At 39.7% G+C, this 144,179-nt stretch overlaps 3 protein-coding genes across 6 annotated transcripts; 2 read left to right on the top strand and 1 right to left on the bottom strand.

The window, feature by feature from the left end:
• Positions 1-36,183: 36,183 nt before the first annotated feature.
• On the bottom strand, positions 36,184-97,455 carry LNX2 (ligand of numb-protein X 2). 4 transcript variants are annotated; one of them, XM_060191694.1, is made up of 10 exons: positions 97,313-97,455; positions 69,827-70,342; positions 62,888-63,135; positions 60,477-60,676; positions 56,540-56,908; positions 51,783-51,923; positions 47,565-47,742; positions 43,869-44,100; positions 40,244-40,402; positions 36,184-38,413 (listed from the first exon to the last, which is right to left on the bottom strand). In XM_060191694.1, exons 2-10 carry the CDS (start codon positions 70,231-70,233, stop codon positions 38,278-38,280), a joined length of 2,070 nt encoding a protein of 689 aa, XP_060047677.1. In that variant the 5' UTR covers positions 70,234-70,342; positions 97,313-97,455; the 3' UTR covers positions 36,184-38,277. The 4 variants fall into 4 exon arrangements, with proteins under 4 accessions (XP_060047677.1, XP_007522444.1, XP_060047675.1 ...); XM_007522382.3 differs by lacking the exon at positions 97,313-97,455 and adding an exon at positions 96,558-96,727; XM_060191692.1 differs by lacking the exon at positions 97,313-97,455 and adding an exon at positions 96,343-96,492.
• Positions 97,456-98,044: 589 nt separating this feature from the next.
• POLR1D (RNA polymerase I and III subunit D) lies at positions 98,045-99,583 on the top strand. Its single transcript, XM_007522383.3, has 2 exons — positions 98,045-98,177; positions 99,010-99,583. Exons 1-2 carry the CDS (start codon positions 98,152-98,154, stop codon positions 99,383-99,385), a joined length of 402 nt encoding a protein of 133 aa, XP_007522445.1. The 5' UTR covers positions 98,045-98,151; the 3' UTR covers positions 99,386-99,583.
• Positions 98,045-139,761, top strand: LOC132538650 (protein POLR1D-like). The gene is made up of 3 exons (XM_060191701.1): positions 98,045-98,177; positions 119,749-119,823; positions 138,651-139,761. The coding sequence occupies exons 1-3, from the start codon at positions 98,152-98,154 to the stop codon at positions 138,916-138,918; spliced, it is 369 nt and encodes a 122-aa protein (XP_060047684.1). The 5' UTR covers positions 98,045-98,151; the 3' UTR covers positions 138,919-139,761.
• Positions 139,762-144,179: the final 4,418 nt, after the last annotated feature.

Raw genomic sequence — 144,179 nt, 5'->3', positions numbered from 1 at the left:
GACTTCTCCATACAAACACTACAGGCCAGAAGAGAATGGCAAGATATCTATCGAGTGCTCAATGAGAAAGGCTTTCAGCCAAGAATACTATATCCTGCTAGATTGTCATTCAGACTAGATGGAAGCATCAAAACCTTCTCAGACAAGCAACAGTTGAAGGAAGCAACCATCACCAAGCCTGCCTTGAAAGAAGTTCTGAAAGGTTTCCTATAAACAACCAGACCACCACAAATAGAACATATATCAAAACACTCTAAAACTCTACAAGAATGGCGTTAAAATATCTTCAATCTTTGATATCAATAAATGTGAATGGCCTGAATTCACCTATTAAAAGACACAGAGTAGGAAGATGGATCAGAAAACACAACCCAACAATATGTTGTCTACAGGAAACTCACCTAACGCAACAAGACAAACACAGACTTAAAGTGAAAGGATGGAAAACTATCATACAAGTCAATGGCCCACAAAAAAGGGCAGAAACAGCTATTCTCATATCTGACATGATAGACTTTAAAATAGATAAGATTAAAAAAGATAGGAATGGACACTACTTAATGCTCAGAGGATCAGTCAATCAAGAGGACTTAACAATTATTAATATCTATGCACCCAATGAGAAGCCATCTAAATACATCAAACTTCTACTGAAAGAGCTACAGCAATATATTAACAGTAACACAATCATAGTAGGGGACTTCAACACCCCACTCTCTCAACTTGACAGATCATCCAGGAAGAAAATCAGTAAAGACATAAGGGAGCTAAATGAAGAGATAGATAAACTAGAACTATTGGACATTTTCAGAGTCATTCATCCCAAGAAACTGGAATACACATTTTACTCAAATCCACATGGATCATTCTCAAGGACAGACCATATGTTAGGCCACAAAGACAGCATCAGCCTATTCAAGAGCACTGAAATCATCCCAAGCATCTTCTCAGACCACAGTGGAATTAAACTAACACTTAACAATCAACAAAAGATTAGTAACAGTGCCAAAATGTGGAAGCTAAACAGTACACTTCTTAACAACTTCTGGGTCAAAGAGGAAATCAAGGAATAAATCAAAATGTTTCGAGAGTTCAATGAAAATGAAGACACAAGCTATCAAAATATTTGGGACACAGCTAAAGCAGTCCTAAGAGGGAAGTTCATAGCTATACAAGCACACATTAGGAAACAAGAAAAGGCACAAATAAACAGCCTGATTGCACATCTTAAAGACCTAGAAGAAGAACAACAAAGGAACCCTAAAGCAACCAGAAGGACAGAAATTACTAAAGTTAGGGCAGAAATAAATAACATTGAGAATAGGAAAACCATACAAAAGATCAATGAAAGTAAATGTTGGTTCTTCGAAAGAGTAAACAAAATCGACAAACCTTTAGCCAGACTCACAAAACAAAAAAGGGAGAAGACCCAAATAAATCGGATAGTAAATGAAAGAGGAGATATCACAACAGACACTGCAGAAATTCAACATATCATGCGAGGCTTCTATGAACAACTATATGCCACCAAGTTAGAGAACCTGGAAGAAATGAATGATTTCCTAGATACCTACCAACTTCCAAAACTAAGTAAAGAGGAAGTGGATAACATGAACAGGCCCATCACAGCTAATGAAATTGAAACAGTTATCAAAAATCTTCCCAAAACTAAAAGTCCTGGACCAGATGGTTTTACAAATGAATTCTACAAAACTTTCAAAGAAGAACTAATACCTCTACTTTTAAAAGTCTTCCAGAAGATTGAAGACACTGGAATACTCCCTTCCAGCTTCTATGAAGCCAACATCACCCTGATACCAAAAGCAGACAGGGACACAACCAAAAAAGAAAACTACAGACCAATATCTCTGATGAACATAGATGCGAAAATATTGAACAAAATTCTAGCCAACCGGATACAGCAGTATATCAAAAAGATTGTTCATCATGACCTAGTGGGGTTTATCCCAGGCATGCAAGGTTGGTTTAATATACGTAAATCAATCAATGTGATCCACCACATCAACAAAAGCAAGACCAAAAACCACATGGTCATTATCAATAGATGCAGAGAAAGCCTTTGACAAAATACAACATCCCTTTATGATCAAAACACTACAAAAAATAGGAATAGATGGAAAATTCCTGAAGATAGTGGAGTCTATATATAGCAAACCTACAGCCAACATCATACTCAATGGTGAAAAACTGGAAGCATTTCCACTCAGATCAGGTACTAGACAGGGCTGCCCACTATCACCATTACTATTCAACATAGTGTTGGAAGTTCTTGCCATAGCAATCAGGCAGGAGCAAGGAATTAAAGGAATACAGATTGGAAGAGAAGAAGTCAAACTCTCCTTATTTGCAGATGACATGATAGTATACATGGAAAAACCTAAGGAATCTAGCAAGAAGCTTTTGGAAATCATCAGGCAATACAGTAATGTGTCAGGCTATAAAATTAACATTCAAAAGTCAGTGGCATTCCTCTATGCAAACACTAAGTTAGAAGAAATTGAAATCCAGAAATCAGTTCCTTTTTCTATAGCAACAAAAACAATAAAATATCTAGGAATAAACCTAACCAAAGAAGTGAAAGACTTGTATACTGAAAATTATGAGTCACTACTCAAAGAAATTGAAAAAGACACAAAGAAGTGGAAAGATATTCCATGCTCATGGGTTGGAAGAATTAACATCATCAAAATGAATATATTACCCAGAGCCATCTACAAATTTAATGCTATCCCCATCAAGATCCCAAGCACATTTTTTAGGAGAATAGAACAAATGCTACAAATGTTTATCTGGAACCAGAAAAGACCTAGAATTGCCAAAACAATCTTGAGAAAAAAGAACAGAACCGGAGGCATCACACTGCCAGATCTCAAACTATATTATAGGGCCATTGTCATCAAAACTGCTTGGTACTGGAACATGAACAGACACACTGACCAGTGGAATAGAATTGAGAGCCCAGAAATGAGGCCCCACACCTATGGACATCTAATCTTTGACAAAGGGGCCCAGACTATTATATGGGGGAAGCAGAGTCTCTTCAACAAATGGTGTTGGAAACAATGGGTTGAAACATGCAGAAGAATGAAGCTGAATCACTGTATTTCACCAAATACAAAAGTAAATTCCAAGTGGATCAAGGACTTGGATGTTAGACCAGAAACTATCAGATACTTAGAGGAAAATATTGGAAGAACTTTTTTCCGCATAAATTTTAAAGACATTTTCAATGAAACGAATCCAATTACAAGGAAGACTAAGGCAAGTATAAACCTATGGGACTACATCAAATTTAAAAGCTTCTTCACAGCAAAAGAAACCACTACCCAAACCAAGAGACCCCTCACAGAATGGGAGAAGATCTTTACATGCCATACATCAGAGAAGAGTTTAATAACCAACATATATAAAGAGCTTACCAGACTCAACAACAAGACAACAAATAACCCCATCCAAAAATGGGGGGAGGAATTGGACAGAATATTCACCACAGAAGAGATCCAAAAGGCCGAGAAACACATGAAAAAATGCTCCAAGTCTCTGATTGTCAGAGAAATGCAAATCAAGACAACAATGAGATATCACTTCACTCCTGTGAGAATGTCACACATCAGAAAAGGTAACAGCAGCAAATGCTGGAGAGGGTGTGGGGTCAAAGGAACCCTCCTGCACTGCTGGTGGGAATGTCAATTGGTCCAACCTCTGTGGAGAACAGTCTGGAGAACTCTCAGAAGGCTAGAAATGGACCTACCCTATGACCCTGCAATTCCCCTCCTGGGGATATATCCTAAGGAACCCAACACATCCATCCAAAAAGATCTGTGTACACATATGTTCTTGGCAGCACAATTTGTAATAGCCAAAACCTGGAAGCAACCCAGGTGTCCAACAACAGATGAGTGGCTGAGCAAGTCATGGTATATATACACAATGGAATACTACTCAGCTGTAAAAAATGGTGACTTCACCGTTTTCAGCCGATCTTGGATGGACCTTGAAAAAATCATGTTGAGTGAAATAAGTCAGAAACAGAAGGATGAATATGGGATGATCTCACTCTCAGGCTGAAGTTGAAAAACAAGATTAGAAAAGAAAACACAAGTCGAACCTGAAATGGAATTGGAGTATTACACCAAAGTAAAAGACTCTGGGGTGGGTGGGTGGGTGGGGAGAATACAGGTCCATGAAAAATGATGAATGAAATAGTGGGGGTTGTATTGTTAAATGGGAATCTGGGGAATGTTATGCATGTAAAAAAAAAAAAAAGAAGTAGAAACGCAAAGCAGAAATTGACTGAGTTTGGAGTATGGCACCAAAGTAAGAAAGCAGAAGTATACTAGAGTTTGCAGTGAGTACCTCCCTAATACTTCCTCTCCACTTTTCCAAGCTTTGGGTCCATGATTGCTCAACAATTTGTTTGGCTTTGTATGTTAACTCTCTTTTCAGCCACCAGGTTCCGGATGCCAGCACAATGCCGACCAGACTTCCCTGGACAGACGACCCCACCAATGTGTCCTGGAGCTCAGCTTCCCCAGAGACCCATCCTACTAGGGAAAGAGAGAGGCAGACTGGGAGTATGGACCGACCAGTCAACGCCCATGTTCAGCGAGGAAGCAATTACAGAAGCCAGACCTTCTACCTTCTACAACCCTCAATGACCCTGGGTCCATGCTCCCAGAGGGATATGGAATGGGAAAGCTATCGGGGGAGGGGGTGGGATATGGAGATTGGGCGGTGGGAATTGTGTGGAGTTGTACCCCTCCTACCCTATGGTTTTGTTAATTAATCCTTTCTTTAATAAAAAAAATAAAAATAAAAAAATAAAAAAAAAAAAGAAGAGAAAACACAAGTAGAACCTGAACTGGAATTGGTGTATTGCACCAAAGTAAAAGACTCTGAGGTGGGGGGAGGGGAAATACAGGTCCTTCAGAGGACCTAGTGGGGGTTTTACTGTTATATGGGAAACTGGCGAATGTTATGCATCTACAAACTATTGTATTTATTGTCGAATGTAAGACATTAATTCCCCAATAAAGAAATAAAAAAATACTGTATATATATTTTTTTGCCTCCAGGGTTATCACAGAGGCTCATAAATCCACAGCTCCTGGTGGCCATTTTTTTCATTTTATTGGATAGGACAGAGAAAAATTGAAAGAGGAGCGGGAGATAGAGGATAGAGAAAGATAGACACCTGCAGAACTACTTTACTGTTTGTGAAGCATCCTCCCTACAGGTGGGGACCCAGGGGCTCAGTACTATGTACACCACAGCCCAGCTCTCCCACTGTAATTTTTTTGTATACATAACTTTTTTAGTGCATCTTTGATGGCTTCACTGGGAGAAATTCCTGGAAGTATTACCAATGAAGTTAAAATGCACTAAGATGAGCCCTTGTGAAGTTTGGACTTAGAAGTAGGAAAAGTGTCTTGAACTGGCTTATGTCTCTTCATCCAAACTCATAGGCTGAGTCCTTAAAATGCAGTGTGACCTATTTGATGATAGGACCCTTAGGGAGGTTATTAAAGCTCAATGATGATGAGATCCTCATTCAATAGGACTGATGTCTTACAAGAGGCAGGAAATGTCGACACTTTGACCATTCGAGTTTCCAGAATGGTGAGAAATGACTATCTGTTAAAAGTCAGCACTGACTGAAGTTCATGATGACATTTTGCTATGGCAGCCCAAGCACAAGGGAGCCCTCCAGGAGATGGAGACAGGGCCTACTACCTATGATATCTTTACTGTGTGCTGTGCTGGAGGCTTCATGTGCACGATCTTATTTTACTTCCACAATCAAGAGAACTGTAGTATCCCCTGCTGTTCTAACTAGGGGGATAAAGGCATGGGGTATGGTTTTGCATGGCGATAATAAAGGGCACTAACTCTCTCAGGATACTTAATACCTGATGACACAAGGCCAAAGAAAGCACTCAACACTGCCAGGTAACTGGATGACTGCAGCTGTCCACAGTCAGCTCTCTATATGAGGCTAGGAAACTGAGCTCTGTGTGCCTTCCAGGCTTGGCAAACATGCTGACTATCTACTCAAGGAGCACTGACATGCAGCACGTTCTTAAATAACACCCTGTTGTCCAACATCATTTTGTTATAATGTTGATAAGGAAAACTCTGACAGACACTGAGTGAAAGGGCCACTCTCAGAGACTTGATTTCACTATGTTTCTTTGTTTCAAGTCCCAGTTTTGGAAAGCCTATAAAGGAGGTTAAGTGAGGACTTAATATATCTCTTTCTCTTTCTCTCTCTCTCTCTCTTTCTTTCTTAATATAAGTTCTTTTTTACTTTATTAGTTACTTAATGTTGATTTACAAATTTATAGCAGGGGTATAATTCAGCACTGTTTCCACCACCAGATTTCTGTATCTCCATTATCTCCGTTGGAAGCTACAGTAGTTCTACCAAATGCCGGGGGATGGCTCTGGGATATGCCAGGGCTGTGCCCAGGGATTCTCCTAATAGTTTGTATTCAGATTCCTTCCCCAATGTCAGCAGTAGGGTCTCACCCTCAGGGCAGTTTCAGAAGCTTTCAGTTGAAACATCTTAGAAATATGTCAGATCACTTTTCTGCAGAATTGAAAAGGATGGATAGGAACCACATGGGACGTAGAAGAAAAGAAAAGAACATTTAATGTAGTAGAAGATTCAGAAAGCAGACACTGCCCTTGTATATCATTCCAGATTTATTTCCTAATTCAACTCACTCCAGCCCCAAAGCTGAGTAATACAGGACTACAGTATTGGCCAGATAGCGAGACTTCTCATACTGAAAGTTTTTTCTTGCTGAATTTACAGCTGCTTCTATCTCCTACTGAGAAGGCCAATCCATCCAGCATGAAAAGTAGCCTGGAAGTTGATTCATTCCCTGTATCCAAAGGTGAGCTTGACTGTGCCATTTTCTCTTTTTAAATTCTATCAAAGTAAGGCAAGAGCAAATTTTACTGTGGGTTGGGGTGTGGGGGAACCACCCAACCCAACCCTTAGGTCTGTGTTTGCAGTAATTAGCTCAATGTGCTAATGAGAATCTTCAGGGAGAACGGCGTTAATTAATGGGTGAATTTCACTTTAATAAATGTATAGGCAATTTTCTAAATGCAGATGGCACGGTCTGCCCTGATGGTTCTGCCTAGAGCCACTCAATGCGGTAAGTGTCAGAGGAAAGTGGTTAATTTGTAAAATGCTTCATGATCCTGATTAGAAGGGAAATAATGCTTATGTTTGCTTTCCAATGTATTATTCATCTCACAGTCTGAGAACTCCCCCCACCTCAGGCTTTTGTGGCTTCTGCTGTTCTGAATGGGAAGACCCTTCTTACCCCACCTCTACCCCCAAATTCAAGGATGAGCTGGGCTTCCCCCATCCACTTCTGGGGGCTTTCTCTCCAAGTTTAGCCCTGGAGGCTTTATTTTCTCTTTCTGAGTTGTCATAAAGGAACAAAATGTGGTCAGGAGGATCCATGGCACTGTTAGAAGACATGCCTTCCAGGAAATGCTCCAAAGTCATCATTATTTAAGAAAGAATTTGCTAGTTGTTAGTTATACACATCTACAAAATCGCATAGTGGATAAAGCCTTGGACTCTCAGGTGTGAGGTTTTGAGTTCATTCCTGGCATCGAGTGTGTCAGCGTGATACTATGGTTCTCTCTCCCGTTTGGCCTCTCTCTCTTTCTCACTAATAAACAGAGATTGAGAAAACAAACTCGGTAAGGACAGGGAGCTAAGAAAAATGAATTTCTCTTCTTTTAACTAGTCCTCTTGCTCCATTTTTTCTTTCTCCTTCACAGTTAGGACAAAGTGACACCCCAGACTCTGATTTGAGAAGTCAGGACTAGATAAAATTAAGCCACTGAAAATCAATAAACTTAAAGAGTTACAAAATTCTGGGCTGGGAGATAGCTCACCCTATAGAACACTCGCATGGCTCTGTGTGAGGACCTGGGTTCCAGCCCACAGCCGTTACCTGGGAGCACCATACAAAGGGGAACAGTGGAGCTATATTGTGGCATCACTCCTTCTTGCTTCCTCTTTGTCTTTCTGTATTTGGAAAGAAAAAATTCTACTGGGAGCAGTGGAATAATATGAGTCTAGAGTCCTACACCCTTACCTTGATGGCAAAATAAGTAACTAAATGAAAAAATTACAAAATTCAGGACATCTGTTGTCCTGACAATAAAATCACAATTTAACAACTAGCTGGTCTTCAGCTAATAGAAAAATCCAGTTACATGGAAGTAACTGGGCCTGTAGTTCAGTTATTTAAGAATCATAAATGAAGCACAGTCTGGAAAGTGGTACAGTGGCTAGAGCATTGCATTTAAAAGTATGAAGCCCTGAGTTCTATCCCTGGCATCACCTGTGCCAGAGTGATGCTCTGGTGTTCTCTCTCTCTCTCATGTTAATAAACAAAATAAATTAAAAAATAAATCTTTTTAATAAAAGAAATAATAAAAGGAACTGGCCTGGCATGACTGCTGAAGCTTAGAAGAGAGATGGGGACCCAGAAATAGCTCACCAAGTAGAGTTCTTGGTCCCTTGCAGCACATGGAAATACCATAGACAGCACCAGGGAAGCTGTCTGTGGATGGTGGAGTGGTACTGTGGTCTTTCTCTCCTCTCTCCCTAAAATAAAGAATGAAAAAAAAGTTGACCTGAGAAAGTTGCTCAGCAATAGCATTATGCATTTGAAAGGTTCTGGTTTCATCCTCTTCTGTGCTCCAGTCCTAAACACACACACGCACATGCACACTCACGCACGCGCCCACACGCATATAGAGAGAGAAGGAGAGAGAGACAGAGAGAGAAACAACAAAGAAAGTGAGTGAGGCAGGAAGAAAAGAATAAAGACAGCTGAATGACAAGAACACCTTTTAGTAACTGAGTCAAACTCCTACCTAACATGGCTCACACTTGCTGGAGATTCCTTCCCCCACCCCCATCCATTCACAGATCTCAGCAAGGCAGAACAGCAATCACATCTTCCTTTCTATTTTTCTTTCTTTCTTTCTTTCTTTCTTTCTTTCTTTCTTTCTTTCTTCCTTCCTTCCTTCCTTCCTTCCTTCCTTCTTTCTTTCTTCCATCCATACATTCTTTCTTCCTTCCTTCCTTCCTTCCTTCCTTCCTTCCTTCCTTCCTTTCTTTCTTTCCTTTCTTTTGCCTCCAGGGTTATGGCTGGGGCTTGGTGCCAACATTACAAATCCACTGCTCCTGGCAGACATTTTTCCCCATTTCATTGGATAGGACAAAGAGAAATTGAGAGGGGAGGAGGAGTTAGAGAAGGATAGAGAAAGACAGACACTTGCAGACCTGCTTCACCGCTTGTGAAGTGACCCCCTGCAAAGGGGGAGCTGTGGCTTGAACATGTATCCTTGAGTAGATCCTTGTGCTTAGTACTACTTGTATGTGTGCTTACCCTGGCCCCCAGATCTTACTTTAAAAAAAATACTTATTTATTGGATAGAGACAGAGAGAAATCAAGAGGGAATGGAGGAAAGAGAGAGAGAGAGAGAGAGACCTGCAGCACTACTTTACTTCTTGCAAAGCTTTCCCCCTCTGAAAGTGGGGACTGGGGGTTTGAACCTGGGTCCTTACACAATGTAACATGTGCACTCAACCAGGTGTGCCACCACCTGGCCCCATGTCTCACTTTTAAAGTGAGCTGAATGAGCTAAGGAAAAATGTATCAGAAATAGCACACCAGCCCCTCATAACAGACATCCCCACACCATCGTATGCCAGAGCTGAGCAGTGCTCTGGCCTCTCTTTCATGAAAGTAAGTAAATAAATCTTAAAATAAATAAAGTGAGCTGAGAAGTGAGTGGCACGCCCAGTCCCTTGCCATGCTATCGGTTATTGGGATCTGAATACATTTTATTTATTTTTTTCTGGGGGAGGCAGTTTTATTTTCCCCCACTTTACTGGGAGGAGTTAAAGGTTTTATAGTACAGTTGTTGACACATAGATAGATACAACTTCCCGTCTCCCCATGATCCCATAATTGGTATCTGCAAGACACTCTTTAAGTCTAGTTTGTTTGTTTGTTTGTTTGTTTTTTTAACCAGAGCACCGTTCAGCTCTGTCTTATGGTGGGGCAGGGGACTGAACCTGGGACTTTGAAGCTTCAGACATGAGAGTTTCTTCCCATATCCATTACGCTATCTCCCCCGCCCACCTGGGTCTTTTCCCGCCATCATATACTAGGGCCCCAGAGTCCCTTCATTCCTCTCCCTCCTTCCCTGGTGTGCTTTACTTAGTGCAATACACAACACACAGTTCAAGTTTCACTTTATGTTTTCTCTTACTATCCTTGCTTATTAAGTTCTACCTATGAACAAGATCATTCAGTATTGTTCCTTCTTGCTGGATACTTTTTTTGAAGTGCCAAATATTGTTCCTTCTTGCTGGATACTTTTTTTTTGAAGTGCCAAGACAACTCCTGCACAGTTAGAAGCATGAGTGTGGGAAGGGCTGGACTTCAATCACTTCAGCCTCCTGCTAGAGCCATGTTGGTTCTCTGTTCCAAGAAAGTGAGAAGTATGGACTGCCAACCGTTATGATCTATTCTGAGAAACTCACTGGCCCATATGAGCAGTGGAGATCAGTTACTGACCCATGCCTGGGGAATGTTCCAGAATACCAGGGGGATTGCTTAGAACTTGGCACAACTCCACTGGTGCAAGAAATCAGTGATTTTGCATTATCTCTCTCTTTCTCAATATACATTTATTTATTTATTTATTTATTTATTTATTTATTTATTTATATTTTTGTTGGTAGTGCTGGAAAACAGGCCACGGGCCTCACACATGTGTGATATACTGAATTGCCTTCCTGACCTAATCTCTATTCTGTATTTTATTCTTTTTTAAAATTTTTATTTTTATTTATAAAAAGGCAACATGGACAAAAACCATAGGATAAGAGGGGTACAACTCCACACAATTCCAACTACCAGAACTCTGCATCCCATCCCCTCCCGAGTATGGACCCAGGGTCATTATTGGGTACAGAAGGTGGAAGGTCTGGCTTCTGTGATTGCTTCCCTGCTGAACATGGGCATTGACAGGTCGATCCATACTCCCAGCCTGTCTCTCTCTATCCCTAGTGGGGTGGGCTCTGGGGAAACGGGGCTCCAAGACACATTCATGGGGTTGTCTGTCCAGGGAAGTCAGGTTGGCATCATGTTAGCATCTGGAACCCGGTGGCTGAAAAAAGAGTTAACATATAAAGCCAAACAAATTGTTGACTAATCATGAACCTAAAGGCTGGAATAGTGCAGATAAAGATTTGGGGGTCTCTGTTTTGTAGATAGTTAGTAGACCTATATTAGTTACATTCCAAAGTATTCATGACTATACTAGTTTTTTTTTTTCTTTTTTTCTGAGCCTGATATCTGATATGCAGGTGTATCCAAGTTATTGTCTGTGGAGATGATGTCATGGCTAGAAAGAGGACCAGAAAGCTGGATCAGGGAAGAGAGTAGCCCCCCAATATGGGAAAGGTGTATAGATATTGTTGACTGTAAACCCCACTGATTTGATCTGATTTGGGGCCCATATTCAGCTTAGGAGCCTATGTGACCTCTATATCCCTGTAGATCTGAGCTCACATTCTGTGGTCATGAGTAGGAACATTCCAAGCTGCCCCAATTTCAGAACCCATCTTCCTCAGGTGGAAGATAGAGTATGTTGTCCAGCCTCCCTTTGGAGGATGGAACATTCTCTACCGTTGTTGATCCACATTGGGGGCAAAGTCCTATGGGGGCCCACAAAAGGGTCTATTTTGTTGTTCCTGATAGAGATAACCAGTAACAATGGAGAGAGGGATTTATTCAAGGTCTAGGCCCATCATGTCTGTTTGCGCTATTCTATATTTTCTAGACAGAGAGGGAAGAACTGAAAGGAGGGGGAAGACAATTTAACTAACCTATCATTTAACTGACCCCCTTTTGTCTAACAAGTCTGAGTGCTAGGCATTATCACTGCAGGAAGTGGGTGTAGGTCCTGTCCTTATAGGGCTTGAAGTCTGCAGGCAGAGTGACTGTAGCACACAATCCACAGTTCGTGGCCTCAGTCTAATGCCCACCCCACCCTTTCTGGTCAGTGCACCTGCTCTTTATTACGGAAGCTCTTGAGTGCTGTTGGGCAGGTCATTCTCACTATGACCAGCATCACAAGCCTCAATGGCCATAGTTCATGAGACAGCAGATACCAAGAAGGCAGCTTGTGCAGTTGGACTGTACAGATTACCACCCCTACTCCATCCCCTTTTTTGTGGTGTTGGAAGGAACCCAGGGCCTGACTGACATCAGGTATACTGAGCCCGCAAGTGGAGCGTGATACCTAGTAAATGTTACCTGTTAATTTATTATCTGTCCAGTGGTGGAAGGGCTTACAAATCCTGAAGTCAGGAAGCTCTCTGAAGCCTCCCTGTGCTTCCCCACCTTCAGGAGAATGCGTTCAATTGAGGTCACTGTCACTCCTGTTTCTGAGCCTGACTGCTCAGAGGAAGAGAGGACTCAGTGCTGCTCTCTGTCTTTATTTTCACTGAAAGCAGAGGAAGTAAGGACTCTGTCTGTGCTTGTTTGTGGGAGAGTTTAAGTTCATAGCTTAGGTTTTAAAACTGCAATTTAAGCCCATTAGAGAGAGATCGGGCTGCTAACATCCACAGGAAAGCAGTGCATTAGCCTCTTTCCTTCTGGTAAAGACCTGTAAAAGCCAGTGTGATTTCTGCGGAATGAGGCTGCCACTGCCACTAATCAGCCTGGGCAGCACCAGAGCCCTGAAATCAACCAGACAGGGGCGGAGAAGGGCCTGGTGGGCTGAATTGGAGAGGCTACATAGCAGGCATGGAGTGTGAACTAATTTATCTTAATGATAATGATAATCAGGTGCAGTCCCAATCAGCCTCATTTTATGTAGGGGGAAACTGAAGCTCAGCCTATTTACAAAGCCTGGGGTCTGAGTTCAAGATAAAAGGGTGGTAGGGCCGGTATTCTTTTTTTTTTTTTTTTTTTTAAGAAAGGAGACATTAACAAAACCATAGGATAAGAGGGGTACAGTTCCACACAATTCCCACCACCTGATCTCCATATCCCACCTCCTCCCCTGATAGCTTTCCCATTCTCTATCCGTCTGGGAGTATAGACCCAGGGTCGTTGTGGGTTGCAGAAGGTGGAAGGTCTGACTTCTGTAATTGCTTCCCCACTGAACATGGGCGTTGAATGGTCGATCCATACTCCCAGTCTGCCTCTCTCTTTCCCTAGTAGGGTGGGCCTCTGGGGAAGTGGAGCTCCAGGACACATTGGTGGGGTCGTCTGTCCAGGGAAGTCTGGTCGGCATTGTGCTGGCATCCGGAACCTGGTGGCTGAAAAGAGAGTTAACATACAAAGCCAAACAAATTGTTGAACGACCATGGACCTAAAGACTGGAATAGTGCAGATGAAGTGTTGGGAGGTGTTCCCTGCAGACTCTTGTGTACTTCAGCTTTCAGGTATATAGGGCCAGTATTCTAACTCTAACAAGGGGAAGAGAATCCTCAGGGCGACTCTGCAGGAAGGAGACAGGAGGTAACTCACCCAGTAGAGTGTTGTGGCGCAGAGGTTGCTGATTGGTTGTAGCTATGGCACCACATGGGAGCCCCATGGCTTGCTCCCATGGAAGCTCCATGAGTGGTAGGGCAGTGTTGTGGCGTATATCTTCTGCCTGTTTCTTTCTCCTCTCTGAATACAAAATGGATCAGGGAGATAGCTCAGTATTAAAGTGCAGGACTTGCAGGTCTGAAGGCCTCCAGTTTCTGCATCACTCTGACACCTACCTGTGCAGCCAGGGGCACTCTGTGCAACTATTTTATTCTCAGTACTGCACATCTGTGTCCACTTCCCAGCACTATCATGCCCTAAAAATGCAACTCCCAGTGCACCTCCTACCCCAACATGGGAGGATGTCTCACAGAGGAGCAACCTCCAGTCCATTCCCTGGACCCATTGCCTTTGGTTCATCCAACTTTCTCATCTGGAAGCAGAAAAAGTGGAGTGACTCGCTCTTTGGAGAAACTTTGAGAATAATTAATATAATTATTTAAAGAGCCTTGAGTTCTGGGAGGGTTAAGATCACTCATGAGTGTGGATGATTAATGGGTGGTAGAAATAATTAACTCATATATTTTTCTCAGGAACTATGCCTTTAAAAACTATTATTTGCAATTTTACAAATTGCATGACCCCATCCTGGATATGCAACCACTAGGAGACTTGGAGGAATGCCAGGAGGATCCTGTGGGTCCCCATGGTGGAATGGCGACAAGCCAGCTTCCTCGCTGAGGGTCCTTAGCTCCAAGAAACACAGACTTCGGAATCAAAATATCTCTTCCTGAACTGCCAAGGGCCCAGTGTCACCCAAGTTCTCAGGAAGCCCACTTCTCTCTGGGTCCAGACCCACATGCGTTTGTCCTTTTCTGTAATCACAGCAGTCCAAAAACCCACCGTACTCACATTCAGTGAACAAATCAAACTGCAGTTTTAGTCACTCCTGATGAAGAACCCCTCAGAAGAGAGGTCAGCAGTGTTTGCACACCTTGCCTTTCCAGTTCACTCCTCTGTTCCAGGTGCTGTGCAAATACCTACATGGTATATAGGAACAAAGTGATCCCAGGTGAGGAAGTCAAGATACCAGACCCAGGCTCTTAATCCTGCTTCTCATGCCTTCTGGAAGAGCTCCTTCCTACATAAGACTGTCCAATCACAGCCCAGGTGATTTGCTGCCAAGGTGAATGAATGCATGTAGACGGGTAATGTGGCTTCCCTGATCACCCCAGATCTGCTGTTCATGCTTCATCTCCTACTCCTCAGGTTCTCTTTCTGGGTTCTTCTTGCCATTGCCTGAATTCCTTCAAAGCCCTAAGTTTTTTTGGAAAGCTACCACATGGGTTAGTGTCTCACCACCACTGAGACTTTGAGGTTTCTGGAGGCAGCACTGAACAATGGCACCCTGTCTCAGCCAAGATGGCCAGAGGCCTGAGGGTGGATTTTGAGTGGTATTCACAGAATTGGTCTGCTCAAATATCCCATTACTGGGACCCTATATATTACTCCAGATGTCTCGTGAGTCTCCCCACCTCGTTATTAGCTGAACATGTACAGCAGGGCTTACAACTTCTCTTGCCCAGTGAGGCACTCAGAAGAGTGCGACTGTGAGACTGTCCCTTCTTCTTCTTTTTATTATTTATTTTCCCTTTTGTTGCCCTTGTTTTATTGTTGTAGTTATTATTGTTGTTGCTGATGATGTCATCATTGTTGGATAGGACAGAGAGAAATAGAGAGAGGAGGTGAAGACAGAGAGGGGGAGAGAAAACACCTGCAGACCTGCTTCACTGCCTGTGAAGCGACTCCCCCTACAGGTGGGGAGCTGGGGGCTCATATCCGGATCCTTCTGCCAGTCGTCACGCTTTGCACCACATGTGCTTAACCTGCGGCACTACCGCCCGACCCCCAAGGCTGTCTCTTCTTAATACGTCACTTGTTACAAGGTCAGGGACAAGTCTTCCCTTCTGAATTCTGATTTAAGGAAAAGAGACCTTTGCTGTGGACAGTCAAGTCCTCTGCCAGTTACTCAAAAGCCATCAATGGCACAGCCCTTTTAGGGAGATGGGATCTTTCAATGTGTGGTTTTGAATAACTCAGAAATCATGTCCCAAGCAGCAGAGGACTTACCATGTTCAGACCAACAAGATATTAACAAAAATTTATTAGTGATATTATAATGATTAACAAGATTTTAGGATAACAGGGGTACAAATCCCACCGTCAGAGTTCTGTATCCTATCCCCTGCACTGGAAGCTTTTCTATTCCTTATCTCCCTCAGAATATGAGCCAAAATTCTTTATGGAGTGCAAAAGGTGGAAGGCATAGCTTCTGTAATTGCTTCTCCACTGGACATGAATATTGGCAGGTCAATCCATACCCCCAGCCCATTTTTGTGTTTTTCTAGTGGGATAGGGCTCTGGGGAGGTGATGTTCCACATTGCTGAAATCATCTGCCCAGGGAAGTGAAGATGGCTTCATGGTAGCTTCTGCAACTTGGCTGAAAGGCAGTAAGCTATAAAATAGGACAAATTTTTTAATAGGTAATAATAGAGCAAATGAAACTAAGAGTCTTCATGTAGGAAACTAGGAAGTCTATTTAAGGTATGTTCCAAGAGGCCAATGACTTTAGTAATTTTTGCCTGAGCCTGATAGCTAACATGCTAAAAGTAAAGTCTAGAAAGATAGTGTCAGAGTAGAGAATAGGACTAGAAAGCTGGATCAGGGCAGAGAATAGCTCCCAAATATGAGAAAGGTATATAAATACCATTTTAGAGATTTATTTTTTATGAGAAGAAGAGGGAGAGAGAGGGGGAGAGAGGGAGAGGGGGGAGAGGTAGAGAGGGGGAGAGGGAGAGGGAGAGGGAGAGAGGGAGGGGGAGAGGGAGAGGGAGAGAGGGAGAGGGAGAGGGAGAGGGAGAGGGAGAGGGAGAGGGAGAGGGAGAGGGAGAGAGAGATATGAACACCAGTTCACCAATTAGTTCTGGCATCTGATGGTGCCAAAGATAGGCCCAGGGACCTCTGGCTTATGAGTCTTGTGTTCTAATGCTGAGCTGTCTCCCTGGCCCAGAACTCTTAGTACCACTGGATGGCACCACTCCATACCCAGAGATACTGTTTCAGAGGTCTTTCCCCAGTGAGCTCCAGCTTTGTCCAGTTGGTGATGGTCCAGCTTACTCAAGGGGGTTCTCTGAAAAGCTTTCCACCTGTATGGTTTATTATCCTGCTTGGAGCACCTTTAAATTAAGACAATTCCATGCCAGCATGGTGCTCTTCTTGTTGTCTCTGGTCTGTTTACTCCCAGCTCTCTTTAGGGAGGAAAAGGCTGAAAACGACGTCCTAATGGCCCAATTAGTCCTAATGCTGCGTAGTGTTGACTGTTTAGTTACCACTATATTGTGTACAGAACTAATTGTGGTGAAAGCAAATGAATGGTCAGGAAACAAACAGACTACTAGAAAATAATTACGTGGAGTGTCTCTCTTTAGTACCTGTGCAGCAGATTTCATTATAGTCAACAGCCTCTAAGCTGCTCGAAATAGTGGTATTTGTCATTTTCATAGAAACTTGATAATGACATTAATTTATCTTAATGGCCTGTTCTATTGTTATAAATAGTAAAATTAGCTTAAATTGTCTTGCTTTTGCGGGTTTTGGATGGCTGTAGAGGGCCCTGCAGCAGCGGACGAGTAGATAATTTGGTGTGCTTGACAGATTTCCAATAATTTGTTATGTGGAGCATGAGTAATGCTAGTACCATTAATGTTCATTTTCCTCTAAATTCATTACTGCCCTTTTCCCTTTTATCTTTTTTAATGTCTGGCCATTTTTCTATGTTTCAAGTGGATCCACAGAGCCTATTCATATTCTGCTGGCTATTAACATTCTGCACATAGCAAACATCCTGGAGAAAACAACTCTTTATGAAATGATGAGCCTGGCCGCTCTTTCTGACAGAAAACACAGACAGAACAGGGGTGGAGTGGGGAGGGGGTGTACTGGTATCAGGGCATGGTATAATTAAGTCAAATGTAATTTTAAAGAAATTTAAATGTTTTCATTTCATAGCAGAGGTAAAACATACTTGAGGGAGACCCTAAGAAGGTGTAAATGCATGAATAATGCTCACTCCTTCTGTTCACATCACACCTGTTCAGCTCCTTGAGGCATTTTATCAAAGACTAGGGTGCAACACTCCTTATCAGTTGGATTCTAGTTCATCTCTAAAAAACTTCACAGCTAATTTCATCTCTGTTGGCACAATATCAGGAACAAATGTGAAAGCTATCCATCAGCGGACTTTATTCTCTCTCAGTTTCAAATATTTGTCTGACTTCCTTGCAGATTGGGAGAGACCACAGAATGGGTTGTTCTAGTTTTCCAGCATTTCCTCAGTATTGATTCTTTTCTTTTATGTCATGATAGGAAGGTTACCAGATAATAAAGAGGCTGATGAGAGCTCTTCGTCATTTCAATTATGTATACATTTTGCCTGTGTGGAAAAAATGTGCAGTGTTTATCTGGACAAGAGAAAGAGCATTGCAAGTTTAAGTTAGTTTCTTTTTACAACTTGGACATAATGACATTGAAAGATCAGTGTTCAGGACTGGCCAAATAGCTCACTTGGACAGTGTGCTGCTTTGCTATGTGTGCCACCTAGGTTCGAGCCTAGGCCCCACAAGGGAGATTGGTGCTGTGGTCCATGGCATTCTCTCTCTGCCACTTTGTCTCTATCTGAAAAAGTCATCCCAGAAAATGAAGCCCCAGAGATAACCAAAAAGAAAAAAGGCGTTGTTGGGAGACTTAAATTCTTAGCCTGAGAACCATAGCCCACCTACCTACCACCCCTACCCCAGATTAAAATGTCCAGGTGTGGCATAGTGAAAACATAGTAGGTGATAAATAGATCTTTTTATATTAGCAATGACATATATATTTTTAAAATAATGAACCAAAAACTTTAGATGGACTCTCATGAGGCTTTGTTTTCCAGATAAGGGAGATAGCCCATTCTGAGATTTTATGCCTTTATGATCTCATGGCTCCTGGTAGACTCTCTCTTTTTTTTTTTTCCCTAGATAAAAGGTGAGAGATAAAGAGGAAGAGAATACAGAGAGGGAGATACACTGCAGCACAGCTCCACGATTATGGAAGCTACCCTGTACAAGTGAGTCTCTGTGGTGGCCAGGGGCTTGAACCTGGGTTCTCATGCATGATAATGTTATCGACAGTTCTGAGGGGCAGCAGGGCCTGGAACCCCAAACAGCTGGGATATGGTCTGGGAAGGAATGGGATAGTCTTTGGAGAACACAAAAGGAAGCACCTTGACCACTGTGGGAGGAGTTTTAGTATGGTAACCACATCTAGGAAGTTGTAACCCAACAGAAAAGGCATGTGATCTCAGCGGGCCAATGGGAAGCTAGCCCAGGTGTGATGTAGATTGGGGGATTTAAGAAAAAGTAAAATATATAGTCAGATCAACCACTTTTGGCCCTCATAGGAGAATCTTTCCCTCACAAACTTTCTCTGCACTTTAAAAACAACTTTGCACTACTTCAACCTCACATCTTTGAAATAAAGAACTTTGCATTAAAAAAAAAAAAAAACTAACTTGTCCTAGTTGTCTGTGGTGAATGCCAAGGAGAGAAGGAAAGAAGCAGCACTTTTTAAAAATTTTGTTTATTTATATGTTGGCTAGGGACAGAGAGAAGTAGAGAAGATGGGTGGATAGAGAGGGAGAGAGAGAGATACCTGTATTCCTGCTTCGCCACTAGCGACGCTTTTCCTCCACAGGTGGGGACCAACGGCTCAAACCTGGGTCCTTGCGCCTTGTAACTTGTACACTCAACCAGGTGTGCCACCACCTGGCCTCGCACTAGTTTTTAAAAATGAGACCCTGAGGAGTCGGGCAATAGTGCATCGGGTTAAGCACATGTGGTGCAAAGCACAAGGACCACCATAAGGATCCTGGTTCCAGCCCCCGGCTCCCCACCTGCAGGGGAGTCACTTCACATGTGGTGAAGCAGGTCTGCAGGTGTCTGTCTCTCTCTCTCCCCTCTGTCTTTCCCTCCTCTCTCCATTTCTCTCTGTCCTATCCAACAACAATGACATCAATAACAATAACAACAATAAAACGACAAGGGCAACAAAAGGGAATAAATAAATATTTTAAAAAATATTTTTTAAAAATGATACCCTGGACACTTCTGTCAATCAAAAAGTCCACAGACGATGACTTCCACCCTGAAATAGCAAGTCAACATTTAAAGAACTTTTCCTGTTTAGGAGATATTATTTCTTTCTTTATCTTTCCTTCCATAGACCCAAACAGATTTTAAAATCATCCTGTTCAATAAAATCACCCAAATGTACTCCAGAGTGTGTACCCAGGCCCTTCAAACCTTGGGCAGGATGAAGGATAATGTACTAATAATGCGATGTATCAGAGGGGCAATTCATAAAATATTTATCCTAAAGCAGAAAATGTGTCTGTCTGCCTTGTTCATTTATAAAATAATAGTTTAGGGGAATTAGGTACCAGCTAAATCCCGTAGTCAATGTGGTTGGTTTCACCCAGAGTCCATTAGACTAGGTTATGTGTCTGTTAAGGAAGATGCAGCCTTCAGCAGTGCATAATGGATCATGAAAGATAAATGGAATTAGGCAATTGAATAATTAGAGCAGGACCCACCAGAGTGAGTCTAAGTAGAGAGCTGCAGGGATTTCCATTAGAAACCTCCATTTCAATGGTTAGAAATCCATCTGCAGAAATTTGGCTGGTGCTGAAAGTTAGTGCCGGGGGGAGTGAAGAGGAGAGAATCTTTCCAGGGCTCATCCCAGGACCCAAAAGCCAATGTTGGGTGATTTACAAGCCATGATGCTGGAGAGACTTGAGCTCTGCTCCCTCCATCCACCTAAGTCTCCCTAGCACCAAATCTGATGATATTGAACGTTTCCTCTGGTGAGAGAAGAGCTGCTCCTTCCCTCTGGCCTGCAGTTTGAGTTGCCTTAGGAAAAGCTGTGCTGTGAGTGGCAAACCCTGGAATTGTGAAGTATACAATCTACTTAACTGTGCACATCCCCTCAAGAGTCACACCTCCAACACCCAAAACACTGAATAGCACATAGGAATGGCCTGACAATGTCCAATTAATGGACAAATAGTTCAGTGGGAATCAAGACAAGATAAATTGTGAGCAATGGTGACTCCAGGCTTGAAAGACAAGGTTGGAAGAATAGGTGCAGTTTTCTTTCTTTCTTTTTTTTTTTTTTTTTTTGCTTCCAGGGTTACTGCTGGGTCTTCCTTCGTGCCTGCTCCTGTTCCTGCTCCTGCTCCCCTGTTCCCCTGTTCCTGCTCCCCTGCTCCTGCTCCCCTGTTCCCCTGCTCCTGCTCCCCTGCTCCTGCTCCCCTGTTCCTGCTCCCCTGCTCCTGCTCCCCTGCTCCTGCTCCCCTGCTCCTGCTCCCCTGTTCCCCTGCTCCTGCTCCCCTGCTCCTGCTCCCCTGTTCCTGCTCCCCTGCTCCTGCTCCTGCTCCCCTGTTCCCCTGCTCCTGCTCTCTTGTTCCCCTGCTCCTGCTCCTAGAGGCCACTTTTCCCATTTTGTTGCCATTGTTGTTTTTATTGTTATTGATATCGACATTATTGGATAGAACAGAGAGAAATCGAGAGAGAGAAGACAGAGGGGTAGACACAGACACCTGCAGACCTGCTTCACCACTTGTGAAGCGACCCCCTGCAAGTGAGGAGCCAAGGGCTTGAACTGGGATCCTTATGCCAGTCCTTGCATTTTGCACCATGTGCACTTAACCCACTGCGCTACCGCCCAGCCCTCGGTGCAGTTTTCTACAGTTAGAAGGTGAGAGAAAAAAGGAGAGAGGGACACAAAGAAGGAGAGATAGTATAGCAGTACTCTCCTACTTGTGAAGAAAAAAGGGGAGTTAGTATTTAGCAGTATAAAGTTTCAGTTTGGGGGGCAGACAGTGGAGCAACTGGTTAAGCACACACATTACAGTGCACAAGGACTCAGGTTCAAGCCCTGGTCTCCACCTGCAGGAGGAAAACTTCACAAGTAGTGAAGCAGGGCTGAGAGGTATCTCTGCCCCTCTCCTCTCACATCTCTGTCTCTGTCCAATAATAAAAAATGTAAATATCATTTAGAATACTTATCAAGGATTTGATATATGTTTTTTTTAAGTTTCATTTTTAAAAATTATTTCTTTATTGGGGAATTAATGTTTTACATTCAACAGGAAATACAATAGTTTGTACATGCATAACATTCCCCAGTTTCCCATTTAACAATACAACCCCCACTATGTCATTTATCATCCTTCATGGACCTGTACTCTCCCCACCCACCCACCCCAGAGTCTTTTACTTTGGTGCAATACGCCAATTCCATTTCAGGTTCTACTTGTGTTTTCTTTTCTGATCTTGTTTTTCAACTTCTGCCTGAGAGTGAGATCATCCCATATTCATCCTTCTGTTTCTGACTTATTTCACTCAACATGATTTTTTCAAGGTCCATCCAAGATCGGCTGAAAACGGTGAAGTCACCATTTTTTACAGCTGAGTAGTATTCCATTGTGTATATATACCACAACTTGCTCAGCCACTCATCTGTTGTTGGACACCTGGGTTGCTTCCAGGTTTTGGCTATTACAAATTGTGCTGCCAAGAACATATGTGTACACAGATCTTTTTGGATGGATGTGTTGGGTTCCTTAGGATATATCCCCAGGAGAGGAATTGCAGGGTCATAGGGTAGGTCCATTTCTAGTCTTCTGAGAGTTCTCCAGACTGTTCTCCACAGAGGTTGGACCAATTGACATTCCTACCAGCAGTGCAGGAGGGTTCCTTTGACCCCACACCCTCTCCAGCATTTGCTGCTGTTACCTTTTCTGATGTGTGACATTCTCACAGGAGTGAAGTGATATCTCATTGTTGTCTTGATTTGCATTTCTCTGACAATCAGAGACTTGGAGCATTTTTTCATGTGTTTCTCAGCCTTTTGGATCTCTTCTGTGGTGAATATTCTGTCCATATCCTCCCCCCATTTTTGGATGGGGTTATTTATTGTCTTGTTGTTGAGTCTGGCAAGCTCTTTATATATGTTGGTTATTAAACTCTTATCTGATGTATGACATGTAAAGATCTTCTCCCATTCTGTGAGGGGTCTCTTGGTTTGGGTAGTGGTTTCTTTTGCTGTGAAGAAGCTTTTTAATTTGATGTAGTCCCATAGGTTTATACTTGCCTTAGTCTTCTTTGTAATTGGATTCGTTTCATTGAAAATGTCTTTAAAATTTATGCGGAAAAGAGTTCTGCCAATATTTTCCTCTAAGTATTTGATAGTTTCTGGTCTAACATCCAAGTCCTTGATCCACTTGGAATTTGCTTTTGTATTTGGTGAAATACAGTGATTCAGTTTCATTCTTCTGCATGTTTCAACCCATTGTTTCCAACACCATTTGTTGAAGAGACTCTGCTTTCCCCATGTAACAGTCTGGGCCCCTTTGTCAAACATTAGATGTCCATATGTGTGGGGCCTCATTTCTGGGCTCTCAATTCTATTCCACTGGTCAGTGTGCCTATTCATGTTCCAGTACCAAGAAGTTTTGATGACAATGGCCCTATAATACAGTTTGAGATCTGGGAGTGTGATGCCTCCAGTTCTGTTCTTTTTTCTCAAGATTGTTTTGGCAATTCTAGGTCTTTTCTGGTTCCAGATAAACATTTGTAGCATTTGTTCTATTCTCCTAAAAAATGTGCTTGGGATATTGATGGGAATAGCATTAAATTTGTAGATGGCTCTGGGTAATATATTCATTTTGATGATGTTAATTCTTCCAACCCATGAACATGGAATATCTTTGCACTTCTTTGTGTCTTTTTCAATTTCCTTGAGTAGTGACTCATAATTTTCAGTATACAAGTCTTTCACTTCTTTGGTTAGGTTTACTCCTAGATATTTTATTGTTTTTTGTTGCTATAGTAAAAGAAATTGATTTCTGGATTTCAATTTCTTCTAACTTAGTGTTTGCATAGAGGAATGCCACTGACTTTTGAATATTAATTTTGTAGCCTGACACCTTACCGTACAGCCTGATGATTTCCAAAAGTTTCTTGCTGGATTCCTTAGGTTTTTCCATGTATACTATCATGTCGTCTGCAAATAAGGAGAGTTTGACTTCTTCTCTTCCAATCTGTATGCCTTTAATTCCTTGCTCCTGCCTGATTGCTATGGCAAGAACTTCCAACACTATGTTGAATAGTAATGGTGATAGTGGGCAGCCCTGTCTAGTACCTGATCTGAGTGGAAATGCTTCCAGTTTTTCACCATTGAGTATGATGTTGGCTGTAGGTTTGCTATATGTGGACTCCACTATCTTCAGGAATTTTCCATTTATTCCCATTTTTTGTAGTGTTTTGATCATAAAGGGATGTTGTATTTTGTCAAAGGCTTTCTCTCCATCTATTGATATGACCATGTGGTTTTTTGTCTTGTTTTTGTTGATGTGGTGGATCACATTGATTGATTTACGTATATTAAACCAACCTTGCATGCCTGGGATAAACCCCACTTGGTCATGATGAACAATCCTTTTGATATACTGCTGTATCCGGTCGACTAGAATTTTGTTCAGTATTTTAGCATCTATGTTCATCAGAGATATTGGTCTGTAGTTTTCTTTTTTGGTTGTGTCCCTGTCTGCTTTTGGTATCAGGGTGATATTGGCTTCATAGAAGCTGGCAGGGAGTATTCCAGTGTCTTCAATCTTCTGGAAGACTTTTAAAAGTAGAGGTATTAGTTCTTCTTTGAAGGTTTTGTAGAATTCATTTGTAAAACCATCTGGTCCAGGACTTTTATTTTGGGAGAGATTTTTGATAACTGTTTCAATTTCATTAGCTGTGATGGGCCTGTTCATGTTATCCACTTCCTCTTTACTTAGTTTTAGAAGTTGGTAGTAATTAGGAAATTGTCCATTTCTTCCAGGTTCTCTAGCTAGGTGGCATATAGTTGTTCATAGAAGCCTCGCATGATATGTTGAATTTCTGCGGTGTCTAAAGTTTCATTTTTGGCAAGACAAAAGAGAACCATTCTGTAGCATGGTCGCACAGCAGTAGGAGTGCACTCTCACTACTGGACTGTACACTTGAAATGATGATCACAAACTCACAGGAGGTTCTGGGCTCAGTCCTCTACATGTGCCAAAGGTAAGTGTGACTTTGGTCCCCCCCCCCCCCCCGCACGTAAAACTAACAGTAAATACATCTTTTTAAATTAATGTAAAAAACAAACTAACAAAAAATTTAAGATGGCAATTTTTTTTGTTTGTACCAGGGCCTCATACATATTCAATTTCACTCCTCCCAGCAACTCTTTTTCTATTAATTTCAAAGAGGAAGAGAGGATAGATACAACAGCACTGTTCCGCTATCCATGGAGATTTCTCTGCTGCTCATGCAAGATGCCCCCATGTAGTGCTGAACTCTCATCCTAGAGCATAGTAAAGTGTATGCTCTTAGGGTGAGCTATCTCCCTGGCTCTGGAGACAGCAACAGACTAAAATGTATGTGTTTAATAAGCCTCAAAGAATAGCTATACCTGTTGGCTTTAGGCTGGGCTACAGGACCTACCTTGGCTAGTCAAGTGTGAGCAGACATGTTATTGGCTGAGTCAGAGTGGGAAACCCCAGGGTTCTGGTGTGGCTTAGCTCAGGCCCCTTTGAACCTGTTCTGCACAGTGAAAACAGCTCACTTAGAAGAAAGTGACTCCTGGGAGTCAGGCAGTAGCTAGCAGGTTACATGCATGTGGCGTGAAGCGCAAGGACGGGCCTAAGGCTCCCCATCTGCAGGGGAGTCACTTCACAGGCAGTGAAGCAGGTCTGCATGTGTCTATCTTTCTCTCCCCCTCTATCTTCCCCTCCTCTCTCCATTTCTCTGTCCTATATAACAACGACACCAACAATATCAATAATAACTACAACAATAAAAACAAGGGCAAAAGGGAAAATAAATAAATAAATAGATATTTAAAATAAAGAAAGAAAGTGACTCCTTCATCATGGACACCAGCAGAACCATGGCAAGCCGTGGTCCTCCAGGGAGAAACATTTATGTTTGGAAACCACTGAGACTTGGGAGTTACTTGCTGTTTTGTTGTTGCAGCAAAACATGAACAAAAAGAAAAAATCAGATTCTGTAATTTAAAAAAGATAGAGATTCTGATACATCCAACACAGACAAACCCTAGTGTCATTACATTAGGTGACAGAAGCCAGCCACAAAAGGACAAGTGTTGTGTGATTCCACTGATGCCTTGTGTCGAGTGTTTCGAAGAATGGGATTCTTAAGAGACAAGAAGTAAAATGGAGGTTGCTAGGGCCTGGGAGGATGGGAACATGGCAGGTGTTCCTCAGTATGGCACATTTTTTAGTTCCACAAGGCAGAAAGAGAACTGTGGATTGATGATGGTAATGACAGCACAACAGCGTGACTGTGCCACTGAGCTGTACAATTCAAAATGGTCATAGTGACACATTTGAATCTGTGTATTTTACCACAGTTAATAACAGTAACATTAAAAAAAAACCCAAAACCAAAACATTCAAACTGGAGATGGCTTTCTGGAAACACCTCCTCAGCAGATGAGAGTTTGTGCACTGAAGCATATGCTATGCATCGAAAAATGCTCTTAGGGCTAGTAACAAATGCTTAATTATACACATTTTATAGCTCCTGGTATGTAATAAAAAGAATCCCATTTTATACTTTCTTGGATAAATTGGAGGAGAGTCAGTCCTACCACAGTCTACACTGGGCTGGGAATCACAGGTGAGGGAAAGAAGGACACAGAGGAGCTGTTGTCAATTAACATGATTTGTTAAACTGAAAACAACACAGCCAACAGATAACTCGATGGGTCTTTGTGCTAGACATGTAATCAGTCTCTTGTTTGATATTCATATCAACCCATAAGTTAAGACTTATTCTAATTTTTACAGTAAGAGAATTGAGGTGAGAGAGAGAGAGAGAGAGAGAAGCAGGGCATATTTCGCTATTGATGCAAATCATTTCCTGTACTATGCAAGGGTTTTGCTTCTGGAGAAATTCTTGCTGGTCCTATTAAAGAGAAAAAAGTGGGTGACTCAGTTCCAGTTTTTTTTTAATTATTATCTTTATTTATTGGATAGAGACAGCCAGAAATCAAGAAGGTGATAGAGAGGGAGAGAGACAGAGAGATACCTGCAGCACTACTTCACCACTTGCAAAGCTTTCCTCCTGCAGGTGGGGACCAGGGGCTTTAACCTGGGTCCTTTCTCATTGTAATAGGTGTGCTCAACCAGGCGTGCCACCATCCAGCCCCCTAAGTTCTAGTTTGTTTTATCAGATCCAATTGAAGAAGGCTGATGGTCTGTGTGGGTCATGAGCTATTTCTAAAGTTAATAGGGGTCGAAGGAGGTGGAATGAGAGGCTTGACCCATGAGAGCTGGGGCCTTAAATTGAACTGCTCCTGCTCCAGCTTCTGAGTGCCAAGAGTGTTCAGAGCAGCACTGTTCATAATATAAGAAAACAAGTGACAAGTGAAACCAGAAAAGTGGATAAGTAAATTGTGGTGTGATCTAGTAGATTATAGCACAGTAGTGAAAAGGCTGACTCTCCACTACATGTAAAACTAAGGAGATAAAACTTAGAAACAACATTGGCCAAGAAGGTTTCAGAAGAGTCAACATACAATATGAGCTTTATTAACTTCAAAATCAAATTAATTAATTAATTATTATTATTATTTTTTTTACCAGAGCAGTACTCACCTCTGGCTTATGGTGGGACTGAACCTGGAACTTTGAAGCCTTGAGCATAAAAGTCTTTTGTATAACCATTATGCTAACTTCCTCACCTTTGAAATTCAAAAAAGCAAACAAAACTAAATTTCATATTGTAAGAGTATAAATTTTTAAAAGCAAGGAGATGATAAATAGACTTTAGAGCAGTGATTACCATAAGATTGAAAATGAGGCTAGGGTTTATGGGTTTGGAGAGGGACATTCAAACATATTTTAGTGAGCTTGGTGACATTCTTTATTATGTCTCATCTGATTATATTCATTAGTTTGTTTCTATTACTTGTTACAGAATTTGAAAAATTTAAAGGATGAGTTTTTTAAAAAGGCCATGAACAAAGTGAACATGTTTCCTGAATTTTTGATGAGAGGGTTTTGTTTGTTTGTTTGTTTTAATGGTACTATTATAGAGGAGTGTTGCCTCTTTTAAAGTCTTTGTGAGAATATAAAGCGCAAATGTACCTCAGTGGGTAGAGCACATGCTGTACCTTGCATAAGGCCCTGGGTTCATGCCCTGCCACCACAGGGAAGTACCATAAATGGCACAGGGTAAGCTCCATGCATGGTAGAGCCATGCTTTTATGTGCCTCTCTGAACAAAGACAGTAAGCATTGCACCTGAAGTAGTGACATAGTATATACCGCACATATGCACGGCCCTGGGTTCATTCCCCTGCATCATAGCAAAGAGAGAGTTTCACAATGAGGAGAGACTGCCGAAATTGTCTTCGTGGATGTCTTTGTCCAACCTTACTTCAATTCTTTCCATCTTTATCCTCAGGTTTCTTTTATATTTATGTTTTACTTATATATTTAGGAGAGAAACAGGAAGGAAGACTAACAGAGCAAGAGCGACCGCACTGCTCAGCTATGGCTTATGATGGTGCTGCGGATTGGACCTGGGACCTTAGATTCTCAGGCATGAGAGTCGTTTGCATAGCCATTGCACTGTCTCCCTAGCCCCTTCAGGCTTCTTTTAATCACCAGCACCTTGTCTAAGTAAATTTAAAATCTATTTCTTATATCTAAGCTCTAGAGTGATTAAACCCCCATCTCCAAAAAAAGTAGTTTGGATCTGATGGCAAAGGATTCCAATGGAAAGACCCAGAGTGTTCCAAAACCTCCTTTCAGATAGGACCAGAGGGCTTCTATACAGAGGTGGGAAGTCCCAACTGATGGGAGAAGGGTGACCTGTTTTTGTTCGTTTTTGAGACAGAGGCAGCAGAGAGAAAGAGACCACAGTACCAAAGTTTCTTTCAATGCAGTGGAGGACAGTCTTGAACTTATGGTAAAGCTGCACATTATCCAAGTGAGCTCTTTTACCAGCCCTCCTTCCCCAGTTTGATGTCTGCAGAAAACACTCAGCCTCAATGAATCTGAGCTCCTGCTTGTCAAAAGAGTCCATTTGTGTGTCCTGTAAGGCCTTGCACAGCCCTAAATGAGCTAGATTACTTACCTGCCTTCAGTCGTCATCAGAGAAACACCCAGACTGAAGTTCAGCTGATCATATGTGAAACAGTTCAGGTTTGATTTCAGAGAAATAGCTACTGCAGTCTGTGCAGTGTGTGAATTATTTTCCCATTTGAAACCCAGAATCTCACTCAAATGGCTTTCCAACCCATATTGTACTGAAGTATCCTGTTTGTTCCATTAACTATTCACAGAGTCAACTAGGGAACCGTTGTTACTAATTTCAATGGACAGCTAAAATGCAGTTCATTTTCTATAATTGCGGGCCCATGGTCTAAAGAGCCAGCAAAAGCTTTTAATCTGCTGCATTTTTAGAGCAGTATGATCAGAACCACATCGAACATCTTTTGAAAGTACATAATTATGAAAACCTCCATAACACTGATATTCAAAGAGTGCTATAGCAGAGCTGCAAGACTCCTGTGCAGTGAACAAGTCAAACTCACTCCAGAGACACAGAACAGGCACATACCCGCCCAGCAGGCCCACCGTGACTAAACAACTCGCCTTCCTATCTCATTCTGACCGCGAATTCTTCGTACCACACAAGAAGAAAACATCCAAAGCCCTTCTCTATGAAAGATGTTTACAGCTTCTGCTGCCCTGGCACCTCCTTCACCCAAGTCAAAAAGATCTGCAGAACTGGGGAGCTCAGATTCCGGTGGGCACTCGGCCCAGCCACCAGAGGGTGTGAGTCCAAGACGTGGTGCACCTGGTTCCCAGGGTGCCACAGCTCTGAAGCTCCAGGCGTCCCTCTGAAGCTAAGGTGTCTCTCCCCTTGCTCCCTTCCAGCACATAGCTCAGGAATGCTAACCGTCAAGTCAGGGCTGTATCCTTCGGTCACATTTTCTGGAGAGAGCAGTCGCCACCCGACGGAGTGGGAACCTCCAGTAATCACTCAGCAAGCCACACATGGGCAGCCTAGCAGGAAGTCACCAGGAGCTGTACCTGCCTGTTCCCCTCCTCAGGCGGGCCTTCCTTGCCACCTCCTGCAGTTCCTCTCCATCACCTGCTCCCCATCTGACTGGCTTCATTTTCTTCATAGCATTTGTCACCATCCAAAATGACATAGTTTCCTTCTTTTATTGTATATTATTCCTCTCTGAGTCATCAGCCCTGAAAGCTAGCAACTTGAGCACCTAGAATAATTAGTGTGTGGTGTTCAGCAGTAGCACTAAGAATGTTGACTGACAGGAAAAGATGAATCAGTATGTGTTCTTTCTTGAACCTGCCTAATAGTATTAAAAGTAACGTGAAGAAATACCCTCCACATGATGGTTATCCTTGGGTGTGTGGGGATACAGAACTTTGTATTCATTATCTTATAATCTTGCAAATCACTATTAAATTGTTAATATTTTTTAAAGAAAAACACTCCACTCTCCATCCCACATGATCCCCAATTTCTACACTCTAGCAGGGAAGACTGACAGGCACAAACTGTGACTAATAAAAGCAAGTACTAGGGCTGGTAAAATAGCTCAACTTGGATAGTGTACTGTTTTGTCATGTTCACCATGTAGATCTGAACTCAGTCCCATGGCATTGAAGGAAGCTTTGGTGCTGTACTATCTCTCTCTCTCTTTCACTATGTTAAAAAAAAAAAGTAAGCACTTATCCAACAGTGGAAACTCCTGCAGTGGAATAGTGAGGGCATTCAAGCTGGAGCTAGTTGACCATGGCAAAGAAGTGCTTCCTATACTGGAAACCTGGCTAAAAGCCTTCCGTTTCTGAGGTTCTAGGATTTGGGAGCAGTAGGAGGCCAGACAGTACAGAGTGTGGAAACTCAGATGGCACATGGACCTCATTTCCATTGGAATGACACAGACATTTGTCTTAAGACATTTGCTAGTGAAATAATGAAGCTGCTATGAGAAGCCACCAGGTCCCTCCACAGAGGTTGGGACCCAGAAGCTGGAGTCTGCATCAAGGGCTTGAGCCGTAGTGGGAGGGAACCCACACAGAGGGGGCAAGCTTAAAGACCTGTTCTGAGGACTTGATTTGCTCATGGAAGAGAGCTTCAGGTTGAACATAGTGAACATGTAATTAAACACATCCCATGACCCCTGGCATTCTTGCCTTGGTTCCTGAAGTGTGGGTGGGAGAAGACTGTTAAATAAGACCCAGCCAGATGATGGGAAAAAAAATCTTATTTTAAAAAAGATTTTTTTTCTTTTTATTATTGGATAGAGACAGAGAAACTGAGAGGGGAGAGGGAGATAAAGAGGGAGAGAGGCAGACACCTGCAGCCCTGTTTCACCACTCATGAAGCTTTCCCCCTGTAGGTGGGAACCAGAGGTTTGAACCTTTTGCACTGTAGTGTTTACTTAACCAGGTGTACCTCCACCTGGCCCCCAAAAAGAATTAAAACAAGACAAAGAGAGAGAGAGAAGCCTAGAGCATCACTCCAGCACATTTAGTGCCGAAGATCCAACTCAAGACCTCATGCTTTTAAATCCAAAACTCTAGCCATTGTGCCACCTCTTGGGTCACCACCCCAATCCTCCTACCCCAACCTTCTTTTTAAATAAATATTTTTAAAATATTTATTTTCCCTTTTGTTTTTCATTGTTGTTGTAGTTGTTATTGATGTTGTCATTGTTGAATAGGACAGAGAGAAATGGAGAGGAGGGGAAGACAGAGAGGGGGAGAGAAATACAGACACCTGCAGACCTGCTTCACTGCCTGTGAAGAAACTCCCCCTACAGGTGGGGAGCCGGGGGCTGGAACTGGGATCCTTCCTCCGGTCCTTGCTCTTTGCGCCACGTGCGCTTAACCCGCTGCGCTGCCACCCAACCCTCTCCCAAACCCGTTTTTAACAGTTGCTTCAACCTTGAGTACCTTCGCACTGGACAGCTGTTGCTCCTCATCCATGGGCTAAGCAGTGGATACATTAAACTTGATGACTTCTTTTGTACTATGGGTCTCTCTTGTGACAATCCAAGGAAGGGTTGCTTAAACCAAAATAAAGCTAATGCTGATCAAAGTTTGTGCAGTGGCCCAGTGTCAAAGCATTCTTTGCAGGTGAGCGAGTGGAACACAAAGGGAAATCTCTAAGTGCCTTGCAAGTAGCTGCTGGGACGCTGGTCTTTCCCTCCTGCATGTGATTAAGTCCTCCCTCTTTTAGCAGAGGCATTTCCAGCCAGTGGGCTCTGCGCTAACTTGTAGAACTTTATTTCTGAAGAGCCTTGTGTTGCCATAGAAATTAATTGGTAGCATAGTTAAGAGGGTTAGAGTTACACTGTAAAATATCAAAGAGCCATCTCTTAAGACCCCACGGAGATGAAGCCTTCCCTTTAACTGGCAGAGACAAGAAGGGAGCAAAAGCTCTGTCCATGAACTCCTAGCCTGTGAGCCGGCCGGCATTCACCGGAGTAGTCCCCATGGTGTCTCACCAGATGGAAACAAATGATAAAAAGATGAGTTAGGAGATGAAAGGAGGTGTGAGAAAGAGGAGATCCAGAGCCTGTCTGTCTGTCCTGCACATAGTAGGTTCTGGACACTAAGTGTCAAATTCTTTTCCACCTTGTTTAAGTCTTCAAACTGACTCAGTTTAGTCTGAATTCATGGAGCTTTGCTGTACTGTTATGTGGTGCTTTGTGCCTGAAGATCTGGGTTAAGTAATGTTACAAGTTGTAAATTCAACTTCTAAATTCAGGTTTAACTTCACATTTGATTTTAACCACCCACTGATCTGACTAAAGCCTCAAACATTTGTGGAATCTTAAAGCAACAACCCACAGTAAAATATGAAAGAATGGAAGTCAGGTTATGGAGCTGCAAATCAGTGGGAGAAAACAACAAGCAGAGAGGCAGGCTAACTGAAAAGTAGAACATATTATTATTATTTTAAAAGATTCATTTACACAAACTTATAAAACACACCATATAGGGATGGGGAGATAGCATAATGACTATGCAAAAAGTCTCCCATGATTGAGGCTCTAAGGTCCCAGGTTCAATCTTTGCACTACCATAAGCCAGAGGTAAGCAGTGCTCTGGTAAAATAAATAAATCATAATAAATACATCCAGCAAAGAGGATACCAGAGTATGAAGTTAGCAAGAGAAGACACTGCACTTTGCCAGTAATCAGGGAGAAGTGAATGGAAACCTTACTGAAATGCTGTTTCACTCATTTCCATCAGATAAAGCCAAATGTTGGCCAGGACAAAGCAAAGCACACCAGTGTGGCTAGTCGGAGCACACATGGCTCTACCTACCTGCCCTCAGGCCCGCCAAGCTCCCTGGCTTCCCGGTTGTATGGGAGACTCATCTGGGAAATGGAACTCTGGTGGTGGGAATTGTATGGAATTGTGCCCCTCTAATCCTATAATCTTGTCAACCATTATTAAATCACTAATAAAAAAAATAAGTGAAAAACAAAACAACGTATCTTTAGTCTATAGATGTGGGAGCTACAGATTTGAAGCATCTATAACATTCAAAACTGCAAAGGTAATAACTATGGTGGCACTTTAAACTATGACACCAAGTAGTTATAAAGTGACCAGGCCCATACTAAATGCAAGTACAAAAGCCTGCTGAGTATTATTACACACTGAATGTGGTGCTTACAGGCAAGTGGGGACTAGATGGGAACCATTCAAGCTAAACCACCAATATGGGATGCTGTGAACATGCAGCTGCAGGAGAGAACTATCAGGAAACATTTCTTAGAAGTTGAGGGGAGCCTGTTGTAGTGCTGGTCGATGGGAACATATCCCAGCTAGCCAGCTGGGACGTCTACATTCTTATTCATGTTTTAAGATTTAACCAAATGCAAGAACTGTCAGCATGTTAAGAGAGCTTATTAGAAGAGTTAAGGGGAAGTTTACTAGGAATAGTAGCTCCCCCTCGCTCCAAGGGGAGTAGTTTCTTAAGAGGTGAACTGCATGGAGGTCAAGTGCGTTTTGGTTTTTATTTTATTTATTTATTTACTGGCTCCAAGGTTATCGCTGGGACTTGGTGCCTGCACTATAAATCCACTGCTCTTGGAGGCCATTTTTCTATTTTGTTGCCCTTGTTATTGTTGTTATTGCTGTTGAGTAGGCCAAAGAGAAATCGAGAGAGAAGGGGAAGAGTAGGGGCAAGAAAGATACCTGCACACCTGCTTCACCACTTGTGAAGTGACCCCCCCCCCGCAGGTGGGGAGCCGGGGGATAGAACACGATTTTTACGATGGTCGTTGCACTTAGTGCCATGTGAGCTTAATCCGCTGTGCTATCACCTGGCCCCCAATTTTTGGTTTTTAATAGTTTTCTTAGTCTCTTCCACTCCACTGTTACTTCATAACAGTGGGGATTGGTTACTTCACATTTGCACCAGCTGGCTCACTCCTTGTAATTTTCATAGGTAAAGGCCACTATATAGGGTCATAGGTCATAGGATGGTCTCACATCAGGTAGTTCTCTGCCATCTTGGTTTCTGTCTCCATGACTACCTATTCTGTTAGCTTAAGAGAGTCACCTGGAAAACCTGGCTGGGGTCAAATCAAAGACCCTGGTCTGAACTTACTTTACTAGAAAATTGGGAGAAAGTAAAAGTATTTAGGGAATGATCAAAATCCTAGGAAAACAGACCAAATGCTAGGATTGCTTGGACTACTAAATGCTATGCCAATGAAGAGGTGAGGGGGAACAAGCTGTTGTTCAAAAGAAATACAGGTTGAACCACACATGTAATGGAGATTTTTCTAGTAGCCAGTTTTTAAAAAGTCAGAAACTGGTGAATTTAATTTAAATAATATATTTATAGAGTTAAACATAGCCAAAGAGGAGGATAGCCACATTTCAGATATACAGTAGTCACATGTATCAGAGAAGGCAACTTTTGATGAACTGAAGAAGCAAAGATTTTACAAGTAGAAATTTCTGCCTACTAGACCTCTAACAGATCCCTCTCCACCAACACTGGTTGCTTCCATCAGGAATGTCATCATAAGCCCTCTTGTGGGCTTCTCCAGAACCCTTTCCTCAGTGTAGAGCAGCAATGGCAGGGTCATCCTGCTCTGCTACTTGAGGAAGACGGGTCCAGAAATGAGTGCAGCCTAGAATGTTCCAAGCTTTGGCCATGGGCTGATGAGCTCAGACACACAGCGACTATGAGGTTACACAGGCGCCTGTGCTAAATTTGAATACAGAGGGGCCCTGGATCAGATGATGGGATAAACAGTTAATTGTATTTATATACTTTCTTCAAGTTTGGGAGCTACTCTCTACCCTAACCCAGCTTTCTAGCCCTATTCTCAACCCTAACTACATCTTCCCAGACAAAGTTTTTCATCCTCCTGCATGTTACCTATCAAATTCAATCAAAAACTATGAAAGTTATGGGCTTCTAGGGACATACCTACAATAGACTTCCTTGCTTTTTCCCACCCCAAGATACCTTTTCTCATCTGCTCTTTTCCTACTCTTTGGTTCCTGTTCATTAATAATCTTGTCCTGCTTTATATCTTACTACTTTTCAGCCACCATTTTGCAGATGCTATTATGATTCCATTCTGATGTCCCTGGGCAGATGACCTCACCAATGTATCTTGAAACTCTTCACCTCTCCAGAGCCCTGCCTTAGTAGGAAAAAACAGAAACAGGCTGGGGGTATGGATCAAACTGCCAATGCCCGTGTCCATCGGAGAAGCAATTACAGATTATAATTATAACTCCCACCTTCTGTACCCCAGAAAGAATTGTGGTACATACTTCCAGAGGGGGAGAAATGATAGGGGAAAATGATAAGAGGGCTCTGAACTCCAGTACCATCAGGATCTGGATAGAGAAGAGGAAAAAGGGAGGACATCTGGAAGTAGTAGTTAAGTGTGACTTAGAAAGGAAAAGAAGGCAGAACTATAAAAATAAAAAAAAAGGAGGGGAGGGGCACAAATATATATATATATATATATATATATATATATATATATATATAGACAGTTATAGAAATAATAGTCAACCCATAACTGCAATCTTGGGAGAACTACTGTAGCTTCCAATGGAGGGAGTGAGGATACAGGACTCTGGTGGTGGGTACAGTGCAGAGTTATACTCCTGTTATAATTTTGTAAATCAATATTAAGTCACTAATAAAATAAAAAAAATAGATTTCTGCCTACAGAAATGAGAATTAGAATTAAATGGATTTGTGATATTGAGTTTTCAAGCTTGAGATATTCTAAGTGCTGCTGGGCACAGAAGAAAGAGTCACACATTGAATCAAACATTTACTATTCAAGAAAAAAAAAACAGTGCTGCTATTACAGAGATGATGTCTTTTATTTCCATCCTGAATGATTATCACACAATTATTTAAACACATAGAAAATCCTAAAATAATTTAAACTGAAGGCACAGAACAAATCAAAATATTTAACTAAACTTAAAGAGAATTCAAATATTTCAGTGATAACAAATAATGAACAAGTTTCCATCACCAAATATTCTGACCAGAAGCTATATAGTCTTTTAAAATAATCCCTATAGTTCAGCTGAGTCCAAGATTTCCATCATAAAAATATTGAAAATTTTTTCCTTTCAAAATAGTCCTTCTCCTACTGGGCTCAGTATATGCATCTTCTATATCGCAAAGTGTCAGGATATTTGTTAGTGGATGGTCACTCCCCAAGAGAGCAGATTCTTACAAAATTTAAAAAAAATAGTAGAGTAAGCTACAAATTTTTTTTTTTGGGGGGGATCAGAAAAAAAAATCAACTTATTCCATCTCAAATATAATATCAAAGCATTTTAACATCAAATTGCTTCAAAGGTCAATCATCATATAACAGTAATATACTGTATGGGGCATTCCACTGTATATTAGCTATATGTTGATTATACAGTGTAACTAAGAGGTTGAGTAATTCAGTAGCAATTATTGTTGCCATTTATTCAAAAGTGATAAGTTTAAAAAAATCATTATAAAAACAGTGTAATCAGTGACATGCTACAGATACAATAAGTTCCAGCAATGACATTGTTAAGTTTGAATATAAAGTGGTCATGCTTCCTAGTAAACTGTAGTGTTTCTGAATACATTCTCTGATAATACTATTTATTACAGAGGTCACTTGTAAATTAGCTCAGATGCTGAACCAGGTTTCTAAGAGAAACATTTTTCAAGTATGCGTTATATGACAAGGTAAAGATGCATTTTCTTATTCACTCCTTTCCAGAGGACCGTGTTGAATGAAGGACAAACAAAGCAGACTAAGCATAGTTTTCAAAAACCTTTCAAAAAGATATAAAACAGAACTGACTGAAATACTAAATCTAAAACTTATTACTTCAGATTAAAAAAAAATTTCAGTATTTTTCTCGAATAACTAAGTCCAGATAAAAAGATAATGAAAAGTGTAAGGGTCTCTAAAACAGTCAAGGTTCATTATTAGGATGAAATAAAAAAGATCTCCCTTTGCCTAGTTAACGGTGATATGAGTGTACTTAATAGCAACATGATTTTATCTTAATCATCTAGTTTAATTACATAAATCACAAAAACATTTCCAGCAAAGCCTGCTGATAAGTATAATAGAAATTCTAGAAAATGATTTTTTTTTTTTAAGCAAAAAACTGCTTCAAAATTTTCCTACTTAGCAAAACATTCCTTTGGAAATGAATCTTTAATGCTTTTGAATTTTTGCCATTTATAGCATTAAGCTATAATTATCTCCCAAATTCCTTTGTCACTGGATAGCATTCTTTTATTTTCCACTATTCTAAAGCACATAAAAAAAAAAAAAAAACTCTCTTTAGTAGTGTCAGACTTGGGTCTTCAACATTAGGAGCACTGAGAAATTAAAATAGAAATAAAATAAGCTAGAAAAATCATTTTATAAACAATATGACTTTTTGAAATGTTGGCACCAATGAAAAATGGGGAAGGGTTATTATCATCCAAATTTACAATGTATTTATTCATGACAGTGGTTGCCACAGTGGCAGAAAATACTGTTGCAACTGGCTCCATTGCTGTGGCATGTGTGACTCGTTTTATGATTCAATTACTGCAAACTCAGAACCATAGGAGTGCACTAACCTACTGGCTGATCACAGTCTGGGCAGGGTTCACTTATTGTTACAGGACAGTCTTACAACTAATCATTCAATTTCTGAGAATATGAGCTTACAGGAATTAGTGGAAGACTGTTTCAAGTTGAAATAAATGTGGCTAAACTGAAAAAAATCAGTGAAATCAAAACCTAATGGCAATGGTAGTGGGTTTTGGCCCTGCTTATTATATTTACCAGCTGTGTCAGTAGCTCTTGGTTACCAGAAATGCAAGAAAACTAAAGGGTTTTTTTCTTCAAAACTTCAAAGAGGAAGATGTTTGACCACAAACCGAATTCAAAACTCTACACCAGACTGCCAGGCCAGCAAATAACAGTCAGGGTGACTTTGTTTCTCTGCTCCTTCAACATAGGAACCAGCGCAGAATGGCTCATGCCTATGGTGGATAGGCCATTTACAGCCACGATCATGTCTCCACACCTAGAAGAACACAGACACTGTTACTGTTGCCAACATGTTAAAAGCATCATCTTCAGGTTTATTTAGCCTGAAAATCAGACCCAACCAATAGCAGTCAATCATTAGGATGCAGTATCTCCTTTGAGAAACATCTGGGGTGACTGTTAAACCTATGCTGACTTTCCCTGGTCACCCCTCAATAAAAACTGTGTTATCTTAAAGGGTAAGCAGAATAATTTTCTATAAGCTTACACAGAATACACAGAATTAATCTGCTGGCTCCAGAAAAAGTGCCAATACATTTGAAGAGTTTTATCATTTTAATGTTGTTTCTCTGCTGTTATTTCTAAAAGGACTCATTCAATTAAACTGAGAAAAATATCTTTATTTCTTCTCAGCCACTGATTGTCCTCTCAGCAGAACTATCAACAAATGGGTGGCATATGTGAAGATCTATCTTTTAGGCTTTCTGGTTTTGAGGTTTTAAAAATGCTATTGAACGTTTATAGCTACTTCCATTTGTTTTAGAAACAGGTGAAATAGAAATTATAAAATAGTACATTGAATGTTTGAGTAACTGAGCTAAAAGTAGTTCACCTCCTACATTCACTCCTCCAAAAATGGGTACTGCTCTGTCTTTACATATGAGCACACTAACCTCACCCAGCTCTCCACAGTATTATTTCTTTCTTTCTTTATTTTTACCAGAGCACTGCTCAGCTCTGGCTTAAGGTGGTGCAGGGGATTGAACCTGGGACTTTGGAGCCTCAGGCATGAAAGTCTCTTTGCTTAACCACTATGCTATCTACCACCACCCCACAATATTATCTAGATGTTACTTTCTGTTTGACAATAGTGTCAACTATCCATTTGTGCAGTATGCTGTCAACATCTTATTTTCTGTGAACACTTATTTGTTTCTGACCAGAGCATCACTGAGCTCTGGCATATGGAGGTGCTGGTATTGAACCTGGACCTTTCACATGCAAGTCCTAAAGTCTACCTTCATGACCTCATTGTCCAACACTTTTTAAGTATTGTTTTTTTTTTCATAAAAAAACTAGGCATTAGGAAATTAACAGTCATCTGTTCTTTGTATAATCTTTTAATAACATTTTAACAGCTTTGAAAAAGAGGCAGCACATAAGTTGAGAAGTTCTTTCTGCCCAGTATGCAACATGCAGAGGGATAAACTCTGGTAAACGTTCTGGAAAAAAGGCTTGTGTCTCATAGCAAAACAAGAATAACAGCAACAATATACTTAACTTTTAGGACCATTGAGAAGCTGCAATAACACAGTCCTAAGCACTGAGCCCTATGCCTGGCACATGGTCAGCAATCATTCAAGGTTGTCATCAAGATCATGCTATACACGCAGGGGTATAACAATACAATTCTGCCCTGATGGAGCTTGCACAAATGTTAGGCAGTCATGTCAAGTAATGACAAGACTGGACCAGATTGGGTTATATGGAAAAATTACTCAGAGCTAGCTGTCACTTCACAATGTGTCTAATCAAATGACCAAGGTTCAATTCCTGTCACTAGATTAGATAAATCTGTGAGGGGCAAGAAGGTAAAGATTATTCTTCAATCTAGTTCACAGTTGGCCCCTCCCTCCCTTTCTTCTTGTAAAGGACCATGTGGTAAGTAGTTGAGGCTTTGTGAATGATTTCTCAACTCTGTCACCATAGCTCAGGAGAAGTTTGGACAGCATGTAAAGAAGTAAGTGTGGCATGTTTTAATAAAATTTTATTTATATGAACAGTCAATAGACTGGGTCTGGAACTTACACTAATCATATCTGTCACAGTAAACACAAGTTATATCACTAAGTAAAAGAAGACTCACTTTAATCTTCCGTCATAATAAGCTGGAGTTCCTAAGACAATGGTTTTAATGAAGAAAGGCTGGTTGGTGTGATTCTCTTCGTAGCCACCAACAATACTAAAGCCCCAACTTCCCAAGTAACTTCTTCGCAGGACAATATCATGGCAGCTATGAAGAGCGCTGTAAATGGAAACAATCATCAAGAAATGTGGAGATTTTAAAAGGCCTATTTATTTTTGTTAAATTCCACATCATGCTATACTTTTAGTTGCTGGTAAAAGAAAAGGAGTAGTTTATCTCCTCCTATGTATATTATTCGGACCACCATTTTCTAGAACAAATGAAGTTCTAAGCAGACTTGCATTTCTATTTAGTTTTCTTTTCCCAGCTGAAAAGAGATAGAGCTCAAATAAATGGAGAAATCTATAAGAAATGGTTGTGTTTATATTGGCTTATGGTCAACAAGATTTCCAATTCTGATGTCCTTTTGTGTTGAGAGCATTTTTATATAGAGTAGTCTGACAGGGTCTTTGGCGCAGGCACCGCCATGCGAGCTGCTTGACATGGTACCAGCTTCGCAGGAAGTTCAGCACGGCTGGACTCTCCAGGCCAAACTGAAACCAACTCGCCTTTTGCCATGATTAAGCTCTATGTGGTCTTAATAATATTTACCTATGGCTAGGCTCAGAGCCTGACCAAATGACAAAAATAATGACAAAACCTGCACTGCACTCTGTAAGATTGAACATAATGGAACAAGCAATATCAGTAATGTAGAATTTTTCAGGAGGTCCCAATAGGAAAAAATGTTTTCCCCTTTATCTACACCACTTCCTTTAGTATTCCTCCTAAAATATAGAGAAAGATTGGTGGCTCCCACAGTGGAGGGGCCACCTTACATAAATAATCAATGGAAAGTTCTGGTACCTGCCTAGATATAATGGGCCTTTTAATCTACCATCCACCACTATGCTCCCACCTCCTTATGCAGGAACAGTACACAAGAACCTAGGTCACATAGTGAGCATACACAGAAGATGGATTCTAGCTAGAGAGTTTAACTTGGAACAAAATAAAACAAGGCTCCTTGATCAAACAATGGAACAGATTTTATGAAAAACGGGCTGCTCAATTTGTTTAAGGCCCCTAGAAACATAACAAGCTTGAACGTTCTATAAACCATTGTCTTCTGATGCACAGGACCAAGAGAATGGCATACATGAAAGGTAGAATATTAATCTTAATAGGACATTTGCCTAGCATACAGGTACAGGAAAAGCAAAAGACACAGAAACGGTGATGTGCTCTCTAGGGCAGAAAGTGCCCCTGGAATGTAAATGTTCCACAAAGCAGGAGGTGTTCCCTACCTGTGCTGTTCTTACTTGGTGATTTTTGTTTCAATAATCAAAGCCTTGGTGATTTTTGTTTTAATAATCAATACCTTGGTAATTTTTGTTTGAATGATTTAAGCCTTATGAGACTATAAAAGTAAAGTTCTGCTTAGGTAAGACAGAGATGTCTGCTTGAGCTTGATTCAGCATCAACTCACTCCTCTCTCATCCTTCATTCTTCGCCGACGCCCCTCCTCCTTTCAGGCTGACCCTAATAACCTGCTGGGGCTGGCCCCCGGCAGGTCTTAGACTGCTAATCTTGGAAAGAAAATGTGCAATACTGCACCTTCCCCCTAAAAAAAGAAGATAACTATCCTTCTTGTCTTGGGTGCATCTGTAAAGAGGTATTTTTTACACTATCTAGATGAGCTTTATTTTTTTTCCTTCCCCATTTTTATTTTTGAGTCTTTATGCATTGCTTTTACACAAATCCATGGAAATCCAAATTAAAATTGATTTTTTTAATTTATTTTTATTAGTGATTTAATACTGATTTGTAAAATTATAAGGTAATAGTTTCCACTGGAAACTGCAGTAGTTCTCTCAAGGTCACAGATATGGGCTGATTCTTTAACTATCTATCTATGTGTCTCTCTCTACATATTTCCCCATTTTTCCAATGGTCCTGCTTTTACTTCCTTTCTTTTTCTTTATTTTATTTTTAACATTTATTTATTTTTTAAAATTTATTTATAAAATATTGACAAGATTCACTTCATTTTTTTAAATATCTTGCTTTTTTAAAAATTTTATTTAGTATTTATTTATTTTCCCTTTTGTTGCCCTTGTTGTTTTATTATTACAGTTATTATTGTTGTTACTGATGTCATCATTGTTGGATAGGACAGAGAGAAATGGAGAGAGGAGGGGAAGACAGAGAGGGGGAGGGAAAGATAAGACACCTGCTTGTGAAGTGGTTTCCCTGCAGGTGGTGAAGCCTGGGGCTCAAACCAGGATCCTTGCTTTTTGTGCCACATGTGCTTAACCCGCTGCGCTACCGCCCGACTCCCGATTCACTTTCTAAGTCACCCTTACACCTAATACTATTTTGGGTGTCTGAAAGTTGATTTTTTTCTTCTCCCTCCCTGGACTATAGCCTTCAAAGTTAACACCTTAATTATAGTATCTCAATATTTAATATATATATCTATATATCTAAATTTAATTGGTGTTTTCCAGATCACATCCTGTAGTTTTTCAATTGGTCTTTCTTAAAATAAAAGTATTTTAAATGAAGGAGTAAAGAGCAACAAATATCTCTTAATGTTGGTAAAAGACAATTCCCAAGACTCCCACCCCAGCTTCATTTTTGTAGTCACTTGTCGGGCTGAGCTTCCTTGACGGGAGACAGACGACCCGGGACTCATGGTTGAGCTGTAGGCAGTATCTCTTTATTCATGCAAAACGCAGCACAATCTAAACCGAGCTAAGCTAAACTAAAAACTAAACTAAAACGAACAATGTTGTCTTTATATATACTTCCCAAGTAGGGTGTGAACAGGATGTGACATAGAGAGGGTGGAGAGAAAAGTGACTGGTGGAAGATCAGGGTGTGACAAGGAGAGGGGGCGGAGCAGGTGAGAATTCTATCACTAAACCACCAATGCCCTGGAGGGAAGGTGGTGCTTTATGTAAATGTAAAAGTGATTTCTGTAAATAGACTGCAGCTTTGAATGGGATCAAACTAATCTCATACAGACATACTGGAGTTTAAGCTGGGGGGAGCTGGCATACTATCCAACAGTCACTGGGGTTTCATGTCTTCAGACTGACTTTTTTAAATAGGGTGACAGAAGCAGAGAGGGAGAGGAAGAAGGAGGGAGGGAGGGAGAGAAGGAGGGAGAAAAGAAGGAAAGGAGGGAGAGAGACCATAGCACTAAGGTTTATATTGTGGTAGAGGCCAGGCTCAAAATTGGGTCGCATTCAGGACAAGGCAACACACTATCCACGTGAGCTATTTTAATAGGCCAATGACAACTTTTCTAGCAAAAGACTCAGCATCCAATCTCATGGCTAATTCACGTAGTAGGAATGGATGAAACTGTTTCATTCATTTTTATCAATAAGATAGCACTTCTTACTAAATTAATCTTTTAAAATGTTGTAATCTAATAAAATCACCTATTTCTTCTTTAATTTGATAAGCTGCTTTGATCTAGTCTTTCCATCCCCTTTTGAATGAATCTACTGTGTTACACACTGATAAAGGCTGCAGTTACTATTATTTAGTAATATAATAAAAGAACTGTCCATACCTTGGAAGTCCAAGCCACATGACCCATGATGGAGACCAGCTGGCATCATATTCATTTTCACTGAAAGTGCTTGGCTGCTCTTCTGTGGTCTGGGTCACCTCCTCAACAATCTGGACCTCGAGTGCTTTCAAAACGACAGCGGGGGATGCAGCACTGGCTTTCAGCATAGCCACGGCCTCACCGTGGCTTAAATTGGTCAAATCAATGCCATTGATATTCAGCAATATATCACCTGTTCAAATGAAGAAATGAGAAAAAGCTACCATGTGATTATTCAACAAAGATTTTAAACTCAGAGAAGGTAAAAGACTGTTCTTTTGGGAGTCAGGTGGTAGAGCAGCGGGTTAAGTACACGGGGCGCAAAGCCCAAGGACCTGCGTAAGAGTCCCGGTTCGAGCCCCCCGGCTCCCTATCTGCAGGGGAGTTGCTTCACAATGGGTGAAGCAGGTCTGCAGGTGTCTATCTTTCTCCCTCTCTGTCTTCCCCTCCTCTCTCCATTTCTCTCTGTCCTATCCAACAATGCCGACATTAATAACAACAACCATAATAACTACAACAATAAAACAAGGGCAACAAAAGGAAATAAATAATAAATATAATTTTTAAAAAAGACTGTTCTTTTACTTGTCATTTCTATAATACTGAGGAAAAATCTAATGCATGAAAACCATTCCAGACAATTCAACATTTTTAAAGAATTTCATAAAGCACAGAAAATAGTCGGGGCCGAAGCAGCAAGTATCAGCGGGAAGTCCTTATTATTAGGTCTAGTTTAGCTGTGTGCAAGCCCTGGCCATGCTAGCTTCTCTTCTTCTAACTTCAATTCTTTCCAAGTAAAAAATTATTTAATCCTGGGAGTTGGGCGGGAGCGCAGTGGGTTAAGTGCAGGTGGCACAAAGCGCACGGACCAGCATAAGGATCCCGGTTTGAGCCCTCAGCTCCCCACCTGCAGGGGAGTTGCTTCACAGGCGGTGAAAGCAGGTCTGCAGGTGTTTGTCTTTCTCTCCCCCTCTCTGTCTTCCCCATCTCTCTCCATTTCTCTTTGTCCTATCCAACAACGACGACATCAAAAACAGCAACAACAATAAAACAACAAGGGCAACAAAAGGGAATAAAAATTTTTTTAAAAAGCAGACAATGCAGCCTAGGAGGTGGTGTAGTGGATTTAAAAAACCAGATTTACTACAGTCTATTTTAGATACTACTCCACTCACATAAGTATATATGTTTATGTCTTTTACTGTAGTCACAAGCATCATACAAGTGATGGTTTAGATCCATACTCCTCACCTCTGAAAACCCTGTACCCATTAGAGGTCCTTCTTCCCATTAATATATTTTCTGTTTCTATAGACTTGCCTATCCTTGATATTTCATATAAATGGAACCATATGTGGCCTGCTGTAATTGACTTTACTCACCCAGCAGCATGTTTCCAAGGTTCAGTCACATGGTAGCTTGCACCCACACTTCCATTTTATGGCCAGTAAACCCCACTGTATGGCTTTACCACATTCTGTTGAGCCATTCATCAGCTGATGGACATTAGGTTGTTACTACTTTTAGATTATCACTAGAAGTATTGTTATGAGCAGCTGGGGGAGTAGCCCAGTGGACAGAACACTTGAATGCATGTAGTCCCTGATTTGGTTATCAGCAACTCATGCTGGAGAGGTTCTCAAGACTCTGACTTTTGTAAAATAAATAGTTAAATCTTTAACTTAATACTGCCATTTAAAGTAAAAAAATTATACTTCATGTATAATTTAAATTTATATTTCAAGTCCAAGTATGTGACACAGGCTTTTATTTCTCTAGGAATGGAGCTGTTGGGCCATCTGTCTACCATTTTAATGAACTTTCAAGCTGCTTCTAAACCAGTTGCATCACTTTACATTTCTACTCAATGCCTGAGATTTTTCAACTTCTCCACATTTTTATTAATGTTGTATTGTGTGTCTTTCTAGTCATATTCATCTTACTTGATAAAGAGGTTTTGATTTACATCTTCCTAATAACTAATAACAATTCAAACACCTTTTCAAACACTGACTATCTTCTTATTGGGTTATTTAGTTCTAAATGTTCTTTATGTACTCTACATAAATTCTAAGTTCTTCATCAAAATATGACTTGCGAGTCTTTTCTTCCACACTGTGAAATAACATTTCATTATTTTGGTGATGCCCTTTATAGCACAGAAGTTCTAGTTTCTATAAAGTCCAGATAATCTATTTTTATTGCTGCTTGTGATCTTGATATTATATCTATGAAAACCACCGACAATTCATTATCTAATACAAGATCATGAGGATTTACATTTGAGTTTTCTTCTTCTTTTTTTAAAGATTTAAAAAGATATTTTCCTTTTTGTTGTCCTTTTTATTGTTGTTGTAGTTATTACTGTTGTTGCTGTTATTGGACAGGACAGGGAGAAATGGAGAGAGGAGGGGAAGATAGAGAGGGGGAGAGAAAGACAGACACCTGCAGACCTGCTTCACCACCCGTGAAGCATTCTCCTGCAGGTGGGGAGCTGGGGGCTCGAACCGGGATCCTCACACCGAGTTTTTGTCTAAAAGCCTTAGCTTTTTTTACATTTAGATCTTAGAGCTATTATAGTATATAGCGTGAAGTAAGGATCTAACTTCATGCTTAGAAAAATAGCTTTTTAGACTTTCTATATGAATAAATTCAAGTGTTTGGAGAATGCTATTTCTATCACTTCAACCCCACCTATGCAAGGTAGAATGCAGTGATGAGACTTTAAAACTGTGAATGAGTCAATTCCTAAAAACTCAATCTTTTTACTAAACTTGCATCATAAAAGATCTTCTCCAATAAGAAATCCAATAACTGGCAACTATGTATAAATGTGGACAGACAGTTATAGAGATGATGGTTGGCCCATGTCTACAACCTTAGGGGAACTGTGGTGGATTGCAGTGGGGAGAGTGAAGATTCAGAACTCTGCTGGTGGGAATGGTGTGGATTCAAACAACTATCGACATGTAATTCTGTAATATAAAAATAAATAAAGTAGCCTCCAAAAATACAGTAGTGTGGGGGCCAGAAGGTGGCGCACCTGGTTGAGCACACATGTTACAATGTGCAAGGACCCAGGTTCAATTCCCTGGTTCCCAACTGCAGGGGGAAAGCTTCACAAGTGGTGAAGCAGGGCTGCAGGTGTCTCTCTGTCTCCCTCCCTATCATCCCCTTCCCTCTGAATTTCTACCTGTCTCTATCCAATCAATCAATCAATCAATCAATCAAGATAATTAAATAAAAAAAACAAAAATACAATAGTGTGGCAGAAAAAAAAATCCAATAATTTGAAATAACTGTTTGAAAATAATGGAAACATCAAGTACCAGCAATTTTCCTTTCATTAGGTATTTTTCTAACCTTTGAGGTTTTATGCTTACATATATAAGGGGCATTTAAAAAGGATTTCAAAGTTTTATTTAATGAAAATCTGTACATGTTTTTTTTAATGAAAGGAGACAATAAGCAATATTCCATCATCCACAGTGTTCCACTTGTTCTGTCTTGCTGTGATGTGGTGCCAGGGATTGAACCCAGAGCCTCACGCATGTAAGGCATGAGCTGTACTGCTAAGTCACCTGACCGGCTGCATAGTCTTTAAACATGTGAGTTGAATTCAGGGAGATGTGTGAAATTGTTCAAATTCTATTTTACCTCTCTTGATTCTGCCGTCACGTGCGAGGCAGCCATGAGGTGGAACACTGGTCACAAAGATGGGCAGTTCACCACTCTTACTTCCTCTGCCTCCCGCTACTGTCATTCCAAGGGACTCATGTGGTTCCTTCTTTACAGTAATGTGTTTTTCTTGGCATGTAACACACTGGGTAAGATCCTAAAGCATGAGAAGGAGGAAAATATTGGATGATGAATATTATCTAGCTCTAGTAAAGCCAGTTTAAACTAAGTGAAAACTTAAGTGGCAATTATAATGGCATTTTCTGAATCACTTATATAGAACTGAAAATGATGCACAGCTTTCATGTCCCACAGAACACTAAATTGCAGCGTTAAACTGTACTAGCTCATATACCTACAGAAATGAAATAAAACTCAGGTCAGGACTGTCGAGAGTGGTCTGGGAGGTGGTGCAGTGGATAGTGGATAAAGTGTTGGACTCTGAAGCATGAGGTCCCGAGTTCAATCCCAGGCAGCACATGTACCAGAGTGATGTCTGGTTCTTTCTCGCTTTCCTCCTTTCTCATTAAAAAATAAATAAATAATATATTTAAAAAATAAACAGGACTGTTGAGATATGCAAGTCAAAGTGAAACAAGCACATGATTTGTATAATAATCTTGAACATAAAGTATTACCAAATATGAGAGTAAATAATGTATTTAAGATTTTGAAGACAAGTGACTGTTGGTATAGCAGTGGTACAGTAAATTGTGAATTTTACTAACTCCAGAAGTGATGGCACTAGGATTTAAGCAGATGTGAGTTACTAATATATTGAGTTGGTGGGGGAGATAGCATAATGGTTATTAAAAGAGGCTCTCATTCCCAAGGCTTGAAAATTTCAAATTCAATCCCCCACATCACCATATGCCACTGAGCAAAATAGGTAATAAATAAAATGCTGAGTTATAGAAAAGACATGACACTTTTTTTTTTTTCTTTCCTCCAGGGTTATTGCTGGGCTCGGTGTCTGCACCATGAATCCACCGCTCCTGGAGGCCATTTTTCCCCCTTTTGTTGCCCTTGTTGTTGTAGCCTCGTTGTGGTTATTATTATTGCCATTGTTGATGTTGTTTGTTGTTGGATAGGACAGAGAGAAATGGAGAGAGGAGGGGAAGACAGAGAGGGGGAGAGAAAGATAGATACCTGCAGACCTGCTTCACCGCCTGTGAAGCAACTCCTCTGCAGGTGGGGAACCGGGGCTCGAACCGGGATCCTTACGCCGGTCCTTGTGCTTTACGCCACGTGCGCTTAACCCACTGAGCCACCGCCTGACCCCCGGCATGACACATTTTTGCATTAGAAAAACACAGAAAAATAGGTCATGACTTTTCTGACAATATATTGTATAATATATTGGTACACGTTATATATGTGTGTTTATATAGAAATGATGCATACATTGTTTGTATGCGCCCACACCTATGATAAGCAAGTGTAATAGTGAAAACTAGTGTCTAGTTTGTTTTTATCAGAGCACTGCTTAGCTCAAGCATATAATGGGTGGTGTGGGGGGTTAAACTTGGGACTTCAGCGCCTCAGGCACGAAACTTTTTTTTTTGACAGCCATTATGTTATCTCCCCAGCCCTAGCTTATTTTTTACAAAGATTTTCTAGCTGCTACGTTTAATATTTGAAAAACTACTTATTTACTACATGAGAAAGGAAGTTTCATGTGAGGGAGAGAAAGACAGAGACAAATCAGAGCACCACTCCGGTATATGCAGCACCAGGGATGAAACCAGGAAGTGCAGGTATGCATGTCGATGCTCTACTAGTTGAGTTATTTCTCTAGCTGCCATTTTAAATATTTCTTATGTGATAAAGAGAACTATATTAACATAAAACTCTCCTTCGTGGTCCAGGAGGTGGTATAGTGGATAAAGCATTGGACTCGCAAGCATGAGGTCCTGAGTTCAATTCCTGGCAGCACATGTACCAGAGTGATGTCTGGTTCTTTCTCTCTCTCTCCTCCTATCTTTCTCATTAATAAATAAATAAATTCTTTAAAAAAAAAAAAAAACTCTTCTTCACCCCTGTCTTCAGAATAAAGGTTTTGCTAAATGAAAAAAAAAAAAAAAAAAAAAAAAAAAATATATATATATATATATATATATATATATACATATTTGAGACAGAGAAGCCAAAGCACTAGCCAGTCATATATAGTGTTGGGGGTTGAACCTAGGGCTTCCTGCATACAAGGAATGTCTTCTGTTTGCTAAGTCACCTCCCTGGTCACAAGAAAAAAAGAGCTTATTATGAAGATAACTGAGATAAATACAGCCTTAAGTATATTTATTGAGGTATTGGTAGTTTCAGCATTTAAGTATTTAATCAATGAAGATGGTTGCTTTATTCCTCTATATGGCTGAGATGTATATATTTCATCTCTTTGGAACCAAATTAAACTACAAAGATTATACTTGTATGATCCAAGAGCACTTTTAAGCATCCAGCAGTGTCTGAATGTTTATCTAAGCAGTCATTGAAACAGTATAAATGAATGTAAACTTTACTTTTAAAAAATGATTATAATCATTAGCAAAGGTTATTTTTGTGAATTTGTGTGTTTTTCCTCAGGGGACCTTTATATTTCTAAATTAGGATTTGACAGATTACATCCAGTATGCTAGTAATAATTATTAATTTAGTGATTTACCAGAGCACTGATCAGCTTATGGTGGTGCGGGGTATTGAACCTGGGACCTTGAAACCTCAGGCATGAGTCTTTTTGCATAACCATTATGCTATCTATCCCTGCCCCTAGATTACCTTCTTAAAAAATATTCCTATTTATTTATCATTGGCTAGAGACAGAAATTGAGAGAAGAGGGGAGATAAGGAGTCAGAGAGACACACCCATAGCCCAGCTTCACTACTTGTGAAGCTTTCCCCCTGCAGACGGGACCAGGAGCTTGAACCTGGGTCCTTATACACTGTAGTATGTGTACTCAACCAGGTGTGCCACTGCCTAACCCCCAGGAATGAGTCTTCTCAAAGTCTAAAGTAAGAGGTGACCCTAAGTGATGAAATCACACGTGTGATGTCCTAGATTCACATTTAAAAAAAATGGAGAAACTTCGTTTAGGTTTCTGAACAACCAAAAAGAGTTTTTTCTTCTTTTAATAAAGCAATTTCATTTTACCAAAGGAGGATGCCTTTGGAGCAAAAAACAAAGTATAAGAAACAAATTCTATTTAAAATAGTAACTTGTTTTTCACAGTCACCATTGTAAAGGCAAAATTATAGGTTTCCTTTAACATGCTGGTTTTTAGTCAGCAGTAAGAACAAAGTCTGTGGTGATAATTTCTTATAAAAATCAACTAACCCTAAGACTAGAGACAAGTCTGCACTAAAGCTCGGAAAACCAGATAAACCTGATAGGCTCAAAATACTCGCGCCTTTAAGTGATTTTTTTTTAAAGGGTACCTGTAACATTCTATGGTAATTGTGCTCTCAAACACTGAGCTTAATACTAAGAAGCCAATTCATCATATAAGAGGTGGTCAGAGAGAAAGATGATTGGGTAGGGTCTTGCTATACAAACAGCCTAGGTTCAAGCTAAGGGGGGGGGGGGCTTTCTCAATGAAAAACTGGTCTAGAATGGTGAGATTCACATGTGTGATGTCCCAAGCTCCACAAAAGTACCAAACTTTTTCATTTTTCCAACTAAATAGAAAACCTGCTTGAACCAGTAAAATATTCAAACAGTAAGAAATGTTCAACATATGGAAGCTTAGATGATTATGGGTATTTCTATAAGCTACGACATAAAAAGAAATATGCTATACATGTATCTATTAAAAGTTATGATTTACATGTTTAATATTCACACATCTAATTCTGTTGTCGTTGGCAACCTGCTCAGCTGCTAAGTACAGACTTGTCTTCATTATGCCTTTTCAATCATAAAACCCACTATTACACTTAGATGTGCAATCCAAGATAAATTTTACTTTCAGGCAGGACTAAACAGACATTTCTGGAAGATCAAACACTTCTCAATCACCCAGCAGAGGAATGTTCCCACTAGGAAAATCTTTATTGGCTGAGTAACTAAGAACAGTCACCAAGTAGCAAATACACATCTAAGTTCACCTTTTCCAAAACAATAGTAGCTTTCAATGAAAGCTTGTCAGGCTGTAGTACTGACTTTCTGAGATATTAAAAAACACAATCAAAACACCTTACCTTGTGTGTGCTGGGTCTGATGTGATAAAGCGGCTGAGTGTGGTGCTGGCTGCCACTCTGAGTTCCTGTTTCTCGGACCACGTTACCAGGCTGGGGTTTCCCTGGCCGAGCAATGGTCAAATCCACCCTCTCTCCACTAGCCTGGAGAAAATACACAAACATATATTCCCCACTGGCTATCAATGCAATTTCTTATATAAAAATTTTAAGTGCATTTCTGGTTGTACCTGTCTCTCCTGTGGTGACTGAAAGCATCTAGTGGTGGGGAAGGAGAAGATTTCTAATATTCTAAAACTAGTTTTATATTATTATTATTGCTCATCACTGGAGCTTTACTGCTCGAGGCTGACTTCTTCATATAGAGACTCTGTCTCCCTCTTTCTTCCTATTACATATACATACACATACAAACACATATATTATATATATATATATTGACAGAGAAATTGAAAGGGGAAGGAGAGACAGTGAGAGACAGACCCTGCAGCACTGCTTCACCACTCACAAAGCTTTCCCCCTGTAGGTAGGGCTTCTGTCTTGAAAGATAACTGTCTCTTAATATTTCTTTGAACCTCAGAGATTGGCCTTGGCATTGTGAGGGACAGAATAAAGGAAAGAAGATAAAATGCAGCGCTAGTTAAAATTCACAGAAATTTGTTAAATAAATTCCATGGTTAGCTACTCTGGAAGTAAAATGCATAGTTTTGCTTATGCTTTTGCTTGCTGTAGGTATGAGTCAAAAACAGAATGAGCTTGGGGCCAGGTGGCGGTGCACCTGGTTGAGCGCATATGTTGCAATGCGCAGGGACCCAGGTTCAAGCTCTCGGTTCCCACCTGCAGGGAGAAGCTTCACAAGTGGTGAAGCAAGGCTGCAGGTGTCTCTCTGTCTTTCTATCTCCCCCTATTTCTCTTGATTTCTGTCTGTTTCTACACAATAAATAAATAAAATAGTAATACATTTAAAAAATAGAATGAGCTTAAACTATTCTGAAAAAATAATTATAGAGATTGTATAAAACAAGATCAGTATTTATATGTATTCTGTGAAATGTGGACCATACATGAACACATCCCTGAGTGCTGATTTAAATTATTTTAGAGGTTCATAGTTATCATTTTTAAAGTGATTACAAAAGTATTTTTTAAAATTTATTTATTTATTTATTTAAGAAAGGAGACATTAACAAAATCATAGGATGGGGGAGGGGTACAAGTCCACACAATTTCCGCCACCCAATCTCCATATCCCATCCTCTCCCCAACAGCTTTCCCATTCTCTATCCCTCTGGGAACGTGGACCCAGGGTCGTTGTGGGTTGCTACAAAAGTATTTTTTCTTTGTATGCAGAGTTTGGGTCTTGTGCATATGTGATTTTACTGCCCCCAATCTACTTTTCCATTGGGGGGGGGGTGTCAGGGAGCGAGAGAAAGAGGTGGCGGATATCAAGATCACCAGAGCGCTCTCTATGTGGTTCTGGGGCATGAACAGGGCAAGCTACCTACCTGGTGAGCTAGCTTTGACCCTCATTTAAAGTTTAGAGGCCGATTGTCTCTGTTTTAACCACAGACTCAGGAGTCAGGTGAGCGCACACTCAGATAAAGTGCACATGTTACCATGTATAAGGACCCACCTTGCCTCCACCTGCGGGGGGGTTAGGAGCTTCATGAGTGGTGAAACAGTGCTGCCAGGTGTATCCCTTTCTCTCTCCCTAGCTTCCCCTTCCCTCTCTATTTGTCTCTAATACATTAAAAAATTTAAAAAAAAGACTCATATATTTCTACTGTATCACATCTTTGCTTTCAGTAAACAGATCCGATCGATTATAGTCATTAGTATTAAGAAAATACTCTATTTTTTAGTTCTTAAGTTAGAAATTAGGTGATAACCAATATTAAAGCCCAAAGTAAAAATCATTAGCTTATTCAAGACTTTTATAAAACTAATTTGATTCAAGTTCATAAAAATCACTGGTTAATAATATTTCATATCTGACCAGACTCTCTAAGCAGTAAATACCAAAGCAGAATGTTTAGAATCCTGTCACTTCAGATCATTAGAATACATAGTGTGAGGCTGTGATGAGCTCAGTGACTTCATTTTACTATACAGAATTGTTTCATTACTGCTTACACTTCAAAATTGTCAAATACTCTAAAATCAGCATTTCAGCTTTAACTAGAAAACCCAATCGTGATTCAAACCTAAAAGAAGCAAATTCTTACTTTTAAAAATAAATAAAAAAAGGGACAGAAGCCAGATCTTCTGCAACCCACAATGACCTTGGGTCCATACTCCTAGAGAGATAAGAATAGGAAAGATATCAGGGGAGGGGATGAGATACGGAGATCTGGCGGTGGGAATTGTGTGGAGTTGTACCCCTCTTGTCCTATGGTTTTGTTAATGTCTCCTTTTTAAAATAAATAAGTATATAAATAAATAAACAAACAAATAAAGGGGACTGAGTGGTGGTGCCCCTGATTGAGAGCATACATTATACTGCACAAGGAATAGGGTCCAAGGCCCTTTTCCCCACTGCACAAGCAATGAAATAATGCTATAGGTATCATTCTTTTTCCTTCTCTATCTCCTCCTCCTCTCAACTTCTCTGTCTGTATACAAAATAAATAAAATAATAAAAATGCTATGTTAAAAACAAAATGCTGTGCATGTAATAAAAATAGGCTTTGGGAGGCAGGCAGTAGGTTAAGCGCACGTGGTTAAGTGCACATGGCTCAAAGAGCAAGGACCGGCATAAGGATCCCAGTTCGAGCCCCCGGCTCCCCACCTGCAGGGGATTCACTTCATAGGCGGTGAAGCAGGTCTGCAGGTGTCTATCTTTCTCTCCCCATCTCTGACTTCCCCTCCTCTCTCCATTTCTCTCTGTCCTATCTAACAATGATGACATCAATAACAACAATAACTACAACGATAATGAAAAACAACAAGGGCAACAAAAGGGAAAATAAATAAATTAAAACATGTTAAAAAATGAAATAAAAATAGGCTTTAAATGATGGAGCAACATTTGGGTTAAGAATAACTTTCAAAAGACTGCATAAGAACACTTTAGGGTTTAAAACGTAGCAAAACTGAAGACTCGAAAAATGCAGGAGGGGGGCAGGTGGTGGCACACCTGGTTGAACACACATTACAATGTGCAAGGACCAAGGTTCGAGACCCTGGTTCCCACCTGCAAGGGGAAAGCTTTGAAAGTGGTGAAGTAGTGTTGCAGGTGTCTCTCTCTCCCTCTCTGCCACTCCCTTCCTTCTCGATTTCTGGTGGTCTGTATCCAGTAGATAATTAAAAATGATTAAAAAAGAAAGAAAGAAAGAAAGCAAAGACAAGAAAAGGTGGAATGGGAGCAGAGCAGTGGCACACTCAGTTAATTGCACACATTAGTATGCACAAGGATCTGGGTTCAAGCTGCTGGTCCCCACCTACAAGGGGGAGGGGGTTCTCATGAGCAGTGAAGCAGTGCTGTAGATGTCTCTCTCTCCTTCCCCTCAATTTCTCTGTCCAAATAAATAAGTACTTTTAAATAAATATAGGATGCGGCAGTCTAGGTGGTACAGTAGATAAAGCAACAGACTCATGTGTACGATGTCCTAAATTTAATACTAAGCATCACATGTATCACAATGATGCTCTGGTTTTCTCTCATGTTAATAAATACATCTTCAAAAATTGCAGGATGCTTAAATCTTAATAGATATAACTGATAAATGCCTAGTCCTGTTGCTGAGAGTATAAAATGGTACGGTTTAACTTTTTGGGAGAAATATTTGTATATCTGTGCTGTGCATATATATGAACATACATATATATATATATATATATATATATATACACACACATATATATATATATATTTGTGGAAGTGTAATTATCTTTATTCTCCACATTTTGTTTGCACTGTTTCTCTTTATTCTTTTAGATTTGGGATATATTATTTTAACATACTTAAAACAGACACCTCAGCTGAACAACTTTAGTTTTCTATATTTTGGGGAAAAATATGACACAGCTCTTTCACTATTTAGACATAAAATATTAGCATAAATATTTAAACTTCGTCTGTCTGCCTGCCTACCTATCTGAGAGGAGTGACTAAAATACTGCTCATTTCATGTGATGCCAGGAATTGAACACACGAACACACACACACACACACACACACGTACACACACGCACGCGAGCGGCAAATACTCTTTCTACCTGTTCATTTATTATTCTTTTTTAAGATTTTATTTTTATTTATTCATGAGACATTATAGGAGAGAGAAAGAACCAGACATCACTCTGGTACAAGTGTTGCTGGGGATTGAACTCAGGACCTCATGCTTGAGAGTCCAATGCTTTATCGATTGCACCACCTCCCGGATCACTCTACCTGTTCATTTATATTTCCACATTTGGTAAGAAATTTAGTGAGAATCAACCTTGCCAGTCTCAGCTCTTCTCGGCCTCATTTTTCTCCCTTGTTAAAAGTGAATACCACCATCTGCTATGTCTGGTACTAGATGGAGCCTAAGGAGTAATCAGGAAATAAATGTGCAAGTGTAAAGCCTGTACTTTATAAATAGCCTGTCTTAGAGGTCACTGCTATCTAGCTTTTAGAAAAGATTCTATCTATACTGAAACTATGCCATTTTGGATTCTGAAGGAATTTGGGGAATCATGCTTGAGTTCCCCATGAAAACAAACACTGATGTATGGTAATGAGGTTGGGCATCTGTAATGGACATCTGGGGGTCTACCTGAATGATCTGAGCAGCGAGTTCAGGAGTCCCATGTTTCAGGTCATGTCCATTGATGGCGAGCACTCTGTCATTGCTATTCAGCCGCCCATCCTGGGCAGCCAAGCCCCCTTCCAACAGATCAAGAATGAAAACACCTGGCTCATCTGTACTTCGTACAAGTTTGATGCCCAGTTGTTCACCAGAGTCTCGTTTATGAAGAATCACATGGAAAATGTCTTCTCGTGGAGAGTTATTATCAGAATGGTTGCCAGCTCGGTTGCCAAAGCGTCTTTCTCGAAGCACAGTGAGATGCAACGTGCTGCAGGGCTGGGACAGGACAGCTCTGGCATAGTTATGGGACACATTGCTGATATCGTAATTGTTGACCTAGGAAAAAGAATGATGGAAGTGTGACAATTCTTTATTTTCTCAGTTTGTAGAAATATTTATACATTTCTAAAGGAAACTACCTTGCGAATGCTATACAGTCATTATTTACAAAGAAGATTATTCTAAAGACATTTAAAAATAGTGAGTTCCTAAAATCAGCTCATCATGACTAAATCAAGTAGAGTAATAGTTAGGCTTTACAATTACAGAAGCCGACCTCCCACCTTCTTCATCCCACAATGACCTTGGGGCCATACTCCCAGAAGGATAAAGAATAGGAAAGCTATCAGGGGAGGGGATGGGATACGGAGGTCTGATGGTGGAAACTGTGTGAAGTTAGTTGTACCCCTCTTATCCTATGGTTTTGTCAATGTTTCCTTTTTATAAAAAATAAAATTTTTAAAAAAAGAAAAAAAATAGGCTTTAGTGATAGTCCTGAATTAGTCTTTGGTTCTTCTATGTACTAAATGTACAAGCTCAAGTAAATTACAGAACTTTTAAGAACTTCTAGAACATTCTTAACAATGTTTCTAACAATTTTTAACAATAAGCTATATTAATTTTAATAGTCATATTGATATAACTTATAAAAGCAATATTTTCCTTCAAATTGTTCAAATGGATGCACATAATTCTTTTCAAAAAGGCAATCTGATAGAATATGTATATATTCTAAATGTATACCTACATATATATTTGTAGGAAAATAAAAACTATACCCTATTAACTGCATATGGATTACAAAAAATAAAAACAAGTTTACTGGCTCTCTGGTAAACCATCTTAGTAATTGTTCAAGTATTTTTAAAGTGGCCCACGGTATTTGTCATATGAAACTAGATATAATCAAGTAGAAAACATTCCCAAGCAGCCTTCTTTCCAAGTGTTTACTTTTGAGTGATTGTAAATACTTCATATTTAGGCAAAGGGTGTGGCTTTACTTACTGACTTGAGGACATCAGTCAAAGGACAACCAGAAGTCAGGGTCCAGAAACAGAAGTGACTGTGAATTCATTAGTCACGGCATGTGCCTATGCTTTTCTAATCAATTGGAATAATTAAAATGCACTTAAGATTGTCATAATTAAAATTATGTCTATACTTCCCCCAAATAATAATAATAATGATAATGTATTAGAATTCCTATAATGTAGAAATGACTTTGAATTATTCTCAAAATATAGTTAATACTTCTAGCTAAATCAAAAAAATTTTTTATTATCTTTATTTATTGGATAGAGAGAGCTATAAATCAAGAGGGAAGGGGTTGCTAGAGAGAGACAGAGAGATACCTGCAGCACTGCTTCACCACTTGCAAAGCTTTCCGCCTGCAGGTGGGGACCGGAGGTTTGAACCCGGGTCCTTGTACATTGTAACACATGTGCTCAACCAGGTGTGCCACTACCCGGACCCGCTTCTAGCTAAATTTTTGAGTTTAAAATTTTTAAAGATTCAGTTATGAAAAAAAAAAAATCAGTGGTCCAGGAGGTGGTACAATGGATAAAGCACTGGACCCTCAAGCATAAGGTCCCAAGTTCAATCCCTGGCAGCACATGTACCAGAAATTCAGTGATCCAGGAGGTGGTACAATGGATAAAGCACTGGACCCTCAAGCATAAGGTCCCAAGTTCAATCCCTGGCAGCACATGTACCAGAATGATGTCTGGTTCTTTCTCTCTCCTCCTATCTTTCTCATTAATCTTAAATAAAAATATTTTTAAAAATTCAGTTATGCTACTAGTTTTACAAAATAGAAGAGTAAAAAGCAAACCAATATACCAGCAAATGCTGTACAGTCATTATTTACAAAGGAAGTAATTTTAAAGACATTTAAAAATAATGAGTTCCTAAAATTAGCTCATGACTAGAATCATTCTCATTTGTTTTCACTTGTAAAATCTAGAAAAAGGACAAGATATAAACACCACATACATGCATACATACATAGAGGTATATATCCAATGCTGGCACATTGCTGGGAGCAAAGAGATGTATACTGAATTACAGTTAGAAGGGCCAGAAGTGGAAGACAAGAAGAACACTATACTATGCAAGCTACAGAAATGGCCAGTCAAGCATTCCAGGTCTTAAGCAAGGTTTCAAAATGTAAGGGGGAGGGGACTGCAGGGAGAAAGCTCAGAGGTAGTGCACAGAACCTGCAAATGCAAAGTACCAGGTCCAATCTTTGGCACTCTATATGCCAGAGCATTCTTTGTCTTTTGTCTTATGAAATAAACACATTTTTTTAAATGGGAGGGGGACACAGCACAGATGCACCTAGGAAAGCAGCCATAAGATTTCCTCCATGTGGAATCAGATTGTGAGCTGGAAAAATAAGGAATACAGCTGAGGTAGCCCACAAAGTTGTGCTAGTCTCATATATTAGGCAGTTACTAAAACTATAAAATGATGGTAAATACAGCACTATAGTAAATAGCTAAGGTAGGATCAGAAGCCTAGTTTTATGCAAGCTTTTATATAAGCATTATACTTCCTGTATTTCCCTATTTCCTCTCAGGATTTACAAAAAGCAAAACATTGCTTGAAAGCTTAGCCTGTGTCAGTCATGCTAAGGGCAATGAAGGGGGATTTGGGGTACAAATGTTAGACTGAAAACAACCAGCACACTGTGAGAGGCAGCAAGCGTGGGAGTGGAAGCCAAAGCCACGAAATCTCCAGTGAAAAGGCCAAGCTGGTTGCTTTGGTAGCAACCAAGAGATTTCTTTTCAGGACCTAGAAATCCTAAAGATTCAAGTTTATTTATTTATTTTAAATTTTCTTATTTATTGGATACAGAAAGAAATCAAGAGAAAAGCTGGAGATACAGAGGGGTAGAGAAAGAGACACATAGAGACACATGCAGTATGGCTTCACTGCTCAAGAAGCTCCCCCACCACCAACCCCCATCACGCAAGGGGGACTGGGGGCTGGAATTCCCCCCACTCCTCCACCCCCTCATTCCTGCACATTGTAAACATGTACTCAATCAGGTGCACCATCACAGGCCCCTCCAGTTTAGTTTCAATAAAGTAGATGGCTATTGCTAGTGGGAAGTTATATTCAAATCCACTTTTGTTGATTTAGAAAGTTTCTTAGGTGTTTAATATATGCATATTTGTATATATGAGAAATGTGTATTATCAATATTATGGTAGCTACAATCACAAAAAAATGATTGTATATTTAAATAAATGTGAGTGATTATGCACGTAGGGTGAAAGTAAAAAGTGGGAAGATGGACTAGGGATAAATGGGCTATGAGAGTTTCAGCTTGGGTCAAGATATCCCTGCAATACTTGACCATGAAGCCCAAGCCAGGAAGAGCCCAGCTGACCCCAGAAGCCTAAGCACCTTATGCTGAATCACAGGAAAACTGAACATTAAGGGAGAAAAAATTATCCCATGGACATGGAGAAATTACAGAAATTCTGATGTGTGGTACATATAAAACCTGCAAAATTAACCTTTACATAATTCAAGTTCCATAATACCACAACTTTCCAAGTTTTTCAACTTATGAGTAGGAACAAAAGGGTACAAGCTGGCAGAATACTAAAACTGGTACCTGAAGAATCTGGTCCCCAGCAAGGAGTCTTCCATCTCTGGCGATTATCCCATCCCGATAGACTTCCTGGATAACAATGTTAATCAGTGGCGTTTCATTGCCACCCACAATGCTAATTCCTAATTGAATATAAGGATTAGACCGGTGGATTTCAATCGTGGTAATTTCACCTTCTGGTAAACTAAGTGGCTGTTGTGTGGCTGCCAAGTTAAAAATGAGAGAAAAATAGATGGAAAGAAAATGTTTTATAATTTTGATTATCTATAGGTAAACAAGTCATCTTATGTTAACTGAAAATAAATAAGCAAGCAACATCACTGGGTAAGAGAAAAGGACCAAAACAGACAAAAAAATCTATACAATAAGATTATCTAAACATTTCCTTTTCCAATAAGTACCTACTATGTACCAAATCACTAGAACAATCTGAAAGAAATGTTACCTTTTTTTTTGCCTGAGCCTGAAATCTGATATGCAGATGAATCCTAATTATTGTCTGGGGAGATGATGTCATAGCTGGGAAAAGGGCCAGAAAGCTAGATCAGGGAAGAGAGTAGCTCCCAAATATGGGAAAGGGGTATAAATATTACTGTAAATCCCATCAATTTGATTTGGTCTGGGGCCCATAATTAGTTTAGGAGCCTGTGTGACCTCTACATCCCTCTAGATCTGAGCTCACATTCTGTGGTCATGAGTAGGAACATTCCATGCTGCCCCAATTTCAGGACCCATCTTCCTCATGTATAGCATAGAGTATGTTGTCCATCCTCCCTTCGGAGGATGGAACATTCTCTACCATTGTTGATCTAAGTTGAGGGCAAGGTCCTATGGGGGCCCACAAAGGGGTCTATTTTGTTGTTCCTGATAGAAATGACTGGAAACAATGGAGAGAGGGATTTATTTGAGGTCTAGGCCCATCAAGTCTCTTTGGGAGACTCAGGACTCCCCGATTAGGGCCCCAGCTGGTGGAATGGCCTGACAGTGACTAAAGAGTCATTGTTAAAGTATGCCAGTCTCTTGCCCTTATTCAGCTTTTGCAGTCCTTGCTTTGCTAAGCTTAGCTTTGGAATGAGTGAGAGAACTGTAATAGGAAGTAGGTGAGGAGGGTATCTAAGTCTAAGTGGACACTATTTCATTATGAACTTGATACTGACTCACTAAAGACTATTGTGTATTTTTGCTTACAGGTATATATTTTGCCCTAATTTATAGATACATGTGAACATATGCTATATCTTATGGGACCTGGCCTATATCTAGGTTTTGGGACTTTGTTAGGAAGTGAACCTTCTGGAATGGAATTAGAGACTACTTTCTGCATCCCACAATGATCTTGGGTCCATACTCCCAGAGAAGTAGGAAAGCTATCAGGGGAGGGGTTGGTATACGGAGGTCTGGTGGTGGAAATTGTGCAAAGCTGTACCCCTCTTATCCTATGGTTTTGTCAATGTTTCCTTTTTATAAATAAAAAATTTAAAAAATGTTATCTTAACATTTTATTTTATTTGTTCATTTATTGGCTAGAAATGGTGAAAAACTTAGCTATAAGGGGAATAGTGAAGGAGAGAGAAAGAGAAACACCTGCAGGACTGCTCCACCACTTATAAAGCTTCATGCAGGTTGGGGGCAAAGGGCTTGAGCCCGGTCCCTTGAATATGGTAACATACATACTTAACCATGTGCACTACCACCCACCCCAACTCCAACAAAGAAATATTAAGAGCATGTTATGTTGTTTTTATATTATATATATTATATATATACTATATATAGTTAATATGTTAATAAGAGAAAGTTTAGATCATGAAACAAATACAAATAATGCAAGGCAATATAAACACAAGACTCATTCTGTAGTAGATAATCACTAGAGGTTCTGAGAGAATGGCACATCAAACTCTTAATTAAAGGGGTAGGTCTTGAATTGCACATAAAGGGTTATAGCTACAGCAGGGAAATTCTGAATTTGTAGTAAAATTTAGAATTCATGCCTAGGGCCAACTATGAAGATGCCCAAGAACAGTGACTAAAAGCTAATTGTTTATTTCCTAGTAGGTTGTACAATCAATAGTCAGAAGGATGGCATGTGATGTCAGATATATACCTAGCCATTGTCAGGATGTACGAACTTAACCATGAATATCTGAAGACTCAATTTTCTCACCCGTTACCAAGTCTCATAATACTGTCACTAATGGATATAAAGTAATTGGAACAGCCTGAGTAGAAAGTAACCACTTAATTGTACATTTTAAAAGGGTCATTTTTGTGCTACATAAATTACATCGCAATGAAATTATTTTCTAAAGAGGGAAAATAAAAGCTCGCATTGGGAGGAGTAGCAAGGAGCAGCAAAAAGGAAGGAGACACTGACTTGAAGCAGAGACACACAGAAGGAGATAGGCACATACCATCAGCTGTGGCGCTTTCCTCAAAAGCAGGGTTGTCCAGGCCAGGGTCCTCAGTCCTCGTGGGAAGAGACACTGAGGTCAGGTTGCGCTCAGCAGACATGGTGCCAGACTCAGAACAGTCTGCTTCAGGTGACAAAGTACCTACAAGATCTACTAGAGTGGATCCATTTTCACACTCCAGTTCTGTCTGTGTTTTACTGGCTCTCCTTTTCTCTAGGGCAGCTCTCCGATGAGATGCTCCAGGACACCTAGAAGATGAACATAATGGATTCCATGTGGGGCTCGAATCGGGCCCCTTATGCAGGCCCTTGCACTTTGCACCATGTGTGCTTAACCTGCTGAGCTACCACCCAGCTCCCAGCTGTTAAGCAATTTGAAGAAGATATTCCTAGAACTTGGAACCTTACATAAGCACCAAGAAGAACCGATAACTTGCTTGTCATCCCTTATTAAAGCAAACAAAAAGGCTGATAATGCTTATTTAAGCTTAATCTTTATATGACAGATATTTGAAATGATGTTAAAGTGTCAATTCTTTTTCCACCAGACATCTCTGGTATATAGTTTGATGGAATGAGTAAAGGAAAACCAAAAACACTCTTGAGCCTACAATGATTATCAGATACCATTGAGCTAAAGGGATTACAAGAAGGCCAACAAAGTTTAGGAAGGGTGGGTAACAGCTTGTATGTCTAGAGTTGTAGACTTTTATTCCACAGGAATATCTTTAAAAATCTAAAATCTGAACTACAAGATTATATTCAATTAAAACCAAATATAGTCATACCATAGTTAGAAAATGAGTGTTTTTTTTCCCTTGTGAACTAAATCTTTTAAGGCCTGGACTTCAAGTTCTTGGAAAGGGTCATTATGAAATTTCAAAATTCAACTTTCTCTCATAACCTGTATTCTCTTCACTTTGGTAAGAGGGGCAACATGTTCTTCTTTCTGCACTGTTGTGTGGCACTCCAGGAAACGTTCTTACAAAAGCCTGACAAATGTTTCTGAAAATTGTGTCACTGAAAAATTTATTTTTCTCACGTAAGTAGATCTAACTAGAAATGCACTTTTTAAATATAACATAAAAATTGAGCCAAAATATGGATGAAAAAATTTTAACTAAGAAGTTAAAGGTTTAGTTTCCTGAATATGTGTCACACACAAATATCAACAAGACAGTGACTAGCTTTAAGTGGGGGAAAATGATCTAGAATAGGATAGGAAAATGCAGTATATCAAGAGAGTGTGAACACCTGGGAGTTGACCTAGTTAAAACTAAAAAGCCTTACAAAGTATCTAGATGGGGTGGGGGGGTCAGTAGTTCAGCGGGTAAAGCGAACATGGCACAAAGTGCAATAACTGGTACAAGGATCCCAGTTTGAGCCCCTGGCTCCCCACCAGTGGGGAGGGGGGGGTCACTTCACAGTTGATGAAGCAGGTCTGCAGGTATCTGTCTATTTTTGTCCTCCCCTCCTCTCTTGACTTCTCTCTGTCTTATCCAACAACAACTGCTATGACAACAATAACAACTATAAGCACAATAACAAGGGCAACAAAATGGGAAAAATAGCCTCCAGGAGCAGTGGATTCTTAGTGCAGGCACCAAGCCCCAGCAATAACCCTGGAGGCAAAAAAAAAAAGTATCTAGATGGAAATAATTTAATATGGAAAACCTAAGTATGTTAGAGGCAGAAACAAGTGAACACAAACTGCTAACAGGATAGTAAATTATTAACAGAACTTAATGTACTGTAAAAATATGGAAAAATGATCTTCTAGCATCAGAGGAAGTGAGAACCATCAGGAACAATCATATTCAAACAGGATGAGCAGACTGAGCAGACTGAGGAAGATCAAACAATACTGAGAGGAAAACTTCAAACTAGCCTAGGGTGATAAGAGTGGGAAAGAAGGGGCTGGGGAGATAGCATAATAATTATGCAAACAGACTCTCATGCCTGAGGCTCTAAAGTCCTAGGTTCAATCCCCCTGTACCACCATAAGCCAGAACTGAGCAGTGATCTGGTGTTTCTGTTTGTCTCTCTCTCAAAAATAAATTTTCTTTTAAAAAGTGTAAAAGAAAAAGTAGAGAACAGTGCAAATGTCATAAAAGGGCTAACTGGAGAGGCATTCGAAGGTATTGGTTTGCTTTACCAATGGAAATGTAATGCTGACTTTTGAGAGAATACTTTCTGTGATGAGGAAAAAAGCCCATACTATAATACAAGCATTTTTACAATTTATACCTTACAAAAATTTCACATTAAAAATTACAGGGCTTCAGTCATAATAATCATATTCTATGCCTGTTGCACCACCTGATGTTGGCGTTAAAACACTGCTGCAATTCTGCTTACTTCCTCCTTACACAAAGTGATGTGTATGTCCCTTCTCCTTCAACTTGGGTGGTGTTGAGACTACTTTAGAGTAACAGCAAAGCAAATGTCATGAAGGCCAAGCAGCTTCTATCTTGTTCACTGGACACTGAGTACCCTATAGGAGTCTAAAATACCAGGAGGCTACTATGTTGGAGAAGTCGCCTATAGATTTTCCAGCTGACCAGTCCTAGCTGCACCTGTTCCTTGAGCTGTCTCCATCAAGGTGGTAGGCATGCGAATCAAGAGACATCTGAGGTGGAGACTCTTACTTCTAGTCATTGCAATCCCTCTTTCAGCTCTTCCCAACTGTGACTGAGATATCACGCAACAGAGAAAAGTCATCCCTGCTGTGTTCTAAATCCCTCACTCACAGGGTCCATGAACAGAATCAGATGCTCGTTGTTTTATGTCCCTATCTATGGGTTGACTAGTTTCTAAGGAAAGGACAACTAAGATAAGCAATTTTAATCAAATAATTAATTGTCAACTCAGGGTAAGGGTACTATCAAAGACCAGTACAGATCTGATTCTGGTCCTAAAATTTACAACCCAACAGTAAACTCTAACTTACTATCTGTTTGCAGAGACCACCTGACAGCTAAAACAAAGTATGCAATTGATAAGTATTTGCTGAATGACAGAATGTTGAATGTTGGATAATAAACATTTCTACCTGAATACCAATATTTTTAATAGAGAAACTAGATAAGTCAGGTTGTTCCCATTATCTGTGCAAATGAAATAGGTAAGTTGTATTACATTTTACAAGTTACCTTTTAATATTTTATAATAACTGACTCTCTACAATTATTCATTTTCACTATATTATTTATTTAAGCAGGATACTGTCCAATTCTGGTATATAGTGGGCTGGGGATTAAACCTGGGACCTTGGAATCTCAAACATTGAAGTCTGTACAACCACTATGCAATCTTCCTAGTCCTATAGTTAATAGCTTATAAATAAAATTAGCTCTTTATATGAAGCAAGTCTCCTTTTTTTTTTTTCAGACCATCTACCTTTATTAAGGCATCTTTTACAATATAAGCCTAAGATGCTTTAAAAAGGACTACATTAGTAACAAAACAAAACAGGATATTCAGCTTGGCTTAGTCTTTTTCAGCCTAAAAACAGAAGTTTACAATGCCCAGCTTTTTACCTTGCTAACATAATTTGACAATAAATATTATAGTTCAAATGCATATTAAATTCTTATATGCATTTTAATTAAGTGACTATCTATAGGGCAGGGGAGACAGCATAATGGTTATGCAAAAGACTTTCATGCCTGAGGCTCTGGAAACCTCAGGTTCAATGCCCTGTACATAATCCAGATAGATATGAGCAATTCTTTAGTTAAAAAAGTGGATATTCCTACACTTTTTGTGAAGTTTTTATATCACTGGTAGCAACTAAATTGAGTTTGGTTCATAACTGATGTTCATTAAGGTCATACAGGCCAGGAGGGGATGGATTATGGGTTGGACTCTCAAGCATGAGGTCCAAGTTCAATCCTAGCATAACATGTACCACAATAATGCTCTGTTTCTCTTTCTCATAAATCCTTTTTTTTTAAGAGTGACAAAAATAGTACTACTAACAGAAATTAGAGAAGCTTAAAATAGTCTTCAACCTTAACCATAAGTAGTCTTGACCCAGACTAGTACAAAGGTTGAAGTCAATTTCCAATGGACTTTCCAGAAGACCGTTCATATTCATATTCTATTCCTGCTGCTGACCAGAGATACAAAGAGATACAAACATCAGAAGACTACGCACATTTTCAAAAGCTTGTATATCTTATATATTTAACTTATTTTTAGACAGAAATTTAGATTTAAGTGATTTCTCTATACAATGGTATGTGTCTGACATTTTAATATCATCTCACTCTTTCTCGTTTATCTTTCTCATTTATTTATTATTAGTACTGTATGTTGAAAAAGTAAATAGCAAAAACAAAATTTTAGAAAGCTATATTATTATTATTTTAACCAGAGCACTGCTCAGCTCTGGCTTATAGTAGTGCTGGGGATTGAACCTTGGAACTCTAAATCTCAGGCATGAAAGGCTCTTTGCATAACCATTATGCTATCTCCCCAGCCCCAATTATACTATTAATTAGCCCTAAAACCTTTATGGTTCAGTTTCCTGATTGTAAAAGGGGGAAATTAGATAGTAAAATTTTTTTCTCTGCAGACCTGCTTCACTACTTGTGAAGCGGAACCCCCCCCCCCAGGTAGAAAGCTGGGGCCTTAAACTGGGATCTTTACGCCAGTCCTTGTGCTTTGTCATGTGCACTTAACCTATTGCGCTACCGCCTGGCCCCAACATAAAACATTTTAACCCTTCCTAGGGATAGCAACTTAAAAAAAAAAAAAAAGGCTTTTACTGTGTAGAGGAGATAGCATATTGGTTACACAAAAGACTTCCATGCCTGAGGTCCCAGGTTCAACTCCCCAAACCAACATAAACCAGAGCTGAGCAGTGCTGGGGGGGGGGGGGGAACGATAAAAAAAGGGGGGGGTTTACTAAAGTCAAATTATAAAACTCAATAAACAAGCAGCTAAATTTATTAGAACAAAAGAAAGAAAGAAAAAGAAGCTCATTAGAAGAACAAAAACCCCCTCACTAAGTGTTTTAAAGTTTCCAAGGCACAGGCAGGAAGATATCAAAGTGATGCACTAAAATTGCATACTTGAGGCCCCGGAAGTCCTAGGTTCAATGCCTGGCACCACCAAATGCCAGAACTGAGTAGTGCTCTCACCTCTGTGTCTGCCTTGTTCATTCTCAAGAAAGTAAATACAAAATATTTTTAAAAATATAGAAAATTCCAAATACTTAGCTCTTAATTGGCCTAGGTCCTGAACATAGAATCTTTGTAAGATATTGGCAAAGTAAATAACAAAAACAAAGTTTTAGACAAGCTATATTATTATTTTAACCAGAGCACTGCTCAGCTCTGGTTTATAGTAGTGCTGAGCACTGAACCTTGGAACTCAAAATCTCAGGCATGAAAGGCTCTTTGCATAACCATTAGCTATCTCCCCAGCCCCAATTATACTATTTTTTTCTAATTCTTTTTTAAAAATATTTATTCCCTTTTGTTGCCCTTGTTTTTTATTGTTGTAGTTATTGTTGTTGTTATTGATGTCGTCATTGTTGGACAGGACAGAGAGAAATGGAGAGAGGAAGGGAAGAGAAAGACACCTGCAGACCTGCTTCACCACATGTGAAGTGACTCCTCTGCAGGTGGGGAGCCGGGGGCTTGAACCGGGATCCTTATGCCAGTCCTTGCATTTTGTGCCAGGTGTGCTTACCCCACTGCGCTACTGCCCAACTCCCAATTATACTATTAACTAGCTCTAAAACCTTTATATATATTCATTTGTACTTTGCAATACAATTTATCATTCTTACCAGCTGCATAATATCCCAAGGAGTTGATAAGATTACCATTATTCTAATCCTTCTCCTGCTGATAATTAGATCGACTCCAGTGGGCTAAACTGTATATAATGCTACAGTAACAATTCTATATACATTTTCTTTGTTTTGATCATTTCCTTAGAGTAGTAAGTTGGGTGAAAAAAATCTGACATTTATAGTCTTTGAAATGAACTGCTAAAATGTCTTTCAAAAAGTTTCATATTTATGCTGTTACCCACATGAATATAAATTGCATCTTTTACTACAAGGTGTAAGGTGGGACTTTTTCATTATAGTTTTTATATTTATTTTTTGAGTAGTAAATACCATACCAAACAACTTAATTTCCTTAACTGTCATCTGGATTTGATTTGGTCCTTTTTTGTTGCTCTATACCAAGTTTTTGTTTTTTTGATCAATCATTTTATAAAACTTAGCTTCATGTAATTTAGGAGGTGGTGCAGTGGATAAAGCAATAGACTCTCAAACCTGCGGTCCTGAGTTCAATCCCCAGCAGCAGATGTACTACAGTGATATCTGGTTTCTCTCTCTCTCTCTCTCTCTCTCTATCTATCTATCTATCTATCTCTCTCTCTCTCCTATCTTTCTCATTAATAAATAAATAAAATCTTTTAAAAAAATTTTTAAAAGGCTTAGCTTCCTGTCTCTTCTGTTTTTTTTGTTTGTTTTTATGTAGCTGCACAATGAATCCACTGCTCCTGGAGGCCATTTTTCCCATTTTTGTTGCCCTTGTTGTTACTGCTGTTGTTGTTGGATAGGAAAGAGAGAAACTGAGAGAGAAGGGGAAGAAAGAGAAGGGGAGAGAAAGACAGACATCTACAGACCTGCTTCACCACTTGTGAAGTGATTGCCTGTAGGTAGGGAGCTGGGAGCTTGAACCAGGATCCGTATGCTAGACATTGAGCTTCACACCATGTGGGCTTAATCCACTGCACTACCAGCCAGCCCTCCATGTCTCTTCTTTTATCACTGCCATTACTTTCATTATTTTGCTTTTTTATAAACTGAGCATTGCTCAGCTTTGGTGGAGACTGAACCTGGGACCTTTGGTGCCTCAGGCATGAATGTCTTTTTGCATAACCATCATGCTATCTCCCCAGCCCAGCTTACCTATTCTTAAGATGTGCCTCCAGATCACAACGTTGCATTACATCTTGGCACACTGAAGAAAATGGACACAGTACTAGTAATTTGTCCAAAAGTTTATGAACTAGAATACTAGACTTTTTACACAGCTTAAAATGAAGTCTTTTCCGATCCAAAGGGCAGAAATCCTTCTCTTGTAAGAAGTTTCGGAGGCACTTGCAGCAGAATGTGTGTCCACAGGGTGTATCTAGTGGCTGCAGCAGAGGCTGAAGGCAGATATGGCAGACCAGGTCATCATCCACTTCATTCTGATAATTGTACAGGTGGTTTTCTTTCGTCCAGTGCTGCTGGCCACATTCAAAACACAGGGGGTTGAAGGAGGACGAAGAGGTCTGTTCCACAGACACCATCTCATCACTTGTTGTTCCCATTTTGAATCAACTGAATTGGCTTCTGTATCTTCATATATCATACATTCACTTAAGGCTAGGTTTTCTTTAACAGATGGTAGTATATTTGACTGATATCAAGGTCTGTTTTCTAAATAAATAAAACAAAAAACCAAAAAACAATTAATATCAACAAGGACTGGCTAAAAGTACCAATAAAACAATTAAATTAACATTTATATCAGGTAATAATTTGTCCTAAAAATGAAATTAACTAATTTGTTGGTTGGTTGGGTAAGAAGAATAACTTACATTACCACATACTTGCTGAGAAAAGAACTTGTGACAACAAGCATAGACACCATATGTTAATTACATGGTGTGACAGTAAAAGGAATTTGTTTTACTGACTGAAATCCCCTAAAGTCAGTTAACACAGTGAGTTAACAATGTACTTTGATGTATATTACATGATGCATTTACAATCCCAATTATGATTGTGTGTTTCTGATTGATTTTATACACTTATAGTACTATACCGAAGACTGTGTTTTTGAAGTATAAACTCAAGCATAATCCTATGTATGTTTGAAAAAATAACCTCTGTCCTGTACTTATGGGGAAAAAAATAACTGAATTTCAAAGTGTGTATAGAATGAATATTTCTTTCTAGATGTAATAAAGATTACAGAAAGATAAATCTTTACATAGCAATTAAAAAAACCACCTGTGTAAACTCCAGGAAGCACAGTAATGTTTTATGCTACTAAGTGAAATAAAAACTTGCTGTAACATATATGTTAAACATATATCTTATAAGAACCAAGGAGGTGGCTGAGGAGTAAAGCACCTGCCTCACATGCACGAGACCGAGTTTGACTCCAGGCTTAAGATGAGGTCAGTAAGGAGAACTCTTAAAAATGGTGAAGCAGTGATTTGCTCACTCTCCCACTCTTTGTCTTTTGTGTTGAGCTAGGAACTGATGGTACACATGCATGAGACCCTGGCTTCCATCTCCAGATAGAAATGCATATATTTTTAATGTGCTCTATATTTAAATTTTATCTCACATTCCACATATCTATTTGGTTTGTAATAGGTGTTTGTGTCTTCACCAACACAAGACTCTTAAAATATAGCCTCCTCTAGTCTAGAGCAAGCCTAGTAAGGACTGCTATGAAGATTTCCACATGTCATGCTGCCTCAGCACTAAAGTTAAAAACAAACAAACAAAATTTAAGTCCAAAGGCAGCAGCTGACTTCTTCTTCTAGCGTTTGCCCTTCTTCCGTAGCCAGTCAACAGCGTCAGGTTGAGCCTGATGTAAAGTTTCAAGACCTCCTTCGAATCTGGAGAGGTGGCAGTCGTTGACTATGTGGGTCATAGTCTGTCTGGAGCCGCAGGGGCCATTCTTCTGTAGGCTTTTACAGTGTGTGTCAAACATTAGATCATTTAGAAGAGAGTTTAAAAGAATACCCACTATTAAATCTGATACTTTAAGAAAGTTACGTGTGGGATTATGTGAATACAGAAAAGATGAGGGGGGGACTGGGCGGTGGCACACCTGGTTAAGCGCACATAGTATTCAGTTCAAGGACCCATGTTCCAGCCCCCACTCCCCACCAGCAGAAGGGAAGCTGCACAAGCAGTGAATCAGGTCTGCAGGCATCTAGCTTTCTCTCTCCCTCTATAGCTCTCCCTTGCCTCTCAATTTCTCTCTATCCTATCTAGTAAAATGGAAAAAAATGGCCACCAGGAGCAGCAGATTCATAGTGCTGGCATCAAGCCCCAGCGATAATCCAAGAAAAAGATTAGGAAAATTGGTATCTAACTCAGTTGTGGCCAGAACAACTTATAAAAGAGGGAAAAAAATATGAACTTCTGAGTTGTGACAGAAGAACTAGCTAAAGAGAAAAATGAGCAAGGAAGCCTCACCTACATCACTGGGGCTTTGAGCGTGCATGACACTTCTAGAAGTATGAAAGAGGCAAAACCAACTGAGTAAAAAAAAAAAAAATGTACTCAGGACAGGGAGATTATAAATATTAGTGTTCCAGGGATGGGTGGTGGCGCTTTTGATTGAGTGCACATGTAATAATGCACAAGGACTCAGGTTCAAGTCCCCAGTTCCCACCTGCAGGGGGAAAAGCTTTACAAGTAGTGAAGCAGGGCTGCAGGTGTCTCTCCCCCTCTCCCCTCTTGATTTCAGGTTAACATTTGGACCACAAGAACAGAAAGTAAGAGTAAATTATGCAACAAGCATTCATTTCAATGATAATTTTCTCCTCAGATCATATACATGGGTTACTATTTGATGGAGTATTTACTAGAAAAGCATTAACATTTTAAGATTTAACAAGAACTGCTAGGAAGTATTTGAGAGCAGGACAAGACTGAGATGGGAAGGCTAGTTTCAGATAAAATGAGTGATTTTAATTCCCTCAATCACTCCAAGGCTAACATTGTCAGACAAAGGAAGGACTACAAAAGCTGGATAAGGGCAAGAAACTGACATACTTTAATAATGGCTCTTTTGGTCAATCCTGGGACTCCCCCACATAGACATGATGGCCTTAGACCTCTAACAGATCCTTCTCTCCACTGTCACTGGAAATCTCCATCAGGAACAACATAGTGGACCCTCTTGTGGGCCTCTACAGGACCTTGCCCTCAATGTGGGTCAACATTGGTAGGGACAGCCCCATTCTCTGAAGGGAGGTTGGTCAACATACTCTGCCACTCAAGGAAGATGGGTCCTGCAATGAGTGCAGCCTAGAATGTTCCTGGCTATGATCACAGAATATGGGATGCATTGGATCAACCTTCTCGTGGTGCATCCCGTGAGTACCCATTTATTGGGGAAACTGACGATCCTTCCTAGCCGAATGAATCCACATGGATCCCAGTCACTTTCAAAGCCAGCAACAAGCAGACATCAGGCTCAACCTGACGCTGTTGACTGGCTACGGAAGAAGGGCAAACGCTAGAAGAAGAAGAATCACAGAATACGAGCTCAGATTGACAGGGATGTAGAAGTTACAGAGGCTCCTGTGTGGAATATGGGCCCCAGATCAAATTGATGAGGTTTATAGTTAACAATATTTATATACTTTTCCCATATTTGGGAACTACTCTCTGCCCAGATTCAGCTTTCTAGTCCTATTTCCAACTCTCACACCATTTCCTGGACAGTATCTTTAGCCCACCTGCATGTTAGCTGTTGGGCTCAGGCAAAAATTAGTAAAGTCATGGGCCCCTTGGAATATACCTAAAATAGACCTACTAGCTTTTTCCAAAATGGAGGCCCTAATCTCATCAGTTATATTCTTACCTTTAGATTCCTGACAATTAAACAATTTATTCTGTGTTATATCTTAATGCTTTTCAGCCACCAAGTTGCAGATGCTACCATGATGCCATCCTGATTTCCCTGGGCAGATGACCTTACCAATGTGTCCTGGAACCCCACCTCTCCAGAGCCCCGTCCCATTAGGGAAAGATAGAAACAGGCTGGGAGTATGGATCAACCTGCCAATGACCATGTCCAGTGGAGAAGCAATTGCAGAAGCCAGACTTTCCACATGCTGTAATGATCCTGGGTCCATGCTCCCAGAGGGATAAATAATAGAAAAGCTTCCAATGGAGGGGATGAGATGCGAACTCTGGTGGTGGGAGTTACGTGGAATTCTACCCCTTTTATCCTATGGTCTTGTCGATCATTATTAAAAGAATTTTAAAAAGGTGATTTTGAGCACTGCTCCAATCCTCCTTGTGTCTTTGAGAAGGGAGGGTAAGATAGACAAACTGAGAGGAAGAGACACCTGAAACACTGCCACACGTCACATGGAGTTTCCCCTCCTGCAGGTGGGAACCAGGGGTTTGGAGCTCACTCTTTACTCTCAGCATATCATAACTTTAAAAGCATCAGTGCAAGGCATGTGAGATTAAAAACAGAAACAATTTATCTCAGGTACATAAGCCTACTTCAGCCTTGATATCTGAGTACAGAATGCCTGTGTTGTATCTTACTCAACTAGTTAAATTCACATGTTCTTGTTCTGTTTGTTGTGTTTATTCTCACTTTCCTTTTCCTCAAGAAAAACACTGCAATTCTAGCCTCCCACACACTGACTAAGAAAGCATTTCTGTTTCTCTTAAGACTATTATAGTCTAGCTATTTTCTAAATATCTAAATAACATTTAGTTTATTTTCATTTTCTCACAAAATCTTTTCATGAGAAAAAATAACATGTTCCCATACTTAAAATAGCAAATAACTGCATTTATCCCCAACACTGAAATACTTCTGTTAGCTTCAAGTAAATACTGAATGAAAAATGAACATGGACAGATCATTAACATGTACATATAAATACTGACTAAAGAACTGTGGGGCCTGTAGAATGTGCAGTTAAGAATATGCTTTTTAAGTTATGGTATGTGAGAGTAAACTGAGCTCCAAACCCCTGGTCCCCACCTGCAGGAGAAGCTTCATGGGAGGTGTGGCAGCGCTTCAGCTGTCTCTCTTCCTCTCAGTCTGTCTATCGTCCCCTCCCTTCTCAGTTTTTCTCTGTCTTATCAAATCTTCACTTCGCCACTAACTCTGTGATCTGACTGGAGGCCTCAGTATCTGCTTCCTTCTCATATATAAAATAGAGGCAATAACAACACCTATCTCAGATGACTGATGTCATGAGAAGGTTGTATGCCTAGCACAGAAGAGGTGTTACCATAGTGCTAGCTATTACTAAAGATAAGGAAATGAAAGCTGAGGGACTTTATGATCTATCCCAAACTAGGTAATTCATAGTGATCTAGCAAAAGAGAAGATAAATCTAGTTCTTTCTGCTTCAAAATAGCCCAACAGTGAATTAATTTCAGAGGAAGAAAAACATTTCTTAAAAGCTTTAGTGTATACATCTTATTTCAAACCACAAACGCCACCATTCTATTCCCAGTCCAGGCAGATTTTCTCCCATTTTTTTGTGCAAGCCCACAATGACCACTTCTACACTGCTGTCCTCCACTATCCTGAGCTCTTAGCAAGCTGGACCTCCCACAGCGGAGAACCTCAATAAATGCTGAGTAGCCAAATGGGTGGCAATATGCTTTTTTCATGCTTCTTAAACTTAGGTGACCAGAACTATATAGACATAGATTATGCCAATGTTTATAAAGAATCTTGATTTCAGCTATGCATAAGCACAATTTGAAATCACAAATCCAAGTTAACTATTTTCCAAAATACAAAGATAGAATGTAGCATAGTATGTATCTCTGCAAACCATGTTACCAATTTAAGAATATTCTAGGAATGGAAAAGAGATGGAAGCTAACAGAATTTTGGTGGATGCAGGGTATAGAATTATACCCTGTAATTTTATCAATACAACCTTGTAAACCATTACTAATCACAATTAAAAGTTATGGACACTTGTTATGCTCTTAAAGAAAACTGTGCTCTGGCTCATCCTTGAGGCTGAACTAAGCTCTAAAATGTGTAACTATATAAACATGTAGGAGAAAAACTTGCATGTTTATTTGTCTCTGCAGAACAATCAACCCTGCCTATGATTACATGTAAAGGTATTGGTGGCAGGTACTGGAGGGACAAAGGAGAGAGAGTGTCAGACTTCCAACACGAGGTCCAGAGTTCAGTCCCTCCCACTGCATGTGCAGTGATGCAGTGGCCACGCCCCCACCCCACCATCTCTATTCAGAAATAAACCTTTTAGAAGAGAATAAGCTATTACTCTTTTGAATTTTCTAGTCGGAGTACATCATGCTATTCTTAAATTAATAAAAACCTACTTTCTATCATACATCACTAGGAAAATGGTCAAATAGCAGTATTTAACAATTTCAATTATTCTCACTTTTCTACACAAAGTTAACAATTCAGCATACTTAACTGTTCGTCTCCCTTTCCAGCACAATCTTTCTTATAGTGCTACCTGTTTTTAGATGTACCCTATTTAATAATCTAGAAAATTAATGAGCTAAGCAAAACATGCCTGCTCTATGCCAGTTGGGTAACTAGGTCACTACACCATTCGTTCATTCCCCACATGTCTATCCAATGTTTACTAAGTATTAGAGTGTTTTATAAATTCTTGTGTCTTGGCTTCCTGTCTACAAACTATCAGCTTTACTTGAATACTAATTATACACACTGGGTAAATTTAAACTTAGCTCTACAATTTTTAAGATTTTGTATCTTTTTTTTTTTTCAAGTCCTCCTCCCATTTTTGGATGGGGTTATTTGTTGTCTTGTTGTTGAGTCTGGCAAGCTCTTTATATATGTTGGTCATTAAACTCTTATCTGATGTATGGCATGTAAAGATCTTCTCCCATTCTGTGAGGGGTCTCTTGGTTTGGGTAGTGGTTTCTTTTGCTGTGAAGAAGCTTTTTAATTTGATGTAGTCCCATAGGTTTATACTTGCCTTAGTCTTCCTTGTAATTGGATTCGTTTCATTGAAAATGTCTTTAAAATTTATGTGGAAAAAAGTTCTGCCAATATTTCCCTCTAAGTATCTGATAGCTTCTGGTCTAACATCCAAGTCCTTGATCCACTTGGAATTTGCTTTTGTATTTGGTGAAATACAGTGATTCAGTTTCATTCTTCTGCATGTTTCAACCCATTGTTTCCAACACTATTTGTTGAAGAGACTCTGCTTTCCCCATGTAATAGTCTGGGCCCCTTTGTCAAAGATTAGATGTCCATACGTGTGGGGCCTCATTTCTGGGCTCTCAATTCTATTCCACTGGTCAGTGTGTCTGTTCATGTTCCAGTACCAAGCAGTTTTGATGACAATGGCCCTATAATACAGTTTGAGATCTGGCAGTGTGATGCCTCCGGTTCTGTTCTTTTTTCTCAAGATTGTTTTGGCAATTCTAGGTCTTTTCTGGTTCCAGATAAACATTTGTAGCATTTGTTCTAGTTTCCTAAAAAATATGCTTGGGATCTTGATGGGGATAGCATTAAATTTGTAGATGGCTCTGGGTAATATATTCATTTTGATGATGTTAATTCTTCCAACCCATGAGCATGGAATATCTTTCCACTTCTTTGTGTCTTTTTCAATTTCTTTGAGTAGTGACTCATAATTTTCAGTATACAAGTCTTTCACTTCTTTGGTTAGGTTTACTCCTAGATATTGTTTTTGTTGCTATAGAAAAAGGAATTGATTTCTGGATTTCAATTTCTTCTAACGTAGTGTTTGCATAGAGGAATGCCACTGACTTTTGAATGTTAATTTTACAGCCTGACACATTACTGTATTGCCTGATGATTTCCAAAAGCTTCTTGCTGGATTCCTTAGGTTTTTCCATGTATACTATCATGTCATCTGCAAATAAGGAGAGTTTGACTTCTTCTCTTCCAATCTGTATGCCTTTAATTCCTTGCTCCTGCCTGATTGCTATGGCAAGAACTTCCAACACTATGTTGAATAGTAATGGTGATAGTGGGCAGCCCTGTCTAGTACCTGATCTGAGGGGAAATGCTTCCAGTTTTTCACCATTGAGTATGATGTTGGCTGTAGGTTTGCTATATATAGACTCCACGATCTTCAGGAATTTTCCATCTATTCCCATTTTTTGTAGTGTTTTGATCATAAAGGGATGTTGTATTTTGTCAAAGGCTTTCTCTGCATCTATTGATATGACCATGTGGTTGTCTTGTTTTTGTTGATGTGGTGGATCACATTGATTGATTTACGTATATTAAACCAACCTTGCATGCCTGGGATAAACCCCACTTGGTCATGATGAACAATCTTTTTGATATACTGCTGTATCCGGTTGGCTAGAATTTTGTTCAATATTTTTGCATGTATGTTCATCAGAGATATTGGTCTGTAGTTTTCTTTTTTGGTTGTGTCCCTGTGTGCTTTTGGTATCAGGGTGATGTTGGCTTCATAGAAGCTGGCAGGGAGTATTCCAGTGTCTTCAATCTTCTGGAAGACTTTTAAAAGTAGAGGTATTAGTTCTTCTTTGAAAGTTTTGTAGAATTCATTTGTAAAACCATCTGGTCCAGGACTTTTATTTTTGGGGAGATTTTTGATAACTGTTTCAATTTCATTAGCTGTGATGGGCCTGTTCATGTTATCCACTTCCTCTTTACTTAGTTTCGGAAGTTGGTAGGTATCTAGGAAACCATTCATTTCTTCCAGTTTCTCTAGCTTGGTGGCCTATAGTTGCTCATAGATGCCTCGCATGATATGTTGAATTTCTGCAGTGTCTGTTGTGATATATCCTCTTTCATTTACTATCCGATTTATTTGGGTCTTCTCCCTTTTTTGTTTTGTGAGTCTGGCTAAAGGTTTGTCTATTTTGTTTATTCTTTCGAAGAACCAACATTTACTTTCATTGATCTTTTGTATGGTTTTCAAGATTTTGTATCTTTTTATGTACAATTAAATACTTACTGACATGCTCCATTTACTTTCAGGTCTCCCCATCTGTTATCATTTTTTGTTAACTTTAGTACTTTCTTAAGTAGTCTACCCAAAGGTTAAATTGAGGCTAGTAGAGAAATTTCAAATGTTCTACTTTTAGTTCTTATAATTCTGAACTACTGAACTATACCAGAAAACTTTTCCTTCAATGTAAAAAGATAAAGGCAAAACCAAACTGAATTATCTATTGAAATCCTGCAGGTACAGGGGATGGGTGGTGGCACACCCGGTTGAGCACACATATTACAGTGCACAAGGACCCTGGTTCAAGCCCCGGGTCCCCACCTGCAGGGGGAAAGCTTTGGCAAGTGGTGAAGCAGTGCTGCAGGTGTCTGTCTCTCTCCCCTCCTCCTCTCAATTTCTGGCTGTCTCTATCCAATAAATAAAATAAATAAATAAATAAATAAAACCCTGCAGGTTCCAATAGTTATACAAGTTCCACTTTTAAAAGTGACACTAAATCATGTTGCTGTAACTTATAAATAGGACTAACATAAAACTAGTTCAAAAGGAAATATTCCATATGGAAAACTAAACATTTCTACACAACTAGTTAGCCAGATACAGCTTGCCAATAAGAAGAAACAGACTGTGAAAAGAATTTTACTCCAGGAAAGATAGACTCCCACAGCATGTGCGCTCTTTCCAACAGCACTCCTCACTAGCCAGCCAGGCTGGAGCAATTTCTACCGCCTTAGGAATGTCATAAATTCACAAGTATTGCACAATACGTAAAAGAGAAGTGTGTGAGGAGGGGAACTTCAGCAGTATTGCACAATACGTAAAAGAGAAGTGTGTGAGGAGGGGAACTTCAGCTTTCATAAGTTTGGTTTGATAGCATATAGTAAAGTTATTTAATATTGGTTATTTTCCTCTAACAGATGAAAACCTTTCACATTTAACTTGTTACATAGGAATTTAGAAAAAAACCAACTGACTGATAAATTATTATTTTTAAGGACCTCATTTCTCTGTGATTCATAATTCCCCCACTAAATCTGTTACTCAAACAAGGAAGAAAGGGTATCAGAAAAGCATTGTTCCTGGAATTAGAAACCGAGATTCAAAAATTCATTGGCTTTGCTTTTCATAATAATGTGACACAAAACTTAAACATCTATAAATCTCAACTTCCTTAGATATAACATAGGAAGGGCATTTTACTTAAGATACAGGACTTCTATGAAGCTAAAAAGTATACACTGCCAGAAAACCTCTTATAAGTTACTTGGCACTGTAATACTAATTTATGACTAAATTAGTGATTGTCAAGAATGATGTAAGTAAGAGCCTATGAGCTAGATTGCTGGGTGCCTCTAATTCTCTAGAGACTGGTCATCAAAAGGTCTGGATTCAATTCTTTGTCCTACCATCACTAACGACTAGACCTTTGACTCAGCACTTGAACCTCTTTACTTTCACAGTATTCTGTAATTAGAGATTTAAAAAATTTTAAATCCAAGGTTCCACAGATTATATAATCGCTACCTTTTTTTTTTTTTTAATTTTTGACATCTCTGCTAGGAACCTTTTATAAATAAAATATTCTCCTCTTAGCCTTTAAACCTGGCCTATTTATCCTTCTACTCTTCCTCCTTTTCAACAACCCCCCCCCAATTCCTTGCATTCATCTTTCCATCTTCTCATCTACCCACCCACCCAGGAGTTGCTACAAATCGCCTATATGCCAGGCACTATTCTAGAGCTAGGAGTAATGAATAATCTTGGTGGAGAGACAATACACAAGAAAATTAAATGAAATAAAATGCATAATATTTTAGATGAGGGTAAGTGCTACAGTGAAAAAGAAAGCAAGATAGGGAATACAGAGCACTGGATGAAGGACAGATATTTTAAGTAGGGTGCCAGTGAATAATTCAGAAAAGGTGACACTTGAATTAAAACCAACCAAAAAGTGACTAGAAAGTCAAACAGATACTTTGTATATAAAAAAGTTGTAGGAAAAGAAACAATTAAGTATGTAAGTCCTGAGGAGAGAATGCACCAGATATGTTCAATGAGCTACTTAAAAGATCAGATTTCCTATAGGTCAATTCAGAAAAGAAATCAGAAACAGTAACTGGGGGTAACTAACTCCTGTGATACCTTATGGAATTTGGGCTTTTACTCTGAATTAGACTCTTAACAGAATCACAATGGCTGATAAGTTAAGAATGATCTGGGGCAAAGATAAATGCTACTGAAATAGTCTACCCAAGAGATTATGGTAGATAGAAGCAGGTGGACATGTATAAGTGATTCAATTCTAGGTATATTGTAACAGCAGACCAATATGTTTACTGATGAATAAAATGTGTACATGTGCTGATGGTATGCAAGAAGTCAAAGATGTCTCCAACATTTTTGGTCTCAACTGAAAAAAATAGAATTAACTGAGATACAGGTCTGTAACAGTAAGTTGAAAGTCTGAATGTATTAAATTTGAAATACTTATTAGACTTCTAAGTGCAGGCACTGAATAGATAGTAATACAAGTCTGACTGAAGAAACAAATGAGCTGATGATGTAAATTTAGAGAGCATCAATACAAGAATGCTACGCTATACAAAGTAGTTAGATTGGAAAAGCAGAGTGGATAAGAGTAAGCAGAAAAGAGAAGAGGCTTTAGGATCAAGCCTCTGGCATATTTCAACATTACAATATTCTGAAAGAAGGGGAGGAACCAAGCTGAGGTGCAGCTGCTATTCTCGTAAGAAGAGAATTAAGAGAGAATGCTGTAGAGAAACCAAATAAAGAAAGTGCTTCAAGGAAAAGGGAACGCAATTAAATCAAAACCTGCAGGCAGACAGAAACAAGACTAAGAGCTAAACACTGGATTTAGCAACATTAAAATGATTTTGGTGGAATGATGAGGGCTAAAGTTTCCTGAGTACACTCACTAGGAAGCCCAAAGAGAAGAATTAGAACACAGAATTGACACTTGTCTGAAATCATGCTACATGGAAAGAGAGGAGGAATCGATAATAAAACAGTCTTCACCTTCCTCACATGCACATTACTTGTATTTTATACATTTTTAAATATATATATTAGAGATAGAGAAAAGTTGAGAGGGAAGAGGGAAAAGGGAGAGAGCGAGTGACCTGCAGCATTGTTTCACCATTTGTGAAGCTTCCCTCCTACAGGTGGGGACTGTCAGAGTTGAACCCTGGTCCTTGTGCGCTGTAATGCATGTGCTTAACCAGGTGCTCCATTGCCGGGCTCCATTTTCATAACTCTTTTTTTTTTTTTAATTTTTATTTATTTTCCCTTTTATTGCCCTTGTTGTTTTTTGTTTTTATTGTTGTTGTTGATGTCGTCATCGTTGGATAGGACAGAGAGAAATGGAGAGAGGAGGGGAAGACAGAGAGGGGGAGAGAAAGATAGACACCTGCAGACCTGCTTCACCGCCCGTGAAGCGACTCCCCTGCAGGTGGGGAGCCTGGGCTGGAACCGGGATCCTTACGCCGGTCCTTGTGCTTTGCGCCACCTGCGCTTAACCCGCTGTGCTACAGCCCGACTCCCTTCATAACTCTTTAATTCCTTTCTTCTTGTAGCTGACCTCTCCCTCACAGTATCCTATGCCTTTGACAACTCTTATCCCCCTACCCCATTTCACCTCCAGTATTTATACAATCTGTGTTCAGGCTTCCATCTCCATAAGCCACTAAGACTGCCTTTATTGTGATCAATTATGTCTGACTGCCAAATCTAACCATTACGTTTCTGCTCTAATTTCTACCTTAACTTTCTGGATTTCACTGATTTCTCTATCCTTAAAATGCTAAAACTGCAACTCCTACTAGCAATGTACAAAAATGCTAACTTCTCCTAAATTGTCTACTGCTTTTAAAATGTTTGTTTTCAGATAAACAGAGAGGCTTAAAAAAAAAAAGAAAGAAAGAAAGAAAAGAAAAGAAAAGAAAAGAAAGAGCATCCCCATCATAGAAACTTCCTTCAATGTGATGGGGAACTAGGCTTCAACCTGGGCTGAGTACTTAACAAACTAGCACACTGCAAAGTAAGCTATTTCACTGGACTTAAATGTTATATAAAAACTTGAAAGTTTATTAAAAAATAGCATCTCTCCCCCAATCACTCCAAAGCTAACCATGCCAGACAAAGTAAGGACTACAAAAGCTGAATAAGGGCAAGAGACTGGCATACTTGAACGATGACTAGTCACTCACTACCAGGCCATCCCAACACCTGGGGCCTAGTCAGGGAGCCTCAGGGTTCCCCACAGACACAATGGGCCTAGAGTTCTAACAGATCCCTCTTGCCACTGTCACTGGTCATCTCCATCAGCAACACAATGGACCCCTTTGTAGTCACCCATAGAACCTGAACGTGGATCTATAATGGTGGGGAATGTTCCATTCTCCGAAGGGAGGTTAGTCAACATACTCCACCTACTACTTGAGGAAGATGGGCCCAGAAATTAGTGCAGCCTGGATAGTTCCTAGTCGTGACCAGAGTTCGAGCTCACACCTACAAGGGTGCAGAGGTAAGTTACATAGGCTCTTGTGCTAAATATGGCCCCAGGTCAAACTGGTGGGGTTTACAGTTAACAATATTTATATACTTTCCCCATAGTTGGGAACTACTCTCTTCCCTGATCCAGGTTTCTAGTCCTTTTTCCAACTATGACACCATCTCCCCTGACAATAACCTGGGTCCACTTGCATATTAGATGTCAGGCAAAGGCAAAAACAAGTAAAGTCATGGGCCCTCTGGAATAGACCTAAAACGACCCTACTAGCTTTTTCCAAAACGGAGACCCCAAATTTTCACCTGTAATACTCTTGCCTTTAGGTTCATGATTAGTCAACAATTTGTTCTGCATTACATCTTAACTCTTTTTCAGCCACCATGTTTCAGATACCATGATGCCAACCCAACTTCCATGGGCAGAGGACCCCACCTCCACAGATCCCTGCCCCACTAGGGAAAGAAAGAGACAAGCTGGGAGTATGGATCAACCTGTAAGTGCCCATGTTATCAGGGAAGCAATTACAGAAGCCAGACCTTCCACCTTCTGCACCCCATAAGGATCCTGGGTCCATGCTCCCAGAAGGATAAAGAAGAGGGAAGCTATCAAGGGAGGGGATGGGATATGGAACTCTGGGGGTGGGCACTAATTGGAAATGTACCCCTCTTATCCTGTAGTCTTGTCAATATTTCCTTTTTATAAATAAAAAAATAACATCTCACTTTCATTTAGCTTTCAATCCTTTCTTTCAAGATTAATTATATGGTTATGAGCCTTATTTCCTTCAGATAAAATGTGCAAAAATTGTTAAAGACTCTACTGGTCTCAAGAGTAGCAACACAATTTAGTTAACTGCATTCTGTCTTGATTTGCCAGTTTAAAAACTCAACAGATCTGCTTACATAAGTTCTGCTGAAATATTCACTCTATCTAAATGTATAATGGGATCACTCATTAACCCAAATGCCAAGTTCTTAATCTATCTGGACACCGACTGTCAAACAGATCTAGAGGAATTCGATTTTCACTTGTTTGAACACTTTCCTCCTGTTTCATATCTGTATCCTTAAACAGAACTATATACCAAAATATTACCATTCACCTGCTCAGTTTTTAAACTACCCTTAACTGTGGGGGCTTTGATGTACTATTAGAGACTGCTCACTCCAAATTAATTTTTATGAAATTTTTAAAAGTGGTTATAATTACAATTAGCTATTTCAGTGGTTTTATTCCTGTCCTAAGAGGCACTTAGACTGGTACATACTCTCAGCAAATAAATCATTTTAAAATAAAGATTTTTAATTTTTTAATTTAATTTTTATTACTAGATATAGACAGAGAGAAATTGAGAGGGGGAGAGGGAGATAGGAAGAGAGAGATACCTGCAAACCTGCTTCACCACTCAAGAAGCTTTCCCCCTGCAGGTGGGGTCAAGGGCTTGAAGAAAAATAACTTTTAGTACAGTATTTTAACTAAGAAAATTATAATAGGTCACTTTTGTATAAATTTTTACCACTTTCTAAAAGTCACATTATTGAAAAATTACTTTAATTTAATGTCTTATGAAACAATTATGCTGTTAGGTCTTAGCACAATTACTTAGGAAATTGGTGTCAGAAATAAGAAGTTTTCAGTCTGTTCACAACTGGGTCACAGTTCAAAAGAGGCTCATTTTGTCCATAATCATAGACAACAAATAAAAATCTCTACATGGTAATGTTTTTCAAGAAAAAGATTCATCTACAAATATCTGTTTATATATGAAATCTTGCCATACATAAACTGAGCTAGAGAGTGAAATAAGTGAGATATGTGGTCTGGAAGGTGGTGCAGTGGATAAACACTGGACTCTCAAACATGGGGTCCTGAGTTCGATCCCCAGGAGCACATGTACCAGAGTGATGTCAGGTTCTTTCTCTCCACCTATCTTTCTCACTAATAAATAAATAAAATCTTTTGGAGAAAAAAAAAAGTAATAAGTGAGATAAAGACAAATGCTGTAGGGAGTCAGGTGGGAGCGCAGCGGGTTAAGCGCACATGGCGCAAAGTATAAGGATCCTGGTTAGAGCCCCCCCAGCCCGAGGGGTGTGTGGGGGGGTCTGCTTCAAAGGTGGTGAAGCAGGTATGCAGGTGTCTCTCTTTCTCTCCCCCCTCTGGGTTTCTCTCTGTCCTATCCAACAACAACAGCAATGACAACAACAACAAAAGACGAAAAACAACAAAGGCAACAAAAGGGAAAAAAATAGCCTCCAGGAACAGTGGATTCATGGTGCAGACACGGAGCCCCTGCAATCACCCTGGAGTCAAAATAAAAAGACAAATGTTGTATGATGTCATTAATCTGTAGAAAATTAAACAAACAACAACAAAAAACCCTCTACATTATGAGAACTAAATGGTGGTTTCCTAAAGGGAGGCATGATGGCCAAATCCAGTAAAGGCAATCAACTGTATGAAGGTACATGGAAACTTGATGATTACAATGTAGTACACAGATGCTGAAATACAGTTTCGTACACCTGAAACCTACAGAATGCTCTAAACTTGTGCTACTTTAGTGAAAAGCTTTTAAAAGTTTTCATACATGACTTACTGGATACACACTTGAGTTTATATACATGAAATATACCTAAGGGATAAACAAAATGTTCTCTCAATAGCAGAGGATCTGGATGATTTGGGTCCAAGAGCTTTTAGAGTTAGACTCGCTGTTTTTTCTTTTTTAAAAATGTTGTTATCTTATGTTATTTTAACTTATTTTAAAGAAAAAAAATAGATAAAGACATAGCTCTAGCTTATGGTGGTGCTAGGGATTGAACCAGGGACCCCACAGCCTTGGTTTTTTTTTTTTTTTTTTTTGCATAAGCATTATGCTTAAATCTGTTAGAACAGACTTTTATGTGTATGTGACTATACCATGATAGGAGCATGTGCAAAAGGAAAGTAGGAGGCAGAAAGCAGCCAACCTTGGCTCTTACATTCATGAGTAAGAATAAGAAGCAAAGTAAACAAGACGTTCCCACCAAAAATACAATTTTATGGAGCCCTAAAAAAAAAAATGAAGTGGTATGCCTAAGACAATGCTTTCTTTTTATTGTTTCATCTCTTACTTCAGAAATAAGTAAAGCATTAGTCTAAACATTAAGTACCACATTTATCTGTAAAATAACTTCACATCATAAAAGTGGGAGAAATGCAACTGCTTCTGCCACGGCGGGAAAAATCTTTTGGCAAGATACATATACAGTTAGTGTCCATTTACTTCAAATTCATTGAACTATCCAAGACCAGAGCACAATTCTAAGAACCATTTTTAACATTCAGCTGCAATAACATCGGCACAGATAAAGACAAATTTGTGTTTTCTTTAATTTATTTCCACTACTGCTGCTTAAGGGAAATCTGCTACCCCATCCTTTGTTTCTAAAAATGCACCTCAACGTCAATGATGAGTCATAGGTTACACTCCAAATTCTTATTTACTAAAGAAAGCTGAGCACAAAAGTCTTACGCATCAATTGCAAAGGTTGTCTAATCAGCTAGGTTATAAATCAAGAGGTCTTTATAGAGTGACAGAGATAAGTAGTTACTTGAAGAGATGCAGAAAATCTCAAAATAAAACAGTGAATTTCACAGATTGATAAAAATTATTTCCCCTTAGCCTCTCCTAGTAACTGCTAGTTTTGTTTGTTTTCCCCTCTTTAGTTCAGGATAAATGAATACAGAGTACTGTTGAGATACCAGCAGGTATAAACTCAAGTTTGTATGGACTCAACTCCCCGGCTTTATGAAAAGTCAAATTATCTGAGAAATGATTTTTCCAGGCATCTTGCTTAAAACACCCTACTTTTGTTATTTGGCCACTTCACTGAGTAAGAAATCTCCATGTGAGAGTAAACAAGACAGGAAACAAAGATAAAGCTATTGTTTGGTTACAGTAGTATTTGTTAGCTGGAAGCAAGCATTCTAGGTGAAGACCAGCTAATAACTGGAAAGAAAGCTGGACTGCAATTGTAGATTTAAGTCACTGATGTAAAAAGTCTGCTGAGATCTGGCCACATCATCTTTATTTTCTTCCCAGTATTTGCCATTATCTTGTTCATTGATTTGCTTGCCTGTTTATCATCTTTCCTCTTGTCTTCCAACATATAAACTCAACGTGTTCATGTAGAATAGTGCCTAGCATATAAAAGGGATTCAATAAATAGCCCGTGGTGGAAGAAAGACACATAATCTTGATTTGAACTTTGCTGTTTCAGGATCTGAATAATCACAAAAATGCTGAAATCTTCTTTCATTTAAAATATTCTGTACCAATCACTTGTAATAATACATCATTAACTTTTATCTATCACAAGACCCTATGTGCTTAAGTTTCACCGTTTAAATATATTTGCAACTGTAATGAAAATTTAATCTCGGGAGTCGGGCTGTAGCGCAGCGGGTTAAGCGCAGGTGGCGCAAAGCACAAGGACCGGCATAAGGATCTCGGTTCAAACCCCGGCTCCCCACCTGCAGGGGAGTCGCTTCACAGGCGGTGAAACAGGTCTGCAGGTGTCTATCTTTCTCTCCTCCTCTGTCTTCCCCTCCTCTCTCCATTTCTACCTGTCCTATCCAACAACGACAACAACAATAATAACTACAACAATAAAAAAACAAGGGCAACAAAAGGGAATAAATAAATAAAATAAATATTAAAAAAAAAAAAAAAAAAGAAAATTTAATCTCTTGTCTCAGTTTCTAAGAATAAGAACATAGGTAATTCACTTTCATATATCAAATGTCTAGCATGGTACACAGCAGAGAGTACTCAATTATTTGTTGAATAAACAAATTACTTGAAGAATTATAGCTAGTGGGATTACAAGTAATTTCTTACAGAGTTTAGGATTTGCTAAATTTTCCATATGAAGCATTCATACTTCCCTTATTCCTTTATGCAGCTGAAAATATATTCAATAAATAGATATACCATTTGCCTCCTAGCAGTAAGCAAAAACTTTTTTAAAACAGAGATACTGGACTGGGAGAAAGCTCACTGGGTAGGCTGCCACCTTGCCTTGTGGAGGGCCCGTATTGGAGCCCCTTCAACATGTGGGAGTACCAGGTGGGGAAAGCGTCAGTACACCATCTCTCTCTTGCTCACTCTCTATATCTGACATAAAAATAATGCGGAAAATGCCTGTTCAGGAGCAATAAAATTATGTGTGCATGGGAACAGCACTCCAAAGTAATGGATAACTAAAGATATAACTACATTGCAACTGAATTTAAAGTATTATTTTTAAGAACATTGAGCTTTATTTTGTATTTATTTCTTTCTTATTTGATAGGACAGAGAAAATTTAGGAGAGGAGGGGAAAATAGAGAGAGCAAGAGACAGAGAAAGAGACACCTACAGTACTTGCTTAAGCCCATGGCAATGTGCGCACTTAACCATGTGTGCCACCACCTGGCCCCTTGAGATTTATTTTCCAGAAAGAAATTCCTCCACAAACTCTGGTAACTTCTTTGCTTTTTATTATCAGAATAATCTTCTTTTCACAAGGTTCAATTAACCAAAAGACTCTATGGAGCATAAAGAAAACAGTGTTATCAATAAATAGTTTTAAAACTATACTTACTGGTCTGTTTTTATTAGTAATTTAATAATTAAGACTATAAGATTTCAGAGTTAGAGATGATATTGTGTTCTTTGGGACAAAATGGATGGAATTAAGTGAAATAAGAGATGAAAGACAACTATCAGATGGTCTCACTCATATTTTGCCAAAAAATAAAAAACAAGCAAAACAGAAGCAAGCAAACTTTTTTTTTTTTTTGCCTCCAGGATTATTGCTGAGGCTCAGTGTCTGCACCATGAATCCACTGCTCCTGGAGGCCATTTTTCCTCCTCTTGTTGCCCTTGTTGTTGTAGCCTTGTTGTGGTTATTATTGTTGGATAGAACAGAGACAAATGGAGAGAGGAGGGGAAGACAGAGAGGGGAGAGAAAGACACCAGTAAGTAGACCTGCTTCACCGCCTGTGAAGCGACTCCCCTGCAGGTGGGGAGCCAGGGGGTTTGAACCCGAATCCTTATGCTGGTTCTTGCGCTTTGCGCCATGTGCGCTTAATCGGCTGCGCTACCACCGCAAACTGTTATTAAGACTTATGGGCACTATGGTGGCTATCTCTGGAAGGTGGGAGGGTGGGGATACAGAACTTTGGTGGTGGGTGTGGTGTGGAACTCTAAATAATTTATAATTTTGTAACATGCTATTAATAACAAATAAACTTGGGGCCGGGTGGTGGCGCACTTAGTTGAGCGCACATGTTACAATGTGCAAGGACCCAGGTTCGAGTACCCAGTCCCCACCTGCAGGGGAAAACTTCACAAGTGGTGAAGCTGTGTTGCAGGTGTTTCTCTGTCTATCTTCCTCTCTATTCCTCTTCCCTCTCGATTTCTGGCTGTCTCTAACAAATAAAGATAATTTTAAAAATTAAAAAAAAAAAAAAGAAAAATAATAAACAAATAAATGGAAAAAACTTTTAAAAATTGTAGATTTACAGTTCCACACCACACCCATAATCAAAGTTCTGTCACCCTCCCTTGCCCCCAATGATCTATTTTGTAATCCTCCAACATCAAGTTTTTATTTATTGCCTTTGGTGAACTCAAACTTTAAGAAAATTCAGTCACACTGTCACATTTAGAAAAAATGAAATCATACAAAGCTTTATAGCATACAAACTTTTTAAAATGTTAATAAAACATATATAAGCTGAAAGTTGCCTGATGTTTAAGGATAATCAGATGTTACAATACTTAAGTTTCCTGCAAAAATGATAACAGTAATTTTTTTTAGTCCTTTCTACAAAGAATTACTAGACTGTTAAAAAAATTCAGGCCCAGAATTGTGAAAACATTTCTTAATGTTATTTAATATCTTCAAAGATAGAAAAGTTTTACAAATGTGCTCATATATGAAGTTTTCAGTTGTATTTACCTGAAAAAAGAAAAGATCTAAAAAAACTATAGCTATTTTTAACAAACTCAGAAATTAGTCTATTGAAGTAGCAATTAATGTATTTCATCTATTATGAAAACACAAAGCCTAAAATTAGAGAAATTAATGAGGTTCATAAATATTCCAGATGAGCTCTAGCTGCTATGAATACTTTTAAAATTGTATCTAATAGCTCTGACAGAATGGTAGCCATTATCAACCACATGCATTACAGAGGCATAGATTACAATCACATGCACTCTAATACCTGTACCTGTCTTTTGCTCCCTCTTGGTTTAGCTTCAGCTAGCCTTAGATTATCAATTTCTTCTTTTCTTCCCCCTTTTTTCTCTTCCCAGAGTTCAGCTCTAGCTTTGGTGGTGCTGGGGACTGAACCTGGCATTTCAGAGCCTCAGGCATGAAAGCCTTTTTGCATAACCACTATGCTATCTCCCCAGCTCTAGACTATTGATTGTTACCCTATTTATATCTCCAATGCTATGATTCAAAAAGGACTGAGAAATCACACTAGACTACACTATTACACATCATTTAGAAACTGCCTCAGCCTAATTCCTGTTATGCCCTATCAATGTAAACTATTCCATATGTCCTATCTCTCCTTCATTTCCATCAAGACGGTCTTACAAACATGCTTAAAACATATACAACCTGAAACTATAAACTAACTAGCAGAAAATATTGAGGGAAAAACTTCTGTCAAAGTGGATTTGACAACAAATGCTTGGAAAAAATACCAAAAGAAAAATCAACAAGTGGGATTGTAACACACTTAAGAACTTGTGTATATCAAAGGACACAATCAAGGAAGTAAAAAAAGCAACCTACGATAATGGGAGAAAATATCTACAAATAACGTATCTGGAAAGGCACTACCTGATAGATATTATAGTGCATACAAAGAATGCCTATAACTCAACAAAAATTAAATAACTCAATTTGAAAAGTGGGCCAAGGACTTGAACAATCATTTCACCAAAGAAAATATACAAATGGTCAACAAGCATAATGAGATGATAAACATTAAAGAAATATAAATCAAAACCATAATGAGATATCACTTAGTAACTATTAGGATGGTAACTATCAAAATAACCCAGAAAATGACAAATGTTGGTGTGGATATAAAAAAAAGTGGAACTCTCATATAGTGTTGGTGAGACTGTAAAATAGTGTAGTCTCCGTGAATACAAGCATAAGGGGTTCTCGAGAAATTAAACCCAATTCTCAAAGAATTGAAAGCAGTCTGGAAGATACTTACACTTCTACGTGTACTGCAATGCTGTTCAAAATAGCCAAGAGGTATAAGTAATCTGATTGTCCACGAGGGACTGGATGAATAAACAAAATGTGGTATGTACCAATAATGGATATTGCCCAGCCTTAAAGGGAAAGGAAATCCTGTCACAGGCTATCGCATGACTCAACCTTTAGGTCCATATACAAAGTAAAGTTAGCCAGATAGAAAAAGACAATATGATTCCGGGCAAAATACAAAAATAAATGCAAGAAGGTGCCAGTGATAGCATACAACAGATTCCAAAATAGAAAAGACCTTGAGGCCAATCAATGTTAGCACAACAGGATATAGGAAGTACAGTAGAATATAAGGACAAAAGAAGGGATATTTACTATAAAGTATGGGTGGGAGAGAGCTGGAAGAATGGAATTGGAGGCTATGGCCAGACAACAGGAAACACAAATTTAACACTTCTAATGTGAAAAAATTGGCAAAAAATACAGTGGGAATGAAGGTAATTGGAGTTGGAGTCAAAGCACTGAGTGTCAAGTGTATTAGTGGGCTCACTTTGAATGATTAACTACTTGATAGAGTGTTCTAAGATTTTAAGTGGTAGGGGCTGGGGGTGGTGCAGCTGGTTGAGCGCACATATTACAGTGCACAAGGACCCGGGTTCAAGCCCCTGGTCCCCGCCTGTAGGGGGAAAGCTTTACGAGTGGTGAAGCAGGTGTGCAGGTGTCTCTGTCTCTCTCTCCTCTCTATCTCTCCTCCTCAATTTCTGGCTGTCTCTATCCAATAAATAAATAAAGACAATAAAAAAAAATTTAGGGGCCAGGTGGTGGTGCAGCTAGTTAAGCGCAAACATTACAGTGCACAAGGTCCCAGGTTCAAGCCCCTGGTCCCCGCCTGTAGGGGGAAAGCTTCACAAGTGGTGGAGTAGGGCTGCAGGAGTCTCTCTGTCTTCCTCTCCCTCTCTATCTCCCCCACTCCTCTCAATTTCTCTCTCTCTCTCTCTCTTCTATCCAATAATAAATAAATTAAAATATATTTTTTTAATTTTTTAAAAAGATTTTAACTGGTGGGGCTGGATGGTGGATTCATAGTGCCAAGCCCCAGCAATAACCCTAGTGGCAATAAAAATGAAAAGAGAAAGATTTTAAGTGGCAGAGACAATCTTTTGGGTTCCAGATAGCTCAGTATTTATCACAACATGCATAATTAGGTACACATTTTAATTAAATTAAAAATAAAAAAATTCATTAAAACCAAGTATAAGAAAGGTGAAATGGTGGTCTAGGAGGTGGCGCAGTGGCAAAGCTTTGGACTCTCAAGTATGAGGTCCCGAATTTGATCCCTGGCAGCATATGTGCCAGAGTGATATCTGGCTCTTTCTCTCTCCTATCTTTCTCATAAATAAATAAATAATTTCTTTTTTAAAAAAAAAAATATGTTTAAAGAAAGGTGAAATGGCCACAGTAAACCTGCAGGTGAGGGGGTCTAGCTTAGTCCTTCAACAATTACTTCTGTGGTTTAAATGAACGGCATCAAGAGATCTAATAAATGATTTTTAAGACTGATGGGGAAAATTTCAATGAGGGAGTATAAGTATTTCCCAGACTTTAGCTGCTTTTAGCTATAAAACAAACTAATAGCCTTCAGAGCCTCTGAAAGATTATAGCCAATTACACCTTATTTATGTAAGATATAGGTCCTCAAAACTTGGTTAAATTCTTTACACTGACTATCACAGATACTTTACCTTTTAGAAGCAACTTCAACATCTTTCTTTCCATAACAATGAAAATCAAAACTTCATATATCTTATATATGAAAGTGGTATTTTTTAAGTGAGCATGTAATTTTTATAGTGCCTATACCTGTAAGTACATACATATATTATACATACGCCATAATATGTATATATATGTTATATGTAGAATATGTATTTTACTTGTGTGTTTATTTATATTTCTGATCAGTGCACTGCTCAGTGGTAGCTATTGGTGGTACTGGGATCAAACCTAGAACCTCTTGCATGTATGTCCTATGCTATACCTCTGTGTAATTACCCTGCCTTTATTGTTAATTTCCTGTATCTGTTTCTATTTCTCCAACATAGTTTTTTGTTTGTTTTTGAGGCAGATGTCTGAAGAGAGAGACATCAAAGCTCTGGTTTATGGATTGAACCTAGGACTTGTGAGCCTTAGGCATGAAAGCCGTTTTGCATAACCACTATGTTGTCTCCTCCACTCCTACATGGTTAAAATGTTGAAGGGAACAATATCTTCTCCCTCCAACCTGACTCCTTCATTGAGATCTTGATTGTCACAAGTAATAATAATAAATTCTAGGCTAGGGAGATAATGGTAAAAAGCATGCTTAATTAAATCTTCTCTGCCTACAATATTTCTCTTAACTTTTCAACTTTCCTTATCAAAAGAACTTTTTTCCATTCTTTTCTGGCTTTTTGTGGGATATATCTACATTCAACAAACATACCAAAGACATCTCTACCATCCAGTGCCTTACTGGGCTGGCTTCTAACTAATTATCTTCCCTTCTCACTTCTACCATAAACTGTTTTTAACTAACTACTCTTTCTCTTTTTTTTTTAATATTTATTTTTATTTATTTATTCCCTTTTGTTGCCCTTGTTGTTTTATTGTTGTAGTTATTATTGTTGTTGTCGTTGTTGGATAGGACAGAGAGAAATGGAGAGAGGAGGGGAAGACAGAGAGGGGGAGAGAAAGACACCTGCAGACCTGCTTCAACTACTCTTTCTCATATGTATCTTCCAGCATTCCACCAGAGTGTTAATGTCATCATCACTAATGGAACAACTAATATTTATTGAGCACTTGTAATGTGCTAGATACTCTGCCAAGAGCATTACATGCATAATTTCATTTGATCCCCAATCCTTACTAGGCAGGCACTATGATCCTCCCCTAAATGCTAGGAATCCAAAACTCAGTCAGGATGGTAATCCTGAAGGTAAGTGATGGAATTCAAATCCTCTCCTAGCTGAAGCCAGGCCACACTTAGCCAGGACATGCCAATATCTCAAGGAAAAAAACACAACAAAAAACTAGGAATCATCTCCTTTTGTTCATATCTATTCACTTATCTAGTCTAGAAAATTACACTTCCTATATACTATATAATTTCTACTTTCACTTCATTCGCACAGAATAAGCATTTAGCATTTACCAAGTCCTATGTGCCAAGCACTATTCCAACTTTTCTAAGTTTCATCCCCACAAGCAACATGAAATGAAGACTCTAAGGAAGAAAGAGGTTACAAAGTCAGTGAAAGAATCATATTCAAACTCAGACACTGAGTGGAGAAGTCCTGAGCACTTAACCACTGGAGTACAATCTTAAAGGCTCCTATTTTGTCTCCCTCCCTCTCATCTGGACCCCCCACCATCCTCCAGAATGCTGCCATTTCTCTCTGGAACACAAATGTTATCCTGACATTCTTTCGCTTAAAAATAGCAGCTCTATATCACTGACTGGATAAAGTTCAAATTTCTTATTCTGGCATGCAAAATCCTCCATGTTTCTGTTCGGGTCAGTGCAATAAATATTTGAGCGCACTGCAAGTAAGGCAAAGTGCTAAGTGCTCTGAGATGAGTAACATACCAGCAGTCACGACTACTCAGGCCCCAGACATTGTGTCCTTCAGGAAGAGCAACTAGATGGAGGCCTCCAAATAGTCATATGCATGTTAGTCCCTCTGCCTAGTTTGCACCTGAACAAAAAGCCTCACAGCAATTTTGAAAAGTGTCTGTGTGAGGCCTTTCCCAACAAACTCCAAGCAAAAGCGCCCCCAGCCCACACCAAGTTCCCACAGCATATTGTTCAAATGCCTTCCTGGTAGCTCGTGGCCCAGAGGTAAGATCAGCTTCCAAATGAGCAATTTGAAGGCAAGATGTGACCCCTGCCACCAATGCCCGACGTGCAGCTGGCACTCTGTCATTTTTCTGAATGAATAAACCATTAAGAATGCCTAACCTGATGAGAAAAGTAGATGAACAAAATACAGAATGAGTTACGTTATGTCGGTGAGCCCAATTAAAAGAGGTGCTATTCTACTTAGGTTCCGACTTGGCCTACATTTCACCCCTGTGGGAAAAGTCACATGTGGGACTTGGGCAAGCTCGAAAGGCATTTTATGCAACAAAGCTCTGACAGGCTAGAAAAGACTGCAGATCAAAGTCCATTTTTCCAAAGGGGCGTGGAGATGGAAGCCAAATCTATCAAAGTAAATAAGATTGATCCACTGCTGCGTCACAGTCCATGCAAGATAAAGATCAAAACCTGTCCTGGGAGGAAAGCCAACTAACAAATAAGTACTACCTTCAGACGAATGTGAAATTCTTCAAGTAGTTCCAATAAGCCGAAGCTCACAACTGTTTCCTTCCCCTGAACTTGCAACTACCTTTCACTCAACTTCGTTCTGGCTTTTGTGATTTAAAAAAAAAAAAAAACCAAGACTGCTAAATCTTTGCACAAGTGCACTCGTGTCCCTGGCTGGTAGGAACCTGGACTCCTCACTGAAAGAGCAGAAGAAACATATCATGGGGGGGGGGGGGGGGGAGTCCTTCGTTCGTTTCCAGCAGTTTTAAAAGGGAATGTTGAGAAGCTCTGTGTGAAGCTCTTCCACTCTCCGGGGTGAGGAGAGAGGCACTCCAACGCAACAGGCTGGGGAGGGGGGTGATCTCTTCCGATACCCATCCAGAAGAAATGATCGATGTAAAGAAAGACAACCCACTCTCATTCATCAGACATAAACTGCACGTTTTCAGACTCATTTCCTACCCCCCCCCCAAAAAAAAAAGCCAACGACGCACAGATCCGACACCAGCAGCAGGAACGAGCAAATGGGGGCAGCCAGGGGCTGCTCGCCACTCCCGGTGCAAGTCCGCTAAGTCCCCGCAGCCGCTCACCTCCTCCCAGGACCAGCGCGGCCAGCTCCACCGCAGCTCCGCGGGCCCCGCAGCCCGGCGATCTGGAGGGGAGAGGCGGGGGCCGCTGCGGGGACGTTCGGCCGCCTCCCCGGGCGCGACGCAGCCCCACACCCCGCCGCCGCCCGCACCTGAGGCGGCTGCCCGGGTACCCGAGAGAGCGCGCCGCGCGCGGCGGCCAGGGCAAAGTTACTCACTGGGAAAGTACGGCGCCCGGCGCGCCCGGACCCCGGCGCCAGCTCTTAGAGGAGCCGGGAGCCAGCCGGTCTCTGCCCCGCTGGGAATCGCCGCCACCGCCGCTGCCGCCGCCGCCACCGCCACCACCTCCACCACCTCCGCCGCCACCGCCGCCGCGGATTTCCTGGCAAGAGGCAAACTCTGGCCAAGATTTCACTTCTCAACCGCCCCTGCTGCCTTCCTGGGCGAGAGCCAGGGCCAAATCGCCTAAACCGACAAGCCTCTGAGCTAATCAGCATTCCTAAAGGGCGGGAAAGGGGCGGTTCCAAGGGCGATTGCACCTATCCACGAGCTCGGGGGGCGGTCCTGGATGGGCCGTCACTCCCGGGTTAGAGTGAGCCCCTCTCCTCGCGCCCTCCCCCACCCGCTGGCGGTTGTCCCCGCCAGGGTCCATGCCCTCCTCAAAATACTCGCCGGGAAGTGTCCCTGCACTCGGCGTCCACCGCCGCCAAAAAAGCGGAACAGCTGGTGCGCAGGGGACATGCGGGGGGGGGGGGCAAGAGTGTAGAACAGGTGGTGCGGGCAAGCAAACGTACAGGTGTGTTGAGCCAAGTGACAATTGAGGCTGTGGGACAAGGACAGCTGGGTACGGAGCAGTGATTTGCGAGGAACACTAAAAGGGACGGAAAGAGGTGAGGCGCAGAGAATGAAGAGCGATCTGCATGGTTCATGGTGGCCAAGGAGGGCGCGTGGGGGTTAGGGGGACCAGGGTCACCTGGAAACAAAGGTGAGATGGAGGTTCCGCAGGTGAGGAGCCAAAAGAGGAAGTGAAGTTGGGAGTCGTAGAGGATGTACTCCAGGTCTAGGAAATATCCCCTCAGAGGGGGTGATGAAGCTTTCTTGCATACTCACTTCTCTACCCAAAGATAAATAACCAAAGGTTGTCCCTAGACCCATTTGAGATGAGCAGCAGCAAGATCCCCAGGAGACTAATGCAATCTTTAACCATCCCATTCTATCGTGGAATGCATCTAGATTAGCTGGACTTTCAGCCTGTCCCAGGATGGCCCTCCTTCGAGAGTTGGGGTCACGTCTGGTATTATTAGCAGGACTCACACGCTCCAGCACCAAATGAGAATTAATTCCGGCCCTAAAGCGAGGAGGTGATTTTAAGGCTACAGGTGAAGTCCCGACTCCTTGGCGGTCACATGCGGGGAGGTATAAAGGATTAGGATAGGCCCCCCAAACCCCCAGGGTCTTGCGGATTTAGGGAATCCGCGGCAAACTGACCCCACCCCTTTCCCGCAGCCATCTCCGCCGGCTGACAGGTTCCGGAAGCGCCAGGTGATCCCCTGAACCTCGCCACGCCCTCCTCGCACCGGGGGCGGGGCCTCCACTCTCCCGGCCCCGCGCCCAGCTGAGGCTCCTCCCCCTCCTGGTGGGCGGAGCCTCCCCGCGCTCGGGCCTCTGGTTCACTGCGGCTCCTTCCCCTTCCTTCCGTCTGCCGCTTCTTGCGTCGGTGGCTCCTTCCTGCTGCACGGGCATGTTTTACGACATGGGACGGAGCCTCTGGGTGACCCGCACCACCTGAGGATCCCGGAAGCCGCCCCCGCGATGGAAGAGGACCAGGAACTGGAAAGGTAGCTGCTGAGCAGTGGATGGGCCCCAGGGGCGGGCGAATGGCGGTGCCAAATGCCTGGAGCCTAGGGTCTCTGCGGCCTGCCTGGCCTGGCAGCGAGGGCCTGGCGGGGAGGAGGGAAAAGCAGGGGTCTGTGCACGGGGAGGGGAACCACGCATGGATGTGTTGGAATAAACATGTTCCGTTCACTAGCGCTCAGGCTAGTGTGAGACTGGAGTTAATTTCCCCTAGCTGCCCTCTCCCCCATTGGAACCGCAGGAGTCAATAAAGCCAACGTATAAAGCTCGCGCCATGCCCCTCTCCCTGTCCCCGGCGCTGGCGCGCTCTGCACCGGTAGTTGCGGCCTGAGTTCCTCCCCTGTGTAGACTGCGGGTGGAGCCACTCCACGCGCTTATTTCTCTTTCGCTCTACTCTCCCTCTTGAATATGGAAACCGGATTTGGGGCAGCACTCTCATAAACCTGTGGCCCCTACTTATGTAGTAGAACCTGTTTTCCACCCCTTCTAACATCATTTTCATTCTCTAGCAGGGCTTATCCGCCCATCCCTTTGGTGTGACGCTGCCAATACAAGATACTAGCAAGCATTTAAGTTTGTGTTTTAAGAGACTTCCCCCGGCCAACCACCCAGTTGTCAAATGCAGTAGGGAGAAATCGGAAGTAATAAATTGAGAATAGGTATTAGTTTTTGGTCGATTTCGAGGCTGGGAGATAAGGGGCTAATAGAATTGGAATGCTCTGGAGTACTATGTTGATTGAAATATAATAAATTGGGGGAAAATCTGGTTATGAAACAATATTCAGTGTGATTTCATTTTTATAAAAATGTGTGTAGAAAAATATCTGGATTGAAGACCTCAATGGCTGAAGGCGAAAGGAAGACAGCCCTGGAAATGGTCCAGGCGGCTGGAACAGATAGACACTGTGTGACATTTGTATTGCACGAGGAGGACCATACCCTAGGAAATTCTCTCCGTTACATGATCATGAAGAACCCGGAAGTGGAATTTTGTGGTTATACTACCACACATCCTTCAGAGAGCAAAATTAATTTACGCATTCAGACTCGAGGTGCTCTTCCAGCTGTTGAGCCATTTCAGAGAGGCCTGAATGAGCTCATGAATGTCTGCCAACATGTGCTTGACAAGTTTGAGGCCAGCATTAAGGAATATAAGGATCAGAATGCAAGCAGAAATGAAGCCACATTTTAGTCCTTCTACATGCATGTCTAGGCCTCTTAAAATATTTTGTTCGTGGTCTCAAAATCCAAGAGTAGAAGTTTGAGATTGCGACGTAATCTGTTTTTCAGAAGAGCTGTGTCTTGTAGTTATTGACCACATTACAGCTATTGGAATCCCTGCAAGAAGCTTTGTATTTTTCTAATAAATGCCCTCTTTTATTTAAATTAACCTGAGTGGTTTCTGTTCCTTGGTTTCCAGAGTTGTCTGTTTAGATTTCTTCTTTTGAGACAGCACTGAAAGTGAAGTAACTTTGAGAAAATCGGGGGCCCAGTCAGGGGATTAAAGGAAGTATTCATGACTTCTTGGCTGTGATTTGGGGAGAGGGAGAAACTCAATAGAACATAACCCTAAATAGATTATGTAGTTATTTGTTTGTTTGTTTTTTTGAGAAGAAAATTGGTGAGGGAGCTTGGCTTTTGTTTTATAATAGTAACTTTGCTATTGGCAGTAAATTGAGCAAGGGTGGGGGTAATTTGAAAGCATTAAGAGAATTCTTTTGCATCTGAGTTTGAGGTGGTATCAGGCTCTGTCTTTGTGTAGCATTTATATGAAAGATAGTTTGCTGCTCGGAGTCTAGAACACTAATAAAACATTTCTCAGACGTTAACTTCAGAAGGGTAAGAGTTTTTTTTTTTTTTTTTTTTTCTTCTTTTTTTAACTAGAGCACTGCTCAGCTCTGGCTTATGGTGGTGTGAGGGATTGAACCTGGTACTTGACGGAGCCTCAGGCATGAGAATCTGTTTGCATAACCATTATGCTATCTACCCCCACCTGTAAGAGATCTTATGTCAGGAAGGAACAGAGGACCAGACAATATATTTTATTCCTTAGGTAAGCATCAAAGTAGAACTCAAGGTCAGTAGATCAAGCAATCTTTGAGAGAAATTAAAGGCTGGGAGAAGGAAAGTTTCAAATGGAAAAAATAGTTTTGGGATAAAATCATATCTAACATCTTAACGGGGGCCTGGTGGTGGTGCACCGGGTTAAAGCACACACAGTACTAAGCACAAGGACCCGGGTTCCAGCCCCCATTCCCCACCAGCTGGTGGGAAGTTTAACAAGCAGTGAAGCATGTTTGCGGGTGTCTTTATCTATCTCCCTTTCTCTCTGTCATATCCAATAAAGATGGAAAAGCTGTCTGCCAGGAGCAGTGGATTTGTGGTGCAAGCAGTGAACCCCAGCAATAACCCTGGAGGCAATCAAGTCAAATCCACTTCAACTTGGTCCCCCATGTCTGTTCATACCAAGGCACATAGGCCTTGCATTTATGTGCACAGTTCTAGAGCTTTCGAGCGTGTCTTTTATTTCAGTAGACAGTGGGCAACACTGGTTATTGAGCAGACTAAACAACACTTATTGTACAGAAGAATGGTTTACTTTGGGCTCCAATAAAAAAATGTATTGTTAGACATGGAGAGCTAATTTAAATAGGAGGTGGTATCATGGCTAGAATGCTGCACTTAAATGGGAGAAGAATGAGCAGAAATCAGTTGGTGGGGCAAAGATGAGTACTCTCCTGGTGACATGCAGAAAGCCCAAGTCAATGTGAGAAAACATTAGGTCGTTGGGAAAGTCAAGTATTTTTCCTTGCAAAAATGCATCAAGTCTTGGAACAACTCAGTAGCACTTCGGCATATAAGGAAACCCTAAAAGGGATGAGTGGGAAAATATTTAAAGCTTATTGTCCCTTCTGAAGTTGTGCCTACAAGTAGTGCAGTGGAAAAACAGGATTATTTATGGTTTAAAATCTCTAACTCAAAACCTGTAAAGAGAGGAAAGTGGACTGAAGGAGTAACTGCATGTGTGAGACACACCCATGGGTGACCACCTTTCACATCTCATGGCTCCCCTTCTTCTAGCGTTTGCCCTTCTTCCGTAGCCAGTCAACAGCGTCAGGTTGAGCCTGATGTAAAGTTTCGAGACCTTCTTTGAATCTGGAGAGGTGGCAGTCGTTGACTATGTGGGTCATAGTCTGTCTGTAGCCGCAGGGGCAGTTCGGGTCGTCTCTGGCTCCCCAGCAATGGAATATAGCGGCGCACCAGCCATGGCCTGTTTGATAGCGATTGAGGAGGGCCCAGTCATAACGTGCTAGGTCAAAGCTGGGTTGACCCTGATCCTAAAGGACCTACTGTTGTGCCCCAATGGTATGCTGCCTAATGCTTTGTAGGGTGGCCAGAAACTCAGGTTCATTCAAAATGCTTTCAGAGGCAGATAACTGAAAAGAAGAAACAGGCTAGGATAGGCAAGGATAACAGAGTCACATACATATGGCAGGAATGCTTGTTTAAAGCTTGTAGGAAAGGGAGACTGAATTGGTTTAAGTGGGTAAATCATATTTTGTTTATTTATATAAACTGAAAAAATATCTATCAGTATCTGATTTGCTCTATAATAATGTTTTACTCTAAATAGAGTAATTAATTCAAGGTCAAAAATTCAGTCTGTCGGGAGTATGGACCGACCAGTCAACGCCCATGTTCAGCGGGGAAGCAATTACAGAAGCCAGACCCTCTACCTTCTGCAACCCTCAACGACCCTGGGTCCATGCTCCCAGAGGGCTAGAGAATGGGAAGGCTATCATGGGAGAGGGTGGGTTATGGGGATTGGGTGGTGGGAATTGTGTGGAGTTGTACCCCTCCTACCTTATGCTTTTGTTCACTAATCCTTTCTTAAATAAAAAATTAAAAAAAAAAAAAAAATATCTAGGAAAAAAAAAAATTCAGTCTGTCATACTGTGCCTCTTTAAGAGTCGATTATTAAAGTGAATACATGCCAAAGGCTTTTAATATGTAATAATCTGAGTACTTGTCTAGCACTTTCCATTTTCAAAGCACTTTACAAACTAATTATAAATTACATAGAGCTGTAATAACTAAGTGTGCTAATTATAATTAGTTGGTGTAATATACAGGTGCCTTACAAAATACCTGTAGAGACAGAAAAAAATGTCCAGTATCATTGTGGCCTGGAGTAGCTTGCATTCCAAGAAATAGAAAAATACATCAAGTTCTATAGCCCACCATTCTCTACACTTACCCTAGCCCTCTTTAAAATGTTATTAAGACTGCAATAAAAGATGTTAACTAAAAATATCATATGGCTGGATAGTCTCTAAATCACAAAGGTCATCTTTTTTTGGCTAGTATAATCTGGAAATTAAAGACAGTCTTTGTAATACCCCTTGTATCCCAAATGCAACTCATTTGTGCTCAAATTCTTAATGTTGATTTTTATCTTCTACCTCAATCTTTATAAACCATCTCTGTACAGGTTTTGTGGTCAGTATTTTTTATGATAAAATTCTCTACAAACTTACCTTTTTGGATCTTAATACAGCAAATGTTTTTCCCAGTAGTGGCACAATTCTGTGAAATGGGCAAGAAAGTACAAGGAAGAAAAGAAAAGCCTTATGCAATCTAGAAAAGGCAGATGAGTGTGCATGAAAAAAAATTCTGATTATGTATCTTAAAATATAAGTAGAGCAGGCCAGGTGGTGGCGCATCTGGCTAAGCACATGTGTTACAGTGTGCAAGGACCTAGGCTGGAGCCCCTGATCCCCACCTACATGGGGAAAGCTTTGCAAGTAGTGAAGCAGTGCTGCAGGTGTCTCTCTGTTTCTCTCCCTTCCTCTCGATTTCTGACTGTCTATCCAATCAGTAAATAAAGATTAAAACTTTAAAATATATATATATGTATATGTAGAGTTGTAAATTGACCCCAGAATGAAATGGGTGCCAGACAATGCAGAACTAGTGTAGCAGTAAGTATTCCCACTTTACCACTCACTGTCCTAGTCACTGGACATAGTAATGAAGAAATCTGCTCACCAGTCAGTTGTGGAGTATTGAAGCAGGCAAACTTTTAACAATGTATTCATTGTTCAAGTGGCCAGGGAGGGAGCAGGACTTCTATGCATGAGGCTATGACTTTCCCCCACATCCCAGAGTGGACTGGTGCTCCAATCTCATAAATTCACCTTTATAATTATTGTTGTTATTAGTCATTTAAAAGTTTTAAGACAGTAGGGTATAATTCTACACCATTCCCACCTCTTGTTTTGTGTGCCTCTATCCCCTTTCAATGGAAATTGCCATAGTTCTCCCAGGGTTATAGATAGTGGACTAGATAGATTTTTGTTTCTTTGTTTTGTTTCTTGCCTATTTTGTTCAGTTCTATGGCCCTGCCCTCTTTTCTTTTTTTAATTACCTTTATTCATTTATTGGATAGAAACAGCCAGAAATTGAGAGGGAAGGGAGGAGGATAGGGAGAGAGACACCTGCAGCACTGCTTCACCACTTGCAAAACTTTCCCCCTGCAGGTAGGGATTGGGGGCTTGAACCCAGGTCCTTGTGTATTGCAACATATGTGCTCAACCAGGTGCAACACCGCCCAGACCCCCTTCACGTCCTTTCTAAGTCGCTCTTACACTTATTACTACTTCAGAGCGCCCTTTTTGCCTCCTTACCTCTCTCATAAACAAAACTGTGTCTGACTTATCTGGTGTTTTCCAGATTTTCTTCTCTTTCAGTGATTATAAAGAAACAAAGATTCCTGGTCACAAGTGTTCCAGGTACCAATGGGATTTGGGTTCAGAGCTCTCTAATCATCTTCCCCTATCACCCACACCCACCTGCTCCCCAGCTCTGCAAGTGGACCAAAATTCTTTTTGGGGTACAGCAGGAAGTTCTGGCTACTATAATTGCTTCTATGCTGTACTTGGAGATTGGTTGGTCAATTCATAACACCAACCTGTCTCTGTATTTCCATAGTGGGGTAGGGCTCTGGAAAGCCCATGACACATTGTCTAGGTCGTTGGCCTGGGGAGGTCATTGGAATCAGAAGCATCTGCAAGTTGGTGCCTGAAAGGCAGTAAGATAGAAAGCTGGATAAAATGTTTAATAAATGAACCTAAGAGTAGGAATAGGGTAGATGAGAGTAAGGACTCTGTGATGGAAAGAAGCTAGGCTGTTTTAGGTATTTTTTTTTTAATATTTGTTTATTCCCTCTTGTTGCCCTTGTTTTTATTGTTGTAGTTAGTATTGTTGTTGTTGATGTTGTCCTTGTTGGATAGGACAGAGAGAAATGGAGAGAGGAGGGGAAGACAGAGATGGGGAGAGAAAGACAGACACCTGCAGACCTGCTTCACTGCTTGTGAGTCAACTCTCCTGCAGGTGGGGAGCCGGGGCTCAAACCAGGATCTTTATGCTGGTCCTTGTGCTTTGCATCACGTGCGCTTAACCTGCTGCACTACTGCCCAACTCCCGTTTTAGGTATATTCTTAAGAACCCTGGGGTTTTAGTAACCTTTACTTGAGCTTGATAAATAAGATATAGGTGGACTAGAAATAATTGTCTGGGAAGATGGTGTCTGAGTAGAGGAGCACTTGAAAGCCAGGTTAGGGAAGAGAGTGGCTCCCAAACTTGAAATATATATGTACAGTTAACTCTGTATCACATCAGTCTATCTGACTCAGGGCCCATGTATATTCATACTTAGCTCAGAAGCCTATATAACCTTCAAGTCTGTCAGTCTGAGCTCACAGTCCATCGTCACAGCTGGGAACATTCTAGGCTGCACTCATTACAAGACCAGTCTTCCTCAAGTGGCAGAGTAGGATAACCCTGCCTCCCTTCAGAAAGTGAGGCCGTTCCTTACCATTGCTAGTTTATAGTGAGATTAAGATCCTGGAGAGTCCCAAAAAAAGGGCTTGTGATGACATTCCTGATGGAAGTGACCAGTAAAGAGAGGGGGATCCATTTGAGGACTAGGGCCATTGTCCAGGGATTCCCTGTAAGTTGTCTTTTTAAATCAATAAATACAGTGTTCCAAGACAAAAAATCTGTTCTCTTTGAACTCTTTGAGTGCAAATGATTCAGTCTTAAGCTAGGGGATGCCATAAAGTGTATGGCTTTCACCCCCATGCCCATGCAGAATTAATGAGTGGAAGGAAGCATGGGGAGATAGCAGTGAGCTAGGAGACATTTATAAGTCCATGTATAATGTAAGGAGATCATAGCTGTAGGAAGGAAGAGGCAAAAGAATGAATTAAAAAAAGAAATCATACTAAAAGAGTTCTGTACAGAGGTAAAGGTGAAAAAGGAATTGAAATTGGACCTCTATCCCCTTTTCTACCACTCCCTTTAAGCCAAACCAGTATGGTGGTATTAGTCAGTATCACTGTACCCTCAATATCTCTCATCCCCAGCATGTCCTTGCTAATACGAGTACCAAGCACATATACCCTTGCTTGTCTCATCCATTTCTGAAGAAGTCACATTTTTATCAATAATATGAATTCAGATGTGAACATTGAGGATGAGAAGTCAAAGCAGCATGTCTTTCTGCCTGATCTTCAATTTGCTTTCCTCTTTGGAAACATTTCATCATTTACATTCAATCTATAGATGTTGCTGAATATACATACACTGTAAGTAATCTACATATTAGGAATACAGCAAGAAAAATTTGGTTCACGTGCATATTATTTCCTTTTTAAAAAGGTGTATTTATTCACGAGTGTGAGCAAGAACCAGAACATCACTCTTGCACATCCAACACCAGGGATCGAGTTTTGAATCTGTGCTTGAGAGTCCAGTGTTCTATAGTCGGAGGCACTCGCCAGACTGCTGCTGCTGCTGCTGCTTTTTCTTTCTCCTCCTCCTCCAACTCCTCCTTTTTTTTTTAACCAAAGTACTGCTCAGCTCTTGCTTATGATGGTGTGTGTGGGGGGGGAACCTGGGACTTTGAAGCCTCAGGCATAAGAGTCTCTTTGCATAACCATTATGCTATCTACCACCACCCAGCATATTATTTTCTAATGGCAGAAATCTGCCTTTAGCTTCATGATTGTCACATGTACATCACAACAGACGGAAGCTATCAGGGAGAAGTCAGCTAGACATAGGAATTAAGGTAAAAGGTAATGAATGACCAGAGCAGACAAAAATAGCATGTCAAAGAAATATGGAAAAAAGAAACATGAATGGAACCAAGCAGATCTTACATGAGCTAAGAAATCTGTTTTCACCAATGAGAAATATACTCACAGCTGAATTTGACCTTTCAGATAGGTCCAAAATCCTGCCACCTTAACTAAAAGTAAATATGCTAAATTCTTCATTGCATTAGTCCCACAATAAGAGAACCAACTTCAATTTTCCTTGGACCCTCAGGAGTGCTTGGCCTACAGCTCTTTATTTCTTATAGCCATATTTACAAAATTATATGGGACCTCAGAATAAGCCTAATTGGAGCTTGGATTTCAAGTTAAAGATCACAATATCAAGATTCTTCATCTGAAGTTTTTTACATGCTGGTTTGCCTTCCTGCTCTGATCTGCATACCTGGGCATAAAGACTGATATTTGGAATACTTAACAGAGGGTTTTTGTTTGTTTGTTTGTTTGTTTTTTGCCTCAAGGGTTATTGCTGGGGCTTGGTGCCAGCACTGCGAATCCACTGCTTCTAGAGGCCATTTTTTCCCCATTTTTGTTGCCATTGTTATTATTGTTATTGATGTCATTGTTGGATAGGACAGAGAGAAATGGAGAGAGGAGAGGAAGACAGAGAAGGGGAGAGATAGACACCTGCAGACCTGCTTCACCGCTTGTGAAGTGATACCCCTGCAGGTGAGGATCTGGGGGCTTGAACCGGGATCCTTATGCCAGACTGCGCTTCACACCATATGTGCTTAACCCACTGCACTACCGCCCGGCCCCCTCAGAGTTTTTATTTTTATTCAAAGTTATTAATTAGAATTGAGAATGCTAAAAGCTTCAAATGTCCTATTTCCAGAAGATGAAATCTACAGTATGGTCATCATGTCTTGCCAAAGTAAATAAGTTGAATTTATGCTTTCTGCAGCAGACTTTGTCATTCAAACTTCTAAGACTTGATCGTGTGTGTGTGTGTGTGTGTGTGTGTGTGTGTGTGTGTGTTTCGGTTTTATTTATATGGCAGATACTGCACTTGAGAGGATGGGGAAAACTGGCTATTCTTATAATTAAAAACTGTTCTGGGGAGTCGGGCGGTTGCGCAACGAGTTAAGGGCAGGTGGCACAAAGCACAAGGATCAGCTAAGGAACGCAGCTCCCTACCTGCAGGGGAGTCGCTTCACAGGCGGTGAAGCAGATCTGCAGGTGTCTGTCTTTCTCTCCTCTGTCTTCCCCTCCTCTCTCCATTTCTCTCTGTCCTATCCAACAAAAACGACAATAACAACAATAATAGCTACAACAATAAAAAAAAAAGGGCAACAAAAGGGAAAATAAATAAATATAAAAAATTTAAACCTAAAAAAAAACTGTTCTGCTGAAAATGTCTTTCTCAAGTGCCAGCCTAGCTGCGTGTCACTGCCTGCTGTTCAGACTTGTAATAAACAAGCCAGGGGCTCCCTTTCTGTTTTCTTATTCTGGTAATTTGATTCCTAAGAGAAATGTGCTTCAGGACAAGTCAGGACATGGGGAAGCCAAGTAGGCTTATTCTTAGCCAGAAGCAGATGACCTAATAGACAGGTAACTGCGACTATAAAGTAATTTGTCTAGCCAAGTGGGAAAACAAGTTTAAACCTCCTTCAAGGAAGATAGTGTTTTTCCTGCTTATAGAAATGGAAATTGAGAAGGTACCCAGCCTATGTTGCAGGAAGTATGTAGATGTGAACCCAAGACTGCTTGACTCGATAGGCTTAGTTTTCAGTGTTAATAAAGATGAAAATGCTGGAACATATGGTCTAAGGAGTTCAATTTGCCAGAGTCTGGCGGTAGCGCAGCAGGTTAAGTGCAGGTAGTGCAAAGCATAAAGACTGGCGTAAGGATCACGGTTCAAGCCCCCGGCTCCCCACCTGCAGGGGAGTCATATCACAGGCGGTGAAGCAGGTCTGCAGGTGTCTTTCTCTCCCCCTCTCTGTCTTCCCCTCCTCTCTCCGTTTCTCTCTGTCCTATCCAACAACAATGACATCAATAACAACAATAATAACTACAACAACAACAATAAACAATGCCAACAAAAGGGAAAATAAAGATTTCACTTTGAAAGACAAAACTGTTGATAATTAATCCTTGCTTAATTCTTTTTTATATATGCATTTCTTGGATTCAACACACTTCTACTATACCACACTGATAGCTTTATTTCATTTGAGAGAAACCAGAGTACCACTCTGGTACATATAATACGAGATCAAACCAGAAGCCTCAGCCACACCCAAAACTTTTTTTTTTTAACCTCCAAGGTTATTGCCAGGGCTCGGTGCCTGCACCATGAATCCACTGCTCCTGGAGACCATTTTTTTCCCCTTTTGTTGCCCTTGCTGTTTTATCGTTGTGGTTATTGTTGTTGCTGTCGGCGGATAGGTCAGAGAGAAATGGAGAGAGGAGCGGAAGACAGAGGGGGGAGAGAAAGACAGACACCTGCAGACCTGCTTCACCGCCCATGAAGCATTCTCCTGCAGGTTGGGGGGGGGGGGGGGCTCGAACCGGATCCTTACGCCAGTCCCTGCGCTTTTGCACCACATGCGCTTAACTCTGCGCTACCGCCCGATTCCCAAAACTTTATTTTTTTAAGTACAGGTTGAATTATGTTGAAATTGGGACTCCTTTTTGTAAATCTTAACTATGAGAAAAGTCAATGAATAGAGAGGTAAAGAACTCAGATAAGAGTGTACTAATACTTGGCTTATAAAAATACTGTTTTTTTTCTACAATCTGTTATACCAGAGCAGTACTTGATTAACCTAAAAATGTAGAAAAGGGTCAATGAGATAGTTCACTTGGATAGTGTGCTGCTTTGCCATACATGCAAGCCAGGTTTAGCCCCAGCCCTCATTGAATTGAAGGAAGCTTCAGTGCCTCTCACATTCTGCCTCTGTCTAAAATAAAAAGTAAAAAATAAATGTAGAAAGCGCCTTCATGAATAGAATAAAACAAAGGTGTATGTTGGTTGAAAGAACCCTGGATATGGAGTCAGAAAGCTAGTAAACTTTAATAAGTTAGGTAACCTTATGTAGGTTTTCTCTTTCATATGATTAAGCAATCATAGAAGACTATTTCGCGAGACATGTTCCAGGCAGTGAGTTCTGGTTACTCTATTCCTGAGTTCAGTAAGGGCAAAGATTCTTATACACCTTTGCAGGGTGGAGTTTGTTGTTCTGTGTTTCAAAATGCAGTTGGTAGGCATGCTGATGAGATGGGATAGTGTTAGTGCTGGTTCTCATAGTGTTTCCTAAAAGTAATGGCCCTGGACTAGATTGCCGTTATAGTCTTTCTTATCATCATTTCTCCCCAAAACATGAAGCATGCTGTCCTAGAGTTTGGAAAGGAAACAATATATGCTGGTAATTTTGAATTAAATTTTTTTAAAAAGCTAATAAATGACAATGATTAAGTTGTCACTTTTAATCTCTCTGAATCATAGTTTGATTACCCTTATGTAATAAAGTTAAACTAGAACACCTTTAACTCAACTTTTAAAAAACTATTCTCTTAAACTTTCCAATATAGTATGGATTGCTTGTGTTTCAGCAGTATGCAGGGTGATTATATTTGTGTAACTAAAGCATGGCAGTAGTAAAAGAACAGAAGAAGAATGCATGCATTGTTTTGACACTTTAAAATACCTAGTGAAACATTCACTGCAGAACACATTTTTCTGTATAAGCCTTCAAATAATGATGTGCTACTTGAAAGTTTGCTAGGTTTTCATGGTCTTGTTTCTAATTTCCAGTTCCAAAATCACCAGCTGTATTACTTACTTTGTATGGTTTCTTTCTTTTACTTGTGTGGAATTTACAGTTTGGATTTATCAGAATGGAATTGTCCATGCTTTGAACTTTTTTTTCCTATAGGAATTAGTCCCCATGATCTATGTCCTTCCCTTTGTCTCTGCAGTTTTTCATTTTTTTAAGCTTTTTTATTCTGTTTTTTAAATTTTTTAAAAGCCCACCAGGGAATTTCTTTTTAAAAATTCTTATTATCTTTATTTATTTATTGGATAGAGACAGTCAGAAATTGAGAGGAAGGGGAAGACAGACAGAGATAGAGACAGCTGCAACCCTACTTCACCACTCGCAAAGCTTACCCCCTTCAGGTGGGGACCGGGGGCTCGAACCCGGGTAGTTGGGAATTGTAACATGCGCTCAACCAAGTGCATCACCACCTGGCCCCAACTTTTTTATTTTTTAATATTCTATTTATTTTAATGAGAGAGAAGGCAGGGCATGGAACACAGACAAACAGACCAGAGCTCTGGCTTACGGTGGTGCTGGAGACTGAACCTGGGGCCTCAGAGGCATTTTGCATAACCTATCCCTAGCCCTTCTCTGCAGTTGGAAAAAGATGGGGAAGACAGGGAGAGAGAAAGACACCTGCAAACCTGCTTCACTGCTTGTGAAGCGATGCCCCTTCAGGTGGGGACCCGGGGGGCTCGAACCAGGATCCTTACGTCAGTTCTCATGCTTTGCGCCACCTGTGCTTAACCCACTGTGCTACCGCCTGACTCCCAATAAATTACTTTTTGTATACAATACCCCCATGCTTAATTACTAAAGGGGCCAGGTGGTGATGCACCTGGTTGAGCACAGGCATTACAGTACTCGAGGACCCAGGATCAAGCCCCTGTTCCCTACCTGCAGATGCAGAGGGGAGGCTTCATGAGTGGTGAAGTAGGGCTGCAGGTGTCTCTGTCTCTTTCCCTCTCTATCTACCTCTCTCCTCTCAATTTCTCTCTGTATCTGTCCAATGATAAATTAAAAAGACAAAAAAAATGTTACTAATTACTAGTGTTGTCTGTTTTGTAGGGAGACTACCATACATCAAAGTACCCTTTGATACCTTGACCATCAGGTAGTGTCTTCTGTCTCGTTCTGTGCAGGCTTACCCTTCCTCCCATCTCAGAATGTTTTCTTCCTAGGTTATAATTATTTAATTCAGTTTATGACAGGTAGATTATTTTATCTTGAAATAACATGGTTAAGAGACTGGTTTCTATTGTATTTTATAAGGAAAATGCCCTTTAAAGATCATGAAATGAGAGGAGGAGAACCTAAACATTCTCAAACTCTCTATATTTCTTCCACTTCTTGGCTCTTAGCTCTAAATACAGTGTATAGTCATTTGATGAATCAGATGCCAAGATCTACAAGGGGTGGACAGTTTGTTTTCTAGCAGATTATGGCAGGAAATAGCTTCAGTGGCTGGCCAGACATTCTGCTGAACAGGCCATCCATGGGGCTGAGATCCAAGAACTCTGAAGCATTGTTTAAGTGAGCAAGGATCTGGTGATCATTTCTATGAAGGAAAACTTTTTAAGATTAAGAGAATGATTTACAGGTGGAGGTCTTGGTGAAGTGATATGTGATGTGTTTATCAGAGGACAGTATGCTAAACTTAAGCCCTCATTAAAGAAGGCTGTAGAAGCAAACTTTAGAGTAATATTTTATATGTTGTAATATTTTGTACAGTTGATGTGACTTTTTCCTTTTTTGGCTTATTACTGTGGTGAAATTTTGAATTTTATTTTCTGATTTTTTTTTTATTTTTTAGCCTTCTGTTATCTTTTCCTATCTTCTACTAAATTCTAAAAGCTGCCATATGAACTTTGCTTTGATATTGGCTCCCTTCCACACCCATCTGTTTAAATTTAAGATCTTTTTCCCTTGCAGTTCTCTAAGACAGATAATTAAATTCTTTCTTAAAGTAAAAATTTCAGTAGGATATCTTCTAATATATCAGCTAATCTGTCGAACAAGTTAGCTATTTCTGATGTGGTATGAGTCAAGCTTTTTCTTTTTCCTTTTGTCAAGAAATATATTTATTTTGACTTCTCACAATGCAAATAGTAAATACAACATTACAGACTTGTTTAACATGTCATATTGTTACTTTAAAAATTATTAGTGATTTAATATTAATTTATAAAACTATAAGATAATAGGTATAATTCCACATCTGTCCCACCACCAGAGTTCTCTGTCCCTGTTCCCTCCCTGGAAACTGCATTATTTCCCCCAAGATCACAGATATAGGTTGACTTTTATTTATATAACTACCTATATATATAAGCCCATTTTTTCCTCTGGTCCTGCTTTCCCTTCCTTTCTAAGTCATACTTACTACATCTGAGTGTTCTACCCCCCTCCCACCATTCTTCTTCTCTCTCTGGGTCCTGGTAGAATTGGAGTTTAAAGTCCTCTGGTCATCTTCCCTTAACATTTACCCCTCTGGGAGAATGATGAAAAGTCTTTATGGGGTGCAGAAAGTGTAATGTCTGGGTTCTATAATTGCTTCTCTACTGGACATGGGCAATTCAAGCTTTTTATTCAAATTTTTGCTGTCCTCTAAGTTAATTTTCCATTCCTCCCCACCTCCACATTTTAAATTTGTTAAGAGATACTTTCCTTCATACCTTACATAAAAGTTACCATGGCACATTTAATTAGGCATTAGAATATGAGCCAAAAGTGAATCACTGTATTTCTTGTATTTTTTCTCAGTCGAGGAGATGACACTGTGGCTAGAGTTTTAGACTTAAAAGTAGGCGGTTACTAGCATAACATGTACCTGAGTGATTCTCTGGTTCTCTTCTCTCCTCTCATGTTAATAAATAACTAAAAAGGCTTTATTCTGAAATGAGGTGGTTTCATTTTGAAGTGATTCCTATGGTAATATGTTTAATGAGCTAAGAAATAAAGTGTTCTAAGATCTACACTAGTAAGAATCAACCTATGCATTAACTTTTAACTGAAGAGGGAATTTCTCTTTAATAACATACTCTAAGAAATCACCTATCAATCAGTGGGTAACTGGAGATTTGAGAATACCGAAGTTCAGGTGAAGGGATATAACATTCTCTTCACATTTTTTTTTATTTTTGTAAATATAGTAAAATATTGCTTCCTGATGGGGTTTCTTGAAGGTGGTTCAGATCATGCCTTTCAACATTGTTATATTGTTAAGGTGAATTAAGATCTGGGCTTTAGTGTCAGCCAGCAGCTTCGTAGGTTCAAATCCCAGCCCTGTCACTAACTGTTGTGGCCTTAGTAAGTTTCTTGACTTTTCCTTTTGTTTTCCTTATCACTTTATCTGTGGAATAGTGGCTATATAGAGGAGCTGTGAGGATTAAGTGTAAAATATATGGTCCAGAGCTAGTGTTGCTAGTATTTTTCACTATATTCCCAGTGGTACATATAAAAGGAGAGTTTCCTTTAACCTGGACAAGAAGGGCATCTCTCTCTATGACAAATACACGTAAATGCCTCTGTCACTAGGGATCTGGCACTCAGTGAACTTATAAGTCAGGAAACACCCTCATGTTTTGACCTGCATTTTTCCATGAAAGGAAACTGTTGACTGCATGGAGATGGATGACTGTACTGGTGTTGACTTTATGTGGATACTGCATTTTAGCATTCAGGAAGGATCTGAACCACAGTGGTGTTGGCAAGAGGAAAAGCATCAATTTGGCAAAAACTTTGCTGTAATAAGAAAAAAGTTTTTTTTTTTTTTTTTTTTCTGCTTGTCTTAGGATTTCAGTTCATGGCCTGGGGTTCTTGTAACTTAAAAATTTTTTTTAATAGAGATTTTATTTATTTATCCATGAGAAAGATAGGAGGAGAGAAAGAATCAGATATCACTCTGGTACATGTGTTGCCAGGGATTGAACTCAGAACCTCACACTTGAGAGTCCAATGTTTATTTTATATTCTTTTATTTTTTGAGAGTCCAGTGTTTTATGCACTGCACCACCTCCTACACCACAGTTCTTGTAATTTTACACATTGTGAAAAGTAGATCATATAGGGAGACTGAATAGAATTTACAATGTTAAATTATATTTTATGCTTGTGTGTATGTATGTATAAGGCCCTTCAGAAAAGACAAAGAAACTTTATACCAATGCATTATTTTACAGGAAACTTTTAAAACATTCAAAATTTTATTTCCAACTTTATGCATTTAAGATACTCTACATTTTGCCAAACATATTAAGAGTTTGCCAGTTTGAATGTAGTTACATTTTGTTTACTAATACTTGAAGTTATAAGTCCATAAAGCATGACGTATATGAAAATCTTGATTTATAAGGACCTCCCACACGTGTGTGTTACCACTAAACTGCTGCTCCAGCCCAATCTTTTTTCTACTTGTTATAAATAGTGTGTAAAAGGGGAAGGATGGACAAAACTCTATTTTTCCATCTTTGGGGTTTCTGCTGGCCCTAGGTAGTGCTGGTGTTTGAACTCAGGCATTCAAAGTGAGTACTCTACCACTGAGTCATCTCTTCAGCACCCCAACTTCATTTTCTCACGTTCTGAATTATTTAAGTTGCCTCTCAGTTGATGTTGTTTCATTATAATTGCCTTGGATTTCTAGGTTCCATTATTGTTACTGTTATTGTTAACTCTCTCAGTCGCTTTATGTGAGGAAAAAGAAAGATAAAGCAAATGTAGTTTGACTTAGCATTTTAAGATGATTTTGCACCAGATTAGCATTCCCATTTGGGGTTCATTTAAGCTGCTATTATGATCAGTTTACATTTCTCAAGCATTTGCCAGCTGGCTAGTAGAATGAATAGGCAGGCCCGAGGAAGCTGTGCTAAGATAGAAGCTTGGCTGTAGATGATATACACATGGATCATTGAAAATTGACTGTAGTTTGTACCTGTGCCCAGAAAGCTATCTGCTTAATGATTTAACTTTCTTGGCCATCTTATTGGCATTGAACTTACTGTTTTAATGTAATGAATTTTTTACAAAGAAATATTTAAGACATTTAAGGAATCTATATAAATAGCACTGTGCCTATAACTAAATTTATGTCTGAATGTTTTCACTTGTTCAAGTTCTTTATGTACTTGATACTTAAATTTGTTCCTACTGGTTTTCTTTATATTTTAGTAGCAATTTATCATTATCTCATTGTTTCATGCACATTGACCATGTTCCATGGTCTTTGGTAACTTACGTGTTTTGCCTCTGTGATAATATGCAATAAAAACTGGATTTGTGATTTTCTCATCCAAGAATTCATTAGTGAAAGTTTCAGGAAAACCCAGTAGAAGCTATAGAAGAGAGGTGAAACCTACCTGATTTTTTTCCTCCCTTAATTTTGAAGGTGATGTTTTTATTTGAAGGGTGGAATACATGATTGCTATAAATTACTGTTTTTCTACTTGGAAGCAAAGCTCTCAGAATGAGCTTATGCAGGAGAATTTAGGGTGGGAGGTACTGAATACTCCGCATTCTTAGGACGAAATAATGGTCAGTCTTCCTTCATTCCTCCTCCTCTCCAGAGTCAGCCTGTTGCCCAGCTCTCCTGGAATGAGTGCAGAAACAGTAGCAGTTCTATAAGGCCTTTTCTCATTTTACTTGTTACCTTTTAGCAAGGAAGATAATATAGCTCTGCCAGTACTTGCTGTGCAAACGTGTGTGAAGGAGATAGAAAGTATAATGGAAGGATTAGAGGAGATATATCCTCAAACACATGGGCCCCTTGATTTGGTTTGGTTTGTTCTCCATTCCTTCCTCCTCTCTGATCACTGACAGTGTTATCTTGAGCAAGTGAGCCAGTGTCCCCAGTACCACTGTTCTTATCTGTAAACTGACCATAACTACTGTCATGTTCAGATAGGAAATTTACTGGGTAAACCAGAAAGCTTCATACTAACATTGGTTGTTAACGCAATTTCAGATTGGTACATCCTGACCTGAATAGGATCCTGCCTCCCACCACTGCTGTGGACTACAGTGAAGCCATTTACCCAGAAATCAGGCTGACAGAATGCAGTCCCACCCCATCGGAATCCTCCTTTACCACTTTCATCACTGGGGGACTCATTTTACCCCAGGCAATCTTTCTCATACTTACACCTGCTTTTCTCTTTGTAGTTCTAAATAAGAAAAATATCCTTAATGGTGGCAGATAAAATAATTGCACTTCAGGACTTTTAGATAAAGTCAAATGAAAGAAGAGTCTACATCAAGCTTCCTAGCCACTGCAACACATCTTCGGGTTCTCTGCAAAATTCTTAACTCGGTTTTTTTCTGTAGATTGGCCGCATTGCAGCATATTGGCTTTGTAGGCTGGTTCAGAAAGCTAGGGGGAAAATCTTAACATCAATTTTATGGGAGAATGCATCCTAGTTTATTTGTAACTGATACATAATTTATTCATAATTGGAGAGCTGCCCAATGTTGTTAAAGTTTGGGAGGCTCCAGCAGGCCGGGCTAGCGTGGTGGCGGTAGACAGAGACAGAGACGCGGGGACACACGGCTGGGCTGAGAAGCTGCAGTTTAATCTTTATTCACGAAGGGGCAAATCACCACACCATGTGTTTCATCATCATTCTTTCTCCGCTGCTGCTGCTGGGACTCTGGATGTCCTTAGCATAGGGGGTGGAGAGAAAGGGGGGGGGGGGGAGAACTAGCAAGGGCCAAACCAATTCCCTCAGAGGTGGGGGGGGGGAGAGCGAGACCAAACCATTGTGAAACATACAGCAGCCCAAACAAGTTTCTTTCTCTGTGTCATGATTTTTGGCTGTTTCTGTGTCAGGAAGAGAGAGATCTGCACATGGGTTGATCCAGGTATGAGTGACTACCTGTTTTTATTTGGAAACTACCACACAGATGAGGATGTGGGGAGGGAGGTGTTTGGATTTCTCTCTCTCAACTAAAATCTATAATAAAGTTGGGAAAGGAACTCAATATTGGAGTTAGGATATATTTTTATGAAACTGTGAGGCATAGCTTTCAGATCACATCAATAAGACACATACTATGTTATTGTGTTAACGAGATGGAAGAAGGTTGTGTGGTAATCAGATGCATTTGTCTCTTTCCAGTGCTTCAAGGGTAGTTTGTAACACAATCTGATTAGGCAAGTCCAGGGACTAAGAAGGTACACAAGACAGTCAAGTGTCAGTTCTTCTTGGGTCTTGCAGATGGACCCTCCCAGGAAGTGTCAAGCCACTCAGCTACCAGAAAAGACATGTTTTAAAATGTTTTTAACAACTTATTTTTAGTTATTTAACCTTGGTTTACAAAATTAAAAGATTTCAGAGGTCTAGTTTTACACATATATGTATGTGTTTAACTCACCACACCTACCACCAGGGTTCTTGTTGCTGATAAACACCATAGTTTTTACAAAGCCTGAGAGACAATTTCCGGTTACGGATTCATTTTGTTTTGTTTTGCAAGTTTGCTATTGTTACCTATTGATACGTTCCACATGAGTGAAACCATCTAGTAGTTGCCTTTCACCTCTTATTTAATTTAGCATAATCACCTCTAGTTCCATCTATGAAAAGACATTTTTTAAAGATTTCACTATTAGTAGTTAATTTTTAAATGTGCGTGTTATACAGAAGTTTTCAGTTATATTTATTAAGTTTTAAGATGGTGTTGAAGTAATTTGAAAACATGCCATTAAGAATTGGAGAAGAGGGGTAGTCGGGGGCTAGCCCAGCGGGTTAAGCGCACGTAGCGCCAAGTGCAGGGACCGGCATAAGGATCCCGCTTGGAGCCCCCAGCTCCCCACATGTAGGGGAGTCGCTTCACAGGCGGTGAAGCAGGTCTGCAGGTGTCTTTCTCTCCCCCTCTCTGTCTCCCCCTCCTCTCCATTTCTCTCTGTCCTATCCAATGACAGCAACAACAACAATAATAATAACCACAACAAAGATTTAAAAAAAGAAGAATTGGAGAAGAAAACCAGCAGAAACAGATTTTTTCTAAGTTTAAATTGACTTTTTGACATATAGGTTAAGATGACATAGGAAACTAAGTTTTATTATATTTTTAAATAGCATTTCTTTTTAAGTTGTGTGCATGCTTTACTAAAACAAAAACATAAAATAACACATTCTTATAAACTAATAGAATTTGATGGTTCTGTAAATAATATCTACAGTAGTACTATGATAATATAACTAAACATTTTATTTTTTAATATTTTTTAAATATTTTACTTATTAATGAGGAAGGGAGAGAGAGAGACAGAGAGAGAGAGAGGGAGAGAGGGAACCAGACATAACTCTGGTACATGTGCTGCCAGGGACTGACCTCATGCTTGAGAGTCCAATGCCTTATCCACTACGCCACCTCCCGGACCACTAATTAAACATTTTAATAGCCAAACTGTCTTTTAGATTTCATTAGTTGTCAGTCAGGGAGGCTGGGGTGAGGTAGGATTTGGTGGTAGATGCAGTGATACACACATATGCATGTGAAACTATACCACTACTAAACCATTAATAACATGAATCTACCAACATATTTACATAGAATTTATGCATATGTATCCAGTTTCAAAACTTGCGACTAGATGTATAACTGTGTCTTCAAGTATTTGTTTCTACTTTTCTACATCTCTTTTTCTTGAGTTGGTTATACACCATAAGTAATGCTAAAGTCAAGGACAGTCATCTTCTTTTCTTAGTACCCATAGCATCTTGCACATATCTTAGACACAATAAAGTTTTAGAACATACAGGTTTAGAACAAGTAGGTTTTCTGTGTCTTAAAAAAAATCTGTTACTAAGAATTATAACAGATAATATAGATTTACTTTAAAAAAAATAGAAAATGCTGAGAAACAGACAAAAAACAAACAATAAAAAGCTGTCCTGATAGCATCCTAGTACTTTCCAAATGTTTTCCTATAATAAAATATATGCTTGTAACTAAATTTCAAATAAAACTCTCCTGAACATTGTTTTTTATCTATCTGCATATTCTAGATGGTTATGAATGTCCTGTCCCAAGTATTCATTTGTCTTCATTTTTAATGGCTGTCTGGTCTTCTGTATAGATATATCATGATTTATTTAACCAGTTCATTTTTTTGTGAACATTCACATTTATTATTATTTTTTACTGTTAACAAGTTGTTGTAATGAGTGCCTTTGTCTATGTATGTAGTATTATGTACTTAATTTGGATGTTTTCTTAAGATAAAGTAGAATTTTTAGGTTGACAGATGTGAATTATTTATAAGGTTCATTATCATGTTGCTAATTTCCTCCAGAAATTTCATATCAATTTTAGTCATCATGTGGTGAGAAAAATGTTCATTTTTCTGCTTTTTCATTGATAGGTAGAGTAAGATTTAACATTATTGGGTTAGTTGTTATTTCATACAGTAGTACATTCAAATATTTTTAATGTGAACATATTTTATCTTTATGTGTTCAAAATCATCAACCATTTAAAATTGTTAAATTTCTCATCTAGCTTTGAAATGTTAAGCTTCAAAACTAAGCTTGAGAAACAAAGATTCTGTAGGTGGAATGGACTAATTTTTCTGAATTTACAGGAATGATTTAAATGTTTTCTTTTTTTTCCACCAGAAAAGCAATAGAAGAATTGCTTAAGGAGGCAAAACGTGGGAAAACAAGAGCAGAAACAATGGGACCTATGGGTTGGTGAGTTCTTGAGTAATCTATTAAAATATAAAATCAAAGAGAAAAGTCTTGGCTGAAGATCCAAATATATCTGTCATTCACATTTAGAGGAAATGTAAAATCATGGATACAAAGGAACGAATAAAACAGAGCTGACTGCTGAAGAATTATAATCAATGTAGTACACCAAATTTGCATGCCTGGGGGCACTAAGGGTCCCAGGTTCAATTTCTGGTTCCACCATATGCTAAAGCTAAGCAGTGCTCAGGTGTGTGTGTGTGTGTGTACCTATCTCTCTCACACACCTCCTTTCTCTCTAATGAAAATATACATATTTTTTAAAACTTAGATGGTAAATACTATAGTTACTGTAATGTTTCAGCCATGTGAAACTAATGCTTTTTTTCTTTCCGTTTTTAAACAAAATATGGCTTATTAAAGTTTATCATAAAGGAAAGATTTAGTATGAGGAAATAAGTACATTATTTTTAATACTTAGCAAGAACATTTACATTCAATGTCACTACATACTTACTACATTTTGTAGAACTTGGATACACGAAGTCCCAGGAGGTTCTGTCCCTAGCATGGCTATGCTTTGCTTCTCTTTCTCTCTCTCATTAAATAAATTAATAGTTTGCAAATAAGTAAAATTCACTACAGTAGATTACTGTGGGACATTGAGAAGAATAAAATCTAAAAATGAGGTGGGAGAAGCTCACCTTCCTGATAGACCTCAGTCTTTAGAACCATGCACATGCTTTAAATATTTTTTTTTTTTAAGTTTCAATAATTTTTTTCTACCAGAGCACTGGCTCAGCTTTGGCTTATGATGGTGAGGAGAACTGAACCTGAGACTTCAGAGCCTCAGACATGAGAGTCTATTTGCATAACCATTATGCTATCTACCGCCACACACATTTTTCCCCCCAGAGCTCTGCTATGTTCTGGTTTATGGTGGTGTGTGGAATTGAACCTGGAACAGGAGATGTAAAGTATGTGTGGGAGGGCTCCAAACACGTTACTAACCCAGCATCAGTATGTGACAATGTGTAAAGAATATTGTCAGCCAGAGATGCTACCTTCCCATTGTCAGTGTATGAGAGTATTTATAGAATATTCCAAACATGGCTGTTCTCATATGCCTTTTTAAAAAATTATCTTTATTTATTTATTTGGATAGAGACAGCTAGAAATTGAGAGGGAAGGGGGTGATAGGGAGAGAGACAGAGAGACACCTGCAGCCCTGCTTCACCACTTGTGAAGCTTTTCCCCTGCAGGTGCGGGCTGGGGGCTCAAACCCAGGTCCTTGCGCATTGTAACATATGCACTCAACCAGGTGTGCCACCACCTGTCCCCTTTCTCCTATGCCTTAATGTTCAGTTATTGTTGGGATTTTATTACTTGGGCAAGATTACTTGTTTGCTTGCTCGGTCTTCAGGTTGACCAGTACTACATGACTAAAAGTTCTCAAAATAAATCACATGATTGGTCTTTCTGATGTGACAATCCCTGACTCTTAAAACTATCTGACTGGCCAACCTAAGGTCCACACTCAACAAAGACATTTCTTGCAGGTCTGACGTTATCTCCTAGATTGAGATTATGTCTCAGAAGCTAAGGACAAAGGGTTGGTCTCTTTGAGCAACACTACATTTTTTACTACTCAGGCAGGAAATGTATTAGAGCTGGAAAATTTTTTCAAACCAGAGACAAAGAAAGGACTACTACAATTTTGTCAGAAAGACCTAGAAACCAACTTGAAAGACCTCCTGCTAGTTAAAAAATGGGATGATCTTATTTTCAAAGGGAGTAAAAGAAAACAAAGTTAAGCTACAATGTTTGAGATTTCTAAAATATATTAAAATGTGTATGGCTATAATGATAATCATATGCACACACCTTAGAGGCAGGCCAGCGAGGTGACTCAGCTGTTGAGTGAATGTGTGAGACACTGTGTTCAACCTCTAACCTGCATAAAATGATAGAGTCATTACCATCTCTAATGTAATAATTAAAAGACACATTGATCCTTTTTTGAACAATGATAAAGCACCAAATCATTATTTATAAAACTGAGACATTATGAGGAAGGATTAAGCATTTATCCTATTCTCTATATAAATTATACCTCAAAGCTATCATATAATTGATGGAATAAAAGTTTTCCTTACAGAATTGCTGCTATTAAATGTAGAAAGATTATAAAATAAGATAACCATCATAGATGCTAACTTATCATAATAAGGACTGGCAAGATACTGGGTTGTTGAGAAAGTCATGATGTATTTTTCTGTGCAAAAATGTGTAATGACTTTTCTGACAACCCAGTAGCTCACTTAGAAAGGTACCTACTTTGCCATTCAGAAAACTCAGGTTCAGTCCCAGCCCCCACTGCACAGGGAGAAGTTTTGGTGCTGTAGTATCTTTTCTTCTGTCCCACTTTATCTTTTCTGTCATAAAAAGTTGACCCAGAGCAGTAAAACCTCATCAGTGACAAAAAAAAAAAAAAAGAAAGAAGAAGAAAAAAATAATAATCTAATTTTCAAATGGACAGTAGACTCAAATACTTTACCAAAAATGATACAAGATTGGTCAATAAGCAAATAAAAAGATGGTCAAATCTATAGGTATCAGAAAAATGCAATTTGCAACCACAGTTAGTTACTAGTACATACGCACCATAATGGTTAAAATTTCAAAAAGAGGGAGTCGGGCGGTAGTGCAGCAGGTTAGGCGCAGATCCTGGTTCGAGTCCCCACCTGCAGGGGAGTCGCTTCACAGGCGGTGAAGCAGGTCTGCAGGTGTCTATCTTGCTCTCCCCCTCTCTGTCTTCCCTTCCTCCATTTCTCTCTGTCCTATCCAACAATGATATCAACAACAACAATAGTTATAACTACTACAACAATAAAAAACAAGGGCAACAAAAGGGAAAATAAATAAGTAAATTTTTTTTTAAAGGAAGGGGGAAAAAAGGCCTCCAGGAGCAGTGGATTTGTGGTGCAGGCACCGAGCCCCAGCAATAACCCTGGAAGGGGAAAAAAATTTTCAAAAAGAATGACTACCAGATAAAGATGAATATATGGAACAAGAATGCTTACACAATCTTGACAGAAATATAAAATCCTAAAGCAACATAAAAAGAACAAGTTTCGGGAGGCAGGCGGTAGCGCAGCGGGTTAAGCGCACGTGGCGCAAAGCGCAGGGACTGGAGTAAGGATCCCGGTTGGAGCCCCCTGCTTCCACCTGCAGGGGAGTCGCTTCACAGGCCGTGAAGCAGGCCTGCAGGTATCTATCTTTCTCTCCCCCTCTCTGTCTTCCCCTCCTCTCTCCATTTCTCTCTGTCCTATCCAACAACGAGGACATCAATGACAACAACAATAATAACTACAACAATAAAACAACAAGGGCAACAAAAGGAAAAAATAATAAAAAAAAACAAGTTTCTTGGAAATATACTTTCACTATACAGAATTATTCTAACCAGAGAACTGAACATGTAAGTTCACCCAAATCTGCAAGTTATGTTCATAGCAATTCTTTTTAATGATAGCTAAAAACTATAAATAGGCCTGTTGTCCATCAAAGGATGAGATGAATGGACAGATAAATTATAATATATTTATACTTTCAATACTACTCTATAGTGAAAAGTAAGCAGAAATACCAATGCACCCTGCATGGATAAATCTTAGAAGTATAATAATGCCAAGTGAAGGAAACTTGATACAGAACATCACACACTGTTAAGATTCCATCTAGGGGGCCGGGTGGTAGCACAGTGGGTTAAGCGCAGGTGGCGCAAAGCACAAGGGCCGCGTAGAGACCCCGGCTCCCCACCTGCAGGGGAGTCACTTCACAGGTGGTGAAGCAGGTCTGCAGGTGTCTATCTTTCTCTCCCCCTCTTTGTCTATCCCTCCTCTCTCCATTACTCTCTGTCCTATCCAACAACAATGACAATAATAATGTAACAACAACACCAATAAACAACAAGGAAAGACAATAAAAGGGGGAAAAAATGGCCTCCAGGAGCAGTGGATTCATAGTGCAGGCACCGAGCCCCACCAATAACCCTGGAGGCAAAAAAAAAAAGATTCCATTTATATGATATTTTAGAAAACCCAAAGCTTATAGGGACAGAAAAGAGATCCATGGTTTCCAGATGGTAAAGGTGGAAGGAGAAAGGAAGGAAGTTGCTGTTTTAGATAATGAAAATACTCTTTGATTGTTGTGGGATTATATGTCTTTGCGTATTTGTCAAAACTCATAAAGCTATTGACTTATAGGGATAAGTTTTACTATGTTTAAAATATACTTCAGAAGACTGATGTAAAAAAAAAAAAAGGATGTCATTATTTTATAGTCTAGGCAAAGACTGTCAAAGGCTGCTAGGTCTAGGTGACAAATTGATGACAACACCTGAGCTCGACCTATCTTTGCATCACAAAAGATGCAACGTAAGGTGCATGTCACCACTTATGAGAAGTCATCATCAAAAATTGGCACCTGAATCTGATGAGATCTTTAATTAGAACTCCTTTTCAGGAACAAACTACGGAGTAACATATTAAATGACACAAAAAAATCACAAATAACCCCAAATTCAGGGAATTATAGAAGAAACAGCCCAGTTTAACAAATAAATTGTAAGGAGAATAAGTATTGCCTTATAAACAACAGATCTGAGATCAAATAAAATATATTTAGACTCTTAAATCTAAACTAACTACAACATAACATTTATGAAACATTGGGCATGCTAAATACTATTGAGATAGATATTGACATTTCTAAACTACAATAATGACATTGCTGTGACTTTACTTTAGAAATCCATTATGTAGTGTATTGCACCAAAGTAAAGGACTCTGGGGCATTGGGGAGTATTCAGGTCCTGGAATATGATGGTGGAGAAGGACCTAGGTGGGAGGTGAAAGTGTTATGTGGAAAACAGAAATACTTCACTGTCGACTATAAACCATTAATCCCCCAATAAAGAAAAAAGTCTATGTGTGTGTGTGTGTTTCTCCATTATGATGTATTTTTGGATGCATTGATATGATAAAGCAATATAGTTGTTCAATCTGTATGTAACATTTCTAATCATCTTAGAGGCAATAAAATACTACTTCCTGGAAGGGTAGTTATAAAAAATTGGCAAGATAATATATATGAAAACACTCAGCATGGTTCCTGGCATGGAACATTCATTTAGTAAATGTTAGTTAAATCTGCCATTTCTTTCCAGCCCTCCTTTATACTTTCAAAAGATAAAATGTCTCAAATTTGAATCATATTAGTACAAATTTAGGGAAAGGCTGCTTTGAATCATAAGTTCAGATGACAAGTGAATAAGAAAATGTCATCCAGGGCTCTTACTACGTGAGGAGTGTTCAGAGGCACAAATTGTTTCTAGACAGTTCACCAGAAGGAAGCCATGCTTCCTGACAACCTAGTACTACTGACTGGCATAGTAGAACCAGTCTGTCAATATTAGCTATTTCCCTTAGAGGAAATTAACATATTCAAAGACCATCCTGAGGTTTGTGGAAGTATTGATATTCTCTTTGAGATTAATATCAGTCAGGTGGCTCATTTCAGAGGTATTCAGGACCCTTTTTCTTTCCAGTTTTCTAAGTCTCCCAACCAGAGATGTGATTCATTTTTCCACATGGTGTAGTAACAGCCATTAAATTCACATTTCTCTTAGCAAAGAGAGGAGGTATACCTTCTCCCTTTAGAGACACTTCCCAAATGCTATGCATACTATTCTATATATAGTACATTGGCCAAATGTAATCTCTTATCTATACCTATCTACAAGACCAGGCATTTCGTTTTCCCTGTAGGCAGTTATGTGCCAGGCTATTTTAGGAAACACATTTACTATAGAAAGGGAAAGAGGATGTTAGAGAACAACTAGTAGCCTCTTCCCATGAAGGAAGGAGAATGAAACATATTAAAAAGGGGAATAAAAGATGGGGAGCAAATTAAGAAATTCACATTTCTAAGAGGTGGGCCCTGGAAAAATAGGATTTGAAACTTATATTTTCCCATTACTGTATAGAACAAGAATTTCTGTTTGACTTCGCCATTATTTCATAGCAAATGGAATAACAAACCTTTTTGACTTAGGATCCTTTACATTCTTAGAATTACTGAGGGCCTCAAATAACTTTTTATTTAACATATGTGTGTGTGTGTATATATTTACTGTATTAGAAATTTAAATTGAGCAAATTTTAGCTATTCATTTAAAAATGACAATAATAAATCCATTATGTTAAAATGAATAATATATTTTTATTAAATATTGAATAAAGGGAATTGTGTGGGGTTTTTTGCAAACCTTTTTAATGTCTGGCTTGTAATAATCTGGGATTTTCATATCTGCTTATTTTATTAGTGACTTATTATTAATTTACAAAATTTTAAGAGAAAAGGGGTATAATTCTGCACCATTCCCACCACCAGAGTTCTGTATCCCCAGTCCCTCCACTGGAAGCTACAATAGTTCTCCCAAGGCTTCAGTCTGTTTTGATATATTATTTTTATTGAAATATATAAAGAAAATCTAACTTTTAGCAAATACATGTTTGGAGAAGAAAGAAGTATTTCAATAGCCTTTTCAGAAAATTCTGGTATTCTTTAATACTATATCAGCTATACAAGTAATGAGAGGTACTTTGCAAGTAATGAAACTACCTCAAGCAGAGGTAGTTTCTTAATGTGACTTTTTCCTAATCTATTTCAATAAAATCTCTAGGTCTGCCTGTCACTTTGACTGAAACTTCTAATTATGAGATTTCATAACCATGCATTGGTTGCCTGGAAAATATTAGTTTGCTGAATTAAAAAATTTTCTCTCTGTCCCATCTAATAGAAAAAAAAAAAAAGAGGGAAAGGAAAATATGGCCACCAGGCTAGGAGTGATGGATTCATAGTGCTAGTACCAAGCCCCAGCAATATACCTGGTAGCAAAAAATCTTTGATATGTTAACACATTTCATTATAGGATAACAAGGATACATTAATAAATATAACCTCTAATCTCATCCAAAAGTTATTTAAGTGTTGGAAACTTGTCAAGTTCACAGTTCCCACAAAGCCTCATTTTCTCACACCTGGAATCTCCAGTCTTGCCATTAGCAGTGAATACTGTCAGTTATTTTCCTTGAAGTGACAGGCTCATTCATATCTTAATAATAAGCTAATTCACCTGGCTCCTCAAACAGTTGCTGAAGTGCTTTTCCTTGAGCAACTTTTGGTTTAGCACAGCTGAACAGATGAGTCATGAAAGGTCTGACCTAAGGACTCCTATGACTAACTTCTCCTCACTGGTATTTGTACAAGGAAAATCTTTCCTATCATTTTCATTGTAGAACACCTGGGTTTGCATCTGGTTCAATAAATGCAAGTGAGTTCATGTGTGTAGAGAAAAACTCATTAGCACTAATCCAGTGATTCCCATACATTTGGAATCATCTGGGGCATAGCCAAAAATATTGTCTATGCACCTCCTTCAAATGTTATTTTAGGTATGGTATGGAACTCTACCCTGTAATCTTACAATTTTTAACCTATTGTTGAATAATTCATTAAAATCAGACTCAATTAAAAATAAATCCTTCATTTGGAATATTGCTTGACTTTAAAGTCTTAGATACTCAGTTGAGAGAAAAATCTTAAAGATACTCAGGTGAGCAGAGGTGTGGCCATGGAGTAGCAGCTGCTACACGTTGCTCTTCTGATGAACTAGTTAAAGTAATGAAAAGATCACTTGAACCTCACCAAGTTACAACTGGGAGTTCTGAAGAAACTCACTTAGCTATAGATAGGTACAGGTACAAGTAGTCAGTGGATGGAAAAAGGGGTGAGGGAAAGGTTCTCAGGATATAGGAAGTCATTCTTAGTGGTAGTCGGTGTCATCTTTTTAGCAGGAAGCAGGGAATTCCTGACTGCTTAATCTGTGAACTCAGGGACATCAGGATATTTAACTTCCCACAAGACCTTAGCAGTGCTTAAGAGAAAAGCCTGGCTGAGCACTAAAGCCATGTGGTCTGCTCAAGCCCCAGCACACAAGTAGGAAAATAAATCCTGCTTGTTCTTTGAGCATGTAGGAGAAAGCGGTTCTCCCTTGCTGTTTTCCAAAAGTCTGGAAACATACCAGTGAGGCCCCACATTGATATCACAGGCACTAAACTAGACCTGTGACACATGATAGAATCTCTTTTACCATGTTTTCATGAGCAGGGAAATCCAACACTATAGCCACAGCACCACCTGCTGGCTCAACAACAGAAACTGTGCTAAATGCACAAGCTTAAAGTACATAGATACATCCATGCCAGAACTTACCAAATAAGATCAGATCAACAAAGATCTGGGAAAAAATTGTCAGAAATGAAATTTAGAAAATTCATTGTGAAGGCAATTCAAGAATGTGAACTTAACATGCAGAAACATATGTAGGAATTGAGAGATCATTTCACTAGAGAAAACTCCAACAGAATTTGATGTCGGGTTGGAAAAAATAAAGTAACAACTTCAAACAGATAGATACATGATGTGAAGGGTACTTTTAATGCAGTTCAGTTGAGTAGCAGGCCTAGGAATAAACTAAATTATATTGAGGACAGAATATCAGAGTAAGAAGATTAAGTCACCACATGATGTGATTTAAAGCTGTTGGACAGGAAAAGTCTAGAACAATTGAAGCACTTCTCTGTGAAATAGACTCCAGCAGAAAAATGAATGTGAGAGTTATTAGGATCTCTGAGGAAGAACGAGGGAGGGAGGAGCAGAGAACATATTCAAAGAAATCACAGCAGAAAAGTTTCTACACCTGGGCTACATTCAAAGCAGACATCCAGGAAATTTAACAGTCACCCAGGTTCCTGAATCCAAAATGGCACACACCCAGACACATCATAATATTTAATAAAACTATCCAAAATCAAGGACAAGGAAAATATATTGCAGGTTGCTTGGGAAAGGAAGAAACTGACATATAGAGGTATAACCATCAGGCTTTCATCAGATTTCTTTCCCCCCCCCCCTTATTTAAATGTTAAATTATTTAACTGAAACTCTCGCCAGATCGCTCATCACAAACCCTAGAGGCAAGGAGGAAGTGGGGTAACTTTTCAAAGTATTAAAAGGTAAGAATTGCCAGCCATGGATACTCTGGCCTTCCAAATTATACTTCAAGTTTGAGGGAGAAGTAAAGATCTTTTTTTTAATCTTTATTTATTTATCTACTTATTTGATAGAGACAGCCAGAAATTGAGAGGGAAGAGAGGGAGGGAGACAGAGAGACACTTGCAACACCACTTCACTTTGCGAGTGCAAAGCTTTCCCCCTGCAGGTGGGGACTGAAGGCTCCAACCCAGGTCCTTGAATATTGTAACATATGCTCTCAACCAGGTACACCACCACCTGGCCCTTGAGAAGTAAAAATCTTTTCAAACATACTGACACTGATGGAATTTACCACTACCAACCCTACATTGTGAGAATTACTGAAAAGAAGCAGTAAAGGAATTCAAACCCTTAGTGATCAATGGTAGAATAGAGTAGAACCAGGAACATAAACAACAGCAACAGGAAAAAAAACATAAATACAGGAATAAATAGTACAAAATGGACAAAGCAGTACAATCAAATATTGGTGAACCAAGGCCAATTTAACAAAAAATATTGTTGATATTATAAGTTAGACACAGTACTCATAATAACTACAAAATTAAATATAGTACAGAGACAAATAGGAAATACATATAGTAGGTGAGACCATCATAGAAAACTATCCACATAAAGTAACAAGCAGAAGCATACAGGAAAAGAATCAACAAAAACATAAAACAGTCTCAAAACAGAAATCAGAATGGCAATAAGTAAATTAATCACCCTAAACATGAATGGCTTAAACTCACCTATCAAAAGTTTCAGGGTGACTGACTGGAATGAAAAGCAAGATCCACTTATGCTATTATCTAGGAAACATACATCTAAACAAAAGACAAACAGAAGCTCCAAGTTATAGGCTGAAATAAGGTATTCCAAGCTAAAAATGCAGACAAAAGGGCATGAACAGCTATTCTGCTATCAGATAAAATAGGCTTTCAGGCAAAGAAGATAATAAGAGACAGAATTGGACACTACAGAGTATCAGTCCAACAGGAAGACATAACTGTCATCAATATATATATTCCCAATATGAGTGTACCCAAATATATAAAACAAATACTTACTGACCTCAAGGGAGACATTGGCAGCAAGAAATAGATCATCAGGACAAAAAAAAAAAAAATCAACAAGGAAATAGAGGCTTTAAATGAAGTCATAGATGAGGTGAACTTAACAGATATATTTAGGACATTCCACCCCCAAAGAAAAGAATGTACATTCTTTTCAGCTGCATATGGAACATTCTCAAGGATTGAGCATGTGTTGGGACATACAGTCTTAATAAATATGTGAATGTTGGGGGTCCGGCGGTAACGCAGTGGCGTAAGCGCATGTGGTGCAAAGCAGCAAGGACCAGCATAAGGATCCCGGTTCGAGCCCCTGGCTCCCCAGTGCAAGGGAGTCATTTCACAGCGACAAAAGCAGGTCTGCAGGTGTCTATCTTGCTCTCCTCATCTCTGTCTTCCCTTCCTCTCTCCATTTCTCTCTGTCCTATCCAACAACGAACAACATCATCAACAACAATAATAACCATAACAAGGCTACAACAACAAGGGCAACAAAAGGGGGAAAAAAATAAATGTGAATGTTGAAATTATGAAGAATTTTTTTTTTTATCACGAGGCTGTGAGCTTGGAAATCAGCCTCAAAAAAAGAAAAAAGATGCAACTTAAAACTGCACTGATATTCTACCTTACAAACATCAACAAAACAGGAAATGATAGGTTTTGGTGAGCTTGTAGAGAATATTGAACTCTGCTATACTGCTGGTAGAAATGTAAACTAATATAGCCTCTTTGGAAGGCAACATACAGAGTCTTTAAACTTAAAATAAAATGGAATTACATTATGATTCAGCGGTGCCACTCCTAGGTATTTAACCAAAAAACATTGAAACACTAATTTGAAGAGACATGTGCAACCCTATGCTCATAGCTGCATTATTCACAATAGCCAAAGAGTAGAAGCAGCCTAAATACCTATCAAAAGATGACTGGCTAAAGATATTATGGGATATATATTCAATGGAATACTACTCTGAAATTTAAAAAGATGATATTGTGTCCTTTGGGACAAAATGAATGGAACTCTAAGTGATTATGCTTAGTGAAATAAGCAGAGGTGAAAGACAACTACCAGATGGTTTCACTCATATGTGGAATCTAGAGAACTGATACACATGAGTTTGGAGGGACCGGGGTGGGACAGAAGCAAGCAAACTGTCTCTGAGACTTATGAGAACTATAGTGGTTATCACTGGGAGGTGGGAAGGTGAGGATATAAAACTCTGGTGGTGAGTGCTGTGGAGCTATACACTATAATCTTACAATCTTGTCACCGAAGAGGAAGAGGAAGAAGCAGCAGTAGTAAACAAACTGTTTCTGTGACTTTGTGAGAACTATGGTGGTTATCTTTGGGAGAGTGGGGGACACAGAACTTTGGCAGTGGGTGTAGTGTGATAATATACCCTGTAATTTCATAATCTTGTAACCCACTGTTAATCACAAACAAATGACAAAAAAGATTCCCAGGTGACTCTAAAATTCACAGAAATTTGAAAACCGTAATACAAATGCCTCTTTATTAAAAAGAGTGATACCAGCCTGCTGTATTAAAGACTTTTTAAATTTTATTTTTAAATTACATCAGAGCAAAAGTGAGTGACATTACTTTTTCCCTCTTGGATATTCCATAAAAATAATTAATTAATAGAGTCATTGAGCCATTGCCAGAAAGTGTTGTCAAATTAGAGAAAATCTAAGTGGCTACCTGGTTTTATTTGCTAAAGAAAGATCTTTTGGTACTATATTCTTCTTTTGGTACTATATTCTTCTGTGGGTGTGTTTTTATCAAAAGAAATTTCCTTAGAAGAAGTTGCTCTTGACAGATAACCCAGAAGGCTGAAATATTGGCCTAGAAGACTTCCTTTGTGCTGACAAAAAGGAATTTGTAAACACAAATTTCATAAATTCCTCCGCTTTGTTTTTTATAAAGTGTTTTCATTCTGGTCTGAACTTCAGTTCATTTGTAGTATAATATAATTTTTTAGTTTAGTGCCTATGAAATGCACTGCAACCTTATACTTGGAAAGGATTATATTTTGGTACCCAAAAGTTCCAGAATTTGGATTTGATTTTATCAAAAAATGATTCTTGAATTTTCTTAGCCCAGTTGTTTGATGGGAAAGGACGTTTGGAGTGCTTTTCTGTTCTGGCTTGGGGTCAGCCTGGTGGTAAGAGGGAGGTAACCTATGTTAATCTTCTGTGTTGTATAACCAGCTTTTCATTATTGAGAAGTAAATAATTTCTTATGCATGTTTTTTTCATTCAGTGGATGGAATTGCAAAAGCAAGCAAACAAAACCACTAAGCAAAGCACCAGTAGCTATAAAAAGAAGCCAGGCTTAGGCAGCAATAAAGAAGACTCACTATCCTGATCTTAAAGCTATTAATCAGCTGGTTGGATACACATCATTACACAAATAAGCACAATGCCTCCTTCAAGAACTAGCGAAGGAGTGAAGGGAAGGCTCCAGTTTCAGAGTGACTCATGGAGAGCATTTTGGCAGTATGTTAGAGTCAGAACTCCATAGCTTTTACTTGATAGTTCAAGAACACGGTGCCCCCAAGAGATGTCCTTAAGTCTCAGTCAGTTAATTTCTTATAGGACTTGGGCTTTGCTTTCTTATCTCTTGCTTAATTCTCATACTATATGCTTCTTTATTTCTGTGTGTTGTTGTCTGATAGTACACAGAAATGGCAATGCTTCCTGGCCCTGCTTCTCAGTCCTCTCATACCCAGTTATGAAGTGAATCAGAGTCCTGAATATGTTACCACTGGGCCACATAGCTAAGGGTAGACACCAAGGATGATAGTCTTGTTATCTAGCCCAGTACGCTACTATTTCCACTTCTTTTTCTGAAGTTCATCTTCCCATACCTTCTCTTCCTCTTAGTAATCTCCAAAGAAAATAAATATATATATACAGATATCTCTGCCATAAATCCTAGCATAGTGCTGTACATATGAAAGGTTATCAGGTTTTTAAAAATAAATATTACAGCTATATGTATACTTAGATGTCAACTTGTTTTCAGTGCTTTCATTTTCAATGTTTATTTCATATGTGACAGTATTGTGGGGGGGGGGGGGAGCTAGAGTACCACTCTAGTACATGCATTGCTAGGGATTGAACAGGAACTTCAGCTGTGCAAATCCTGTACTCTACCAGCTGAGCTATTGATATTTCCCCAGCCTATTACCTTTAAAAGTACTGTTGAAATAAAAGTGCATTGAAAACCCACTGTGGTCCTCTGAATTCAGAGTAATTAAGGATTAACAGTTTAGTAACAGGGGTTATAAAACTATTTATCAGGCACCCACATGCTGAGACATATGATTGCCAAATTATGAACTGTATACTAGTTATGGTAGTTGTGATGACATTAACAATAAAATGAGCTTTAATCAGTCATGGCATCAAGATTAAGATAGGAGGAGATCGAGAAAGAACCAGACATCACTCTGGTACATGTGCTGCTAGGGATTGAATTTAGGACATCATGCTTGAGTGTCCAATGCCTTATCCACTGTGCCACCTCCTGGTCCAATGTAGTGTTTCTTTCTATAATTATTTTAGATTTCCTTCCATGACAATGCAAAAAACTATGTGCAGTGGAATATGAGGTGCTGTTTTCTGGAGGAATAGGGTTGGGCATAGAATACAATAATATAAAATAATGAGTTAGAGTAGACTACATGGAACCTAGCATCCATGTCCAATTTTCCTAACTGTAGAAGAGTCATCATTTCCAGCACTTGCAGTCTCTCACTAATCTCAAAGTCAGGTGTGTTTGGGGAGTACTCTCCATTACTGACCAGCCTTCCTTAGCCAGTTGGATGCTGCTTATCTGTCTGCTTCTGGAAGTCTATCATTTTATGAAGAAACCTGTACTATAGTATGTTACCAGTCTCTTCAGCCATCCTTTCTTTCACCTCATTTCTCTGGTAACTGACCATCTAGTTGATCTGCAGCATATCTTTCTTGCTTTTGCTCCTTCCACTATATCTGAGATGGTAGGAGGGGATAGTCTGTGGAGTCAGACACCCTAGTTACTATCTCACCTCCATGTCCTGCTGGCTTGAAATTTTAGATAAATTGCTTTACTTTTTTTCTCTTCTCTGTAAAATGAATAATGACTGGAAAAATAAGAGGTGATATTTGTAATATAATGGCACAGGCAGCTTGCTTCATAAATGTTAGTTTGTTATCACAGTTATTATGTTTGGGAGCTGGATGGTAGCGCAGCGGGTTAGGCACACTTGGTGCAAAGCGCAAGGACTGGCATAAAGATCCTGGTTCATAAGGATCCTGGTTCGAGCCCCTGGCTCCCCACCTGTGGCAGTGAAGCAGGTCTGCAGGTGTCTGTCTTTTCTCTTCCCCTCTCTGTCTTCCTTTCCTCTCTCCATTTCTCTCTGTCCTATCCAACAATGACGACAGCAACAATAACAACAACAATAAACAACAAGGGCAACAAAAGGGAAAAAAAATAGCCTCCAGGAGCAGTGGGTTAGTAGTGCAGGCACTGAACCACAGCAATAACCCTGGAAGCAAAAAGAAAGAAAAAGTTATTATGTTTGCCTGCTAGTGATTAGGTGCTAGATCATATTCATAAAATTATCTCAAAAACCAAATGTGGCAGGTTTAAATTTATAAATGTTAAGTGCTACAGGCTCTATCTTTTAGCAATAGATATGAAAGTATTAACATCAGAAAACAAAATGTTTATATTCCCTTTCTATTCTCTAGGTTTGTTTTAAAGTTTGCTGTTTTTCACAAGTCAAGAATGATGACTGCTGGAAGAAGGGGCTTTACTTTTGTAAATTATACAGTGTGTTTCCTCAAAAGAGAGAGAGAGAGAGAGAGAGAGAGAGAAAAGCTTGCAGTTCTTGCCTTGCTCAATCTAGAAGCCTGCCTTCATCACCGCCTCTGAGCCAGCAGCTCTGAGAATGAAGGGAAGTAAGTCTCCCTCTTGAAGTCTGTAGACACAGTGCTGGATCTTAAGTCTGATGGTGCTGTCATGTGTGCTTTCTAAAACAGTCACCACCAGTCTCATTCTCTTGAGTGGCTTATAAGCACTTATGTTGTTAGCTCCTTAAATCTTATGCTAGTAGAACTTTTCAAACCTCAAAATAAAAATAAGGAGCTGGGCCAGGCAGTGGCATACGTAACTGAGTGCACACATTACAGTGCACAAGGCCCGGGCTCAAGCCTATGGTCACATCACCTGTAGGGAGGAAGCTCTATGAGTGGTGAAGCAGTGCCATGTCGCAAGTCTCTCTCTCTCCTTTCCCCAGCCTCCCTCCTTCCCTCCTTCCATCCCTCCCCCTTTTCACTCTGTTTCCTCTTCCCCTCTCAATTTTCAATTTCTCTGTCTGTATCCAAAATAAGTAAATAAATTTTTTAAAATTAAGTTCTATAAAAATAAATAACAAGCCAAGGTGAGGAAGGCAATACTGTGTGGGGTCAACACTACAGGCCAGAAAACAGTCACCTGCTAGCCCCCCACCCAGCCAGCATTTATTTGGCTGCAGCCAGTTGCATGGTACAGGCATGTGGAGCAGCATGGCATGTGACCTTACCTTAAAACTGATGTGATAGATGTTAAAATGGTATGATAGCCAATGATAGCTTAACATGTATCTCTCAAGTATCGGAGAACAAAATAGCACTAAGAAAGAGCTGAGAAACACACAGGCAGAGCAGTGAATTTTCTCAGGCCCTGCTATCAGTAGCAAATAAGGAATCCTGGAAAGTGACACTTCCAAATGTAGAAGTCTAACAATCACTCGACATGAACATTTCAGTCTGCAGCAGAAGGGCTTTGGTCGTCTCTGTGCATGTGGTCCTAAAAATAATCTTACATGGAAGACAGCAAAATTAAGTGCATTTCACTATGAGCTCCCTAAAGTTTTGTTTTGGTGTCCTACATCATTGACCCATCTGGTAATAACTAGCTCTCCTCATTTGTTTAATCCAGAGGAGAACTGATTTGAAAATCAAATCATGATGAAACACCTGAGCTCTCCTGTCCTGGCTAGTTTTTGCCAACTCTTTCCTAGCCACTCACAACCAACTGGGCCCCACAGTAAGCACAGGTCCATCCTTGGCAAAAAGGGCACTGTCTGCTTTTAACATTTGATTGGAAAAGGTTTTTGTTTTGTTTGCTTGTTTTCACACTAGCAGTGTTGTGCTGTATTGTAACACCTGTGGGGGAAGTTTTTCTGAATCTTTGCTGAATATGCAACTGTAGTGTTTCCAGTTTCTTCTCTATAGCAGGCCCTGAACTTAGAGGCTACAGAGCCCCCAGAGAGGCCAGTATGGCTCTCATCACGGCCTTCTTATTGCACTGAGTGTCCTAATGCAGACATATCTCTAGGAGGGAGAAACTGCTCTGCCTTGGGACTGCTGATGTGCTAAAGCTTTATAGGTTCACAGTGAGTTAGCTGGTCCTCACCCCAACTCCCAAACTTACAGTAGTTTTTCCTTTGGTCACTATATTGTCTTTCTTTTTGTTCCTCTTCTCTGTCACTGTTGCTTTGAAGCTCCAGTTCAGTCTCCAATTCTGAATATATCCCCTGCTCCTGCTATACAGCATGTCTTTTTCTCTCTAGATTCTTCCTCCTCCTTTGACTTCCCTGCCACTTTCCTGACCTGGGCATTAACCACACACAAGGCATTGGATTTATGGAAAAAAAAACAAAAACATATTTTCTGATTGTGTAGAACTACTTTTGGGGGAGGCCAGGCAGTGGACACATGGTTGAGCACGCATGTTACTGTTTACAAGAGCCAGGGTTCAACTCCCTGGTCCCCACTTGCAGGAGGGGAACTTCATGAGTGGTGACGCAGTGCTGCAGGTGTCTCCCTTCTCTCTAAATCTCTGTCTCCCCATGTCTCTTATTTTCTCTCTGTCTCTACCTAAAACAAGTAAAGTAAAAATATTTTTTAAAAGAACTATTTTTTTCAGCAGGAGGCATTTTTTTCTTCCTTTTTTTTTTTTAACTCCAAGTTCAGTGCCATGTCAGCTCCCTGAGATGGTCAGATCTTGTAACTGTTAACACTAGGTTGATGACTATTGGGTGTCACTTATACAGTGATCTAGATTATCATGTCCCTGTGGTGGGGTTCCAGGGGATTGTGAAGTACCAAGTGGGACTGTCTTTGAATCAAAGTTTTGTATTCAGATGGAGGTTATAGAATCCTACATTCACTTTTGTTTAATACCAGTAACTTGAATAACATGTTTTTGGAGACCAGCATCTTCCCCAGACACATCCCATCATGTGGCAGGCTGCTCAAAGCCAAGGGAAATATGCAGGTTTCCATTTGTTTGGAGTTGTCTCATTCAGAATAAAATATTTGCTACACTGGAAAAAGAAAAAATTCTGGGGCTGGGTGGTGGTGCCCCTGGTTGAGTGCACATGCTACAGTGTGCAAGGACCTAGGTCCCCAGTCCCCCCCAGCAGGGGGAAAGCATTGTGAGTGGTGAAGCAGTGTTGCAAGTGTCTCTCTTTTTCTGTCAACCCCTTCCCTCTTGATTTCTGGCTGTCTCTATCCAGTAAATAAATAAACACAATACAAATTTTTAAAAAAAGAAAAGAAAAGAAATTCTATTACATAAGTGAATCTAAGCTTTTTTTTTTTTTTTTTTTTTTACAATTTGGTTAGTAATAGCCTCCCTCCTGGATGAACTTGAGTCATGACACTACTTATATATTGCGTAGAAGTTCACCCAGAGGGTGGACATTTGTAAAAAGTGTTCCCTGAGAGAATACAGGCTGTGAGAGTGAGGTGTTTGTTTAAGAGGTGATTTTTTTTTAATTTTTTATTTTATTTATTTATTCCCTTTTGTTGCCCTCGTTGTTTTATTGTTGTGGTTATTATTGTCATCGTTGTTGGATAGGACAGAGAGAAACGGAGAGAGGAGGGGAAGACAGAGAGGGGGAGAGAAAGATAGACACCTGCAGACCTGCTTCACCGCCTGTGAAGCGACTCCCCTGCAGGTGGGGAGCCGGGGTTCGAACCGGGATCCTTATGCCGGTCCTTGTGCTTTGCGCCACCTGCGCTTAACCCACTGCACTACAGCCCGACTCCCAAGAGGTGATTTTTTAATTTCCATGCATCATTTAGTTAACTTTACTTTCTAGAGAAGATCAGTTAGCTCTAGTAATCAACATATAATAAGATATATATTTCCTTGGAAAGGAAATTTTTTTTATTCTTTGGTAACTAAAAGTAGACCACAATAAATCCAGTACAGAATTGAGATGGTAATTTCATCAGGGATTTATTCCTTAAGGATAAAACATAGGGTGACTCAGTTAATCTGCACCCTAGTTGAAAACTGTGCTTATATTACTGTAGGAGAGTTAGTCCCAGTAAGGAAGGGACGGCTAGAGAGTTCAGGTGAGGCCCAGCCATCTTCAGTTCTTGAGTATCTTGATTTCCTTCCCTGTACTCAGAGCTTACACTAGGTGGCATGCAAGGAAAGCCGAACAATTCCCGACCTTGCTTCTGCAGGAGAAGAATTCTTTGGTCTGCGGGTTCAGCTTTGGAGTGAGCTGTGTGATTTGTGATTGTTCTCTCCTTTCCCCCTAGGATGAAGTGTCCTCTTGCTGGTACAAATAAAAGATTTCTACTTAACACTATTAAGAACACACTGCCTTCCCATAAAGAGCAAACCCATGAACAAAAAGAAGACAGTAAGGAACCTGCAAAAAGCCAAGACCAGAAAGAAGACAAGCGGAAGAAGCACAGAACCCATCCATACAAGCACAGCTTCCAGGCCCGGGACACGGTCAGCACTTCCCCTCCGAGGAAGCAGAGCAGCCAGGAGAAATACGAAAAGCGATCACACAGGCGGTGAGGCAGGGATGAAGCACCTGCCAGACAGACTGTCATGGGCAGCTAGCATTGTTCTATCTAGAACTGGAGTTAGAGAGGTTTCTGTGAAATACCTGAGTGATTTTTACAGTAGATCCTTTGTTATGACAAGCAGAAAATTACCTAGAGACTCTTCAAGGAAACAAGTACAAAGAACCTAAACATCTCAACATGTTTTGGCAGGGTTCATCTCCCTTGGCAGTGTAAGCTACAACATGTATTGTTTTTATTCTGTAATATCTTGTTTGGAAGTTAGTTTCAAAATAAATCTAGAACTTAAGGTTATTCAGAGATTGTTAAAAAACTAATTCTCATTTTCTTAGTGTACTGCAACTGTGATCATTTCTCAAAAAAGCAAGATACTTGTAAATCCTATAGTTTAGTTTTTTTTTTCCAGGGGGGTGACATGTTTAACATTTGTAAATCATTTGGTCAGTAACCATTTTGATAAAGTTCTGCTCCTTCTAGCACCAGAAACACAGCAAGAAACTCTTTGAAAACTTTACCTTTCCCTTCAAATGAACAATGTAGGAAATTCTCTAAATGGCTTTGATTTTAGTGTTCCATATCAATAACCAGAGGTTTAAAAAATGACTCTGTTATTTCCTTGTGCTTTCTCAAATTCATCCCTGAGATAGAACATATTTTTTCTATATTTAGAATTTTGGAAAAGTTTTAAGTGGTGCTTTAAAAAGAATCTCCAAATGTTTATATTAATGTAACTATTTTAGTGTTTTAGCTTATTTAACTAAAGATCTATGTTTACCACTCATAGTATACTTGTTTCAGAAATCTTAATTTTAAATAAAAGTGTGTTTACAATGCCTTCTTTTTCCCTGTATCAGTGTGAATCTGTTTTAACATATACTTACAGACCTTTCAAATCTGTATTCTTCTTTTCATACTTGGGATTGTCACAAGCACACTCTACCCCAGTCCACAAAAGGAAGAAGAATCTGTCTCTGTGCTCCCCCTCCCCAATTTTCCAAAGCATCTGAGCTTATGCCTGGCTGCTCCCAGATAATCACTTGCTGCAGCCCTGCTCCCTGCTTTCTGGCTGCCAAGAAAAGCCCTTTCTGAATGCTAGAAAGGAGCACATCCGAAAAGTTAGCTTCGAGGTATTTAGAGAGAAATCAAAATAAACCGTCTACCATTTCTCCCAAGCTGCTTTGCCACCCTCAGTCTGAGCTAAATTTATGGAATGACAAATCCAAAGCATTCTCACTCTATCCATTCCCTTTTCCTACCCAGGACCTCATCTTATGACTATGTCTGTATGTTCTGTTCAAACACACAAGAATAATAATTTGGTTCAGAGGACTGTATTCAAATCTAGTATAGTAGCCTTTGGCACCTGTGCTAAATTTCAAGGATTTTATATATAAGTAATGTTAGAAATAACAGTCAAGAAGGGGGTTTTCTTTCTTTGAAGTAAGATAATTTATTTATTCTCTATGTTTTTCCATACAAATGTGTCATGACTTTTCTGACAGCCCAGTGTTATAACTTACAGTGTTTGTCAAAAACAAACAGGTTTTTAACCTATAAGTCACTAGACTATTAACAAAAAATATTATATTTTCAGAAATCTTTGATAGGATTGGGAAGGTAGCATAATGGTTATGCAAAAAGACTGTCATGTCTGAGATTCTAAAGTCCCAGGTTCATTCCCCAGCACCACCAGAAGCCAGAGCCAAGCAGTGTTCTGGTTTCTCTCTCACTCTATCTCATTAAGATAAATAAATAAAATATTCTTAAAGAAATATTTGCAAGGGCTTTATCAACACCAGAGGGAAACCTATAATAGTTATAGTGTGCTATAACTAAATAAGCAAAATTTCATCTGTGATGGCAATACCTTGTTTAAAGTCTCCAGCCATGACTATCATGGTGCTATCATGAATAAGCTGGTGTTATCATAGACAAAAAAAGATGGTACCTTCCACTGAGGTTTACTTTTGCATCCATATGGACAAATTAAGACTGTGGTCTTTTATTTTACTTGGTCTTTTTGAGGTAATTTTGATTGACAGGACTATAAATGTGATAAAAGTACTGTTTCATATCTGCAAAATATTTCTACTCCACTATCAAAGCCAACTGATTCCCCTGCTCTCTTGCAACCTGACCTTCCCCTCTTCCTCATCTCCTTTCATAATCTTAGATCTACAGTCTGAGTTCAAAGGTTTCGTTTTTACTTGTTTTCCCTGCTTTGTTTATTTACTCCACATTCTATATTTTCGTCCTATACTTTCCTTTTTATATAAGTCCATTTAGTATTTCTCGTAGGGATGGTCTGGTGGTGATGAATTCCTTTCACTGTTAGTCTGGAAAGCTTTTCATTGCTCCTTTATTTATTTATTTATTTGCCTCCAGAGTTATTATTGGGGCTCAGTGCCATCACTACAAATCCACTCCTGTAGCCTTTTTCTTTTCTTTCTTTTTCTTTTTTCTTTCTTTCTTTCTTTTTTTTTTTTTATGTAGAACAGCCAAATTGAGAGGGGGAGAAGAAGATAGAGAGGGAGAGAGAAAGACACCTGCAGACCTGCTTCACTGCTTGTGAAGTGACAGTTATGGGGATTCCTTTGTAGATGATACTATTTATCTCTTACTACTTAAAAAAATTATCTTTGCTCTTTGCCAATTTAAGTATTATGTGCTTCTTGAGTTTACTTTTGGATTTGTTTTATTTGGAACTCTTAGAGATCCTGGATCTGAAGGTCTATCTCTTTCTTCGGTTTAGGGAAATCTTGACTCATATTTTTAGTTTAGCTATGGTATTCTTCATCTCTGTCCCCTGCTAAGATTTCTCTCATACTTCCTCTGATTTTTTTGAAGTGTTGTCCCACTGAACTTCTCATTCTAGTGATCATCCATAGGACTATAGTTCAAAAAATATATATTTTATTTATTTATTAATGAGAAAGATAGGAGAGAAAGAAGCAAACATCACTCTGGTACATGTGCTGCCAGGGATTGAACTCATGACCTCATGCTTGAAAGTCTAGTCCCTTAGCTACAGCGCCACCTCCCACTAGTTTTTTGGGTTTTTTTAAAAGATTTTATTTATTAGAAAGATAGGAAGGAGTCAGGCAGTAGTGGCAGAGCGTTAAGTGCACATGGCGCGAAGCGCAAGGACCGGCGTAAGGATCCCAATTCGAGCTCCTGGAACCCCATTGTCAGGGGTGTTGCTTCACAGGCGGTGAAGCAGGTCTGCAGGTGTCTCTTTCTCTCCCCCTCTCTGTCTTCCCGTCCTCTCTCCATTTCTCTCTGTCCTATCTAACAAAGATGGCATCAATAACAACAATAATAACTACAACAACAATAAAAAACACAAGCAACAAAAGGGAAAATAAATAAATATAAAAAAACTTTAAAAAGAAAAGATAAAAAAAGTTAGGTGAGAGAGAGAGAAATAACCAGACATCACTCTGGTACATGTTCTGCTGGGGACTGAACTCAGGACCTCATGCTTGAGAGTCCAATGCTCTATCTACTGCGCCACCTCCTGGACCACAGGACTATAGTTTTGGTGTCCTGTTCAGATTTATGTAACTTGAATTTGGAGTTTTTTTCCAGTTGCTGTCTTGGTCCAACTGTCTTCTCATTATGCTTGATATTCTAGGAGAACCTGGGTGTGGGAGTCTGTTTGAATTTGGGTACCAATCAGAAGCTCATGTTGGTTAGAGGTTCAGTTCTTTTTTTTTTTTTTTAATTTGAGAACAGGTAGATTTGTTTTTAAAGATTTTATTTGTTTATTCATGAGAAATGATAGGAGAGAGAGAAAGAACCAGACATCACTCTGGTACATGTGCGGCTGGGGATTGAACTCGGGACCTCATGCTTAAGAGTTCACAGCCTTACCCACTGCGCCACCTCCCAGACCACAGAGGTTCAGTTCTGATATGCAGCTGGGCCCTCAGTGCTGTGTACTGTCTGGGTCAGGCAGACCACAGATTTTGACAGCCTGTTAATAGTAATAGACTCTGAAGGTGGATCCCTAGCTCAGATGACTCAGAATCTGTGGCCTCTACAGTGCAAAATGGGAAAATAGAAACTTAGCAGAGGAAGCTTTGCTGCAGTCCTCCTGACTACGGATAGCTTGCAAGAGCTCTCAGTGACACAGCTGGAATTCTGCTTTTCCAACGGCACAAGCAGTCAACTAAATATATTTCGTCTGTAAAACATTAATCCCCAATAAATAAATTTAAAAAATCATTCTGTATGTTAGGTATATGTATCTTATATAGTAGTCTTGCAGTAAAATAAGAAAAACATTAAGAAAAAGTAATTTACTGTATTACTATGATGTATTATTGATACAATAAGTCTTGTAATCTGTTTACAAGATGAATCTATCAATACAGTAATTTATATGATACAAAACACTGCAGATATAACTACTAGTAACAATAAATATTAAAAAAGAAAGGGCTGGGGGTGTTGGGTGGTAGCGCAGCGAGTTAAGCACACATGGTGTGAAGCGCAAGGACCGGTTTAAGGATCCTGGTTCAAGCCCTGGGCTCCCCACCTGCAGGGGAGTCGCTTCACAAACGGTGAAACAGTTCTGCAGGTGTCTATCTTTCTCTCCCCCTCTGTCTTCCCTTCCTCTCTCCATTTCTTTATGTCCTATCTATCAACAACAATAAAAATAAAAAAAGAAGGGCTAAGGATATAATACAGTGGTTGTTAAACAAAACAAAAAACTGGGCAGAGGGTAGATAGCATAATGGCTATGCAAACAGTCTCTCATGCCTGAGGCTCCAAAGTCCCATGTTCAATCCCCCCGCACCACTATAAGCCAGAGCTCTGGTTTAAAAAAAAAAAAACTGGGAGGGGATAGGATATGGAGTTCTGGTGGTGGGAATTGTACCCCTCTTATCCTATGGTTTTTGTTAGTGTTTCCTTTTTATAAATAAAAATTTTTAAAAAACTATAATATCTGAGACTCTGAGATCCTAAATTCAATCCTGAGCACCAACATAAGCCAGAGGTAAGAGGTGCTCTGGGAAGAAAAATAAAAGGTTAAATTAAAAAAAATTGAATTCATACATATTCACCAAAGAAAAAGCCACATATAACTATACCCTTGCAATTCAAAGTCATGTTGTTTATGGGTCAAATACATATATATAGTTCTATCTAGATCTGACATGCATGTGGGATTTCAGCACTGTAGCTTTTGAAAAAAAAAGGCTGGGGGGGTAGATAGCATAATGATTATGCAAAGAGATTCTCATGCCT

Source organism: Erinaceus europaeus, chromosome 5, assembly GCF_950295315.1.
Source record: "Erinaceus europaeus chromosome 5, mEriEur2.1, whole genome shotgun sequence".
Classification (NCBI taxonomy): Eukaryota; Metazoa; Chordata; class Mammalia; order Eulipotyphla; family Erinaceidae; genus Erinaceus; species Erinaceus europaeus.
Note: the sequence above shows the minus strand (reverse complement) of the source record. Positions and strands in the feature narration are given on the sequence as shown.

Bases quoted from the DNA above. Each gene is read 5' to 3' on its own strand.
- LNX2 (XM_060191694.1), bottom strand. From the start codon at position 70,233: ATGGGAACAACAAGTGATGAGATGGTGTCTGTGGAACAGACCTCTTCG. The intron at 47,743-51,782 runs GTAAGGTGTTTT...CTCATGCTTTAG, and splicing joins TCAGACCCAGCACACACAAG to GATCTTACCCAGTGTGTTAC. The intron at 38,414-40,243 runs GTGAGTCTTCTT...GTGTTCTTCTAG, and splicing joins TATTATGACGGAAGATTAAA to GTGTGGAGACATGATCGTGG.
- LOC132538650 (XM_060191701.1), top strand. From the start codon at position 98,152: ATGGAAGAGGACCAGGAACTGGAAAG. The intron at 98,178-119,748 runs GTAGCTGCTGAG...TTTTTCCACCAG, and splicing joins GAGGACCAGGAACTGGAAAG to AAAAGCAATAGAAGAATTGC. The intron at 119,824-138,650 runs GTGAGTTCTTGA...CTTTCCCCCTAG, and splicing joins ACAATGGGACCTATGGGTTG to GATGAAGTGTCCTCTTGCTG.
- POLR1D (XM_007522383.3), top strand. From the start codon at position 98,152: ATGGAAGAGGACCAGGAACTGGAAAG. The intron at 98,178-99,009 runs GTAGCTGCTGAG...AAATGTGTGTAG, and splicing joins GAGGACCAGGAACTGGAAAG to AAAAATATCTGGATTGAAGA.